The sequence below is a fragment of the Macaca fascicularis genome, chromosome 6, assembly GCF_037993035.2.
Source record: "Macaca fascicularis isolate 582-1 chromosome 6, T2T-MFA8v1.1".
NCBI lineage: Eukaryota > Metazoa > Chordata > Mammalia > Primates > Cercopithecidae > Macaca > Macaca fascicularis.
In genome coordinates, this window is record NC_088380.1 from 102,228,121 (window position 1) to 102,370,846 (window position 142,726).

Consider the following 142,726-nt stretch of genomic DNA (forward strand, 5'->3'; position numbering starts at 1 on the left):
CTGGGGCAGAGGAGAGGACTGATCTCGCTACTTGGCCTGGCTGGACGTGCTGACCCTCAGGATCACAGGCAGTGGAAGGAGCAGCTCCTGGAAGGTCAGAGTGAGGCCTGTGATGGATGGAAGCCACAAGTATGTTGAGCACCAAAAATGATCAGCACTTGGTCTATGGCAGCAGGAGCTCAGAAGTGAGGAATCCTAGGGCCTTAAATGAGTCGCCCATTGTGGCAAAAAATTTTTAACAAAAAAATAGCCCCTTGGGCCGGGCGTGGTGGCTCAAGCCTCTAATCCCAGCACTTTGGGAGGACGAGACGGCCAGATCACGAGGTCAAAAGATCGAGACCATGCTGCCTAACACGGTCAAACCCCGTCTCTACTAAAAAAATTCAAAAAACTAGCTGGGTGAGGTGGCGGGCGACTGTAGTCGCAGCTACTCGGGAGGCTGAGCCAGGAGAATGGCGTAAACCCGGGAGGCGGAGCTTGCAGTGAGCTGAGATCCGGCCACTGCACTCCAACCTGGGCGACAGAGCGAGACTCCATCTCAAAAGAAAAAAAAAAAAAAAAAAGCCCCTAAGGAGTGTTCCAATGGCCACCTCTTAAGCAATACAATTGACCCATGAACAATGCAGATATTAGGGGCACCAACTCGCCACACAGTTGAAATTCGTACAATAACTTTTGACTACGCTAAAAAGAATTTACTAATAGCCTATTCTTGGGTGGAAGCCTCAGTGATCACGCAGAGAGTCGGTTAACGCACATTTTTTGTGTTATATGTGTTGTATAGTGTATATAGAGACTACAGGTGTGCCACCATGTCCTGCAAGTGTTTTATTTTTATTTTCTTATTTTTTGTAGAGACAGGATCTCGCTATGTGGCCAAAGCCGGTCTCAAACTCCTGGTCTCAAGCTGTCCTTGTGTCAGCCTCCTAAAGCACTGAGATTATACACATGAGCATGGCACACAGCTGATTTATTATTTTATTTTCTCAGAACTCTATGCAACCTGATTCTTAATACATAAGGAAAGAGAAGCCAGACAAAGGTGGAAGGAGTTACACACGATGTGAGTGTCATTTGGCACTTAGACAAGAGAGGCGGATGATAAAAATAAAAGATCCGCATGTCGCAATTGGCGGTGGGCTTGGATATGGACTCCAGCCCTTTTTATTTTTATTTTTTTAAGAGATAGTGTCTCACTCTCTTGCTCGAAATGGAGTGCAGTGATATAATCGTATCTCGCTGTAATCTCAAACTCCTGAGTTCAAGTGATCCTCCTGCCTCAGCCTCCCAAGTAGCTGGGACTACAGATGTGCCATCGCTCCAGGCTAATTTTTTTTTTGGAATTTTGTAGAGACGAGGTCTCCCCGTGTTGCTCAGGCTAGTCTCAAACATGTAACCTCAAGCAATCCTTCCGCCTTGGCCTCCAAAGCGCTGGGATTATAGGTGTGAGCCACTGTACCCGGCCAAGAAACCAACCCCACCTGTTTTCTATATAAAGTTTAGCATCTAGATACAAAGCAAAATAATTTTGAAAGATCAAGGAGTCTGAAGGGAAGCTGGTGGGAGGGGAATGGGCTGAAGGCAGCGTTTTCTGGTCTACGGTTTTGCTTATTCTTGGACTTTCCAAAGTCCCGAAAGAAGCAGAAGGAAAGTGAGAAGGGAGGAAGAGGCAGGAGGAAAGGGGGAGGGCTGCGCCTCTGAGGTTGCAGATTAGCCCAAGGCGGCTCAGTGGCTGGGAAGGAAGGAAGGAAACCCCCAAGGACGAAGGTGGAGTCAGAGTACTGGGTCCAGCAGAGACTGGAGGGGAGGAGGGTGCTGGGAGCCAAAGACCTTCCTGCTAGCACTGCAACCTCTTAAACTGCTTAGGTTTTTATCCAAATTTGATGCGTCCACATTTTGTAGACCTCTAAACAAAGTCACTCAGGGTAACCCAAGCAGGAAGGGGAGGATGATAGGAGAAGCTTCCCCACCTGATGATGCCCTTCTGGCTTTTATCCATTCCTGGGAATGACTCTTTCTCCAACTCGGGGGATGCCCCTATGGGATAATACAGTGGCGTGGACCAGCAGTGGAGAATTCCAAGTCAAAAAACGATTGGCGTTTTAAAGGAAAGTAAGAAATCATCCTGCATATGTGAAATATTGGAAAAAAAGGTTGTTACTAATAATTCTCAAGAGACCACTCTGGTGAGATTAGGTTTCTTTGGGGATGTGTCGAGCAGGGTATATGTACCGAGTGGGCACATCCCACCCTTCAGACTCCTCCCTCAGCTCCTGTCTACTGTAGCAGTCAGAGGGCAGCTCCGGTCCTCATCTCCTCTGAGAGACCCACTCAGTCATTCACTCACTCATTCACTCACTCGTTAACTCATTCACTCACTTACTCATTCACTCCGTCACTCGCTCACTCACTCATTCACTCAGTCGTTTACTCATTCACTCACCCTTTTACTCACTCACTCATTCATTTACTCATTCACTCACTCATTCACTAACACATTCACTCACTCACACACTCACTCATTCACTCACCCATTCACTCACTCACTCACTTACTCATTCACTCATTCACTAAGCCATTCACTCACTCATTCACTCACCCATTCACTCACTCATTCACTCCCTTATTCACTCACTCAGCCATTCACTCATTCACTCACTCATTCACTCACTCATTCACTCACTCATTCACTCACTCATTCACTCACCCATTCACTCACTCACTCATTCATTCATTCACTCATTCCCTCACTCAGCAATTCACTCACTCACTAACCTTCTCTCATTCATTCATTTACCCACTCACTAACTCATTTACTCCTTCACTTATCCACTCACTCATTCACTGACTCACTCACTCACCCATTCAGTCTATTACTCACTCATTTACTCCTTTACTCACTCACTCACTCCTTCATTCATTCATTCAGCAGCACCCATGACAGGTTCACTCTGTCCTGGGCTCTGCTGTTGCCCTGGGCCTGCAGCAGGGAATAGTCAAAGAGCTCTGAATCCACGGCATTCAGAGTTCAGCAGGGGGACCTGTCGAGAAGCTCAGCAGATAGGTGAAATGCCCCATGTGTGACACTGAGGAGGATGTTTTAAGAGAAGCAGGGAGGGAACAGGAGTGTGCATGGAGCCCAAAATTTCTGCGAGGGTGATCGGGGGAGGCCTCACCATGCAGGAGACCTTTCAGGACAGACCTGAGGAAGGTGGGCAGAATGGGTAGGGAGAGGAGGGCGTGGCCTCAAGAAAGAGCAGGCTGGGCCTGAGGTTGTTGGGTACCCGCATGGGCCTCTGGGCAGCACCAGGATCTGATGGAACCAAAGGACAGGCCAGTGGGCCATGTGTGGGGCCTGTGACTCCGAGTCAGCAGAGAATATGCCTGAATTACATCCTGATAGGTGCACCCTGACTTTGAAGCTGAGGACACCCGAGGCATGGAAGTGGGGTGGATGTGGGGGCAGAGCAGGGCATGGGGAGGGAGCCTGTGCCAGTCCAGGTCAGAGGTGGTGGCTTGGCCCCTGTGGCTCCAGATGCAATGAAGAGCCAAGAGGGACTTTCCTGAGGGACTTAGATGCCGGGGTGGAGGAGCACTGCAAGGTTTCAGCCTGAGTCCCTGGGAGGATGGAGTCACCAGGAGCTGAGGTGAGGAAGACTGAGTGGTGGGGGGTTGTGCGGCGGTGCAGAGGCCTGAGCTCAGTTCGGTCCCTGCAGATTTGAGACGCCCACTCCATGCACAGGCAGAGACGGCAGGGAAGGGGAAGAGGTTGCAGCTCAGGTAGCCCTGGAATGTGCAGCCCCACATGCTGGGGCACTGGGTCATGGCGCCCTCATGGCTGGGAGGATGCTTCCCTCCTGGGATGCCACAACTCCTTTAGGGCACATCGGCAGCTCCTGCGCTCACCACAGAGGGGAAGTGGGAAGGGCATCTGTCCCTATGCATGTTCTCTTTCACTTTGTCCTAGGCAGGTCCCAGGCAGCACCTCCCCTCCCAAGTGGCTCCCCTTGGCCCCTGCCCCTAGTGTTCACAGCCAGACCCTCGAAGAGGGCTGGACTCAGTGGCTCACTTCTAATGAATAGAACCAGGCAAAAGAGGTGGCGGTCTCTCCTGAGATTGGATTGGGAGGGGCTGCAGGTTCCGTCCACTGGAACTCTCCCTCTGGCTCTTGATAGGTGCTAGTTCTGGCAAAGCCAGTCACCCGCCCAGGGCAGAGGGCGGCCTGAAGCTGATGCCACGGAGAGACTGGGGCCTTCAGTCCAAGTTTGTAAGCAACAGAATCCTGCCAGCAACACAGAAGCGAGCATGGAAGCATCTCCTCCGCTGATGAGCCTGAGCCTTCAGAAGACACGGCAGCCCTGGGCAGACACCTGCTGCAGCCGCGGAGAGCCCCTGGGGCAGAGGGCCCAGTGAAGCCTGCACTCCTGGCCCAAGGAGTAATCATACCTGTGGTTTAACTGTGTGCTGGTGTGGGCCAGAGTTTAGACTAACCTGTTAAGGGACAATAAAGAACAAACACACACCTCAGGTCCTACTGGGTGGAAGCTGTACGGTCAGCACGGCATGTAATATCTTCCTCTTGAATTAGAAGATTCATTGCTAAGGCTAACGATTAAAAAAAAAATACCTCTAGTTGTAGCACCATTAAAATACATGACGTGCAAAAAAAAAAAAAAAAAAAAAAAAAAAAAAAAAAAAAGAGCTATAGCTATTCTCTTCCATCTTAGCTACAGGCATATATTAATATATGCTAATTCCTTGACTGACTGAGCAATGGGCCAAACTCATGAGAACAGATGTGTGAGGACTGTCAGTGACCACCCTGACCCCAGCCCTTACATACAGACAAACTTTTCAACATAATCCGTAACCTTGGGGGTGTTGACACTCTAAATTTTATTGTTTTTAATTAACTATTTCTTTTCCCTAAACAATACCTGTTCATTGGAGAGAAAAATAGCATTACCTGTACTAAGCAAAAGAAAGGAAATAAAATGCTCAGAAACATTTACATATGTATGCAGACTCACACACACACACACACACACACACACACGCACAGGCTCGCACTGTGTCTAGGACTGCCTTTTCACTTATTGGTATGTCCTGAACATATTTCCATGTCAGTAGACACTTATCCTCGTAGCGGTAACAGCAATTAAATATTATTGCAGCATCTATTTTTATCATCATTTATTTAACTCATCATGGTTGAACTGTTCGGTTGTATCTCTCGTTTTCTGTATTACAGGCAATTTGACGACAAATGACCCATCCCCTAATGTTCAATATACAAATATCTAGTGTATAAGGAGATAAGGGGTATTTGGCTAAAATACAATTCAGCGTGCCCCACCTTCTCCACATGTAATATGCTCTAAAAAGGCATGAATAATTAAATTAGCCCTTCTATTCTCCAGCACAGATCCTGAGCCCAGCGGTGGGTGCGGGTGCTTAGAGCCCCGGTCTGCTCTCCTACCCGCCAAAAGGCAAAGGCCACTCAACTGCCACCTTAAGACACCCAGGATTCTCCTCTTCTTTTTTATTAATAGAATAAAGCTCAGGCTCAGTGCATGAGAGCAGCGCTCTTCGACTTTGCATTCATCAGAGTAACCTAGATGGCTTGTTTAAAAATACACATTCCCTGGCTGCGCTCGAAGAAACTGGACTTCAGTGGTTTAGTGGGGGTGTGCATAGGCCAGGTGATTCTGAGGACCACGAGGGGTTAGGGACTGCCCCGTTAATTCCGGCCAATGGAGAGATCAGACCATCCAGCATTGTCTGCAGCATATTTCTTTTTCCTCTTTTGCAATGAATATTTGATGCTCAGCGGGATGAGCCCCAGGATGAGGCACACATGAAAGAAAAATCCATGCCTCTCCATCTTTTCCCCAGGATTGCCCTTTGGTGAGACTCTCTTTTGCGACTGCTTCACTTTCCCCGGTTCACAGAACAAACCTCTTCTTAGTCTCTTTAGTTGTCTCTTATCTGTTCAACAAACACCCACTGCGCAGGACCATCCTCCAGTAAGCCGTCCAGTGGGGCCGTTTGGGAGCCCTTCTTCGTGGGGTGAGCACTGAAGGAACCGGGGCCCCATAAGCCCGTGCTTTTGTCGGGGCTGCCCCCTCTCCCATCTCAGGGTACCTGGCACCAGGCTGTTAAGCTGTGGATAGGCAACCGCACATCCCATTGGGTGTGCGTATTTCAGCACGTGGAGTTGGCCAGTGAAGCCGGCCGATGTCGGCACAGCGTACAGCAGCGCGCCTGTCCGTGGGGAGGAAGGGTCGTCCCGCCTCCCATCCAGGCCAGTCCTGTTGCGCCTCCTCCTGCCCCACTCTGACTTTCGCGCGCCCAGGGGTCTCTGAGGGTCGCGCCCGATACCCTCCTCTACCCCAAGGCTTCTTCTCCCCAAGGGCCGGGCTGGGGGCCCAGGAGCGTCACAGCCTCCGTAGGCCCCGGAAATCGCAACTTGGTCAAAGCTAAGCCTGCCGCGATCAGCTTTTCTCACCACCTTGGGGATCCACTCTCCGTCCGTCCTTCCCGACCTCAGGCTGCAGAGAAAACTTGGGGGCGGCGGTCGAGGAAGCCGCGCCCCGAGGCTCCCAGCACAGCCCCAAGAGGAATCCTGCCGGCAACAAAAAGCTGTGCGCGCGGCCGGGCGCGAGCCTCCGCGTCCAGGTGGGGTCTCCGCGCCCCAATTCCACCCCGCCCCGCATCGGCGCTCCCCGCAAGTGAGGGGTTTCCACACGCCCCGGCGTTCCCGCACACTCAGGGTCTCCCTCGACCCCCCGGGAGATGCTCCCCGCTTTCTATCCCGCCCCGCTCTGGCGCGCCCGGTAAACGATGTGACCCCGCCCCGCTGCGGTCTCCCCTCCCCAGGACACTGCCCCCGTCCCCACTTGTGGTGCTCGGGGCATCTCTAAAGCCCCCAACCAGAGTCCTCCAACCCACCCGCGAGGCTCGCGCACCAGCAACGCGGCCCCGCCCGCAGGGACCCCGCCCACCTGTGGCTCTACCCCCGCCTCTGCGGCCTCCCCCACCGCTAGCGCGGCCCCCACCTGGGACGACCCCCGCGTAGGTCCTCCTGCCCACACCCGCCCCCTCGCCAGCCCCTGCCCCAGCCCCTAGCCGTGACCCCGCCCCTAGCCGCCCCCCCGCCCCCGCCCCGCAGCCCCTCCCGTGCGCTCGGGCCCATCCCGTCACCGCCCATTGGCCCTGGGTCCGCTCAGGGGCGCCGGCCTGGCGGCGGTTCCGAGTCGGGCGCGCGCCGGCAGGGTTCCCATTGCCAGCGGCGCAGCCAGACTAGGGGCTGCCCTCCGCCTTCTCGCCATGGACGCGGACGACTCCCGGGCCCCCAAGGGCTCCTTGCGGAAGTTCCTGGAGCACCTCTTCGGGGCCCGCAAGGCCATCGGCGTGCTGACCAGCGGCGGGGATGCTCAAGGTGCGCGCCCCCCTCCCGGCGGCGAGGGAGTGACGGACGGAGGAGGGAGAACAGGGCGAAGTGGATGGGGCGACGGGGCAGAAGAGGGGGAAGCGATGGGAGGACCCGGGGAAAGGTGGGGAAGCGATGGGAAGAACAGGGGAGACGAGCGGGGAAGCGATGGGGAGAACTGGAGAGAAGCCCGTGACCCGGAGCGGCAGGGGTACCTGCGGGGCGGCGTGAGCCGGCAAGGCAGCCCCGGGGTCCTTGCCGGGTGGGGCGGAGGAGGAAGGGACACGGCGGTAGGAACCTCCGTCCGGAAGAGAGTGAGGTTTCCACCCCCTCCGGTTTATGTTTTAAATTGAGCCTGGCAGAGGGGGTCGCCTGGAGCGCCCTTGGGGGACGTTCTCCCTCAGAGCTGTAGGACAGGGCCGGGCTTCCCCTCCGAAGCGTGAGTACAGCGCGATCACTTGCTAAGTGGCCCCCCGCCCCCTAACTCCGCCCCACGTCACCCCCCAGCATGTCGCTTTTCCGTTGGAAGAGTTTAAAAAAGGGTTTCCTAAAAGGATTTAAAAAAAAAAAAAAAAAAAAAAAAAAAGGGTTTCCTGCACTAGTTGCTTTTCGGCTAGTGACGATACCGAAAACTAAAATGGGTCCCAGGCCCTCCCCGCCAGCCTCTGCGGACGGGAAGGACCAGGAAGCGGGGACTCGGGGACGTCAGCGGAGCCGGGGCGCGGGCTCTGGGCTTCCCCTTCCCTGCAATGTAGAAGCGGCTCTCCAGGAGGGGCCCGAGTCTGGGCCCACGACGCGGGCGCGCCGGGAGGACATTTAACAATGACGAGCCGGAGGTGGTGGAGACTGTGCGCCTCAGGCCCCGGGTGCACGTGGGGGCGCCAGTGCCCCGACGGTGGAGCGCCCCGATCCTTGCAGCCGCTGGATGGTAGATCCGCGCTTCCCAGGCGAACGCTACCTGGGAGCCTTAGCGATCGCGCGGGCTGGAGACGCGACGCGCCCGGAGCTGGGTTTTGATTTTTATTTTCCCGGTTCCTCCTGCAGCAGATGCGTGGAAAGGCCCGGATGGCGGATTTCCTCCCGTTTCGGGACCGCGCACTGAACAAGGATGGAGCCGGGATGGGCCCCCAGCCCACGGCCCCGGTGACCTTCCCTTCGCCCTTGAGCGCGCGGGGCGGGCGCGGGTGCTGCAGGTTGGGGCGCTGTGGGCCCCGCCCGGCCCGCCGCGGGCGCCTACGTGATGCCGGGCCCGTAGTCTCCTTGCGCCCAGGCCGGGACATCCGTCTGCCACGCACTCCCCGAGCCCGCAGCGTAGCCTCCCCAGGCCCAGCACCCCCCGCGGGAGACCCCAGTGGCAGCGCCAGACTCAGCCCTGCAGCCCGACCCCCAGCGCCCCTGGGAAGTGCTCTGGCGTTAGCGTTCTAGTAAAAGGACCCCCCAGCCTCAGCATTCCTCCTGTAGGGTTGGATTCTCAGAGAAAGAAAAGGTGATGCAGCAGACGCTGGGATTGGAGAAATTACCAGAGTGAAGTGGAAATAGTCTGGCCAGCGTGACTTAAACCGGCCCGGAGATGTGCAAGTACCAGTGGAACCGCCTGGGGTCGGGATAGGACCCAGAGTGGCTTCTCAGTCAAAGGCCTTCAGAAGCAGAGGGAACATCTTGAGTGACTTTACCCGGGCCGCGAAAGACAAGAAACCTTTGGCACGGGAAGAGGAACCGATCTCTGGAAGTCACCAGGGCGGGTGGAAGGTCAGGGGTTCAAGGTTATTTTGGAATTTAGGTGCTGTGGTTCCTGCACGGTGGCTCATGCTTGTCATTCCAGTGCATTGGGAGGCCAAGGCAGGAGGATCGCTTGAGCCCAGGAGTTCCAGAGCAGCCTGGACAACATAGTGAGACTCTGTGTCTACAAAAAAAAAAAAAAAACACACGAAAGAAAAACACATTAAGATGCTGTATGTATTGGAAAATATTGATGGGTCATTCTTTTGAGCTTCATGTCCAAAAGCTTGCTAAAATGCTTGGGAGTTTGTGTACAGGCATGTGAGATTAGGATACATTGGCAGAATCGCGGTGTTCTCTGTCATCCTGGTTTTGCCACCCGGGAGGAGTTACACATATTGAAGGTTAGTAAGTCCACGCCTCTTCTCTTCTGGGGAAAAAGGTACTTTGGAAACCAATATTATGTGGGAACGTGGCTTGGTTGGTACAGCCTTGGCTTAATGGGAGACAGCTGCCCTCAGCTCTGCAGGTGGCATCAAATACGGTGGCCTCGAGCCCACATGGGTCACACCTGGGCTGTCCCTGGGGAAGCCCGCCACGGCGGGTCACCTGGGCATTCTTTCCCTGGCAGAGCCGAAGTCACAATTTTTTTGTAGACTCTAAAGAGCTTTACCCTTCCGAGATATGATCTTGAATCTTTTGGAGCATTTGGACGCATTTCTTTTAAGGAAGTTCACCTCCAGATGTGCTCAGACGGCCTGGTCTTAGCTGCCACAGATTTACAAATTCTTACAGTAAGTAGGTTATTCCTCGAGAATTTATCTGTTGTGCCCCCATTCTTTTTGCCATTTTATTCTGATTCTATATTAGTACTTGATTTTCCCTGACATAGAAGACTTGCCTGTAGCTAGAGATCAGAGAACATATTCACATTCAAGTATTAATTTCAGGGGAATTATCTGTCAGATGTGAAATTATGGTAAAATTCCATATATTAAAATGACCATAGCTACCATTTGTTGAAAATATTTTGTATACTAGGAGCTTTACAATTCTTATCTCCAAGCCTAGATACATGATCCCAAGAGAGGCATGCCCTCATTTTGGAAGTGGGGAGAAAGACTCACAAAGAAAAATAACTTAGGTAAGGGCATGAGGGGCATACGTGATTGTGGTAGGAGCAAAACAGATCCTAATTCCAAATATTGTAGTCTCCCTTAGACCATGAAGAGTGCTTATGTCTGGCTCTGTCACCCAGGCTGGAGTGTAGTGGTGCCATCATAGCTCACTGCAGCCTCAAACTCCTGGGCTCAAGTGATCCTCCTGCCTCAGCCTTCTGAGTAGCAAGGAAGACAGGAATGCACCATCATGACCAGCTAATTGTTATGATGATGATGATGATGATGATGATTTCTGTAGAGACAGGATCTCACTATGCTGCTGAGACTGGCCTTGAACTCCTGGCCTCCTCTAGTGAGCCTCCTGCCTTGGCCTCCCAAAGAGCTGGAATTACAGACATGAGCCATCATGTCAGGCCTCCACCATACTTTTCATGGGACTTTCTTGGCGAAGCTCCTTAATCTAGTTAATGCTCAAAAGTGAACAAAACCCAACTTGCTCAAAATTACACAGATATTCTTTGGGTGGTTTTGTGAGGGGAATGGAAAATAACTTTTTATAGCGATAGGAGTCAAGGTGGCAAAAAATCATATTAAGGCTTAATACCAACGCGATGGGCTGCTTTTCTTCCCCCAGTAGAGTTCATATTATTTAATTATAAGATAAAATTGAAAATCTCTTTCCTGTATTCCTGACTCCCCAGGCCTTGAATGAAGAAAGTATTTCTCAGGCTTGGTTTTTTTTTTTGTTGTTTTGTTTTGTTTTGTTTTTCCTACTTCTTTGGGTATCTTCTGTCTCAGGCTGTGGGATTTTTTGTTTTTTGTTTCCCCCTGCTTCTTTGGGTATCTTCTGTTGTCCCAAGACATGTCTGGAAACTTAAATTGATTTTCACTCAATCTAAAATAAGCTCCCCAGCTCTTGATCACGGACTGATCATGACTAAGTGCCCACGGCCACGTCACGCTGTGCCACACACCAAGAGTGACTCATTGTCTTAGTCACAGGTTGTGGCTTCTGCAGGGCCTGATGCCTGGTGGAGCTGAGTGTACTGGGAAGTCCAGGTGCATCCTTAGGGTGGGCTGGATGCGAAAGCAGCGTCCTTTTTGCCTGTGGTGACAGGAACATCAATACAGTATTTATAGAAAGTTCATATAAATTGAGTATCAACCTTTCCAATCCTAGTGAGAATAGCTAGCGTTTAGTGACTCTCTGTTATGTGGCAGGCCCTCAGTGATGCTGGGCACTGACTTATCCCCACTTTACACATGAGCAAGGGATGCCCGAGGTGTTCCAGCTTCCCTGAGTTCACAGAGCTCCGTGGTGTGGCCAGGCCCTGTGGCTGCAGCAGGGATGTTCAGTGCTGCGTGTAGCTGTGTCTTCGCTGTGACTTTCCCGTGCCCAGCACCACGCCTGGCGCTTGACAGGAACACAAATGTTTGCTGCCTGCCTCCCGCCTGGAATCTCCAGTGAGGAGCAGGAAACCAGGGCTTCTAGCTGTCTTCTTCATTCATGAAGTCCTTTAGAGGAATTCAACCCTCTCTAATCAAAAGTACCCAACATCCTCAGGTCAATATGTATACACTGTTAAGACTTCAAGATTAGTACCTTAAAACCGAAGTCAGAAGTGTGAGGTTTCAATTGACTGGACATGCATTAGGTCAATGACATACATATTTATTGGACACCAGGCTTGATCCCCACATGGGCACCTTTGGTGTCTGAAGCAATATTCCTTGGGTGGTTTTGTGAGGGCAACGGAAAATGACTTTTTATAGCGATAGGAGTCAAGATGGCAAAAATGATATCAAGGCTTAGTACCAATGTGATGGGCTGCTTTTCTTCCCCCAGTAGAGTTCATATTATTTAATTATAAGATAAAATGGAAATCTCTGAAGCAACGCTTCGGAGCGCAGTCGGATGGAAGGGGAAACTGAGAACAGTGCCGTTTCGCCTCACACAGCTCCGGCGCCCCTCACCATCCTGTACACACACATTCTTTGATGGGATCTTTTCAGTGTAAAGTGCAGTAATTGATTTTGCAGAAATTACTGGGTCTGGGAGGCAGACGATGAGTGATGGTGTCACCCCGTGGCACAGTGGAAGATTTATGTGATGGCATCATTTTCTATGAATGCAGACCGCTTTGTGTGCCATACTCGGAGGACCCTTCGAAGCTAGACATTTTGTCATCTTTCAAAAGAAGCATGTTTTCCTTCTTGGTTACAGAAAACTAAAAGCTTTTGATACAGGACTCCAACCTTTTATCAGGGAGAATCAGGGCTCTTTAAATAAGCTCTACCAATCGGATGGGCCATCAGAAACAATTAAAATTAGAAAGATGAAGATACGGTAACAACGTGGTCAGGGCAAACGTCACGATACCAGATTGCACGTTCACAGTTGCCTTTCTGCTAAGAACGTGCGGGTGAATAAGGAACAGAGGGCCATGTGTCAGTAGTTGGGTTGCGTTTTGTGTTTCTTTTCTACAAGCCCTTTCTGGTGTGTTTGTGTATATTACAGAGTAGCTGCCCAGAGGTTGCCATTTCCCTCCCCACTCCTCGGTTCTCTCCATCTTCACCCCCAATTCCCAGTCCTTTGTTTGGAATTACAGTCATTGTGCTTGTCAGGATGGAAGAGGGAGCCAGACACATGGCAGACCAGAGCACTGAGAGGCAGAGACTTACTTATAAGTCCCGCCCTGGCCCTGCAGTCTGGAGTGCTGAGATAGGGTCTCGGTGTTTTCCTCTCCATTCTGCAGTGCAGTGGCCTGATCTGGGCTCACTGCAACCTCTACCTCCCGGGTTCAAGCGATTTTCCTGTCCCAGCCTCCCAAGTAGTTGGGATTACAGACTTGCGCCGCCATGCCCACCTGGGTTTTTTCTTTGTGTGTGTGTGTGTGTGTGTGTGTGTGTGTGTATCTTCAGTAGAGATGGGGTTTCACCGTATTGGTCAGGCTGGTCTCGAACTCCTGACCTCAAGTGATCCACCCGCCTTGGCCTCCCAAAATGCTGGGATTACAGGCTTGAGGCGCCACACCTAACCTTATTTCTGTGTTTCTGTAATCATTTCGCACATTAACCGACCGACTTCGGTGAGTCAGGGCAGGCTTTAGGCAAAAGAACCAAGTCCTTTATGCCCCTGGAGCTCTCACTCCTGCGGTGAGGCGTGGGTACAATGTGCCTGTAGCTGGACCTGAGAAGAAAAGCTCCAGTCTTATGAAAGGGCCCAGGGGAGCCTCTGGTTGGGGCCCTTTGACCTGACCCTACGGTGAGGGAGGAGTCGGTAGAGGAGGGTGGCCCAGAGGAGGACTTTGGATTTGTCTTAGGGGAACTGGGAAGCAGGTGGAGGGAAGCCGACTGACTGGGAAGCAGACTGACTGTCTCCAATTAAAGGTGGCTCTGTGGAGAGGAGAGGACAGGAGGAGAAGTAGTGAGTTTAGGGTCGCACAAGAAGTGGCCATAGATGGAAGCTTATGGGGTGGGGCATGTGGCAGGGCAGCCCTGTGCCCACAGACACACCCTGCCGAGGAGACCCAGGGACTTGAGTGTGTCAGGGCATGGGGTAAATGGCCACTCAGCTATTACAGCCGAAAGGCAGAGCGTGTGAGCTGCGGCAGACACAGGCTGGTGGGGTAAAAGGAGAGTCTTCATAGCAGTGCTTAGAATAATAGAAAGTGGGAAAACCAGCAAAAAACTATCAACAGGAGATTAATGAATCCATTATGGCACCTGGAATGGAAGGAATTATTGTCAGCGTTTAATAAGGAGCTTTGTGCTGGTCGAAAGTCAAGAGGTGCACAGTACACTCAAGGGCAGTATTGAAGAGCCGAATCCAGAGCAGCTCTGCACAGTAGATCCCCCTGGGGCCAGAGGGGCCATTTGCAAATCCAAGCAGATCCCCTTCTTGGAGGTTTCTCCAACGGGAGCATCTCCCAGGATTGGGGCCTGCGTGGGTGGCTTGTGTTATATATGCAATTTTAAATGAACTAGTTGCCACATTAAAGAAAGGCGGGCCGGGACGGGGGGACACTGGGTGCCATGACTCACGCCTGTAATCCCAGCACTTCGGGAGCCCAAGGCAAGTGGATCACTTGAGCCCAGGAGTTTGAGGCCAGCCTGGGGAACATGGAGAGATCCAGTCTCTACAAAAAATACAAAACAATTAGTCAGATATGGCGTTGCACACCTACAGTCCCAGCCCCATGGGAGATTGAGGTGGGAGGATTGCCTGAGCCCAGGAGTTGGAGGCTGCAGTGAGCTGTGACTGCACAGGTTCACTCCAGCCTGGGCAATAGAGTGAAACCCTATCTAAAAAAAAAAAAAAGTAAAACAAAAAGAAAAACTTTTATATTCAGCCCATTATTTGATAACAATCAATTATTATGTTGATTATTAATATTTTACACTGTTTTCCATACTAAGTCTTTGAAATCCATTGTGTAAAGAATCTTAAAGTACATCTCCATGTGGACGGGATGCACGTGGCCAGCGGCTCCTCTGAGGGACAGTGTGGTCACGGCGATGGGTGGCGTGTCCTGCCTGTATGTAGAAGGTCCCCGTGTGGGTGTTTCTGCGAAGGCCCTGAGGGATGTGCAGGGGAGGGCCGACACCGTCCCAGCCACGCAGAGGACCCTGGAATGCAGCACGCTGCCACCGCGCCCACGCCCCAGACCCTCTGCTGCCTGAGCTCTTTCCCAGATGTCCATTTAGCTAACCTCCCTCCCCTTCTTCCCTTTCCTTCTTTCCCCAAACGTCACTCTCAGGCAAGTCTGCAGGCTCTCCGCTTGTCAATGGCAGCCCTTCCCCTCCCCACCCTCTTAACACCCCCACCCCACTTGTTATTTTTCTCCTTAGTGCTCATGGCCATCCACCCCTGGGCATCATGCTTTTGTTCACTGTGTTTCTTGCTTTCGGGTCTCTCCTGATCAGAACAAGCTCTGCCCAGACCAGAGACTTTCCATTTTGTCACCGACGCATCCACATAGCGCCCGGCAGCGATGGCGCTTGGAGCACCTGAGGTCGACAGTGGGCCGGTGGTTGAGTGAAGAGCCCTACAGATTTATCTCAAGCCCTCCCCTGACCCTACCAGAAGACACGGTGGTCTGCACAGTCCCGATAGTCAGATAGGCCCCCGGCTCGGTGACTTTGAACTGGTGGGGCTGGGGAGGGGGCAACAGCACGTTGACAGAATCCCCCCTTGGTATCCCACCTCCCCATGCCTACATAATCCCTATATTGTCAAAGGAGAGACCCCTAGAAGGAGCTTTGGCAGCAGGAGTGAGATCAGCGCAGTATAAGCTCATTTTCTGACAAACCAGTGGCAGCAGTCGGCAAACTGACTTTATTTCTCAAAAAGAATGTATGCATCGAAATTAACAAGTGAGTGATCAGCAGTGTGGGAAAATTCAGGAAAAGCAGTTCAGTGCTGTGAGAGAGGGCGAGGCAGGGAGCTTTATTACTCCAGACAACGGAGGAGGTAAAAGGATAGAACTGGATTATTTCATTAGATTTCATCTATTCGAACTTTTTTTTTTTTTTTTTTTTTTTTTTTTTTTTTTTTTTTTTGAGACGGAATCTCGCTGTTACCCAGGCTGGAGTGCAGTGGTGGAATCTCGGCTCACTGTAACCTCCGCCTCCTGGGTTCAAGAGATTCTCTTGCCTAAGCCTCCCAAGTAGCTGGGACTACAGGTGCATGCCACCACGCCCGGCTCAATTTTCTTTGTATTTTTAGTAGAGATGAGTTTCACCCTGTTATCCAGGATGGTCTCAATCTCCTGACCTCGTGATCTGCCTGCCTTGGTCTCCCAAAGCCCTGGGATTACAGGCATGAGCCATCACGGCCAGCCTATTCCTTCCTTTTTTTTTTTTTTTTTTAAATACAGTTTAGATTTTATCAGAGCAGAATCCCAGGAAACTGAAATTTGTAAACTGGGATATCCAGCTTCTCCAAGTAGCCGGGAAATAAGGGTGACCTCAGTCATTCTTGCTAGACCCTGGTGTGGGCCGTGAATGACTCTGACTCAAGGAAGAAGCGGTCTTGTGACTCTCTTACCTGCACTGTGGTTTAGTAAGAAGCTGTTAAAAAGTGTGTCATATGAAGAAAGTGATTTAATAATTGGTCAGAGTAATGACCACTTATTTCCTATGTAACCACTCCCTCGTTATCTCCAACTTTATCTTTGGTTCTTATGACAAGATTATCACTTCCCTGAAAACTGGGGTTTTTGCAAATGACGAAGAGATGTTTTTCCAAATGGTAAGGTTCTTCTTTGGTGGGAAGATGTTTTCTCCTGGAAATCCTTAGGAAATTTTTTGGTTCTTGGGTTGGTCTCCCAAAACCAAAATGAAAGGAGATGGATTATCCCCAGGATACCTGAGCTATAAGGACAATCTGTAGCTTGAGTGTGGAGTGAAAGACACTGAAACTGCCCTTTGTCCCAAATAGCTGTGTGCTGGGGCCCTAGGACAGCCCTAAGAAGATGGTGAAACAGGTGACGTTTACCTGTGAGGGTGAAAGCCCTCATTGCCAGGCTGTGAAAGCCCGCACTGCAGGTGTGCATGTCTTCCTCCCTGTCCTGCGGGTGACAGAGCCTGCCAGTAAATGCTGGTGCATTTCCTTCTTATTTTTCATCCAACCATGTTCTCCTCCCTCCTAACCCCTTACTGAATGTTCCTGGGGCTTCCTCAGGTTTCGCCCTGCAGGGCCCAGCAGGAGGCAGCTGATATGCACTCCTCACCATTCAGAAGTTCAGAGGGAGGGCTTAGAACCACACAGGCTCCACCCCCAGGCAATTAAGTGAGCATCTGGCCTCAGCAGGCATTATTTTCCTTCAAGTTCCCATTGGTGACTCTAAGGCACAGGCATTGTAATAGAGGAAATCAGGAAGTCTTGAAAGTTAAAATGAAATAAGACTAGGGTTTACACTGCAGCTTCACCACTTCACTAATGTCGTTACCTTCCAGTAATCAGTTTATCCCCCTCAGAGCCTCAGCTTTCTCATCCCTTCAGGGAGGTGTCAGGAGCTCTGCGGGCTTCCTGTGAGAATCATCCCCGTGAGGGCTCTGGCTGTGGGTGTGCAGTCAGCAAGGGATGCCCTACTAGGTCCCACCAAGTGCTGCCAGCCCCTGAGCTCAAGGATGACACGTGAAGAAAAGCCCTTCGCAATGTAGGGCTCCATCCCAACAATGTGCAAGTGAATAGAAGTCCTTTCAGGACCTAGTGTTGTGTATTTTTAAGTGTGGTGCCCTGTCACCTGGAAATTGTTAGAAATGCACGTTCCCAGGCTCCCTCTCCACCTGTGAAACCCTGGGGGTGGCCCAGCTACCCGGGGTGCGGCGGCCGCCGCTGGTGATCTCCTGCTGTGGGGTGATGTCACTGTTCTTTCTGGGCGGGTGCAGGTGGACACAGGGTTGGGTGGTGGGGAGAATGCTGCAGGGACTTCAGGGACTAGTTTAGTGCTGGGATTCATTTTTACTCTGCACAGGAGTCTCCTGGGGTCACCTTGTGTATCATGTCCAGCTTTTTTTTTTTTTTTTTTTGAGACAGTGTCTCGCTCTGTCACCCAGGCTGGAGTGCAGGTGGCGCAATCTCCGCTCACTGCAAGCTCCTCCTCCCGGGTTCACGCCATTCTCCTGCCTCAGCCTCCTGAGTAGCTGGGACTGCAGGTGCCTGCCACCATGCCCAGCTAATTTTGTATTTTTAGTAGAGATAGAGTTTCACCATGTTGATTAGGCTGGTCTTGAACTCCTGACCTCAGGTGATCTCCCCGCCTCAGCCTCCCAAAGTGCTGGAATTACAGGCATGAGCTACCACACCCACTGGGCTAATTTTTAAGTTTTAGAGATGGATTCTCACTGTTACCCATGCTGGTCTCAAACTCCTGGCCTCAAGCAATCCTCCCATCTTGGCCTCCCAAAGTACTTGGATTTGCAGGCATGTGCCACCACACCTAGCCAAACATTGATCTTTCATTTTAAACTTCATCTAGAGATGTGGCAAAAACCAAAAGAGGTATTTGTTAAAATACTTTATAACCCTAGTACAGTAATAGAGTAATCCAACTGACAATTTCACAAAACTCAATTTTTGGCAACAAGTTCAAGGTTATACATATTAATACAGATAACACATTTATTCAACCAGAGGAAAAAGGTCACAATGACAGAATTTATCTTTTTCTTTATTATGTTGCCTGAGCTATGGTTAAGATTTGGGGAACTAGTACCTTAAAGAACCTTCAGAAATGTCTTATTCTAGAATTTAGAAACAAAATTTATACTCTCAGGGTTGAGAGAATCCAGGAGCAATCACCACCCCTAGTGTCCACATGCTACTCTCCAAAGGCCCTTCCCCACTAGCCACAGAAATCAGAGCTCCCTGGGAAACAGACAGTTGAATCTCTGGAGCAGGGAGGGCCTGGCTGTGCATGCTTTAGGGAGGTGGGAGTAGGGGTGTAGAAACCAAAGAAGTGAGACCAAAATGGGCCAACAGCTGGAGAAAATGTGGGCATAAAAATAAATTCTACCTGATCACATAGTCTCAAATATGTACATATACAGAAATATTTCTGTGAGGTCACAGGGGTGCTAAAAAACAAAACAAATAAGACTGGGGGGAAAAAAGAAGAAAAGAAAGAACTCTCTTCTCCATGTTGGGCGCAATGACTCACGCCTGTAATCTCAGCACTTTGGGAGGTCAAGGTGGGCAGATTGTTTGAACTCAGAAGATCGACACCAGCCTGGGCACCACGGCAAGACTCTGTCTCTACAAAAAAAATATAAGCACTAGCTGGGCATGGTGGTGCACACCTGTAGTCCCAGCTACTCAGGAGGCTGAGGTGGCCCAGGAGGCTGAGGCTGCAGTAAGCTAAGACCATGCCACTGTACTCCAGCCTGGGGGACAGAACCAGACCCTGTCTTAAAAAAAAAAAAAAAAAAAAAAAAAAAAGACAGCCTCTTCTGTCATCATTAGAGGTAGTTCCTGCACCGCCCCTCCTCTTCAAACTGGAATTCCCAGGGAGAGCAGCCGCCCCTGCCTTTTCCACTGAACCATATTTCAAGATAACCCGAGAGCCCCAGCTGATGTGGAGCTCTTCTTTGAAGAAGTCCAGCAAACGAATGAAGAATTACAGAATTTGAAAACTTCACAAACTCTAATAAATGATTCAGACAATAATCCTCAATGAATATGAAAACCATTAATAGGTTGATGAGAAACTCATTATCACAGGACACCAGAAACTCAAGTGCACCAGCTGCTCCGTGGCTGAAGGGAGAAAGCAGATCTTCACAAGACAGTGGCCGACTCTCAGCATGCACCCCGCTAGCGTGAGACCCCCCAGTGGAGGCAAGCAGGCCTCACAGGATGGTAGAATGTGGCCATCTATGCAGAACTCCCCACGAGGGACTCTGCTTCAAAAGGCACAGCCTGACTCAAACTAAGTCTTCGGATCTAAGTTCCAGTTCTCAGGAAACACAGGAACATGGCACCCAACACCACACAGAAGCAGCCAGGTCACCTGGAAAGTGAGAGCGCCCGGAGGAAACCCGGCCTGCACACTCCGCTGCCGTCCGAGAGGGTGCCCAGGAGAGACCCGGGCTGACCAGCTGCGATCTGTGGGACCCTGTGCCACAAACACTTTGAGGCCAACTAGAAAATTTGAATATGGAATAAGAAATAGGCAGTTTTAAGAAAGTATGTTTTATTCTATCAAAACTGAAAATTGCATTAGCTCATGTAAGAAATAACCCTCATGTTTTAGAGTCATAAATTCAAATATTTAGGGGTAAATGATAACATTTATAATTTACTTCCGAAAACTTCACAAGGAAAAGGATATCTATTATGTGATAAGTGTTTAGGGGCTCATTATCCTAGTCTACTTTTCTGTATGCTTGAAAGTTTTCATAATTCTTTTTATGTAAAATAATCTTTCAAATATGTTTTTACGTTAGCATTTCTATGTAAATTATTAGTGTTTTATATAATATATAAAACTATATTATTATGATAATAACCTTATATTAGTGACATAAGAAACAAGCGATGTATTATAAATTATGCTGCTATAAAGACACATGCACACGTATGTTTATTGCAGCACTATTCACAATAGCAAAGACTTGGAATCAACCCAAATGTCCATCAGTGACAGACTGGATTAAGAAAATGTGGCACATATACACTATGGAATACTATGCAGCCATCAAAAAGGATGAGTTTGTGTCCTTTGTAGGGACATGGACGCAGCTGGAAACCATCATTCTTAGCAAACTATCACAAGAACAGAAAACCAAACACCGCATGTTCTCACTCATAGGTGGGAACTGAACAATGAGATCACTTGGACTCAGGAAGGGGAACATCACACACAGGGACCTATCATGGGGAGGGGGGAGGGGGGAGGGATTGCATTGGGAGTTATACCTGATGTAAATGAGGAGTTGATGGGTGCAGCACACCAACATGGCACAAGTATACATATGTAACAAACCTGCACGTTATGCACATGTACCCTACAACTTAAAGTATAATAATAATAAATAAATAAATAAATAAAAAAAAGAAACAAGCGATGTGTCAGAACGTGAGGATGTAATTAAGGTTCTGTGACTGCATCCACTGTCGGAAGAGCACTTCTCCGTGCCAAGGACAGACTCGAAGCTTCACACACCCTGGGTCGGGGTGGGCACCATCCATGCACCCCCACTCTCCATGCAACAAAGCTGGAAGTGATGCAAGAAGCTGGGGGCCAGGACCCTCCTCTGGGGGTCTCTAAACACCGTGTTTGTAACCACCATTCTGAGCCCACCGAAGGCTATCGTTGTAAATGTCCAAAATCAATGTCCAAGTAAGATAGGCAAACTTAGGCCAAGAATCTTACCTACACTTAGACATTTCTTAAGCATCGCTAAATGTGAGAGAAGCCATGTCATGAAAATGTAAGAACACAAACAAGTCAACTTTTCACAATCCACCATCAAACTTTTCCAACAAAATATTACCTAGCATTGCTTGGGTGATAGTGAGTGGCATGAAATTGCTTAAGCTGCTCCCACGTAAGCTCCGGGATGCAGAGTGGGTCACCCCCAGAGACCACTGAGTACGTGTGGTGGGGAAGAAGTCTGTTTTGAAGGTGCTGGGAGAATATCCTCTCATTGTCTGTCTTGAAATGTGAAGTAAATAAATAAGAATATATATATATAAAATAATACACACACACTACATTCCTTTCAATATAGCCAATCGATCACATTCTGGTGCATATGCCTGTAATACTTTGCAAATAAAACTCTTCTAATGGTAAAAAAAAAAAAAAAAAAAAAAAAAAAAAAAAAAAGACACCCCTGCAGGCATTGTTTAACACTGTATTCAATCACTCATCACCCATGCACAGAACCCAAGGATTGAGAACAATGGACTTTTGATGTGTGTTGCAACAAACTCATAGCCGAGGGCTGTAAATCAGAGGGATCACCAGGTCTGCCTACCAGCCACCAGGCAAGTGGGGAGAAGCTGTCACCCCAACTTGAGTTTCAAGAAGACTCCTTGGAAGAAAAGACCACCAAATTGAGAATGAAAAGGTAAGAAATGGTTCACCAGCTGAGGGAGGCTATGGAAATCAGAGAGCAGGCCACCTATGAGCCTTAGGGACACCAGCACAGGCAGGTTGTCAAAGTCACAAGGGGACATGAAGACACAGACCCAGGACAGCAGCTCTTAATCCAAAATGGTCTCAAGACTCCTTTACACCCTGAAAAATTAACCCATTTATGCCTGAGGTGGCAATTTTTTTTTGTAAAAATCAGACCTTGGCAATGACCTTGAGCTGTAGGATATAAATAACTCCCACAAGCTTAGGATTCCAATAATGGAACACTAGGCACAAATGGGTTTTAATGAGGACCCAAACAGCTTTTGATTATGTAGGCTTTTTTTGCCTGTGTAGGTACCTGTGTGTGTTTATATAATTTTTCTATATTCTAAATTAAAGTTGATTAAAAAATTAAAGTATTAAAAAATAATTATACATTAAGGTAAGCCATCATTACATGTTAATATAAATATGTTTGAAAAATACTTCTCATAACAAAGTAAAACACTACTTAGAGTGATGCTGTGTTGCCTTTTTTGCAAATCTCTGTAGTGTCTGGCTCAGAGGTGAAGCTGGACTCCCTCATCTGCTCTGTATCCAGCTTGCTGTGTGTCACACACCTCGCCACGCAACCTCTAGAAAGTACACCATGTGCTTGGGCAAGAATGAGTGTAAAAGACAATGTGTTGATAGTGGTATGAAAACAGCTTTTCTCTCCCTGCAGATCATACACGGGGGTCGTCAGACATGGTCTGAGACCTGCTGGGAAGAACAGCAGCCTGGCGCTGCTACCCTCTGGCTTCTGTTCACAGCACTGACCCCAGCTAATCCAAGAACATGTCACCTATAATGCGAATATTGAAGAAAAATCAACCATCTTCCAGATGTGTCTATATCATGATACGGTACATGGGTAAGGTAAGCTGAACACAACATAAAAAAGAAAACTTACAAACGCTCCCTTCGTCTCATTAAAGATGACTCCTTTAAAGATGAAGGGCATCTGGGGGTCGCTGGGGTTCTCATATTCCAGCCGCCATCTTTCCTGCCTGAGGACAAATAATTATAAGCTGACAGTGACTCAAATACTAAAGTCTGTATCAACTAGTTAATCACTCATGACATACCAGAAATCCAGCTCACGTAAACCTGGGGAAAAGGTCTCATCCAAATACACTGAGAGGAGATTCTGAAAGTCCTTGGGATTTTGTGTGGAAAATGGATACAGAGTATAATCACTAGCTGGGTACAAATGAAAAGTGAAATTGTAAAATTAAACAGATTTCTACTAAAATTATTGAATCTCAAGCCTCATTTCCCCTTTGTCCTAGGATAGTAAGTTGTAGCTATTCTTGAGATCGGGCAGTGGCTCCATGCTCTGGCCCCCGACCTCAGCAGCCGTCCCAGCTCATCACCCTGAGTGCCAGCTTTCCCATCTCATCTCAGGATCTGCACTGGACGGGCACCAGGTCTTTCTTCAGCGAACATCTAAACTCTCTCAAGTGTCTCCAGAGACTTTCACACGTCTACAAAGATGACCTCATTCTGTAGCAGCATGGATTTAACTTGCTCTTCGATGTCACTCCTTCACAGAGTGCACTGTTCATTGTCACCCTATCCACTAGTGTCAGTCTTACTAAAAGTCAAACATCAACGTTAGTGGTAACTCTGGAGGCCTGGCATTGTAGCGATATCCCAAGAGAAAATTGTTTTGAACCTTTCTGGGAAAAGTTCACGTACGTTTTATTCAAACACTAGTTTTTATAACCTCGCTACCATGTGGCTTTCCTGAAGGATGAAATTTCTGACGTCCTTCAAGTAGAGAGAGATAAAAATTTTTCTAGAACATTAATTGCCCACTCCTCTCATCCCTTCTCAGAAACTAACTGAATTCCAGTGGGTGTGCCTGGCAAACCCAAACACGGTTTTCCGTTCAGGATGCTGGTCTTACCTGTGAAGGCGTTCATAAAGGTGGAGAGGGACTGGTTCAACATTTTGAAGAAAGGGTCTCTGCACGGATACTTCCGAGACCCACAAAGGATGGTATGCTCAAGAATGTGAGGAACACCGGTACTGTCCATGGGAGTGGTCCGGAACTGCACGCTAGGGAAGAAGGAACGGCACGCCAGGGAAGGGAGAGGAACAGAACGCTAGGGAAGGAGAATGGCTAGAATACAAAATGTTCATCTTAGTGCTGCGGACACAGTTCCCAGATGCATCATCACCTCAGGCTACTAGAAATCATCATTCTGACACCATAATCCTCCAACACGGGGTTTCCCAACTCTAATGTAAATCATTAATTCAGACTATAAAATTGTATTTTGATGAGATTGTAAGTCCGTGTAAGCTTTTCCTTATTTTTCAAGATGCTCTGTCAATAAAAATACTAGTGAGATGATATTTAAACCACATAACATACAGTCAGTGCTTTAAACCAAGCTTGTCTAACCCACAGCCTGCAGTCCGCATGCTCAGGATGGCTTGGAATGCATCCCAACACAATCCCTACACTTTCTTAAAATATTGAGGTCCTCTATTTTTTTTTAAGCTCATCAACTGTCCTTAGTGTTAGTGTATTTTGTGTGTGGCCTGAGACAGTTGTTCTTCTAATGTGGCACAGGGAAGCCAAAAGATTGGACATCCCCGATTTAAATAAAACGTTCAAGACCATGTTCTTACAATGCACCACGTACCTGAACAGATTATTCGTGTCTTCTCTGGCCAGGTGTAAATACCTGGCTCCTCTGTCATCGTGGCTGAGCTTCATGACCGTCAGGAACAGCTCGGGAACAGATGTCACTTGAGTTAACCAGAAAAACACGAGTAGTTAAACGTAGACAAAATAGCCTGTGAAATGGTGATCTTCGACACACTGAGAAAACTGGCTTTTCTGCCTGAAATTAGGTGATACCGGGAAGCCAGTATTTCAGAGCTGGAGAGAACAGAACTGTCCTGTCCAAGTCCCTTATCCTACAAACAAGGAAAGTAAGACCTAAAGAAGGCAAATGCGAATGTGTGCGTATTTATGTATATTTTTGAGTGCTTATTACTGGCTAGGTATTTTTCATTTTTTTATTTTTAAATTTTTTATTCTGTTTTGGCTAGGCATTTTCTAATCATGTCACATAGAATCTGTGAGGGAGGTATTCTCATCCTCATTTACAGATGAAAAAACTGAGGCTCAGGGTGATGAAACAAGCTGCCCGAATCAGAGCCAGGATTCAGGATTCACCCTGGTGTCTGCCCTTCCCACGGTACTGTGCTGCACCTAAATAACACAGCACCCTTTCCAACGCCTGCTGAGTGCCTCCTGCTTTTGTGTACTGCACCTCAGTAACACAGCACCCCTTCCAACATCAGCTGTGTGTCTCCTGTTTCTGTGCATATAATCTCCTGTAGTGTGAAGCACAGGCCTGCAGGAGGGGCAATGCTGGAGTGGGCTAGTCGGCGACAGTGGGGAGAGGGTCCGGGATCAGTCTTTGCTTCCCCTAGTTTGGGATGGATTCTCGATGGTAGCTGTAAGCACAAAGCTGGGGCTTCCAGAACAGCTGGAGGGGCTGGGAGGATAGAAATGCCCACCAAAAAGATGAAAGGCTCCCCACTCCTGGGGCAGGGTGGAAGGTCTTCTCCTACCTTAGGCAAGCCTCCTGGTAAGTGTCCATACTCCTCGGTATGAAAGAAACTGTCTTCTCTTCCAGTCATGCCAGCCGACCCAGCCCTCTCCCTCAATCACATACCACGTCCCTGTGATCACCACATCACTTGCCACCCCCTCCGTCCAGGTGCCATGAGTCACCTGGCCAAGCGCACACAGCAAATCGCTGGCAGATGTGAGACCTCGGGTCTCCTCAGCCCAATCTAGGGAGCCTGCCATCCAACAGTCATGCATAAAGCGGCCCACTACGACCTGCATCATCTACCGCTGTTAAATTACTTGTTTCCAAGCTTACCGTACTTTGTATCAGATGATCAATGCATTTAAAATCAGCAGATACAGTGAGATGTCTGCTTTCTAATAATATATAGCTTTAATAATAATAGCGTTCATGGTAGCTATTTCTCAAACAAGAAACATGACTTATCGTAAGTTTCTATGGCTGGACACAGTGGCTCACACCTTTAATCCCAGCACTTTGGAAGGCCAAGGTGATAAGGTTTGGCCTCGTCCCCACCCAAATCTCATCTTGAATTGTAGTTCCCATAATCCCCACATGTTGTGGGAGGGACCTGGTAGGAGGTAATTGAATCATGAGGGCGGTTCCCCCATGTTATTCTCGTGACAGTGAGTATGTTCTCACGAGATCTGATGGTTTTATAAGGGGCTTCCCCCTTCACTTGTCATTCTCTTCCATACCACCCTGTGAAGAGGTGCCTTCCACCATGATTGTAAGTTTCCTGAGGCTTCCCCAGCCATGTAGAACTGTGAGTCAATTAAACCTCTTTACTTTTTAGCTCATTCATTATAAATTACCCAGTCTTGGGTATTCCTTCATAGCAGTGTGAGATTAGACTAATATACAAGACAAGAGGATTGCTTGAACTCAGGAGTTTGAGACCAGCCTAGACACAAAGTTTCCACCTACACCTACACCTACACCTACACCTACACACACACACACACAAAATGAGCCAGGCGTGGTGGCACCTTGTCCCAGTTGCTTGAGAGACTGAGGTGAGAGGATCGCTTGAGCCCAGGAGTTCGAGGCTGCAGTGAGCCAAGATCACACCACTGCACTCCAGCCTGGGCGACAGGGTGAGTCCCAGTCTCAAAAATAAGTACATTTGTATAAAATTTGAAAAATAAAGGAGAAGAATCTACCACTCTGGGTGAGGCCCTTATTAATAGTAGCCAGTACTATAAACTCAGGTGTCTGTCTGCCCGACCTTTGCAGGATTTCACAAATGCACTAAGTCTGTTGTCAGGACATCCATGCCTGGACCTTGCCTGGAACCCCCTAGTCACTTGCCTGGCTCCCTTTCTGGAGCCCTGCCCAGAGGCAGCTGCTTTCTCACACCACCCTGTCCAGCTCTTCCCTCTCCCCCCAGCAGCAGCAGCTCCCACTCCTCCTCCCGCCCTTGTCCTTGGCCCTCCGCATGGCATCCACCATGTGCCTCCAGTCACAGCGACGTCAGTCTTTCTAGACAGTAAGCTGTTTGTCTTTTACATTTGCTACAACATCAAGCATAGCACAGAGCCAACAGCTGGCCAAATATGTGAAGTGTTGTCATTTTTAGTTACTATGCTAAAAAAAAAAAAAAAAAATGGAAAAGGTTTAAGCAAATAACAAAACAAAAAACAAATGAATCCATTTTAATATAAACCCAAGTAAGTATAGGTCTACAATTTCTTCTTTATAATTTTGAAACCCAAATGGCTCAGAAAACTGAAAGATTCTGCAGAAGTTTAGAGCAAACTATTTGATGGCAAAACCTGACTGAACAGATCAGGGCACTGAGTCTTCGTGCTCACACTCGGCGAATCATCAGGTTTGGCTGCAGAAACCCTAGTGTGTCTAGGGTTTCTAGAAGGGCGTGCTATGTTGGGCGGGGCTGTGCAAGTGATGTGAGGAGCTTAGTGAGGAGTGGCTCTTTGCAGGTGAGGAGTGGAGCCTAGTAGGGTGGGGATGCAGGTGAGCTGGGCCTTGGGGATGGGGCTTGCAGGAGATGGGGTGGAGACAGTGGGGCGGGGCTGCAGGCAAGCTGGGCCTTGGGGGCGGGGCTTGCATGGGAGAAGCGTGGCCTTGTGGGGGCAGGGCTGGCAGAAGAGGGTGGGGCTTGGTGATGGACAGGGCTGTTCAGATGAGGGTAGTGGCCTCGTCAGGGGCTGCGGGAAGCTGGGCTAGGTGAACCTTGGTAATCCTCTCTGGCCTTGGTCATGTGGCTCAGGCTGTGCCCAGCAGGGAGGCCGGCCCCATCCAGCTGCGGTCTCCACCCTGAGAGCGAGGGCTCCTCTCCCCCAGCACGGGTTAAAGCAGGGAGGCCAGGCCCCATCGAGGGTGGGGTCTCCGCCCTTCCACGCTGAGAGCGAAGGCTCCCTCCTCCAGCGCGGGTTAAAACACCATGTGTCCACCTGTGCAGTGGCTGGTCCCCATGTGACCTGGAGGGCACAAACCCTGGGTCCTGCCGCTGGTCCGGGGCGTCTGCTTCCCCTTCCTGCAGTTCCTGGGAGGGTCTGTGTGTCCAGGGGGCTCTGATCCCTGCCTCAGGACCACGGGTGAGGGGTCAAGATCGCCCGCTGTGGAGCTGGCCCGGATCTTGGTTCTGTGGATCCTCGCTGTGTAGTTCTGGAGCAGTTCTGTCCTCAGGAGAGCGATCCTCGCAGCTGCTTCCTGGGGTCGTGAGAAGAATTAATAGGCCAACCCCCAGGTAGCTGCTCGTAGCCCTGTGCGGGGCCAGCCCTGTGTCTCCACCAGTTCCTTCCCTTCGTGCTCCACCACACTGTCACATCGCCAGCCTTTATTTCCTTTTCCTTGGACCCAGGCAGCGAGTGCCCCGCTGGCCTTGGCAGCCCCTTCTCTAATCTGTCATCAAATCACTTCCTGACGGACAGCACTGACCAGCCATTGGTGTCACCAAAGCACCAGAAAATAGAATCCAATTTTCCTATTAAGCTGTGCAGAGCTGTCCCAGCCCCACTTCCCACAGGCTGGCCTCATTCACCATGGGATCCGTGGTTCTCACCTGGGGCTGGGGGTGCCCCTGGCATCCGGTGGAGAGTGTCAGGGATGTCCCTCCAGGCCCAGTACAGTCCCCCAGCCAGTGGCCAGCAGACAGCAGCACCCAGCCTGATGTCCCTGTGGCTTCTGGTTCCCTGAGGCCAGTTGTGCTTTGCTGCCTCTTCATCCTCTCAGACGGGTGCCCTCTCTCCACCTTCACTGGTTAGCAGTGTTCCATCCACTAGAGCTCAATGCACTGCCTCCCGGCAGCACAGCCCCTTCTCTTGGCCTGCCGTCTGCGTGTGCCTCGCGGTCTGTGATATGTCCTCACTGGCCCATCAGAGCGAGGCTCCCAGGGACGGAGCTGTTCCTGTTTGCGTCTCTGTCCCACCTTCTCTGAACCTGGCACCGTGTCCTTTGCTGACAGAGGTCTTGGGTTGATTGTCAGCAAAACAGACAATCTATATGGATCTAAATGGCTGTAAACATGCTTGATTGGGGTATTTTAAAAATAATTGGATATGTAAACATTTGAGTGTGACACAGGTGGATTTTCAGGTGAATGGTCTTGTTCTTCAGGGAATAACCACAGGCCCATCCACAAGGACCATTTCTGGCTGATTTATGGAACACTGTTCTACCTGGTTAATTTTGAACGTTATCTCAGCCTGAGAGGTAGGTCAGCATGTGACGAAGATCACTGGTTTGAATCCTAACCTGCTCCTTCGGAGCTGCACCTTCCATGCCTCCGTTTCTTCCTTGGTTAGGTAGGAAAGGTATGAGCTACCTGAGAGTTGTGAGGCCTGCATTGAGTGACCACATTAAAGTGCCAAGAACTGCACCCAGAATGTTGGTATTTAAAGATCTTTAAACATTCTGATACTGCATTTTAGTACCCAGGTAAAACAGCAAAGTTATGACAGATGCAGACGCAGACCCTCGGTGAGGTGGGGGGCTGATGGCAGGAGGTGGATCACCGACCCTGGAATGAGGGCATGGTCTGTTTGAGGCTGAACGAAGTGCACATCATTGCATGTACCACAGAGGTCCCTCTGGTGAAGTCCTGGAAGGGTCCATGTGGCTGAGCCATGCAGTCTTTCCGTGATGTCCAGCAGGAGCAGTGCTTTGAGGTGCAGCCCTGCTCTTGTGTGCACAGCCCTCAACTGTCTCAAAAGTCTGAGGCTTAAAGCAGGCTTGGGGTTTCCTTACACCTCCCGGACATCTAATTTGCCTGGCAAACATGTTTTTCTTGGGTGTAAAGGTGAAGGAGTGGGTGACTCTGGTGAAAGTGTACTAATTACTGCACTTCTGGGTCAGTGGCGCTTGGTTGAAGACACTATCTGCCCTGGGTGGACATCTCTGGGGTGGTGAAAACCGGTGGCTGGATGTCGCGGGGTTGCCAAGAAGATGCCAGCTTTTTCCTCAGTAACAACACCCTACTTTGTTTAGGGAAGCAGCGCATCCAGCTAAAAAACTAATTCTCTTGCACGGCGGAGTGGCTGGTGACACAGGTCCAGATGCTGGGCTGCTGATGGGAGGTCCTGGAGAGGGAGGTGTCGGGAGGCTTTCCCGACCCACAGCAGCCCTGAGCCCTTGTCCGGCCTTCTTGCCCGGGGCATGATGCCTGGAGGGAAAGCAGCTTCAGGGGCCCAAGTGTCAGAAGACAGAGTCCTAGCATGTGGGACAGGCCTGGGCCAGGCTCCTTGGATGATGTCACAGAGCTGCTGCCCATGCGGGGACCACCCACCTCTGAGCCCCATGCAGATTTTCGTCTGTAGCCAAGTGAAATCCTGGTACGGCGAGTGAGGCAGTCAGAGGCACCTTTTGTGGAAGGAGGACAAAGCTGGAGAGAAAGAGGTTTTCCTAAAAGGCACAAGGCACTGATACTTCGTTAGGGATAGGTCCTAGGAGTGTGGTTGCTGATGGGTGAAAAACTGTAGCCAGAGAATAAGTGGGAATGGCCCTTGTTGGTATTTAACTGATTCATTCACGAATGGTCTGAACAGTTGTAGTGAAAAGAATATTTTGGACACAGATGTTTTCATCCTGCTTGACAAGCAGCGTGACTGTAGGCTGTTCCATCCTTCCTGGGTGACAGTGAGAGGGTCTCAGGCCCTTCCGGCCCTGTGCTGGCATTTCCTCAGGGTGTGTGTCCCGTCCCGAATAGGCTGGAATGCCTCTGGGTGCAGCTGAGCCTCTTGAAAAGGTAAGAGTCATGTGACATGCTCTGGGTGAACAGGAAAATGAGGGAGGAGACGGAGAGGGGCCTGGAGGTGAGGAGGATGGTGAGCAACACTGGGGACAGGGGATGGAGGGTAACGCCGGGGACAGGGGATGGAGGGTAACACCACTTCTCCAGGTGCCTTTGGGGGATGCTGCCACCTCTGGCACCCCAGAGTGAAGTCAACAGGATTCTGTCCCCAGGAGTCCCAGAGACTGGCAGCAGGGATTGGCCCAGTATGAACCACCGTTCACTGGCTCCACACCCTGGGACAGGCTCCCTGGTGTTTCCACCGTGGTTTCCCATCTGGACAGTGGGATCCTGAGTGTCCCCATCACAGCTGCGCCCAGAGTCCTGGACTCCAGTGTGTCATTGGCACTCGTTAGCGTTTCTTTTGTCGTGGTCGTGGATGAAGTGGCTCTTTCTTTGTGTGTTCACAGCCCTCCCGCTCACTTTACCTTCTGGGAACACTTTTTAACATAACTTCCTATGTGGGGAGGACTTGAGTGATTAATCGAATGTTTCATCAGGTGTGGTTCTTCTGTTTCCCAGTTTTGACACAACATTTGGTGAAATTTCCAGGGACTCCTGTGGTCAACCTCACAGTTTCACTCTGTCACTTTCTAATGCAGTATTCTTTGGGAGTCTTTTAAATTAAGTGCCGTCATTTAAAAATAAGTTTTATAATATGCAGTTTCAGGTTAATTCTTTACCTTTGTGTGTCAGGCAGTGGCTCCTCACCTGTGAGTAGTCAGAAAGGTTCAGGCAGTTTTCCAGGGCGGTCTTTGCATTTACTGGAACTATTAAGAGCTGATTCTTGCTTAGGCCGTGATTGACACGCAGTGCACGTGAGGCCGTGCCTGGCTTAGCGACTTCTGCAGGCTTAGAGGTCTCTTTCTGTTCTTCCCCAAGCCTGCTCTGCTGTGCTGAGTGTTCACTGCGGGCGACGGTCACACTGTCTGGCAGGGGCCACCGAGGCCACAGGGCGGACTCCACATAGCGGAGCCTGCAGAATGGCAGAGCCCAGCCTCCTCGCCGCCCTTCGTGGGGAGCAGAAAGCACAAGCCTGTGATCAGAGCTGTGCTAGCCCAGAAAGCCTCTCAACAGGTTTAATTTAGGAATCGGCTCCTACCAACTGCCCACGTTTAGGATGTGTTTGAGTTTTTGTGATTTTTCCTGCACTGAAGCTACTGGACTGGCTCTTGAGTCACTGTCATGGGACTTCACATTGCCCCGACGGGAAGCCGTGGGGGAGGAGGGCCGCACAGAGGCTTGCGGCGGTGATAATGAAGGGCTTGTTTCCTCTTGGGACAGCGAGTTCAAGCTCTTTGTAATTGTCAGCGTAAACAGTGACCCGCTGAGGACACGGCTGTAATTCAGGGTGGCATAGTTGATTGTCATCGTTGATATCAGGTACCTGCCTCTAAAATGACAGTACCCATAGTGCAGCTCCAGGAGGGCAGCTCCTGCCAAACACACGTGGTCCTGGGCCCCTGCAGCCAAGGTCGTGCTGCCAGCCAGGCCTGCATCTGTGGGTGCACTGGGATCTTCATGGCACTGAGCGACTCCCTCGTTTGCTTGTGGGGCCCAGCCCTCTGTCCCTCCCGGTCCCCAGTGCGGCTCCTCCCTGTGTTCTCCCAGCCCGGTGCACACCTCCGTCTTCACAGCTTCCGTAGTTTTCTCGTGGACGCCCCAGGTGGGCGCCTGGGCAGGGATCGTGTGTTAGTCGAGTTCTCTCCAGCCATCCCTGGCTCGTGGTTCAGCAGGTCCCTTCACATGAGTCAGCCAGCTGTGTGGCTGCACGTTCAGGATGCTTGTCAGGGGCCTTCCTCAGGTCAGAGCAAGACCAAGGCTCACCTCTGTGGGACTTTGGAGCCCGCCCTGGAGAGACTCCAGTCACGTCCAGAGGGGCTGCCTGGGTCCCCGCGGGCTGGTGGGAGTGACTTCTGAACCACTCGAGGCCCCACTTTCTGTTCCTACACCCCACAAAGCCATTTAAAGCACCATGTTCTGGTACCGTGTGCCTCTCGAGTGTGGCACACAAGCCTGGACGTGGATCTGAGCGGGCGCTGCCTTCCTCAGGCTGTGCTTGTGTTTTGGGGCCCCTGGAGCACTCGTGGCTGTGATTCCCGCCGCTGTCTGAGCTTCCCTAGACGGTCTCACCCGCAGCCTGAGGGCCACATCGGCAGCCACCGAGGAGCGAGGAGACTGCAGGTCCGGTGTTGGTCCCACTCAGTCCTTCTCGACTTTGGTGACAGAGGAGACAGCAAAACTTCAGCTGGGAACCCCAGGCCTTCTCTGCTTGGGGCCCTGGGACTGAGATAGCACAGATCCTGCCATCCACGTGCTGGGGGCCCCTCTGTGCAGCTCCCTCCTCTGGTCAGGGGCCACGCTCTTGAGCTGGGCAGCTCGGGGTCCTTGCACTCAGGGGCTCAGGGCGGGTCCTGGATGCAGAGAGGAGAAGGGTGGCGGTTTGAGCCCAACTGTGTTGGCTTCATTTTCTGCCTCTTGTCCCTAAATACATTTGCAAAGTTTTCCAGATGAAAACTCAGAAGGGATTTTTAATGACTGGAATCTGTGAATTCCATGGAAGCCAAGTCTGTCCACCTCTTTCACCCACCTCACTTCTTCCCATTGGGGCTGATTTTGGCAGCGTTCATAGGGACATGGATGCAAGGGGTGGTGGCCAGCCCTCAGCCCTGCGTCCCTCCCCTCCTCCCCTCAGCGCCACAGCATTTCAGTGTCATCCCCTTCCCTGCACGCGTCCTCATGAAAACCAAGTGCAGTTGGAGGGAGACACCTGAGCCCACTCCCGTGACCTTCCCGGCCAGCCCGGCTGCAGCGGCCCCTCGGCAGTCATCTGTCTGGTGCTGCCTCCGTGCCCCTCCTGTCACCTGACGCTCGTGCTCCTGAATCTTCACGCGTGTGCTCCGTGCAGCCACCTCACGGGCTTCCTGGGAACGGAGACTGTGTCTCACACTGGTCAGAATGCTGTTCTCTGTCCTGTCCACTGAATAGTCCAACACAGAATCATTCCTCTGTGATTATTTATGCTTTGTTATGTAGAGCTGGAATAAAGAAAAAGTGAATTTAGACATTACAGCCATCAAGTTGAAGCTAGGTAATTGCATTAGGGAATTAAATGAGAGCATTTGAGTTTCTCGAGTTCTAATTCCACATCTTCGTATCCCCATCACCCCAAACCCAGTGTCTAACACAGCTCTTGGTCTAGGATTTTCTTGATTAATGCTCTTTGAATTGAACTGGACTGAGCTTAACATTCCCACCCAGAGTCAGAAGCCAGTCCCTGAGCAAATTGCATTTAGAACGTGAGTTTGAACTTACTGTGGTAAGGGGTATCCTACACGCCATAATTCCTAGTCAATATTGGGTATTTAGTCAAATAGACTCAAGTATAGAGAGGCATTGGCCCAACTGGTGAAAGGGCAAGGTACAGTGCTTTAGGTCCAGGTCCCCAATATCAACTATGAAAATAAAACGTTGTCAACTCCAATTACAGCCCTGTCCTCAGCTGGTCACTGTTTATGCTAACAAATATAAACAGCATGAACTTGCTGTCCTGAGAGGCAACACACCCTCCATTCTCTCTGCAGTGCAGCTGCCTTGGTGGATGGAACATGCCCCTCCTCCCTCCCTCCCCCCTCCTCTCTCCCTCCCTCCCCCCTCCCTCCCCCTCCTCTCTCCCCCCTCCTCTCTCCCTCTCCCCCTCCTTCTTCCTGTCTTCTCTCACCTTTCTCCCCCAACCTTCTCTCCTGGGCGAGGGGCAGAAGAGAAGGGACCTCCGGAATCTTCTGCTTCATCCAAGCAGCTTGGGGGCAGCATCAACAGCTGCAATTTGGCTGCCCCAGCAGGTGCCTCAGGGCAGCCTTTCTAATGGGAATCCTGGAATCTTGTCTTTCCTTAATGTGTCCTAAAGGCTGGAGGACATGAAGTGAAACAATGCTCCATGCTCAGTCCTGTGATTTTGTGTATTTATTGGACTTACTTTGAAATTAAACTAAACGATACCCAAGATAGAGCATTAAAAAAAAGAAAAAAGGGCCGGGCGCGGTAGCTCAATCCTGTAATCCCAGCACTTTGGGAGGCTGAGACAGGCAGATCACGAGGTCAGGAGTGGGAGGCTGAGACAGGCAGATCACGAGGTCAGGAGATCGAGATCATCCTGGCTAACACGGTGAAACCCCGTCTCTACTAAAAAATACAAAAAAAAATTAGCCGGACAAGGTGGCGGGCGCCTGTAGTCCCAGCTACTCGGGAGGCTGAGGCAAGAGAATGGCGTAAACCCGGGAGGTGGAGCTTGCAGTGAGCTGAGATCCGACCACTGCACTCCAGCCCAGGCGACAGAGTGAGACTCCGTCTAAAAAAAAAGAAAAAAAGAAAAAAAAGAAAAAAACAGGCTGTGGTGTTTGAAAAACAAACAAAACCGTTTGGTTTGTTGGTTTGTTCTTAGACCTTCACAGGCTACTAGGTCACACGTTTCAGTGTCTCAGCGAGTGACTTTCTCTCTGGAAGCCGTGTCAGCCTCTTGTTTGATGATGTCAGCCACAGCAGAAAGAAGCACTCCGTAGGCCCCGTGCTCAGCACCTTGGCATGAGCTCCTGCCATCTTCTGTTCATGCTCATCACAGCTCTGTGCAGTGGGCGTCCTCCTGATCCATGTGGGAGGATGGAGGATGGAGGCGGAAGGGTGAGTGACGGCAGGAGCACATGAGGGGTCTTTCCTGAGATAGGGAGGGGAACCGGCCCAGGACCTCAGTGCCCATCGCGTCCTTCCTCCTCCTCCTCTGCCTCTGTGACTGTTTGACTCAGACTGCAGCGACAGACATGAGTATGTGCAGAGCGTGTGTGCTCCCTTGGGGGTGTGTGCTCATATTGGCAGGGAGGGATGTGATCGTGTACAGAGCGTGTGTGCACACCTTGGGGGTGTATGCTGGCATTGGCAGGGACAGATGTGAGCACGTACAGAATGTGTGTGCACACCTTGGGGATGTGTGCTGGCATTGGCAGGGACAGATGTGAGTGCGCACAGAATGTGTGCTGGCATTGGCAGGGACAGATGTGTACAGAGCATGTGTGCACACCTCGGGGGTGTGTGCTGTTGTTGGCATGGACAGACATGAGTGTGTACAGAGCGTATGTGTACCCCTGGGGGTGTGTGCTGGTGCTGGCTGGGACAGATGTGTACAGAGCGTGTGTGTACACCTCAGGGTTGTGTGTTGGTATTGGCACGGACAGACGTGAGCGTGTACAGAGCGTGTGTGCACACCTGAGGGTATGTGCTTATGTTGTTTTGTAAGTGGCAAATACGTGGCCCTTGCGTCGGGAGGCCCTGCGCCCATGCTGAGTCCATCAGTGGCCCTCAGGTTGGGGTCTCCATCTCCCCAGACAGCACTCGAGTGTCTTGAGGTTTCAGATTCTTCCTCTCCAGGTACTTGGGCCTCCTCAGGACCAAACACCCAGAACGAGCCAACTGCAAACTACGAGAACGTTCAAATCCATCTTCAGTAGGAAAAGCAAAAGCAATTGGAATAATTTTCCAACATGACCTCGTGGTTAAGCCGTTAGATACTCCAGCCAGCAGATTGAGTCACTTTAAAATTCACGCCGATTAAAATGGTTTTGAGGGTTGCAGAGCTTTACCACTAAACCTTGAAATAATTGAAGCATTCTGCTCTACTTGCTTACTAACTAGGGTTGGAGATAACTTTCAGTCCAAAGTAGCAACCTTCTAAATCCAGCTTAGATGTGAGGCTCCCACTGACACAGGAAGAGACAGTGGCCCTTGTTCACTCTCCTGTGTTCACATACTTTGTCATTTTTTTTGTATCCTGATCATCACTTCTGCTTTTCCAATTGAAACTAAAGGAATTTTAGTTCTGGTTTGGAGAAGCTGTGGTTAGTGGTTTCTTTTCATGGTTTGCTTAATCTCTTAAGTCTGGTGCTTACGTTTACACAAATGCACTTTTCTTTAGTACGACGGTGTTGTTGCCCAGGGCTTCTCCCTCCATATCTGCTCCCCAGGAGGCCCCCTAGGAATGGACGCTGGAGATCCAGCCCCTCCTTCTTTGAGTCCATTGTAGGTTTGGCTCAGAGAAGAAAACAGACCTGTGGGTTAGGTGCCCCTGACTGTTTGCTTGTGAAATGTTTAACAATAAGGTGCCTTCCAAACTAATTTTACACACTGATAGTTGTAGCTTGAAGTATCACTGCAGTCATAAGAACAAAAAACACTCCCATAAAGTAGATAGGCAGAAAAAAGCCATAAAAATTTAATAAAGTACAAATAAAATGGTGTTGTAAGAATGTACAGTGGGAAATGCTCTCAGTCCAGCCAGATCGGCTGTGGCGTCCTCCTGTAAATACATTCAGCCACCTATGGCCCTGATCTCAATCACTACTGTGAATTGTGATCCAGAATGTTCTTGGGGGGCCGATGCCTGGACTTTGCCAGCAGCTGAGTCTGGTTGGGCGTCACGGTGGTGATGAGCTTAGCGCGGCCAGCTGGGCTGAGGGGTGGCCACCCGTGCACTCGCCACGTGCAGTCGTTATTCTGGTGATGGAGTTGCACTCGACGCGGCTTGTCCACCTGGGCTACTTAAAGTACCGGGAATCCAACTGTGAGCGGGTGCCTCCCGACATGGGAGCTGTCTTTCTTATCCAGGGCCCTCTAGCACTGCAGACCCCAGCCGCCGGTCCCTGAGCCCACGGGGAGGCACCGGAGGGCTCTGCTGGGCCATGGAGGTCCCCGAGCAGGTGGTCACTCATTGCTTATGGGTGGTCCATGGCCTGTGAGTTTATTCCCGGGGTCTGTGTGGACAAGGTTAACCAGTTCACAGCTGGGGACTTACACAGGTGACACTAGTTAAAGTGGAATCTATATTAGCTCGCACGGGAGTAGGTGAGGAGCTGGAGGCGAGGGGAGGCGAGGGGAGGCGAGGGGAGGCGAGGGGAGGCGAGGGGAGGCGAGGGGAGGCGAGGGGAGGCGAGGGGAGGCGAGGGGAGGCGAGGGGAGGCGAGGGGAGGCGAGGGGAGGCGAGGGGAGGCTTGGCCCGGCCCGGCCCTAGCACTGAAGCCCGGGCTCCTGACATTTCTGCGTCTTCCTGTTGAGGGGCTGCCAGGGCCCCTGTGGGTCCTGAAGACAGTGGGTGCCCTATGGACCAGGGGATGCGGAAGCCTCTAGAGGCTGCGGGAGGCAAGGAGAGGGTCGCGTCCCCAGAGCCAGCTCTGCCGGCAGCTCGACGTTAGCTGGTGGGACCTGTTTTTGGACTGCAGCTTCCAGAAATGTGAGAAAATAAGTCAGTGTTTAGGGCGCTAAATTTGGGGTGATTTAGTGGAGAAACAGAAAACTAGCCCAGGAAGGTGCACGCATTGAAATGTGCTCTGTCCAGGTGTTCACAGTGGCGTGACGGGGATGGCATCAGGGTTCTGGGAACTGCAGTTTTAGTGAAGGAAGGGGGCTCACCACCCCTTTCCTCATGTGACTGAAGGTACGTATGCCTGCCACACTGCCCAGGACACGGGGACTAGAATTTTGACTTTATTATGGGAACCAAGCCACAGTCAGAACAAAGTGAGGACTGAAATGAGCTTCCTGCAGCCTGAACTGGGAAGAGGAATCGCAAGTAGTTTGTGTTTTTCTGCACAGACCTGTCCTTTCAGATTTTGTTGAGTTCTGGAAAAAGGGAGAAGCACACCTCGGCGAGGGACGGTGTTTCTGGAGGTGGGGCGGCTTCAGCCTGAACGTGGCCGTGTGGCTGGGAGGCTCGGAAACTGCCCTCCAAGGGCACCCATCTGTTCCTTTCTGCACTAATACCTCCTTTACAGAAATTCCAGAAATTCCAGAGCAGTGCGGGAGGCCTCTGGTCTGGATGGGTTTGTGGGGACCGAGGTCATGGGGTGTTGTCCCAAGTACTTATCCTGATGTTGCAGAGGCTCTGTTCCCAAATAATTATTCCACAGTTTCAGAGCCTATATCTGAGTGATAGTCTTAACTTTGTTGCATAAAAGCAAACAAAGTATGTCTTGAGCGTCTAAAAATCCATTTAGTAGTCATGACTGTAACCTCATACATGGGGCTTTGGGATGGAGTGAAAAATCACCGTCACCTGGCGTGGACGCTGCGTGGTATTTCTAGCGTGGTGGCCTGCTCGTGCCTTGAGCTCCATCTGCAGCGTGAGCAAGAGCTGTGCATTTGAGAAATGTGGGCAGGTCAGCTTGCTCCTCCAGGGGGGCTGTGAGGATGTGGGTGAGGGGCCTGGGATGAGGCCACGTCAATGGGAAGGAACTTGGTTGTGTCAGCAGATATGTCTGCCTCTACAGGCCCGCAAGCCAGCCAGAACCCAGTTTTCCTTTGGTCATCTAATGCCAGAAAAAAAACCTGTTTCTTAGAGATTCTCATAATTTATATTAATGAACCATTTGACCCTACATAAAATGTTATAAATGCATAAGGCTTTACAACTTGGCAGATGTGTAACTCACATGTTAGGATTGAATCAAACTGTTGAAGATACTTGTTTCACGTGAAGGTTTTTAGCATTTTATGTGCAAACCAAATGCCAATAGCATTTTGAAAGAGTATTTTGGAATTTTAAACACAGAGTGGGACAGTGCTGGGTCTCTGGGATGCTGGTGGGGTGTATGTGACCACAATCTCTTGGAGCTTGCAAGCAAGCAGGATTCCTAAATTGTCACACCTGCAGTGCTGGAAGTCAAAGTGGATTTCTGTAAACGAGGTATTAGTGGAATAAGGAACAGATGAGTGCCCTTGGAGGGCAGTTTCTGAGCCTCCCAGAGACCCCAGGAAGAAGCGGGGTAGGGGGGAAGTTACCCCCTGGATGGTGGAGCCAGGTTTGCTGGTGGCCCTGGGTGGCAGGTCATTACGTGCAATAAGGAACAGGTGAGCGCCCTTGAGGGCGATTTCTCGGCCCCCTTTGCAACCGCAAGTGGAAGACGCCCCAAAGTGGGGGGTGTTGGGGGTCGAATTTCCAGTGGGGCCGGGTTTGCTGGTGGCCGCTGTGTGGCAGGTCACTGAGTGGAGCGATGGGAGGTGAGTGGAGAGGGAATAGTGGACGTACCCTCCACAGCTACTGCTGGGAGTTGGCTCTGGTAGCAGAGGGGGCATAGAGGGATTCCCATCAGGGGCAACACGGCTGGGGTCCCATGTGCGCTGGACGCTGAGGTGTGGCCATATGTGATCTCAGTCTCCACAGCCACTCTGGGAAGTGGGTTCAGTTACCTTCCCATCTCACATTTGAGAAATCTCAGGGGCTGACATCACAGCTGGGTGGGGTGGAACTAATGTCTCAGGCAGGATGTTGGCCCCAGAGCCCAGCTCTTACCCGCCCTGCTGTTTTCAGTCCACCAAGCTTGTAGAGAGGCGGGTGTGGTGGTGGGGGGCAGAGGTCGTGCGTTTCAGGGGGCTGCTGAGAAACCAACACAGTAGAAGGGGAGCAGGAAATAAACCAGGCAGGAGACACAGGCAGTGCTTGGGAGATCTGCGCAGGGTCTGGGTATAGGGGGCACCTCTGGGCCTGTGAACCCCGTTCTGTGCTCCCGGCTTGCCCAACCTTGGCCCTCAGCCACATGTCTGCTTTAGATGAAATCTCAGTCCCTTGCGTGGTGCGGGCATCTTTTCTCCCTGGCTTTGCCTCTCCTTAAATCAGTCTCAGTGTGGGTGGTGGGGTGGGTGGTGGTCCACGGAATTTGCCCTCCACCTCCCCATCCTTGTCCTATCTGGCCTGTTACCTGAATATGTGTCTCTTCAGAGCCTGCAAATGAGTGGGGGCCACGGCAGCCTCTCGCTGGCCGGCCTCAAACTTTTATTCATCAGAATCATGTTAAATGCTGATTCCTAGGCACCCCATTAGACTCTCTACGCCTGCCTGGCATGGGTACTTTGAGGAAGGTACAGAGGGTTGCTGGGCTGTTCCAGGAGGGAATTTGCATTTGTGGAATGTCTACTGTGTTCCTCCCAGCACCCTACTTTCCATGCACACGTGGCATTAAACCTGGAAGACCTCTGGGTGCTGTGCTGGTGAGGAAGCCCCGCCTGGATGAGGGGCTGCTGGGGCTTGGACTTGATTACTGGGCTGGGGGCTGCTGATGGGATGCCCTGGGAAGTCCTGCTGTGCACTCGGGGGGGTGCAGAAACAGGCTCAGGAAATACAGACCATGGATCTAAAAAATCCTACTGGAAAATCTTTTATGAGCAAATTTGCATCTGACTGAAGATAATCATTGCTTGAGTAATTGGTTTGTTTATAAAACCGGTCCTATGAACTAATAGATTAGTTTTCATTCATGCCTTGTCTATAACGTAAATAGCTGTTACGGCAACCTAAATTAACTTTAAATTTTGTATCAGATTGCATTCCAGATTACAAACAGCTGCTTGATAATCTAATTGATAAAATGGAGGAATTTGGTACTTGGAACCCAGAGTGAAGAGAACAGAATTGCTTTGGTTTCTCAAAAGCGTGTGACGGGTGACCTGGGGTGAAGAGAAGTGGCTGGAGTCATTACACTCGAGGAGATGATCTGGCCCAGCTTTTCTCAGCTGTCTTCTGGATAAAACAAAAGGGCGATAAACGTGGAAAAATTCAGTACTTAGTTTGTCTATGCCCTGAGCTTCTCATACAATCATTAATGTGACCGGGCTGTATCTGAAGCCTCCATACAGGCACAAAGAAATTAGGCTAGATTAAGGCAGCCGGCATCCTCTGGTGCCTGGGCCACATGTCATCTCCTAAAGCCCTTTTGGGTGAAATGACAGTTGCAATGTCTGTTGTTTGGAGGAGTGTAATCTCACGTATGAGATGTAGATTTAAAACACCAAAGCCAGGAAGCTTGGTGGGAGTGGCTGTCTTCCAAGTGGTTTTCTGTGCTGCCATGGACGAGGTGTGGATGTGTCATCCGTTGGTGAGATCCACTGGTGAAGGGGCTAAGCAAACCCTTCGCGGGGGGCGGGGTTGTGAAACTACATCTCTTCTGGCATCCCAAGTAAATACATTTTGTAAAACTTGTGAATTTGACCCTGACCCTAACCCTGAGTGTTGAGTCTGCTGCAGTGTCTGGAGCCGTCTTCGACATTGAGGGTGACTGACTGTAAATGACCGATTCCTCAGTGGTGAAAGTTCAAATTTAGCTTCCCTGAGGAAGCCAGACCTCAGTCACACGTATCTCCATTGTAAACACTGTGGCTTCTACACGAGTGGCTGCAAGTTTCCAGGTTCTCCTTGGAGAAGCAGCCATGCGGTGCTTGGTGATTTGATAACATCAGCCACCTTCTGTCTTCTGTCTAATCATGGTACAAATGATTCTCCTACAAGGAAACGGATCTGGTTTCTTCCCCGATCATTGGAAGAAGCAGCCCACCTAGGGACTGCACCGTCCTCTGCATTTTCACAGCAAAGCCTGTGTCTGTCTGTGAGGAGTGTCATGTGTGTTATGGGAATCATGAGAATTGCCTTAATTCTTCCACTTTTTGAGGGCTCACGCAGCTCTGCCTGTTTTACCTGGGATGAGCAGCGGGTGGTCTCTGGCTGCTGTGGGACTAGGGCTTGGGGTGCATCATCACATCCTGTGGCCTGTCCAGGTGGACATCATTGTCTTTTGCCTGTTGGCTGAGGCAGCTGTGATGCCATGGGGGTCATACTTGTGTCGGGGCCAACCCAGTTCTTCCCGTGTACACCTCTCCTGCTGGAGTGCCTTTCCTTATGATGACGTGTTGAATTAGCGTGGAGAATGCAGAGAGGCTCTGGGCCTCTCCTTCCCATTCTTACTCCCTGGAGCTGTGATGCCCGACAAGGGAGCCCATAGCCAGAGGCTCCTTTAAATTTAATTAGAATAAAGGTTTGATTACATAGCTAAACACATTTGAAAAGAACTTCACAGATTAAATTCCAGATTCAGCCCTTCAGGCCCAGTGGCCACATTTTGGGGCTCAGCAGCTGTAGGTGGCCGTTGTCTTTCTGTGTTGGCTGAGCAGATTGGGACGCTTCCGGTTCAGCAGGCAGTTCTCTTGCATGGTTCTGCCTGTGGTGAGGACACCTTGGCTGGAGAGCCTCGTGGCGATGCCATAGGCCTCTGGCTGCAGCCAGGCTGCACGGTTCCTGTGCCCCGCGTCCTGTGCAGGGCCAGATGGATCCCACCACAGAGTGAGCACTGCTAGACTTGGGTACTGTGTGTAGACAGCAGAGGGGCATGTCTGTGCCTTGCTGACTGGCCTCCTTGGCCAGGCTCCCGTCTCCAAGTCTTCAGGGGAAATGCATCCACCATCCACACCGTGCACCAGAAGAAAACTGCAGGCTTCTCTGTGGGTGGTGAATTGAGATCATGCAGAGTGACTAGGCTTGGGCTCCTGGCCAGCGTGGAACCTGATGATAGCTTTAGGTGGAACCCGACATGCCTCCATGTGTACATGGCGAAGAGAATGCAGTGTTGGCAACTTGAATCCAAATGTGCTCCCGTTTTGAGGTGGAAGGTTCTGGGAGTATTGGCCGTTGCTGATTGTCCTGCTGTGGAGGACTTTGAATGCAGGCACTGGTTTAGGGTAACCCTGGTTTCCTGGTCCTGTATGTGGGCATCCCTGAGTGTGCTGGGCTGGAGGAAGGCAGGGCAGATGGGAGGGTGACAAGAAGTCAGGTGTTTCCAGCTGTGGGGAGTGATGCCATCAGATGGCCAAGATCAGGAGGGTGGTGGCCAGGGGACCAAAGCAGGGGTGGGTGGAAATGCCATGTTTCCCGGGGCATGGGGAGGACCTGTTGAGCTCTATTCCTGGGCAACAGTTCTTCCATTCTCAGGAATCTGTGCCATTGTAATTGAGTAGCAAATTCTGTAATTGCTCTAATTACTTTCTGTTAAGTCCCCATCCCAATTACCATGAATTAGCAACAGTGACAACAGTTTCCCTGATCAATCTTTGCCAAGAAAAACCAGTGGAACTAGTTTTAGTTACCTTGAGTTCCCTCCAAATCAGATTCCTTAGTGGCTTGTGTCCCCAGAGCTGCTGCAGTTCCTCCTGGGCCTAGCAGACACATTCCAGACATTCACATCTCAGCTCAGATGTAGGCGTGCACATTATTTACCGAAAATCGCACTGTGCTGTGATCGGCTTGAGCTGACGTTCTCTAGGTGGGAGGCAGAGGCCAAGGACCTGTGAGGGACTGTCCGAGTGTCCTCTCATTGACTTGGAGCAGGTGCACATCTGTTCTTCAAAAGTTCTAATGGGATGAAATTAGAAATATGAATTTTTAAAATTCATGTGTTATGAACACTGTTCCGTGATTTCCTCTGAAATGAGAGACTATTTGTGGACAAGGCAGTTGGCCTGCAGCTCTCCTTAGAACTGTCCTAGACCTCGATGCCATCCTATGGTCTCTTCCTGGGTGTGGGGTGCACTGCTTGAAGCAAAACCAAAGGAAAGAATGTGGTCAGTGTGCATCACTACTGCAGCCAGCTCAACGCGCCCACCCACTGGGAGGGGGGCCGGATCACTTAACATTTTAAATGCATTTAACACTAAACCAGCAAATCAGCCAGTACTTTCTGTAACTGAACTGCCTGGCTCATGGGAACCTGACACTTGACTTTTCAGAAGAGAATACTTGCTTCTGTGGAGTGTCAATATTTGTCTCATTTCTTGAGACTTTGTTCAAAGTGATGAACATGTGTAAATTAGGCCACAGAGCTCTCTAGGCACAGTCAGGGGAGTAAAAGGCTGTGAAAGATGCGGCCTGATGTGAGCTGTGGCCAGGCACTTTGGAACCTGGGATCCCATCTCCAGCCTTTCAAAGGACATAGAGGAATATAAAATGCAGATGGGAGAGTTCATATTTTAGGCTTCTCTGTTCTTTTGAAATCAAAGTGCAAAGAAAAAGTTTTGCCTTGAGGTCTTATCCCTTACTTGTTTTTCTCCTGAGGTTTTAAAATTTTCTTAACTGCTTTTTTCTCCCCCAATCCTTGGGGAACTTCTATCTTCTTATCTTCTTAAAAGATATAGTTAAATTGAACACTGAAATTTAAAAACATGCTTTCATATTATTTTTCTTTTAACGTATGTATCTGACATTGGTGAAGAACTAAGTGGGCGTGTTGCTTTACTTTTAGTTTAGTTTATTTATTTTTTTGAGACGGAGTCTCGCTCTGTAGCCCAGGCTGGAATGTAGTGGCACGATCTTGGCTCAGTGCAGCCTCACCTCCTGGTTCACGCCATTCTCCTGCCTCAGCCTCCTGAGTAGCTGGGATTATAAGTGCCTGCCACCATGGCTTGTTCATTTTTGTATTAGTAGAGACGGGGTTTCAACATGTTGGTCAGGCTGGTCTTGAACTCCTCACCTCAGGTGATTTGCTCACCTTGACCTCCCAATGTGCTGGGATTACAGGCATGAGCCACCACACTCAGCCTGAGATATTCTTGATTGTAACTGTAATAGATCCCTTTAATAAAAACAGAACAACAACAACAACAAAAAGCTCTCTGAAAAGTCCCAAAATTAAAGAGCTCACTTGGAAAGGGATTTGGACACCAGTTGAATGGCCCAGCACAAACCATAGTTACATGGGCCACTCGGTCTGTTAGATTCTTAGGGTATTTGAAGTGGTGGGGATATTTGCATTTCTGCCTCTGGATATCGTGTTAGTATGAATTCGGCTAGTGTTTGAGGGCCAGGCTCAGATCCGGGAAAACAAGAGCCCCTGACCTCACGGCACTTCTCTTCTATGTGTGTGTGTGTGAGGAAAATAGAAAACACAAGAATATTTTTTTTTCAATGAGCTGGGAAGATGGAAAAACAAGCTTAAGATGTTTACTTGTTCAGAAGAAAGGAAGTGCAGGGAACACTCAGCTTTGCTGCTGCTGAAGGAGGCCCCTGGCGGAGGCTGTTTCAGAGGTGGGGTTTCTCTGAGAAAGGTAAGAGGCAAATAGGATGCCCTATCTGGTTTGCCAGAGATGGGGAAAGTTAGTATCCCCAAAACAGCCTCAGCATTCTTTGAAAGGCTTCAGAAAACCAGCTAGGGTGTGGGACCCTTGTTGGCCGCTGGGTAGAAGGAAAACATTGCTGGTCCTGAGGACTGTATTGTTCTTCCACTGCTATAAAGAACTACCTGAGGCTGGGTAATAAAGGAAAAAAGGCTTAATCGGCATACAGTTCTGTGGGCTGTACAGGCTTCTACATCTGGGGAAACTTACAATCATGGTGGAAGGTGAAGGGGAGGCAGGCATGTCTTCACATGGCTGGAAGAGGAGAGAGAGTGAAGGGGAAGGTGCCGTGTACCTCCAAACAACCAGATCTCAGGAGAACTATCATGAGGACAACACTTGGGGGATTGTGCTAAACCATTAGAAACCACCCCCATGAGTCAATCACCTCCCACCAGGGCCCACCTCCAACACAGGGTTAGAGTTCAGCATGAGATTTGGGTGGGGACACACAGCCACACCACGTCAGGCTTCCCATTCTTCTCTTGCACGTGCTTCCCAAATGGTTCTGTCATTGGTTTTTGTTTTTGTTGATACATAATATATGTACATATTTTCTGAGTGCATGTGATATCTTGATTCATCCCTATATTAATCAATCTGGGTACTTGGGATATCTTTCACTTGAAATATTTTCTTTTCCTTGTGCTGGTAATGTTCAAGTTATTCTCTCCTAGCTGTTTTGATAATACACAGTAGATAACCCACTGCCATCCCCTTGCTGATTTACCAATAGTAGGTCTTGTGCTCCCATTAGGCTGTGTGTTTGTGCCCATTAGCAGCCTCTGCTTATGAGTGGGCTCTGCTGGGCCCTGTTGACCACCTACTCTTAGCCTCCATGAGATCTCTCAGCTCCTGCTTATGAGGAAGAACATGCACCGTTTCTTTGCTTGGCTCGTTTGCTTAATGTAAGGTCCTCCAGCTCCATCCATGCTGTTGCGGATGACAGGGCTCTCCGCTGTGTGGTGGAGTATTGCTCCTGTGTATGTTCAGGCCACGTTCCCTTCATCCCCTGTTGACGGGCACTCAGGTGATTCCGGACCTTGGCTGCTGTGGATGGTGCTGCATTGAAGCTGGGAGCTGTCACTGGCTTCATATTCAGGGGACATGAGCCACTTTGATGTTCTCAAGCAACCTATCCCCAAAGCCTTCTGTAGAATGCCGCATTCCCTTGTGCCCATGGCTTCCACTAGGAGGAACCATTGGGAAGGGGCTTTGAACCCTTGGGTTTCTGTCTTTAATTGGTACCCGGGTGCACTGACCAAGCAGGGGTCCCAGTGACCCTGGACACTACCTCACATAAGGTCCAAAGATGCAGTTAGGTTCTTTTTTAACTTTAGAAAAAAAACGCTTTGGACCTGATTAAGCTATAGCATTATCAGTTAGTGTTTTTCCTATTAGAAAGGTGTATATTTTATTTTCTAGGAAGAAAAGAAATCCTGTTAAATACTCTAACCACAGATTAAATCATGTCAAGGAAAGAGGTACTATTTTGGGGGGAAATTGTCCCTTCATGTCAAAGATCAAGGGGATGACTTCCATTGTTTAATTGAGTTAATTATGAAATCTTAAGTGGTTTGAGGGGCTGTGGTGAGGGTTATTACAGAGTCGTGTGTCTTAGCGAATGGCACAAACGGCCTTGTGGGCCTACTTTGGCTTTGTTTGAACCTGTAGATTGTTAAACTAATTTTAGTTTAACATTCTGAGGATTATAAATTGATTCTTGTCTAAGAAGAGGTTTCTGTTGTCTTTGAAGACAGGAGCCACAATACAGAAGGTCCCTGGCTCCCAATGGTTACATTTGTGTTTTTTTTCAACCTCGTGATGGTGCGAACTAGGCACACTCAGTGCATTGTTTGGCCCGAGATGGGCTGCCTCTGGATGAACTCCTTGTAAGTTGAAACTATTATATCAAATGCACTTTCTATTTAGGATATTTTCAGCTACGCTGGGTTTATTGGAACAGTTTCATCCCATGGTAAGTCAGGGAGCATATGTGCTCATAAAAGTAGAGACAATCTTATAGATACCATTAGGTATAAAGTCTGACGTTACAGAGATACGATGAAAACAATCAAGTGGGACTTGGAAGCCTTAGAGGGGCTCACATGGCGGCTCCTGGAATGCAAACGTGAGCGCCACTGGCTTCTGGATGTGACGTCTGTGCCTTCTGCTCAGCCCAGTGGGTTATCAGCTGCTCTCGAGGGCAGAGCGGTCCAGCGTTCCTGTGTTTAGGAGTTTGAGCTGCCTTAAGAGGCTAGGTCATTTCTCACTGGTGTTTCAGGGCTTTAGGCCTTCTGAACAAGCAGGAGGAAGGACGACTTTGTAGAGCTTTGGAAATCTCAACGGACTTCAGGGCCATCCCCCTTGGCAGGAGAGAGCCCCACTGGAGGTGAGCAGGGTGCCGTGCAGGCCTGTGCTGGGCCCAGGCATGTACGGACGTTGTGAGGGCCACAGGACACAGATCGGTCTTGGTTCACAACTGGTGTGGATGGCCACGCAGCATTTCTGGCAGGTACATGAGTGCGGGGAGGTGGGTTTTGGGGTGTGCTTCCTTGTTGCCTAGTTGCTTGGAAGACCCCTATTCAGACCCCATCCTGAGTCACCGTGACAGGCCTCCGGCTTCACACGCCACACAGAAGCCTTGGTGTCGGTCACTGACGCCCACCAGATGTCAGATATGCCTATGTATCTTCCCTGGTCTCGGGATGGGTCTTGTTTCGAGGTTATAGTAAACGTTCTTTAAGAGGGGTTTTGGATATTTTTTTTGTTTGCAAGGAGGCAGCAGGGAGTACTTGAGCAGTGAGATCCCCTTCCCAACCAATGAGAATTCAGATCACAGCAGGTAATTATGGCAGCGGGGCTGTGAGATCAGCTTCCCAACCAATCAGATCACAGCAGGTAATTAAGGCAGCGGGGCGGGTGGCCAATCCTGAACTGTGGCTATGGCTGGAGTCTTGCCCCGCGGACAGAGCGTGCTGGGGCCTCGGTGGTCCACTGTGGGGTGGGTGGAGCGCATGAGCTGTGTGCTGCTGGGCCGTGGCTGGCTCCCCAGCCTGGGGTTTAGGCAGGACTCGTTCTGAAGACAACTTGGAACCCAGGAAGCAGCACGAAAACAGGTTTGTGCGTTTCTAGATCCTTGGTGCTCCCCAGTCAGACAGTGTGCAGGCTCTGAGGGGTCTCGCCAGGAAGACTTGCACAGTCGGCCCCGGGGTGGATGCGGCTGCAGCGGGTCTTGCAGGAGCTGGAAGTGGGGGTGTCTCACAAGTGGGACCTTTCAAATGGGTCCAGCAGGATGCATCTGTGGAAATGCTGCCACCTAATGTAGGACTGCGGCCAGCAGGGCCTGAAAGGCTACAGCGGGCTCTGTTTCTGCTCTCTTGAGAAAGTCTCTGCACGGTTTTCCTTGGTTTTTGTCTGTCTGGAGGCTGCTTCCCCCTTTCTTGGGCTTACCTAGCCTTCTGAGCTTCCTTGTTGAGTATGACAAAGCCCTGAGAAGGCATTTTTATTGCATAATTGTGTTATCCTGGTGGCAGGATAAATGACCTGCAAATGTGGGTGACTCAGTAGCTCTGAGGGTGTTCAATATCCAAGACAGAGGTGGGAATGAAATGTTCAGACAGGTGTCAGAGGGTCTGTTCTCTGCTTCACACTGGGGCCCTGGTTTGCTGTGACAGTCTTCACACTCGATCCAAAATGGGGATAATGAAGTCTCACGGATTCGGCTTCAGCTGAGAGCTGCCTCCAGCACAGTCTTGTGTGAGTAACAGTTTATATGTTTGGTGCGAAGGGCGGGCCCCAGTTGATCTTATTTGTGGTGGTGCTTATGGTGGCTTTTCCATAAGGAATGTAAACTTTATTAGCTTTGGCAAGGAAATCTTGAGTAAATCTGAAGAATGTTTCAGGAAATTCTGGAACCTACAGTGAATCTGGAATCTGCATGAAATTGAGATTTGGATTCTCATGATTTCCTAATGCTACCCCGAAGCCCAGTAGTTGAGATAGTCGTAGAGCTTCAGTTGTGCTGCCCAGTTCCCCATTTTAAAAGGAACACGTTGATTTCATCTAGAATGTTCTGATCTCTGAGTGCTGCCAGCGGTGTGACCAGCCCTCTGCATCAGAGGGGAAGCCAGGGCTGCGCTCACGGCATCGCGGCAGCTGGGAGCTGACCCAGGACCTCAGGCACGTGTGATGCTGACCATTTTCTGTAAACTCCAAGGGTGCAGTGGTCTCCTTGGCGCTTTACAGTCTTCTGAAGCTTTTGATGTGTCTGCACTTTATAGATTTTTCAGAAGTAGATGGCCTTTTCCCACACCCTTGGGCTGAGTTTCGTCAGAGGCTGGTGTGTGGGAAGCACCACACCCACATTCTGACAGGGAAGACTCTGGTGCCCAACTGAGGTCAGAGGGGAAATTTGTTTTTCCTTCCCTCCAGTCTGGTCCAGCTGCTCCCTGGTTGGTCAGAAGAATATCATGCTTATCCAAGTCATAGGCAAACCCCCTAAGTCAAACATTTGTCTTTTTTCTTTAATATACCCGTTTCATTTATATGGGGCAAGAGATAGAGAAATGTCTTTTAGGGGAAAATTAATTTCTTTAATTACACAAAACTTTTTGGATAAAAACTGTAATCAAGAGGCTATTTTTGTAGAAAGATCTAGTTAAATACTATAGTTGGAAAGCTCCTTATATTTGATCTTAAACTTGGGCCCGGTGTGCATGTCAGCACGCTCGTGCTCATGACACCAGGCTCAGCTGTGAACTACAGGCACCGGTACATATAGCCACCCCATCGATTGCTTCCCCAGCCGTTCCTCCTGGCCTTGTTTCCCCTTCCCTGTGAAGGAGGGAGCAGTTCTGCCTGCTCTGAGATGCCGGCAGGCCTGCCGTTGGAGCAGTGGGCACCTCCCACCTTGAAATGGTTCTTCGTGGTGCAGTTGCACCACGGTAGGTGGACTTGTCTTTGTTGCCTTCCACAGAGGACGGTTAGGGTGGGCAGGAAAGAACTCTCTGCTACAAGTTTGCATTCCAGGCTGTTTCCAGAAGTGGGAATTCTTGTGCCCTGGAGTCTGGGAATGAATTTCTAGTTTCCCAGCTTCAGGTGGAATTGAAAATGAGTGAGGCAACCCACCACACCCATCTGGAGCCAGGAACTAGAGCCATTTTTAAAGTGGCAGTTTCTCCATAAGATTAGCAAAAAAAATGCACTCAGCACGTTTCTTTCTTTCTCATATGCATTTGTCCATCTAAAATGGGAATGGTGGTTTTTGAAGCATGGATGTAGTTTTAAATTTTGAGTATTATAAACCTTAATGTAGCTTGTTAAAATGTTGGCCTGATTATCTGGAGATTTACTAAACCTTTGGAGTGGTAATAATGAGTTGATCTATATGACTTTGCTTTCTAGGATGCAATGAAAGTACTATAATTAAAACCTCTGCAGTTAGGTGCAGCAGGCGATTGGCCAAAACAAATTTTGCCTTTTGGTTTTCTTTAACCAAACAAGGAAGTAGAGTGTAGGCTGAAGTGGCAAATTCATTTCAGAGCATGCCAGAGCCCTCAACGATTGAGCAGCCTTCTCAGGTGAACGTGTAACATGCCGTGAGTCTTGGCAAGCCTGGCTACTGATGTGTGCACGTGACACCACGGAGCCACACCTAGGAAGATGTGGTTTCTGTAGCAAGATTTGGAAAACCAAAGTGCAACTTAATTATCCAACTTTGTTACAGAAAGAGCTTTGACCAGATGGCCAAAGACCTGATTCTCTTACAATCGAGACTTGGTTATAAAATTGCCCTTACTTGGTGCCAATCAGTGTTGGTCCACAGTGGTACTCCTCCAACCTCACTGAATAGTTGGGAGACTGAAATGAGACTGTGAAAATCTCCTTAAGGTGAAAAGGGCTCTGGGGCACCCGGGAATATCCGCACACCCGTGGCCATTCCCCTTTAAGGTGGAAAGGACTGCTGGGTCACGCGGGAGCATCCGCACACCCGTGGCAGTCCTCTTTAAGGTGGAAAGCGCTGCTGGGGTGCCCAGCAATATCCGCACAACCGTGGCCATTGTGGCTGTCCCCCTTTCTGCTCAGTCACCTCTGTATTCCCGCATTCAGGCTTTGGGACACTCATGAGCAGCTCATCCCCTGGGCTGGTGAGGAAGGGGAGTGGGAGGTTGTTCTGAGGCTCTGTCACCATCTGCCCTGTCGTGAGCTGGGCAAGGCAGTGGCAGTGACCCCGGAGGAGTCTGGTCAGTGAGGGCTCCGGCAGGAAGTGCTGAGGCTTGAGGTGGCTGTGCCAGTCGTAACGAAATGTCTTCCCTCTTATTTCCATGATTCTTTCTAGTTCTGCGCCTTGCACTGCAGAGTCTCTGTGTGTCTATAAATACACATTAGTTATGATACAGGTGCCTCTTTCCCCTCTGGGGCTGGGCCCGGGGAGTAAAGTGCAAGACCCCCTCACTGCTGGATGCCCACCAGCACGAGGCACTGCCTGCCCTGCTAACTAATGCCTTCAGCGAGTCCTGGAAGCCCCCTCCTGAGCGCCTGGCCTGTTGACAGTGTACACGGGAGACAGATGAGCTCCCCTTGCCCCACACTGAGCAGAGACTGGGGAGGCGGCGGCAGCACTGTCCCCCATGGTGCATCCTGGGTGCATGGAGGAAAAGTCTGTTCATGCTTCAAACAGCCCATCCTCTCAAAAGCAGGGAGACAACCACATTTCCATCTGGAATCCTAAAAAAGGGCCCTTTTCTTTGAGGGAAGAACGTGGTATGTATGTGTGTACCTCTTTTTTTTTTTTTTTTTTTTTTGAGACGGTCTCCCTCTGTCCCCCAGGCTGGAGTGCGGTGGTGTGATCTCAGCTTACTGCAAGCTCCGCCTCCCGGGTTCACACCATTCTCCTGCCCCAGCCTCCCGAGTAGCTGGGACTACAGGCGCCCGCCACCACACCTGGCTAATTTTTTATATTTTTAGTAAAGATAGGGTTTCACCGTGTTAGCTAGGATGGTCTCAATCTCCTGACCTCGTGATCCGCCCACCTCGGCCTCCCAAAGTGCTGGGATTACAGGTGTGAGCTACCACGCCAGCCCGTATGTGTGTACCTCCTTTCAAGTCTTGCCTGACCTTTGCATTTAAATATTATTGAAAAACTTAAGCACGTAACTGACAAGAACTTTATAGGTTTCTCCAAGTAAAAATATGGAAAAGTTAAGTGAACCCATAATATGTTTATTAGTCCCACACTTGGATTTTAAAGGTGGGCAAAACATCTCCCAGTTCTTCAGCCTGATTTCCATGGAATCGTGAATGAAACGTGCTGAAGTTGCCGTGCGGATTTTGTTATGTGGCGGTGACAAGTGGGGCTGGTCACTAAACAACTGGAGGGATCTCTGTCCTTTCTGTGCTCCTGTTGGACACTAGGCACGTGCTTGGCTGTTTTCTGTGTGTTGTGTGGGCAAGATGAAGACAGAATTTCCAGATGATCCACACGGTGGTATCTTCTCCCTTTTCTGTTAAAACGTGTCTTCTGCTGCTTCTACATAGACCAAGTGTTTCTCTTGCCTGTCTACATAAATGCTGTTTAACAAAAACTGTATTGTAGACATGTGAAGTTGAATTCCACATTATAAAGCAGATAGAGATGACTGAGCATTGTTTTGTGGAAGAAAGGTTTAAAATGATTTTTAGCTTTTTCCCTGAAAGAGGGAATAATTTTAACTTTTTCTCTGAAATATGGAATAATGAAATGGGAAAATAATTAAATTTTCCCGTGTAATTGTTAGATTATATTTAATTATTTGTTAGATTATTCATGTATTGCAAGGGAAAAGGAACTAGATCACCTCATGCACCCAAATGAAAATTTAAAGGGTATGGGCAAATTCATTTGAACTTCTTTAATTTTTTTTTTTTTTTTTTTTTTTGACAGTCTCACTGTGTTTCCCAGGCTGGGTGCAGCAGTGCAATGACAGCTCACTGCAACCCCAATCTTCCAGGCTCAAGTGATTCTCCTGCCTCAGCCTCTCCAACTGCTGGGATTTACAGGCATTAATCACCACACACAGCTTATCACCTCTTGGAGACTAGCTTTGAGTTTGGGCATTCAGTGAACTGTATTTTGGTTAATTCTCAAAGTTTCTCACTGTTTATCTTTAATTTGCTAGAAATCTAAATGTATTGTGAAATGCATTACATTTCCTTAGCATTCACGGATTCCCAGTTAATGGGGCAGAGACGCAGAAGGGCAGGAGGCGTTCGGACATCATCAGGGTTGCAGTTGAGTGCTTGCCCCGAACACACTGGAGCTCTGGGCTCTGTGGCCCCACGGGGGTCCTCTGTCCACTGAGGTGGCCGGGTTACCTGGAAGGTCCCTCCAGCCTCTGCGATTTTGCCCTTTTCAAGTTAACATCTTGTCATTGTCCTGGGCAGCGTTGCCTTTCGTTCACTGACCTATGACTGAACAGCTGGTCAGTGGCCAGTGCTGCCTCCTTCAGTTGGGAGGTGGTGACGTGATTACACTTCCGTGGAACTTGGTTCTTGGTGTATTAAGGGTTCAGTTGTGTCTTGATTTTTAATCTGCACCTCTGAATTGGTCTTTTGATTGCAAAGAGATTACTTGCTGGATTTGTTTCTGAATATTTCTTGGATAAGAGAAGAACCTCGCTTATCTGTGTGTTCCTTTAATGTGTTTTTGCAGGCATTTAAATGGGTATCTTAGCCCTTAGCCCATTTTCTGTGTGTGGTAGATTCATTCAAATCTTTTACGCGAAGTATCTCTTCCATTAAGGCCAGAGGACGTGGGGTGCTGTCTCCGTAAACTAGGGGGAAATGGCATTGTTCTGCCCTCCTCCCTGGGAACGCTGGGGTTTCCAGGTCTCTGGACTTGGCTCCCACACTGGGAGAGGGGCTGTGGCTTCTGGAGCCCATTTTGTGCGGGACTGACTCCTTCACTTGCTTTATTCCCCACGGTCTTTGCTGCTTTATGACGCAGGAATGAGGGAGTCGGGCCCGGGGGCTGCGCCTGTGCCTGAAAGGCTGGATGCAGAAACTCCTGGTGGGAAGGATGTTCCTTGAGGGCAGCTTGGAGTCTTTTCCTACTTTTAACAGAGAAGTAGCTCTTCACATGGTTCTATTCTGCTAGTGATGTTTCAAAATAATTGGTGTAGAGTTATGCAGATGTCCAAGACACCCATGATCCACTCCGGGCCAGTGCCAGGCATTGTGCTCAGATGCCTTCAGACCACATTCATATGCCAAAGATTCTTGCTTGGCTATTCTCAAACTTATGAGAATCTAAAACAGGAGCCACGGTGTGGATTTTCTCTTAAGCCCCCATGCCTTTGCTTTGTGTTTTGGGGATGAATGACTTCATCAAGGGGAAAGAATTGGAGGAAGGAGCCTCTGAAGCTAGGAGGGGGTGGGGAGGGCCGGGAGGCAGAGGGAAAAGGAGCTGTAGGGGGAGGAGCCAGGCTGGGGCTTCTCCCTATGATGTTCGCCCACCCCTGGGGTGATGCCCCAGGGATGGACTGACTTTCCCACAGGAAATGTGTATGAGGATTGCTTGTCTGTTTCGTGGGCTGGTCATTTGGATTGAGGGAATGTCCATGTTATGATTCCTTATTGATTCGAAGGTTGAAAAGCTTTGTGCTCAATACAGGGGTCTCTTGGTGTGATGGGAAATGTGATCGCAGCTGCCTTCGGTGTGGGAAGGGCCCTCGAGACCCTCAGTGGTGGCCGGCGCTGGCCTTAGCCTCCCTGGGTGAGCTGCCCTCAGGGCGGGAAGGGAGGTCTTCGGTGGTGGCCGCTGCCGGCCTTCGCCTCCCTGGGTGAGTGCAGCTCCATCCCCAGTGTCTCCGACTCCTTGCCTGGCACCTTCCTCGCTGAAGGCCGTGATCCATCAGCCGTGTCCATGCGTGTCCTCCAGACTAGTGCTGACTGCAGGTCCAGGGGTGGTCAGAGGAGGCCAGAGGAGGCCCTCATGATGTGAAGCTAAACGTTTAATGATGGCGCTGCTGAGTGCATGAGCCGCGTCAGCCCAAGAGTCCGGGTAGGAGGGAGCCGCGGGGTAGAGGGAAGGCTGGACAGATGGGTGCTTTCCTTAGCCCCTGGGGGCATGGCCAGGTCCATGCTCAGACCTGCTTTCTCCCATATTTCCATAAATAGCAAGGGAAGGACTCGGGGCACCCAGGAACCTCATGGGTATAAGCTGTGTCCTCGCGTGGCCCCAGCTGCGGCCGGTGACGTTATTCTCTTTAGCCTCAGGCTTATTTTGTATAAAAACACAAAGGCACAGAAGTAGTTCAAGGGCCTCTAAAGACTTATGTAATTGTTAATAGGCCTACTTTTATGATTTCTTATGTATTAAGAGCAAATCATGAAACAAACTCATTTCTGTTTGAAGAAATCTTTACCGTTCTCATTTTTGTGGCAAGCAACCTTGAGTCTTTGCTTAGAGCGTTAGTGCCCTCATGCCAAGCGCCGCTGCCTGGCGTCTCCTCGGCACACACCTCTGTCCATTGGTTTCCGTTCACCTTTCCGCCTAGAATTCTAGGAGGGGCGCTGGGATCTTAGGGCTAGAAAGAAACTCTGAAGACCACTTCTAGGGGCAACTTTTAATCAGGGCTCTCCAGAGAGACAGCCAGCTGGGTGTGCGTGTGTCTCCAGGGGGATGTTTGCTGCAGGGGCTACGGAGTCCAAGAAGCCCCAGGACCCACAGCCTGCAAGCTAGAGTCCTGGGAGGGCGTGGCTTGAAGACTTGAAAAGCGGAGGGTGCAGATCCCACCTGGGTCTGAGGAGCTGAGACCCAGGAGCACAGGCGGCAGAAGACAGATGTCCCTGGCCCATCAGCCAGACAGGTGGAGTGAGCCCAGTCTTCCCCACTTGCTGTTTTATTCAAGCCCTGGGTGGATAGGGTGGTGCCCCCCACACTGGTGAGGATGGGTCTCCACTCAGTCCAGAGGCAAACATGCATCTCACACAGAAATAATGCAGAACCAGCCATCTGGGCACCTGGGGCATGCTCAAGTCAATGCACAAAACAAATGCCACGCGTGGCCCTGATGTCTGCATGTTCGCATCACTCCACTCACATTGCTCAGTCATCTCCTCGGTGACTTTGTAAGCTCGTTGTGTGGTTCTGGGGGTCTTTGCCCCGGGTGGTGGTGGTGATGACAGGCTCCCCAGCACCCCAGCTCAGGTGCGGTAGGTGATGCCACCAACAGCTCCTTATTTCTCAGACACTTGAGCGGGTGCTCTGTGCAGCCAGTTCCACCTGCAGCAGCATCTGTTCCCTACGCCAATTCCATTGGGAGTGTGTGCCTGCCTTCTGTTGGGGTGCAGCCTTCTTTCAGGGAGGAACTGTGTCCTGTTTGCCTATGTCTCCCGTGGTGTATCTCATGGCTGAATAAGTACCTATAGGTTACCTCAGTGGCTGAATGATAGGTTCATTGGAAGGAAAACTTTATACTTTTTTTTCTTTTTGAGATGGAGTTCCACACTTGAACGCCCAGGCTGAAATGCAATGGCACGATATCAGCTCATTGCAACCTCTCCCTCCCAGATTCAAGTGATTCTCCTCCCTCAGCCTCCCAAGTAGCTGGGGTTATAGGCGTCTGCCACCATGCCTGGCTAATTTTTGTATTTTTGTTAGAGACGAGGTTTCACCATGTTGGCCAGGCTGGTCTCAAACTCTTGACCTCAAGTGATGTATCCACTTCAGCCACCCAAAGTGCTGGGATTACGCCATGAGCCATCACACCCAGCAACTTAATACCTTTTTTTTTTTTTTAATCATAATGGGCTTGTTAAATGCTTAAGTTAATGTTTATTTTAAAAAATGTTATCTGTGACGTTTCAGCTTTTCATAGCACTTCTCGTGTGAATATTCAAATAAAGGCCCTTTAGTCGTGGGGGAGAAGGGGTTATCCCTTTCAGCAGAGGGAGATGGAGGAACACGTCCTGGTGGGTCTGAGCACAGGCAGTCACCCCAGCCTTGGTGCTTGCTTAGGTCTGTTCTCCGTTCACCGTAGCAGCGTCCACTCTGATTGTCAGCTTAAAAATAAGCTTTTTCCTCTTTCTAATCAGAACAGTTAGTTTGTTAACCGTCACGTTAAGGTATCGAGAATGATGGCTTTCAGGCCTCAGATATGACACAAGTAGTAAATGCAGCTGACCCTGAACGGCATGGGTTTTGAGCTTTGAAGGATCACTTATGTTAATTTTTTTTTTCCAACCAAACCCTTACTGAAAAAACCTGGCTTTGTGGAGGGCCAACGTTTCCTACATGCGGTTCCATAGGGTGGCCGTGGGTCCTGTGGATATGTAGATTTGGGTAAACTCGGGGGGTGTTCTGGAATCCATGTCCCCGTGTATACAGAGGGACAACTGCAGCTTTTTAAAAGTTTGTGTCCTGCCTTGTCCTAAAAAGGCTCCAAGGTGGATGCAAAATTATTTCATTCTTTTGGTTTTCTTGGTGGAATACTGATGTTTATTCTTCAGGGTCTAAAATCCTGAGTGAACAGAGTTAGTGCTTCAGGAACAAAGCCTGTCTGGAAACACATATTGAGATATCCACCTTTTCTTCATGGTTTCACAAAAGGTCGTGATCATGTTTTATTCGTTTGAACCATAGGAAACTGCTAATATTTGCTGTTTTTGGCCTACAGAATGGCAAGTTCATACGATATTAAAAAGAAAGGTTTTCTGGATGGGGAAAATAGGAATCAGTAAGAACCTGAAGTTGTCTGTCATGGCCTGTGAGTCACAGGTAAATAAACCTGCATGAGGGGACGTTGGCTGTACAGTATTTTCCTTCTGTTTTAAGACTGTCAGAAAAAGGTCAGTTCTATTGTGTTGGGTCCCTGGACCTCACCTTTGCTGCAGAGGGGACTTGCCATTATGCCTCTTGTCCCAGTGCCCAGGAGGCTGACGCCACATAGAAGACCTGCAGGTCAGTGGACATGAACAGGCACCGGACATGCTGTGCACCTTGGGACACATCTGAGAAGTGTGTGCTTGCAGCAGGTCTGGGGTGAGGGCGTGTTCCATCTCCTCTCCCTTCTCTGGCTTTACAGGCCTTTGAAGTTAGTCCTGGAAAGTGAAATTAGTTAATGCTGATCAGCTCGAGGTCAAACCCGGAATCAGGCTCATCATTTCCTGCAGTGTTCACAGCAGCAGCTCGTAAACTCGACGTGACCTGAACCCAGAGAGTCGAGGTTCCGCCCTGCTTTGTGACTCGGTTGTGTGTGGTCTTGAGAAAGTGAACATGGGTTTTCTTGACGCTGAGGGGCCCGAAGAGACCCTCCCTTCACTAGGGGTCTGAAGCATTGGACCCTCCAGTCAGGAGGCAGCAGGGACTCAGGAAAGCCCCACATGCCCTCCAGTTCCCTTATGTTGAAATGGTTTGTACTCGGCCATGCCGGGTCATTTTGGGAGGTAAGTGGGGGGTTCACATGGGGGTATGCAGTATTCTTAGGTGTCAGGTGTGAGAGTTGAATTTGTAGAAGCTGTGCAGATAGGAAAGGACCTGGCAGGGAATGCTGTTTACACGGAGCCAATTTAATGCAAGGTCTGCACTCTCCCTGGATCCGCGTCTGACTGGTGTCTCCCAGTCTGCAATGGGACATTCACGTGACTTGGCGCCATCATCCCACTCTGTGTAGACGTCTGAGGATCTGTGCGTGGCTGCTCTGTTAGAGTGAGTTATGCTAATGAACTGAGAAACAGTGAACAAACCCTGAATTGGTCAGCACTGGTTCCACGGCGAGTTCTGCCGTGGTTGGAGTCATTCATCATAAAGTGTGCTGGACTCCTATGCAGAGCTCTGATTTTCAGAGGCCCTTTAACTTGGCAGCTAACCAGCGGCTTCCTTCAGAAGACATTTGAGTCCCCTTTACCTGCCAGGGTGACACTGGGAGTTTGAAGATGAGTGAGACAAGCCCTCCCTGTCTTGTGGATTTTACTGTCCAGAGGGGAGACAGATGTAGATGGTGAAGGAGGCCCTATCAGAGGTCAGCGCACGTCGATTTTATTTCTGTAGCACTTGCTGTGTTCAGGCTGTGCCCCGGGCCATGTGCAGAGCATCTGGGGACCCTGCCCATGGCATCCCAGGCACAGCTAGCATCTGCGTCATCTTAATATTTGGCCTGAGTATTGAGGAAGTACCGAGGATGGCTTCTGCCTTTGCTGGAGAGGGTTGGAAGTCAGGGAAGTCCTCCACACGGGAGATGATCGCCAGCTGATTCCTCAAGAAAGAGAGGTGGTCCCCACATGGGCAGAGCAGGGCAGCATGCAGAGACATGGGTGTGGGGTCTGGGGCAGGTGCATCTGAGGGGGGTCTGCTGGGAGACAGTGGGGGTGAGGTGTGAAGGCATTTCAAAATTTACAGGATAAATTATCACTAAGGTGATGCTGGGGAAACAGATAAAATCGGGACTCTCTGGGGGTAAACGTGGACCTAGGGTTACCCTGGGCGTGGGTGTTTTCAAGCTCTGAAGGCAGAGATTTAGGAAATAGGGCAGAGTTGAGCCCCAGATGAGGATGAAGGCTACCCTTGGGGGGGATGTTGAATGAGACAGGGATGGAAACCCAGTGAATGTCCTGGTGTCAGTCTGGCAGGAAGGCAACAGAGGAGACCGGTGCCTTCAAAGGCCCTGTGGGTCCTGCCTCTCAAAGTGCTGGGATTACAGGCATGAGCCACTGCTCCCTGCCATCACTGGTAAAATTTCTAAGCTACTGTCTCTCATACCCACTCCCTTTTTTTTTTTTTTTAAACCAGGTTTATGGCTGTATTTTTTCCAAGGGAACCAAACAGTTACCTGTTTGAAGTACAAATAACACGATGTTTAAAAACCAAAAAAGGTCATTTTGCACAGAAGTTTCCAAATACCCAGTTGGTTTGAGCCTTGTATTGCAGTGCCACTACCTGCTCTTAAATTTCTACACGATGTAGAGATAGCGAGGCAGGGACCACTCATACATCTTCAAGTTTTGATTCTATTAACTTGGGTATATTTTCAATTATTTTGGCACACCTGTGGGTGTGGCAAGCAATGCTAGGGTATTTATTTTGAAGCTTGTCAAAGGAAGAGTTGGGAAGATTTTCACATTTTTAGAATTTTCATGGTAGTTATAATTTACAAAGAATGTAAAATTGTGTAGTCATTATTTTGCTTTTTTCTAGATGTGTCCCTAAACAGGGTTGCTAACTAATTCTACATCACAGGATTCAGAACTGTACCCTTTCGGAGCCAATGCCTGTAATCGAGGAATTCCGCCTCGTCAGTTTAAGCGTGTTTAAAAGGTTTTCTTCATCCTAGTTGGAACCTGTGGCTATAGTTTGTTTTCACTGCTGAGGAATATTCCATGATGGAAACCGTAATTCATCTGTTTGTCATATCGATGGACATTTGGATTATTTTGGGAGGGTGTGTATATCCAGCCTTCATTTTTTCAGGATTTTCTGTAGAAGATAATGTAATAGTGTAACATCCTCTGCTAGGGAGCCAACACGAACCCTGATTACAGCCACACAGACACTCACGCCTTGTTACCAATACACAGAACCATTTTCTTAAGTTGAAACACAGTAGCAGAACCTGAAGCCATGTGAATGGGTCCTCCGATCTTACACTCGGGAATTCACTTTTTATTACTATGTCTGCTAATTAGGAAGCATATCAATTATACAGAAATCTGAGAATGTATAATTATACGTTTATAACAGAAGAAAACTTATTTTTAATACCCCAGAACACATGGCTATGTTTTTCCCTCATGCCCTACCACAGTTTTTTTTTTTTTTTGCTTGAAATGTGAAATGACACTTGAATAAGGTTTTCTAGCGACTGTTAGACTGGCATAGTTCTTCAGAGACAGAGGATGTAAAGCACATGGAGAATTTCTGTTTGTGGAATGTGATTTCCCGGTGGCCTCATTCAGGCTGCCGCCGCCTTCCCCTCTGGCCGCCTGCACCGTGGGATGTCTGAGGAGGTCCCTGTTTCATCCTCTGGAAGTTCTGAAACGGAAGGAGAGGAGGGCGTGCAGGGTGTGGTACCTTTGTGTTGTCCTTCGAGCTTTTATTTGGAGTCTCGGCTGCCTTGGTGGTTGCTGCCTTTATGTCCCTAGCTCATGGCTTTGTCCTTGTGTCTAACAGGCAGACAGATGGAAAGGGAAGTTGTATTCAGCCAACAGCTTAATCTTATTCTCAAGGCTCAAATAGACTGGGTATTTGGAGATTTCTATGTAAATTGGAATTTTTGGTTTTTAAACATGGTGTCTTATTTGTACTTCAAATGGGTAATGGGTTCTCTTGGAAAAAATATAGCCATAAAGCTGATTTTAAAAAAAAAAGGGGGGGGGAGTGGGTGTGAGAGAGAGAAATTACACTAGTAATCACAGGCCGTCGTGGCTTACGCCTGTAATTCCAGCACTTTGAGAGGATGAGGCAGGTGGATCACCTGAGGTCAGGAGTTCGAAACCAGCCTGGACAACATGGTGAAACCCCGTCTGTACTGAAAATATGAAAATTAGCCGGGCATGGTGACACAGGCACCTGTAATCCCAGCTACTTGGGAGGCTGAGGCAGGATAATCACTTGTACCCGGGAGGCAGAGGTTGCAGTGAGCCCAGATCGCACCACTGCACTCCACCTTGGGTGACAGAGCAGAAACTCCTGTCAAAAAAAAAAAAAAAAAAAAAACCACCCCGGTGATGGAAACCTCACTGCATCATCTGTGATGGAGATGGCAGATAATTTCGTTTTTAGTGACAGGATGAATTGGATATATTTGCCTTACCGTCTGAAGCCCCCAGCACCTGGTCGGGGCACCCTCCACTCTGAAGCCCCAGCACCTGATCGGGGCACCCCTCCCTTCTGAAGTCCGCAGCACCTGGTTGGGGCCCCCCTCCCCTTCTGAAGCCCCCAACACCTGGTCGGGGGCGCCCCTCCCCTCTGAAGACCCCAGACCCTCCTGGCCTGTGGTGCTGCTTCTCCAAATGCTGCCCTTGGCTGTTTTTGAGGAGTCACTGGCACCCGAGCAGTCTGCATGTGTCACTTCTTCATGGATCCGGGGTGTCGGTGAAGTCGGTGAAGCTCATTTGTCTCGTCTTCCTCCTCATGTGCCACATCTCACCTGTTGTCTGTCCGAGTTCGTGTGTGTGTGTGTGTTGTGCATTCTCAGGCTGTACTCAGTGCTTAGGTGACAAGAACGTCTTAGAGCAACGGACTGTCTGCTCCTAAAGGACGCTGTGTGTTAATCGAGACACAGTTTACTTGTGGGGTTTAAATTTCCTGGGTGTGTTGGAGGCAATTAGAGGGAAACAAGGTCTAAATAAAGCCCCTGGGAATGAGGAAGGGAATAATGAAAACAATAACTTTATACACACTTAGCAGTTGATTTAATTTTTTTTTTTTTTTTTTTTTTTTTTTTTTTTTTTTTGAGACGGAGTCTCGCTCTGTCACCCAGGCTGGAGTGCAGTGGCCGGATCTCAGCTCACTGCAAGCTCTGCCTCCCGGGTTCACGCCATTCTCCAGCCTCAGCCTCCCGAGTAGCTGGGACTACAGGCGCCCGCCGCCTCGCCCGGCTAGTTTTTTGTATTTCTTAATAGAGACGGGGTTTCACCATGTTAGCCAGGATGGTCTCCATCTCTTGACCTCGTGATCCGCCTGTCTCGGCCTCCCAAAGTGCTGGGATTACAGGCTTGAGCCACCGCGCCCGGCCAGTAGATTTAATTTGAAGGTGAATTTTGCATTTTGGGGACTCCTAAAGCTACTGTTCTTAGGGATTCCTTGATGAGCTGCTTATTTTCTGTCAAGTAGAAAGTAAAGTGGATCGGTTTTGCCTTTAATTCTGACTGACTAGAATCTACTTCCCTTTCCCCCCATTCACGTTAGGGTGGGGATTGGACTAGAAGAGCTGTAGGATCTCTTTATTTCTGATCTTAAATGAATTTTATCTTTACTCACTTTTTTTATTGGTGAGCTGCTATTTTTTCCTTCAATACACTGTTCTTCGGTTTGGGAAATGTGCTATATTTGTACCGTGCTTTAAATGTACACAATGGTTCTAAATTGCTACTTTAAAGTTAGATATAACATCTTAATCAAAATGTCATCCATAAATCAGGCACAGTCTGAGGCCTGGAGACCCCTCTTGTCACTTCCAGCCGTATCTCATTCCCTGGCCACGTTGCCTCTGGCCACATCTCCTCCCCCAACCACGCCGTGTCATCCCCCCACCACGTCACCTCTAGCCACATCACTCTGGCCTCCCTGCCTGCCTCCCTCCCTCCCTCCTGGTGGCCTCCGTGGCTCCTGCTGACTGCCCTCCCGAGGGTCTGTTTGAGGCTTCTTCCCCATTTTCTGCTCCTGAGTGGGTCTCGGGGATGTTTCACAGGATGCAAGGTTTTTCCCCTTCCAGCCGTGGGTCTCTGGGTGACAACTCCAGAGAGGGCACTAAGCTCTCCTTACCCACCTGGAGGCCCTGAGCCCTGACCGCCAGGGCTTTTCTGCAGGGTGTGGGGCAGACTCATGCATGAATTGGACTAAAAAGGTGCTTCCAGGAATCCTTGTTTTAAGTGCACTGGAGCAGAGATGGGGAGAGGGGACCACCTGGTTTGCTCAGAATTTGGTCCTGCTCACAACCAATAAGGCAACATAAGCACCTCCTAAATGAAGCATTCCACAGACTGATTTTACACATGACAGTTGTGATGGCTGGAAAAGGCTTCACACAATGAGTGAATTTGAGCTGCGTTTGAAGGAAGAACAGGTCCCTGCAGGTGGAAATGAAAGATAAGGGTGACCCAAGCCATCAGCAGCAGCGGGGGTGGGGTGAGGTGAGGTGGGGCGGACTCCCTATGGATGGTGGGCATGACTGAAATGCAGGAGAGGGCAGGGGTGTGAAGGAACAGCAGGGCGGCATTAAAATCCCCCTGCAGAGAGGGGAAGTGACTGAGATACTATCACATGTATACAACTGAGACATGATTTGAGGATTTCTGGGAGCCTGTGGGAAGAGCACGTGGTCATCACTAGTTCTCTGGATCTCTTTTTATGAAGTAGTGAAAACAGTCATGCCTCTGCTTATCTTGTTAGCTGTTGCGAAGGTCAAATCGGATAATCTTCAGCTAGCCTTGTAAATGCTAAAGCTTACGACAGACTGTTCCAGCCCCCTTGTCTCCACGTTCCTTTTCTGCTCGGTAACGTGAACCCTGCTGGGTACCTCACTATCTGCCTGACTTCCCCTCTGTAACGTGAGCCCTGAGCACTTGCTGGGTACCTCGCTGTCTACCTTCCTTCCTCAGTAACATGAGCCCTGAGTATTTGCTGGGTACCTCGCTGCCTGCTGTACAGCTGGGTGTAGCCTTGTCAAACACACTTGGCTGGCACATAAGCAGAAGTGCTCGCCGGGCCTTGGGAGTGCTTTCTGACATGTGGGTGCCTGCTTTTCCCTGTTAGGCTGGAGCTGCAGGAGCCCTCCTAGACCAGAGAGAGGACCAAGGCTTTGGCCTTGGGGTGGCGACTGGGGGAGCTCCCTGGGTTGATTGTGTGGGCGAGAGCAAACTTCAGTCCCGCTGCAGCACCGGGATTCAGGGTTCCTTCTGGAATGTTCTGAGTGAGAAACAGGAATGGTGCACAGGTGCATCTTCTGAGGATTTTATGGTTAATCTAGGGAGAGCCCTGGTGCCTCTGAGCTATGAACCTGCAGAACCACTTCTTCCACTGACAGCTTTCTTTATGTAAAGAAAGACTTACAAACAATGCCACTTCAGATGGAGATATTTGCAGGTGTGGCCGGCCTGAAAAATGAACAAAACGACTCTTTCATCTCAAGGAAAGCACCTTACATTATTCCCAGTGATAGACATTTGAGCTTTCCAGTGAATATTAAAGTATAAAAATCTTGTGTCCACCATTTTCTCATGTGATCAATGGTGATATTGATGTGGGTTTTTTTTTTGGGGGGGGGGGACACATAAATGTGGAAGCTGCTCATAACTCTGAACCAGTGTTTTCTAACCAATGTGATTACAAAATCGTTTGCTGGTAAAAGCCATTAAAGTGCAGGACGGGCCAGTCGACTTAGAAGGAATTGGGGCAGAAAAGCCCATTGACCAGAGCACAGACTCCGCATTGCAGACAGCCTGTACGGAAGTGCTGCTTGTTACATTTGGCAGCAGAGAATTCTAATTGTATATCAGCATGGGGTCAGACTTTCTTCATAAACTTCAGCCACGGCTCTGCAGTGCACTGAACGCAGATGCAGGCATGAGAACCCTGCTGTCTGAGGTGCAGAGATGTTAGGGGTTTTCACAGCAGCACAAACTATTGCCACGCTGCTGCTTATTTTGGAAAATGGTTTCTTCTTTAAAACTGTTAAGATGTAATGACTTTATCATTGTAAAATGAACTAAATTGTTTCTTTTTGTGACGGAGTCTTGCTCTGCCACCCAGGCTGGAGTGCAGTGGTGTGTGACCTCAGCTCACTTCAACCTCTGCCTCCTGAGTTCAAGCGATTCTTCTGCCTCAGCCTCCCTAGGTAGCTGGGACTGCAGGTGTCTGCCACCATGCCCGGCTACTTTTTGTATTTTAGTAGAGACGGGGTTTCACCATGGCCAGGCCAGTCTCGAACTCCTGACCTCAAGTGATCCACCTACCTCTGCCTCCCAAAGTGCTGGAATTACAGGCATGAGCCACCACTCCTGGCCTCATGAGAAGGCTTTTTGTGATCTTCAATAAAGTGCAAAGGGTTCCTGAGACCCCAAAGTTTGAAAACCACTGGCTTAAACCAACAAAATTGTCCACGATTCTTCAGTGTGTCTTCTGTTGATGGAGAAAGGACGTAAGGGTTGCTTTACTTTTTTCCTTTCACAACTCAATGGTGCTGGGACAACTGGGGTATCCACATGGAAAAGGATGGCCTGGGACCCTTCCTCACCCTACACATAAAGCTCAAAATGGATCCAACGTAAGGAGCCAATTGTGAGGGATCCGGGCCTACTTTTAAGATCTTGTGGGACCTAAATTGCCAAGATAAAGGCCTTGTATCTAAATACAGTGATATTTTGAGTTTCTGGGGTTGTGACTTTAACATGGGAATCTGGGGCATGAGGGGCAATTCAGCCTATGACACCTTTAGGGGGCGAATCCTGGTGAAACTGTTACGTTGGATTAGGCAATGTTTCCTTAGATGAGACATCTAAAGCATAACAAGCAACTGATGGGAAAAAGATGGTATCAAAATTAAAAATGTTCATTTCAGAGGATACTATTAAAGTAAAAAGACAACCCACAGAACAGGATACATTATCCCAATAAGGGCCTGATATCAAGAATATATTTAAAAACTCTTAAAATCCAATTTAAAAATGGACAAAGGATTTGAATACATTCTCCAAAGAAATAAATGCCTTAAAAAGCACATGAGATGTTTAACAGAATTCATCATCTTAGAAATGGAAATCAAAACCACCGTGAGATACCACTTCACAACCACCAAGATGGATAAAACCCCAGTATTGGACAGTGACATGGTGAATTTGGGAAAACTGAAATCTTTAGTGGGAGGGGAAGTAAAATGGTACAGTTGCTTTGGAAAAGTCTGGCAGTTCCTCAGAAAAGTTAAGCATAAAATCACTGCACGACCCAGCAATTTCACTCCTAGGCTTATGCCCAAGAAAATTGAAAACACTTTTACAAAAAAAATCTTATGCAAGAATCTTCATAGCAGCACTATTCGTAATAGTAGAAACAACCCAGGTGTCAACAGATGAATGGATGAAGAAAATATGTACACAATGGAATATCACTCAGCCGTAAAAAGGAACAAAAGAACATGTGCTCCAACCCGAACGAGCCTTGGACGTGAAAGATGCCGGTGCCAAAGGTTGTGCACTGTGAGATTCCACTCACCTTGGACGTGAAAGATGCCAGCACCAAAGATCATGCCAAAGGTCACACACTGTGTATGATTCTCCTCACAACAGGTGTCTAGAATGGGCAAATCCAGAGAAACGGAAGACAGCCGACGATTGCCAGGGGCTAGAGGAAGGAAGGAGCAGGTGCTGACTCTTAATGGGTTCAAGATTTCTTTGGCCGGTGGTGAAAAAGTCCCGGAACTACATACTAGTGGTTGGTTGTTGTGCAGCTTTGAGAATACACTAAAAACACTGAATTGTATCCTTTAATATTGGGGCTTTTATGGTTTGTAAATTGCATTTCAATTTAAAAAGGAACTCAAGAACTTCTTTGGTGTTGATATTTAGAATGTGAAAGAGACAGTATCCAAAACATGTTACTACGTAACTCACGTCCCCAGAGAGTTAAACTTCATTAAAGGGTGTGTTTGAGCCTAGGAGACACAACGATCCTATACTAGACGTTACAGCTCATCTCACTGATTTCTATCTCACATAACAAGCATATTCAGGGAAAACGGTCTTGTAAACATGAGCTGAATGCTATGCAGAGGCACATTCCTCTTACCGGGATGGTCTTTAGTGGTGCAGTAAGAGATGCGGTCATAGCAACGTTAGTTTAATTTCCATGGCAACAGGAATTTGGCACATTGATGAGTTAGATGTCCCTGCACAGCTCCTAACAGGGTTGCCCATTTCTGTGGTGTCTGTGTACATTCTTGCTGTGGAAATAAGTGATAGCACCTGCACAGACACTTGCTCGGAAACGCGCACGAAGCTGGTGAAAGCAGAGGACAGGCGAGAGGGAAGCATGGCTCAGTCCTGGCAAAGGAGACGGTTATTCCGAATGCGGAAGATTCAGGAACACGATCCTTGGGAAGACTGGTGATGTCCGTGGATCTCACCACTGTCGGGTTGTATCTGCAGCCAGTTACCGGAGCTGTCAGAACCGCATGTGTTGCTATCGGTGTCATCACTCAACGCTTCTGACTTTTCCTGTTGCTGAGGATGATTGCATGTGGCGGAAGCAAAGTGCTGACTTAGCACAGATCATCAGATCCCAGTTCTTTTCTATCAAGGGGGGCAGGGTTAGAACCCCGCCCCCCCCTACTCCCCCATCCCATTGTTGAAAATAATAGTTGGCTTGGGAGGGTTTTTACTCCTAAGGTTGAAACCGTGCATTTCTAGAGCCTGGGCTGTCAGCTGTGTGTGGCTGGGGAATGCTGGGTCTGTGGTCGTCTGGCCGCTGGCAGCCCTGCTGGTGGGTCCTGCCTCTGACATCGTTCATTTCTGAAGCTTGCTTTCCCTGGTGTTGGAAGTAGCAGCACTGGAGGAACAGCCTCCTTCCTACAGCGAAGCTCTGCCAAGAGAGAAGACACGGAGCGTCTGTTGAGGGATGTGACGTTCGGGTCACCGCACCATGCGTTCTGCTTCTCAGTAGTGCCTCCTGGTTGATGTTACCATCACCTGGCATTACCCAGGAGGTAACTCGCAGATGCCACACTGATGGAAAGCTACGGCAGCGTGGTTCGAGTCCAGGGCCAGCTGGAGCATATCAGCAAGGTTGGGCTGGACGCATGTGCTCCACCCAGTGGGTGGGTCTGTGGAGCTGGGGTGTCGTGAGAGCCAGAGGGTCCTGGTAGAACCCTGCCAGATGACAGGAAAGAGGCCCATGAGTAGAGGAACCAGTGGAATCGAGGCAGGGAACTGAAGGAGCGAGCCGTCACAGGGCGGAAGGCTTAGGAGCCAGCAGGCGAGTGGGATGTGGCCTCAGGGTGCTGCTGGGTTAGTGAGAGGCCTTCTGTGACTTTTCTGAGAGTGTAGTCGGTTGTACGGGTGGGTGCCTGCTCCCGCAGATAGAAGAGCCAAGCGTCCTGCAGGAGACCAACGTGTGCACTGGGAGTTCCCAGGTGCGTGTCCTGGCACGCGGCCCAGAGGCCCCTGACAAGGTTCAGTGCACCAGGCACACAGTGGACTGTTGGTGCCTGACCCAACGAGGGAGTGAGGGAGGGCCGAGTTACATGTGCGGAGATGCACGGGACGGGGTGCAGTCAGGTGGATAGTCATGCTGTGGGGTCCAGGAGAGACGGGTTCGAGAATAAATGGGACGGGGGTAGAGTCAGGTGGAGAGTCATGCTGCTGGAGTCTGGGAAATGTGTTTTTGCTTCCATCAGAGAAGCTGGACCTGAGCATGTCTGTGCTTTGACATTTAATCTGTGCACTATCCTCGACAGGGTGTGTATCTCTGTGGCAGAGGACACCCTGGGCACAGTGGATGTCAGTGGCCGTGGCTGGACTCGGGATCCGTGAATGTTGCGTGATCGAACGTGTTTGGTACATTCTCAGCTCCTGCCCAGGTGCCTCCCAAACCTCGGGTGTTGTGGCCCCCCACACCTTTCCCATCTACGTGTAGTATGACCACCACCTTCCTACCATGTGTTTGTCCTACCACGGCTGCTGTGTCTAATGGATGCTTTGCTTTCCAGCTACTTTCCTATAATCAAAACCCTTGACTTTGCTTGTGTTTCAGAGACGACAGGGTATTAGTCTTTCATGATTGCTCTGAGGATTTCAAAAAGCAAATATACCTTACAGGATGCAAGATATTGGAGACAGTAATTATAGATGACTTTTCTCAGTCTTTTGATTGTGGTAAAATTACATAGCACTCGAACCATTTTTAAGTGTATGGTTTGGTGGTATTAACTCTGGTAAGCACTACAGATTGCTTGGAAAATAGGCTTTCTCAGTAAGAGAAGGGGCAAGGAGAAGAGCTCTCAAGACTATCTTGAGATTTGAGGAAGTGTTTTAGGTTTTGCTCACTGGTTCCCAGTGTAAAGGAACTATTGAAGACGTGGGATGGCGAAGGTAAGGTCTGTGATCTCAGGAAGTGCTGGGATGGGCAGCTTTCCTACTGTGATGGGGGCACTTGCCCTCAAACCCGCCTGAGATAATCACTTGAGGATGGTGCTGCATTGTGACGGCTCTGAACTTGGTCTCCTTGAACGTTGCCAAGTGCATAAGCTTTGGCGGTTACCATCTAGTGTCTGCAGGAGACCTAGAATTTGAACGTTGTTGACTTTAGAACACACTCATTCTTATAACACTCTACCTATTCTCATCAATAGGAAATATGCTGTGTCCTTTTTTTTTTTTTTTTTTTTTTTTTTGCTCTAATATTTGGTGTTGCAGTAGCAGTAGTTGCAGCGGACGCTACTTCTAGTTCATGGTTATTGCCAAACACAAGTTTCTGGAAACTGTGTGAAAAATGAAAGGGGAAAGTGGTTTTCTGCATAAGGCTTTTTTGAACATCTTGTTTTTTTCTGGAATATCTGTCATGGTGTAAAACATTTCCATATTTAGGGGTTTGTAATGTGTTTGATACTGGTTGGCTTTGAAACTCCATGTTTTTGCATGTCCTGGGGCTGCTTTATCCTGTTATTCTATGATATAGCTAGTTTTCAAAACTATTGGTTATTTCACTTTAAAAACCAAAGCAGCTTACATTATGAGTGTGATTCCTGTAAGAATGTAATTGTAAAATTGATTTGTGTTCAATAAACTTACTGGAATGACTAGTTAGATCAGTGGATGAAAAGATGATAAGAACATGTCAGGTCTCTGGGCCAGGAAGGACTTCCAAATAATACACGTGATACGCAGTAATTTCTTAACAAAAGATTAGATTTAGTACATGACTGTTTAAAACCTCTGTATTTTCTATTATAGCCATTCCACAGTGCCCACGGGGGTGGGCTGCAGGACTGCCTATGGATACCAAGGTCTGTGGGTGCTCAGGTCCCTGGTATAAAACGGCATCGTGTTTGCATATGACATACGCACATCCTCCTGCAGACTTTCAGTCATGTCAGGGTTGCTCGTAACACCTATACCATGGATATACCATGCGAGTAGTTGTTAAACGATATTGTTTAATGAATAATAAAGTCTGAATGCTTAGTACAAACACCTTAAAGTATTCTTAAACAATGGTTGGTTGAATCCACAGGCCTGGAACCCCGGGATAGAGTACAAACTCTAGAAGCAAAATGAACAAATAAAGAACTTGAGGTTAGCAGTGACGGGTGTGGGATCACACTGAATCTCGTGTGTTTTCCTGTGTCACTACAGAGTGTAAATGGAAACCATTTTTAGCTTAAGGTAAAATAGGTAACAGGAAACACTACAGAATGGGCACGAAGGCGCGTCCCTCATTACCACGTGTTACAGCCAAGCGTCTGCCTCCTGGGGAAGGATCTGTCTTGTGGGGAGACTAGACGTTGATGACTTCTGGACGTGTGAAAGGAAATGCCCTCCGAGAAGCGTGGTTTTGACCGGAGCACATCAGACGAGAGTTAGCGTGGCATGGAGTTGCCACAGTGCCCCTCATGTCTGCTGCTTCTCTCCTCCTCACCGCTGGCCCTGACTCTCACCAAGGGAGGAAAGTTCAGCTCCAGCTGAACCCCACACAGGGCTTGTCGGTCTCTAGGGTGGGTGCTGCCTTCTCCTGAACAGGCTGTGGCAGAGGAAGGTCTGGCCATACTTGAGCTGTGAGAGATGCTCTCAGAGATCCAGCATCCTGCAAACCCAGGTGCTGAAGGTTCCTCCTCCACCGTCCTGCAGGGAGAGGGGTCTGTTCCTGCTTCCCCTCAACCCGAGCTGACTTCTTGTCTGTTCTGTACACCTAGCTCTTAAGAGCAGTTATTGTTAAAAATAATCATTTAGCAGACAAACACCATAAGGTGACAGCCTGGGAGGGTAGATGGGGCTGGAGGGTGGTTTCCTGAGCAACAGGGTTCAGTTTTCTGTTTTGGCATCACTCGACCCAAGGCCCCCAGATAATTGAAATATTGTCAGCAAAACACCCATGTTGTATCTGAGGGTTTTTTTAAAGGAATGGGTGCAAACTTCTAACAGGGACCTGACAAAAGAGAAAGATTTTTTCTCTGCAAAGTGAAGGTCGAGGCTGGGTGGCATTTGCCATCTGTGACTAGCAGGGGCCCAGGCTGCTTCCCTCCTGCTGCCCAACTCCTGACCCTCCAACTCCTACACCTGTTCCCACCAGCAGGAAGAAGAGCGGGAAGGTGCCTTTTCCCCTTTAAGGGGATTAGGTGAGAGTTGCGCCTGCCATTTCTCTAGTCCCTGGGGTGATTCTCCAGCATGGATGGGAGTTGGGTTTGGCGGCCTGAGCCCTGTGAAGCTGGAGTTGCTGTTCCCTGAGCAGTAGGAAGCCTGGACTCCAGGAAGTGGGGTCAGAGGGTAGCCTTGCTGCATCCACAGGAGGGGGCCCCTCATTCCAGTTGACATCATCACTGCAGAGGGGGGTGTGGGCTTTCATGGTCCATTGATAAATAGAACGTTACTTTTTTTTTTTTTTTTTAAAGCACATCAAACCCTAATTCCTTCAGCCTTTACTAAAGTGGCATTTTGTAATTCCACATGATTTCATTATACCCGCAGGAGAGAATGTTTCCTGTAAACCAGAAGCGTCGCTGAGATAATTCTCAGCCCATTCAGAGAGTTCATTTTCCCAAGGTTAAAGACACAGCCTCGGGAGGGTTTGAGGACGCACCGTGACAGTCTCAGGAGGGGTTGAGGAAACACCCGGGACACAGCCTCAGGAGGTGTTGAGGACGCATCGTGACAGTCTCAGGTCCTGGACATGTGCCCAAGGTGTTTGGGGCACAACTTGGTCTTACACATTTTAGGGAGATGTGAGACATCAATATATGTGAGATGTACGTCGGTTTGGTCCAGGAAGGAGGGATGACTCGAAGCGGGGAGGGGTTTCCAGGTCACAGGTAGATCAGAGACAGATGCGTTTCCGGTGAGCCTTTCCGGAGAAAGCGGTAAGATCCGCATTTATCTCTGTGTGCAGATGGTGACTTTGAGTTCTTCCCTCTGTCCCTGAGGAATTTCCTTGTGGACCAACGGTTGTGAGGGAGGTACGTGGCTTTTTTTTTTTCTTCCAGTCTCTGTTAGGAGCCTGGGAGGCAGGTTTGCCCTATGCCATTCCCCACCTTGTCTTCTCTTTAGCTTAGTGATTTTGGGGTCCTGAGATGTGCTTTCACTTCACACTTCTGAGCACACTGGCACTCTAAACAGTGTTGTAGGAGGCCGTCTAACTGATTTAGAAGAAAAAACTATTTGGAAGGACTTGAACACCTTAGTCCTTTGTCTATTTGCCCCGAGGCTGTTACGCCGCCCCGGGGTGGGTGGCCTTAGAAAGCTGTGCCCCTCTGAGTGCCTGCCTGTGGAATCTGGTGAGTTTGAAGTTAATCCAGCAGCTACATGTTTTGGAAAGCAGATTGTTTCTTAAAGTGTTGGTGATTATGATTCTAACACTGGAATTTCAATATGTGTTTTCCACCCTTCTTTCTTTGTCTCCTCATACCCTGAGATGCTGCTGCATTTGCCCTTAGGCTTCATTGAGGGAAGGGTCAGTTCTGGCCCTTTCTTTAGATATTGACCTTGAATGGACAGAATGGAGATTCAGAAAAACCCTTGAGCTGTGAGAGTGTGCCGATATCTATGTAAGTGGAATTCATGTGTTAAACTCAGTAAGAGTTTAAGAAATATCAATTCTAGGCTGGGCATAGTTGCTCACACCTGTAATACCAGCACCTTGGGAGGCTGGGGTGGGCAGATTCAGTTTTGAGCCCAGGAGCTTGAGACCAGCCTGGGCAACATAGAAAGACCCTGACTCTACAAAAAAGTAAATAGTGGTGGTGTGCACCTGTGGTCCCAGCTAGTCGGGAGGCTGAGGCTGGAGGATCACCCAAGCCTGGGAGGTTGAGGCTGCAGTGAATCGTGATAGCACCACTCTACTTATGATGCACTGTGCCTGAGTGACAGAACAAGAACCCCTGCCACCACACACACACACACAATATCAATTCTAAATGGACAAAAATGAGACTTTTTAAGTGGAAAAACATCCTGTTTGGTTGCTCTACTTAGGTAACTGTTGACTCACTTGCCAATAGGAAAATGCAGTGACCAGTTCTGCTGGGACCACCTGTTAAGGTACTCTGGGCCTCATGGTTTGAGAAGGGTCTGTCCAGGGGAGAGTGGGAGTGGCTTAAGGGCCTAGAAGTCAGTTCTTGTAATTCAGTGTGACTGTGGATGTGGAACTGGGGGCAGGGCTCTCCAGGGCATGAGTGGGTAAACGGATGGGCTTCCAGGATGAGCCCCTGTGACTTTGTCTGGTTCATATACGTCCAATACAAATCCACAGGCTCTTACTCTAGAAGCTTCTGCCAGGGCGGATGGACTGGCCTGGGGCCAGAGGGTGCCTTCTGGTTTAGGAAGAACACTTAGTCACCTAGATCTAGGATTTATGGCACTGCAGGGGACTCATCACACTCGGAGCAGCAGCCATCTGCTGCTAGAACCATCTAGACTTGGTTCTAGGCGAAGTATTTTGGAGCCTGTTGGTACCCTGTGTTCTGTTTATCTGTAAAACAAGATAGAGTTGTAACTAGTTAAAACCTATTTTTAAAATTTTGTCCCAGAATATGGCAGTTGTGGTGGAGCCTGTCCAGAGACCCCCACACTCGGACGCTGCTGCGTGCTGGGGTTGCAAGCTTTGCCTGTATCAGCTGCCCCTCCTGGCATGTCTGTGTTCCTGACACGGGAGCCCATCGAAGCTCGGCCTGTGGGACTCGTGCAGCCATTTGTCCGTGTTCCTCTGAGGTTCCGCAGACTTCACGGTCCTGTGGCAGAGCGTACGGTATCTACTTGCATCCTGATTTCCCCAAACCCCAGGACAGGCCAAGAATTCCTTAAACACAGCTGCAGAGGGCCCCGGGGCGTGGATTTGCTGGTGACACAGCCTTTCCCCAGCTTGGCCTTCATCTCCAGAGTTGGCTTTAGGGCGATAGAAGCTTCCATCAGACTGGGGGGCCCTGAAGCTTTGGTGGTAGGAATTGGGTGACCAGCATGGATGATACCCCATTACTTTACATTTGTAGCAATAGTTGTTAACATGACCACAAGATGCACAGAGAAAGGAAAAAAGGAGATTTTATTTTCAGAGTAACACACTGTGCTTTGGGAAACATGGTCTCAGGGGAGCTGTAAGCACGCGCCCCCCAGGAGGGGGGGAAGTCGCGGCGTTAAACGTTCCGGTTTTTGTTCGCTGTGTGTGTTCATCGGGCTCATGGAATGTCTGAACGTTTACAGGGAAAGTGGGGTTTCTTCATCCGGTTCATGGAATGTCTGAACACCTAAGGGGAAAGTCTAGCACACGCGCAGTGAGTTAACCTGTAACATCCATGTTCGCCTTGGGGGAAGCATAACATTTGAAATGAGGTGGACTCAGCGTGTCATGTACAAAGCTGAGCGGTTGGGCGCAGACGTTTATGCGCAGCCTCAGTCACAGCCAGGACTGGCTCAGGGTCTGCGGCTTCTGGCGGGAAAGGACACTCACGAGGCCATTCTGTCCAGTCGGGGCTGCCCGAAGGGTCCCAGGGTGGGGTTCTCTGGTCGGCCCACATTGGAAGTCCACCCGGGTCCTGTGGGCAGCGTTCCTCTAAACCAGGCTTCTGTCTGATGGCGGAGGAGACTTCAGGCTGGTTAAACTGTACAGGAGTTAGTGTCATGGGGCTTCGGGGCTGACCTTCTTCCCTGTGATGCCGCTTACATTTCTCTCCGGGCCTCATTGTAGCCACAGAGAATCCACCTCATCTGACAGCAGGGGCTTCCATGTTGACATAGTAATTTATTGTATTAACCTTTTTATTAGTGTTTTAATAAAAGTCCTTTTTTCTTTTTAAAGAGATAGGGTCTTGCTGTGTTGCCCAGGCTAGTCTTGGACTCCTGGTCTCAAGCAATCCTCCCATCTCGGCCTCCCAAAGTGCTGGGCTTATGGTCATGAGCCACTGTGCCCAGCCTACAGCCATGTTTTTAAAACTCAGCAGTTTAAAAACACTAATCCTTTCACCCCCTCAAGTTGGCCTTGTACAAACTGGGGTGTCAGGACCTTGGTCCTCCTCCTATTTTTCCCTTTCTTTGGCCTCAAGTTCTGATGAGAACAGCAGTTACAAAATGGGCATTAGGTGATTTTTCCGTTACTAAAGCCAGAATTCTCACTAGTTAGACATGTTTGTCCCCAGGATCCCAGAAAGCTGTTTTGAATGAAGACCATAGCAAATAAGTAAGGAACTAAAGCCTTGGTCCTCTGCTTAGTATCTGGGGAATGTGTTATTGCTGGCACCCTTTGATCTGTGTTCACGTGCTGCATCTCGTCATGGGAAGCAGAGTCGCCCTGTGGAATAAAGCCTGGCTCACGGTGGCACGTCGGGATGCTCCAAGCTGTCAATCCCTTAGACGGCGGCAGACATGGAGACTCAGCATCGCGTGAAGAGCCCAGGCAACCGGGGTGCATCCTCCTTAGAGACCACACAGCCGGTCGGCAAGGTGGGCGTCCAGGCAGATGGCCCTGACGGGCTCGCCACGCTGTGGTGAATTAGGAATTTGTTAGCAAAGAAATGAAACTCGCCTGTGGGTCCCAGCTACATGGAAGGCTGAGGCGGGAGGATTGCTTGAGCCAGAAGGTCAAGGCCGCGATGAACCATGATTGTAATACTGCACTCCGGCCTGGGCGACAGAGCGAGACTCTGACTCAAAAAATAAATCAAGCTAAACCTTACTTTCCCTAGCAGAAGGGAGAATTTATCAAAGTAACTGCAACAAAAATCTTAGATGATGATATAATTTCAGTGGCTAAGTGAGCTGTCCAGCCCACGTGGCTGGCTCACAACGCAGCAGACAATGGTGCTGCTGCAGCTGCCCTCCCAACCGATCGCTTGTGGACATTTTCTGTTTTCCCATATCTCTCTTTTTGGATACGTAGCTCGCTCCTTTATAGCTAAGCATCAGTAAAACAGGTTGTCTATTTTGAGATCTAACTATTGTGTCTTTTAAGGACAGAAAATGAAGCAGGTGACAGGAGCTTGGCAACGTGGTGAATGGAATTAGATGAATATTTAATACTTGGTACCACTCTGATCCCTTCTTCCTCTCTCATGCTTAATTACAGCTGCCGCCTCCTAGGACAGAACACTTTGAGCTCTGTGAGTAGGAATTAAACATGTTCTCAATCAGAAGTTTCAGTCAAGCAGTATTTTACATGAATGCCCAGTCCCTAAGTGCTCACTGTGCTGGTGTGTGCTGTAGAGGAAGGAATGGGCACTTGGGGCCGGGTCTATGGTGCAGTGTCCTGGTTCCCATATGTGAGATGAGGGCCATGAGATGGCCTTAGAAGGTTCAGAATGTGGGATTGAATGGATCTGCCCACTCCTGGGAAGCCACGAGTCTAACTCGACTTGGGCTGGTTTTAGGGAGATGCCGGCAGCGCTGTCCTCACAGGTCACTGGGAGGGGCTCTGGCACCGTCCCCGTCAGGTATCTCATGATCAGCCCAGCTTGCCCATCTCAGAAGCTGCTGGTCGTGTTCTCCTTCCTGTTGTTTCTTGCGTGTTACTTAGGTTCTGTTCATGTGGGGACCTAGGAAGTTCCACAGTGAGAGGAGAGCAGCTGAGCGGCCTTCCTGCCTGCACACCAGCCCCACGGAGGACTGTAACTGCTTGAGGTTGGCTTCTGCCCCTGGCCTCAGCTGTGGATGCATTGATACAGTGGTACTTTCTAAGCTCCTGGGGCACACAGCGCGGTTGTGTGGATCCACAGGACACTGTGGCGTCCAAGCACGTGCTCCCAGAGGAGAGGACCCTGTGGGCGCTGATGCTGGGAGCTGGCCGAGAGTCCAGCGTGTGAGACTCCCTGGGACGTGCACAGCTGCCATCTGCACAGCCCCTCCTGACGCCCAGATGGTCATGCGATAAATGCACAAAGCGCATCTCCAGCAGGCCGCCAAGTGTCCACACCCAGGATATCCACCACGGTGGCTTTTGGTGTTAATACGATGAATGTGAGCAGCAGGTGGTCTGCGTTCTGGGTGTGTGTGACTGTGCCACTGCAGTTTTGTTCTCATGTCTTAATGAGCATGAACAGTTCCTGACGAGGGTAGGTAAGGATGCTGTGATCAGAGATTCTGCAGTATTGTAGCTTGAGGAACCAAGGAGGTTCTCTCTCTTGCAAACCCTTCAAGGCGAGGAAGTTCCAGGCTGGTGACTACTCCATGAAGTATTCAGGGATCCAGGTTCCTTCCAGACCCCTGCTTTGCGTTCCCAAGGACACGGCTGTCCTTGCTGTGATTGGGACTGGGTGATTGCCACGCTGCTGGGGCAGGAGGTGGGGGAGGCTTGGCTTAGGGTGAAAGTGGCCATGATTTACCTAATCTACATAATGACAGGGAGCTGGGAGTAAAGTGTAGCCATATCCTGGAAGATGGATGATGGATGTTGGTGAACGACTGGCTGCACTCAGCACAGCTGGCCCAGGGATGGGAAGGATGGCTGATTATGTCGTTCAACGGTACCTGGTTCTTTCAGATTTGACTTCCTTATGGATTTTCTGCTATAAAGAGGAGAGAGCCTGTGGTTCTAGGCCAAGCATCTCACTCATCTCATAACATCTTGTATCCCTTAAGCCAACATTTATATCAAGTTTTAGAAGTCCTACAAACTGGCAAGCATTTCTCAATCTGGTTTAACCATTGGATTTTATATCTCTGTCTGCATCTCTATTTACATCTATGTGGTTATTTGACACTCTGTTGTACATTTGTAATAGGTTCTATTTGGTGGAAGTTACTTTCAACAAACCCTTGCTGCTTCTAGAATTTGCAAGGTTGCAAGTTAGAAAGGAGAGAATAAAAAACACATCTTCTCTAATTTTAAAATTTGTTCCTCAAATCACACCAGAAATACAAATACTACAAATTACAAAAGCAGCCAGAATCAAGGTTAGAGATTTCTGGGTGATTCTAGCTAATCAGCAGTATTTGCTGAGGTGTGTGCAGCAGAGCAACATGCCAAGAAGCCCGGGATGGAGGAGAGTTGGAAGGCCAGGCTGTGACTTCAGAGGTGCTGTTGCCTCAGGGAGAGGAGCTAGATGCAGAGAGGATAAGTGGCCGCAGGTGCGACCACCGCCATCCTTGCTGCGGTACAGTGTGCCTTAGTGAACTGAGTTATGAAGCAGGTGAAGTCCGTGCACGTGTCAGAGAATCCAGGCCAGACGCGACGGGTGGAGGCTTGGCAGAGGTGAGGAGCCAGACAGCCTCGCTAAATGTGTGGTGGCTCACTGCAGACAGCGTCCATCAGTCACCAGACAGACAGGATTGATGTTCAGTCCTTATGACAGCTGCCATTATCCTGTCTGCCTCCACCTTCTGAGGCCTATAGGCGTCGCAAATGTGTGTTTTTTAAACAGATTTGGATGACCTGCTTTCTGCACAACACACCTGGAAAGACGGAGGCTGGTTCTCCACAATGGCACCGGGGACTTGGCGGGGACTGGCGGGACAGAGCCTCAGGGGACAGCACCATCTCCCTGGGAGAAGACGGTGCCTGCGGGTTGGAGGAAAGAAGAGGCACACAGTGCTGAGGCGTGAACTCTAGGTTGCTCTTAGACATGACACACATGCCTTCCGGAAGTTTCCACGAAGCACCGTTAAAGCCACCAGTGTGGACAGGTCCTGAGATCACGAGACCCAGAACATACTTGTATTTGAAATCATTCAGGTGCTGCAATCTCTTCAAAGAGGATCACAAGTCCTCTCTAATAATGTTGCAAAATTATTTTTTTATTAAGTGCCATGGCTTTTTGTTGTTGTTGTTTTTTGGTTTTTTTTTTTTTGTTTTTTTTTTTTGTGTGTGTGGGGGGTAGGGCTGGTGTGTGACAGTAAAACAGATGCAATGACACTGTGTTGTTGGTGTTGGTTCTCGGCCCCAGCTGGGCAGTTGTATGAAAAGAAACTGAAAAGTCTCCACAGTGGTATGAACCGAAACACCTGGATTACGTGTTTTCCTGTATTTAACATAAATGCACATGTTTGTATGCAAAACACACATTTTTCTATATGTAATAAAATTCACACCTTCAAGTATTTAGCATAGAAACAGCTGTGCAGCATCTTCTCCCTGCCTACAGCCACCCGGACGTTCTGAGTGGAAACTGCGCTGCTGTGGGCTTTGTGAGTGGTGAGCTGTGCACAGATATGTGCTGCGTTTGCTGTGTCCGCTGACATGAACCCTGGTCATTCCTGTTTCAGGTGGATGCTTTCCCTTGCAGTTCCCTTCTCTTGTTCTGTTGGTAAGTTCAGTAAACTCGGGACCAATGGTGAGAGTAGGCGTAGAGGAACGCGGTGTCGGCAATTGAGGAAAATCCATACCAGTCGTTGCAGAAGGAGGAGGCGTGCGGGGTTCTGCTGCCTGTGTGAGCCATGACTGGTGAGGGCCTCTGGGCAGTAGCTCAACTGGGCTACTTGGAAATGCAGATTCCTGGGCACAGACCTGAGAGGCCCTGGAGTGACCACCCTCCAGGGATTCCGCCCAAACTTGGCTATCTTGTCTCTTGGCAGGTCACCCGTGCCCAGCTGTCTCATTGACATGCCCGGCCATTGCAGAGTTAGCTAAGTCATCTGCACAGCTGGTGTGGGTGTGCCGATGGGTGTATGAGGCTGGCCCATCTTCCTTTCTCCCCCTATGAAGTGTTTGAAGGTCTGTTATCCTACCCTATTCTCTCCCTGTCCTCAGTGGGCAAGCAGGAGGTTCATTTTCACTTGCAGATGAGGAAAACTCTGAAGTCTCGTAAAGAAGCCAGGATCTTCTTCAGAATCTTCTTTGTTCCAATCAGCTCTGATATTTTCACTCGGAAAGACTTTTCCTCAAACACTTTGCCTTCGTTCTGTATGAGAAGTGCTGTATACTTTCCTGTTGTTTTAGTAATTAGTATCTGTCCTGTTGTCCATCAAAGTATATATTTTCATTCTGAGGCATGCTGAGTCAGCCTTTGTAGTCCAGAGGGATTCCATGTGCGTTCATAGAAGCTTCCATCAGAAACCACATTCCAAATAGCTGTGGACATACAACCTGCTTGTGACTTTGGGAATTGCCAAAGTCCAATTCTATCCCGATTTGAGGCTTTAGGACCTTTAGAAATTTTGAAATTATAAAAAGAAAATGACAAAATTAAGTGTATTTAAAACAAAAGAGATTTTATACTGTGGTTTTTAAGGGTTGTGATGCACTATTTTGTTATTTTTAAGGACGTCATGTTCCATTCAAATTACAAACACATTAAATAAAAGGTGATGCCTTCAGAACATCCTGGATTTCGTCTTGATCTTCTGCCCTTGAAAATGTGATTTTTTTTTTTTTGAAAATGTGATGGTTTTAAACTGTGGGTCTAGACCATCTCATCTGAATTGCTTTGGAAACATCTCCACGGGCATCTTTCTATTCTTGGGTACATATAGAGAGACATCATTACACTTTAAAATAGCGAAAGTCCCGTAGAGCAGTTTTTCTTGAACTAATGAGTTATGGTTGGAAATCAATGTGTGTAGCAAGTTATAGAATCTCTCAGCAAAAGTGATTATTTAAAATAGAAATTGAGAGAATGCAGTACATTCTTGGTTTTTAAAATAAAATGCCAATAAGAGAACGTTTTGTTCGCAAGAATGTAAAAATTACGTCTTTGTTTAGAATTTAAGAATAGTAATTTGCTTGTGAGATCTTTGTGACTGAGGTTTGAAATCTTAACTATGGCTTATCATCAATGTTTTATACATATGCACGTATACATATGTATGTAAGGTACATGAAAGGAAAATAAGCATGTGTATATTTACATTTATATACACTTCTATAATGTGTATACTTCTAGTCACACATAGGTCTAAGTGACTATGATTTGATGACCGTGAGGGTAATTAAATAATTTTCCTGCACTTAGCCTTGCTTTTGCATCTGAGCAGGGACCCTGCGAAGTGCACCTCCTGCGTTCCAGGCCTCACACAGCCTGTGCCAGGTTTTGGAAGCAGGAGTTTGTCTGCAGCCACTTCGGAAAGCAGGTGGTTACCAGGATTGCCTAGAGCTCCAGGCTGTCTCTAGTCCCAGCCTCCCTGGGGTAGAAGCTGCCCCACCAGGGGCCTGGACATGGACGTTAGGGCCTGGAGCCAGGAACTGCTCTGGAAGGAGGGCTCCTGTCACTGCTGGGCATGAGAACCGAGGACAGGAGGTGGAACCAGCCTTGGGCCACTGCACGGCCTCCCGGGAGTGCTTGCGGGAAGCCCCAGCCACCCTTTCCTGACCCCACAGCCAGCACCAAACTCTTTGAGATCCCCTTGGCCCACCCCTCAGGTTCCTAAAATGGTTAGGGTGTCCTGGGCTGTGAGTTTTTAAGTCTAGGCTAAAAAGACTCACAGGGTTCTTTATGTAGAAACGACGAGTGTGCTGTTAACTCAGAGCAGGCACTGCACCCTCACTCCAGGGTCCTTTGTGCCAGGTGGAAACGAGCATGTGGGTCAGGCAGAGTCCCTGCATCCTCACTCCAGGCATTGCTCTTTGATTTCTTAATTAAAAGCCTTCAGAACGAAAATGTGTTCTCCCCAGAGTAGAGTTTCTGGTTATGGAGGCTCACCTGTAAATGCCGTGCCAGGTCAAATATGCTGAGATCTAGGCCAGGTCCTGCTTCCTGCCCATGGCCAAGGCAGGTACTTCATTTGGGAGGTGACCTGGAGGGACATCTGAGAGGCCTGGCCTGTCCCCGAGGGATGAAGCTGCTGGCCTTCTCATGCTGCTCCAGCCTCCATCAGCTCCTTCCTACCTGCACACTGCCTGCTTTTATGTTGCCATCATTGGAGATATGTTAGGGACTTCATATGGAGCGACCCCCACAGGACCAGCAGACCGTGGAAAGGTGGGAACCAGGGCTGGGAGGGTGGTGACCACAGCCAAAATGAGAACAGTGGTGGGCTTAGAGGTCCATCTTCTGTCTAAAGTGTTCTTTAAAAATAAAACACTGTCTCAGGAGCATGAGAGGGCAGGCCACTGATGGGGAGAATGTATCTGTAAAAGACTCATCTGATAAAGGCTGTTATCCAAACCGTGCAAGACACTCTCAAAACTCAACAAGAAAATGAACAACCTGATTAAAAATGGACCAAAGACCTGGACAGATACCCCAACAAAGAAGATGCACAGATGGCAAATCTACACGTGGAAAGATGGTCCGCATCTTATGTCGTAGGGCGAGGCGTCACTGTGCACCCAGCAGCCTGGTCCAATACTGGAACTCTGACACCACAGCGTGCTGGCGGATGTGTGGGCATCAGGACCCTCAGTCATCACTGGGGGAAGTGGGGCAGCTGCGGCGGGAGGCAGCGTGGCGGCTTTCCGTGGAACTAAGCACTCCGACCACAGGAGCAATCACAGTCCTGGACTTTTACTCAGAGGAGTTGAAAGTTTACTTCCATGCGGAAATGTGCACACAGATGTTGACAGCAGCTTTATTTATAATTGCCAAAACTAGAAAGCAACCAAGATGCGCTTCAGTAGGTGAATGGATAAACTGTGGTATGTCAGAAACTGGGATATTATTCAGCGCTAAAAAGAACTGGACCACTAACCCATGGGTTGGGGAAGGGAGGGATGAATGGGAGGAGTGTAGGGTGGAGAAGCAACTCCGGGTAGGGCTTTCATGGGGGAATCCATGCCGTTCCACGTCTGTGAAACCCACAGAGTGAGCAGCAGCAGACTGAGCCCTCTTGTGTGCTGTGGACTCTGGGTGGTGGTGCCGTGATGATGCGGATCTGTCAGTCGTAAAGACTTGCTCGTCCCGTGGGGGCAGGAGAACGATGGAGGCTCTGCCTGTGCTGGGGAAGAAGATGTGTGAGGACTCCGTACTTTCCTCCTGATTTTGCTATGAACTGAAAACTGCTTTTAAAAACATCTACTGAAAAGGCAAAAAAAAAAAAGAGTGCTAGCCAGATAGCATCTGTGTGAGGGTGTGGCCTGTGTTCTACGTTCAGGATTTTCCTGTTAGGATACATGTATCTAAATTATTCAGAAGTTAAATTTTGCATTAAGTAACTCACTACAAAGTTAATTACAGTATCAGCTTGAGCACTGCCAGGATAGCCAGGATCCTGTATCCTGACCAGCTTCTCCCCTCACAGGTACAGTGACGCCCATGGCCTCACCCCAGTGAGCAGCAGGGCTGGGACAAGGAGTCAGACTTTGGGGGGCAGAGAGGAAGTGAGATCGAGGAGCCCGTGGCAGGGAGCCAGCAGGGATTTTTTTTTTAACCAGTTTTCTTTATCGCTGAGGCCTTCTTAGACTTGGGGAGTCGGGAATCCCCACTCTCAGGCACCTCCAAAAGCAAAGGCTGCTCCTAATCCTCATGTCCCAGATGCCTCAGGGGAGGTACCTGGGTTGTTGGGTGCAGTTCCGTTATTTGCTGTTCAGTGGAATTTGCCCGCAGCATTTCTGATTGTTTTTAAGAGCTGATGCTTGAGCTGCTTAAAATCACATATGGATATTCATTTACCTGTAAAAGTTAAGAATGGAATTTGAGTTCAAAGATTTGTGAAAATGCTCAAGTTTGTGTACTAATATATACATTACATTTGTGAAAATATCTAAAAGTCCAGGATTTTTATTGAACACTTATCTTGATTTTTGTAATGTCTACTTGTCATATTTCCATTTGATTAATAGATGTCAAAGGGCTTAAATTTTGAGTGCCTGAATTCACTGAATTTAAAACTTCTTACATCAAATGTAATTAAACTGACTGTAGCCAACAGCACATGCTTTTATAAGTATTGATTAAAATATATATAAAAACACATATCCATGAACATGCAGATGGGGGCAACATATTAAATCATGGAAGTAGAATTAGTGTTCTTTGTTTTCTGAAAAGACAAATTTTTAAAAAGCCAAGAGAGTCTTATAACTTTTTAGTTTCCAACTTATTTGCCCTAAAGCGAAAGTTTAGCAGCAGAAGATTGGCAGCAGCAGAAGAGGATATCCTGGGCCAGTGCAGGCTCTGGGAGCAGCCAGGTGAGTGCCGGAAGGAGCTGGCTAGAGGCAGAGCAGGGAAATGCTCAGGCAGGTCAGGATGGCCTCAGGGCACGCGGCTCAGCGAGTGAGAAAGGGTTCACATTTCCTGGAGAGCCCTCGTCTCTACCCACGGAAAACCCAGACTCCTTCCAACTGGGATGTGCATCTCATGTAAAAGTTGTTAAGCCCAGAAAGAAAGCCAGTGGATATAGAATTTTTTTGTATGCAGAAATTACTTTAAATTTGTTTCTAACCTTATCCTTTTCTTCCCCCATCTTAGCGTCTAGTAACTTTCTGCAGGTAACGCACACATCTTAGGAGAGCGCTGTATTTCAGTTGCTGTTGGCTCTGATGTGACTTTGTGGTGTCTGAGGTTCTGCCCAGAGTGTGGCACTCTCTGCTGAGCGTTGCTTGTTGAAGGCCCGTGTGGAAACTTTCCCTGTAAGGTTGTCGACCCCAGCAGTCTTGGTTCAGAAACCTTTGGACTTGCTGAGACTTCACACGGCCTTCTAAGCTTTCTTCCGTGACCTTTTCATTTTAGTGTTCCCCATAATTCAGATGTTTTCCAGAATGTAAGTAAGCTGCTGAATTCAGGGTAGGGGGTGCCCTCCATTGGCCCTGGGGAGAAGCATCGCTGTTTCTCCGGGTGGAGCTTCCTGCCCGCCATGGTGTGCTCCAAGATGGAGCAGAGTTCTTTGGCAGAAGTAACCGTCAAAGGCTCCTGTCTCAGCGGCAGGGTGGCTGTGGGTGTGCGGCCTCGCTGCCATACCGGCCCCTTCCCGTCAACGGCACCAAGGAGAGGAGCACGGGGGGAGGCCTGGGATCTGTGCTTCCAAGACTGCGTCGTCTGTTTGTAACTAGACATGCCCAAAAAGTGTTGGAGATAAGCAGGAGACCGTGTCTGTCCCTAATGAGCTCAAGTGTGCCCTTGAGAGGGTCAGGTTTCTGTGTGGTTGATCCGAATTCAGCCTGGCTGTGGCAGTGCAGGTGACTGCTGGGCTTTGGCAAGGCTGCACCCACTGTCCGTCTGAAATGGCCCCTTTCCCAGGCTCGTGGTGCCAGCTGGGAACCCAGGCCTGCCTTCCCGCCAGGACGGAGGCCCCGTGTATGTGCGGGGGGGAGGTGGGGGTCCTGCTTTATTGCCTTATCCAATGCCACGTGGGGTCAGCACTCAGGAAACATATGCTGTGTGGGTCAGCGATTGAGTTCAGAAACCTGGAAAACTCAGCAGTGCAGGCTTTGGGCATGACCCGTCCAGCCCTGGGGCTCTTTCTCTGAATTTCCTTCCATGGCATCCTCCTCATCTCAGGGACCCCTGTCCCCGCACAGCTGTTGGCAGCTTCACAGCTTCCTCTGCCTCCCCTCCCAGGCCCTGGTGTGGCTGGGGCAGCTAGTGGCTGTGCAGACCCCACAGCCAGTAGATCGTTGGTGCCAACGGCTTGGGTCTGGGTTACCTGAGTCAAGGACTCCAGTGCATGGCTGAGCTCACCCTGAATGGCTGGATCGGAAGGCCTTGGGTTGCAGAGAGGGTGGCTGGATATTGAAGGAAAATATGCAAAGGAGAAGGGGAAATGGGTGTGCTGGATGGACAGCTGGAGAAGTCTGTGCAGAGCCTGGGACCCGGTGCAGATGCAGAGCTGGCATGGGGAATCCGGTGACACGGCCACCGTGGAAGTGGGCAAAGTCAAAGGCTTCAGACCGGTATGGAGGGGCTGGTCTAAAACGATCCTCCTTTTCCTTTAATCCTAGCAACTGCTGGCTTACGGGGTGGGGGAATGACATCTGTGGTGGTGGCAAGGAGAGACAGGGATTTTAATTAAACCCCTCTTTCTAGGAGAGGGGAGTAGCCGTCTCTGTAGGACAGTGAGCATTGTCATCTCAGGCAGCTCAGGCTGCTGTAATGAAACACCATTGACTGAGTGGCTTATGAACAACAGGAATTTGTTTCTCACAGTTCTAGAGGCTGGGAGGCGGGATCAGGGTGCCACATGGGGGGGTTCTGGTGTGGGCCCCTTCCTGGTTCACGCACGCCTTCTCACTGGCCCTGACACAGTGGGAGGGCAAAGAATTTGCTGGGCTCCTTTCTGAGGCACAAACCCCATTCACCAGGCTCCAGCCTCGGGACATCATCACCTCCCAAAGACCTCCTGACAGCATCACATTGAGGGTGAGGATTTCAACCTGTGTTTTGAGGGACAGGCGGGCAGTTCGTAACCGTCACCCTCTTTGTGTATTTCTGACTCAACATTGAGTCTGCATTCGGCTCTCCAGGGGACAGAACCTGTGTGGACACTGAGCGAGGTCAGAGCTGCAAGCATGTACACATCACGGGCAGGGGAGCTGTCAGGGGTGCGAGAACGAGGTTTCAACGTCAATCGGAGTTGCTTTCCTGGCAAATGCACTCATAAGCTATCCTGGCAACATTTGCTTTTCACGAAGAGTTGATCAGGCAGTGGGAGCAGCAGGCGGTATTGCCAGAAGCTTGGAACTGATGGGCAGCAGAGAAGGGGCAGAGGCCACGACCTTGGGGTGGGCAGCAGTGCCAGGTGTCTGCCCTCCAGGTCTCATGCCTGTGACTGTAGAGACCAAGCCGACCGGGGCTTGCCGGCCAGTGTGGCTCTCATGCAGGTGATTATTGGGGCTTTCTATATAATGTTCCCTCAGCCCCATTCCCACCCCACCAGTTTCTGTGCCTAGTAGAAATCATGCTGTGTCTCCTTGATGAAGCATTGAGTTTCCTATGAAGGTGTAGAAATAGCACGATTTGGCTCATGTCAAAATACTTTGCAGTGAAGCTGCACAGAAGAGGATTCTAGGCTTCCATTTGACGTTTTAGACAATGCCTGAGTATTACAGGACCCTTTTGCTTGTTAAAAAGCACCAGATGAGAAAGGCTACTGGTTAATAAAGGAGACTTTTTACATTAGCACAGAGAGGGTGGCTTGAGATAAATTCAGCGTAATGTAGGTGTGTTTGTAAGCCGTCTAAAGGACCATCTCTCTGCTGGCGACACATGTTTTCCGGTATTGGTTTTGTTCTGAAAAAGGATGACTGGCATTCGGTAGAATCATTCCAAAATTCACCTGGAAGTCATCTACATAGTGCCTTGTTTTCTTCTGACATTCTGGACACCACAAGGAATTATTCTTGTCTTCAGCACTAGCAGGAGACTTCTCCTGAACTCCTGCTCCTCTTTGGCATTGTGGATGTGAAGGGGTCAGAGTGACCCTGTCTTCATGGAGCTTTCAGATACCATGGGGACAGTGTGGCACGAGTGTCAGGCTCGGGTGGGACGGAGGCTTTCCCCAGAAAACAGCTGCCGATTCCAGGACAGCCCTCGACCACTCCTCCCTCTGTTCCTCCATGTCATGTCTGAATTAAGGCTGTTCTATCATAGCTGGGGTGTCATGTTAACTGGAAGTGTGCTTTTGTTCTGGGAAGTAAATAAACTAATGGTACATTTGCCAAGGACAGTGAGATTTGATTTGATGAATCCAGTGGGGAAAAGGAGAAGGGGCTTGGCTGGGTGGGGACGTGTGTGATGGGAGTAGAAAGGAGGAGCCATGCAGGCTGGTGGGATGTAGGGGCCACGCCCGCGTTTCCATGGGATCCGTCGATGTTTGTGCCCCTAGACCTGAACCTCTGTGTCCACTTCTAAAACCTGCATAATGAGGAAACCCCTGATGGGCCTGAGTTGTTACTTCCCACGGCCATTGCTGGGAAGTGCCCCAGACGCCTCTCCTGGCTGGTGACGGCCCCGGACCTGGACACTGGGTTCATCCTGAGCTCTGCGAGGGGTTTGGGCTCCACGCGCAGCAGGCACCTGTGCATCCCTTTGGATGTGAGATGTTGGCACTCGGCTTGGAGGCCACCGCGATCTGGGTGTGGTCAGGACTGGCTCATCCTTTGAGGAGAGAGCACCTGCCCGGGGGCCCCTCTGAGGTGCGTAGCCCTGCACTTACCTCACAGGATGCCCTGTCCTGCGGGGACTTCCTGCCATTCCCCTGGACCCTCAGGTGTGGGAGCCAAGTGTGGTGTGTGTGTCCCAGGCGGGGGTGCTGAGGACACCACGTGCCTGATCGTGCGAAGACCCGAGGCACCGCGTGGGTTCGTTTCCAGGGGGCCGTTGGCATCTGGGGGCCTGTGGGTGTCTTTCCACTGGCAGGAAATAATGGGTGGCCCATGTTACCTTTTTTGTCTATTTTTGCCAAAAAGCCCTAATGTCAATGTCACTGTCCCACTGTGGGAACCACTTGTCTCAGGCCCACTGGCCCTCCTGTTTCTGGGCTGTTGCAGGGTTGTGTTGGGGTAACTGTGTTAACTTCGTTTGAATTTTCTTCCTGTTCCTTTGGAATAAGTGTTGATAGCTTGTGCTGCTTGTTCACCCCAGAGGTGATGGTGTCCTTTAGGCCTGGCAAAGCACAGCGGTGCAGGGAGGTGCTGGGCCTCGGCCTCTCGTGTCGTCTGCAGCCCTCACCGCACGTCTGCTCTTTGCTCCTCGTGCACACAACCGGGATCACGGGCTGCTCGCTCTGCTGTTTGAGATCCTCAGAAAAGGTGGTGTTTACACTGAAGGGAGAATTGGCGGTGTGCGGCTGATTTTAAATAGGAGGAAATGACGGTAACAGAATGAGCAATGCCTAGCACTTAGTCTTAGGCTTGAGAAATTGTGTTTTAGAATCAAAGTATCCCCAACTCCGGTTTTCTTCAAATTAAATCTTTTAAAGTGTTCACAAATATAGCTAAAGCCTAAAACTATGCAACAGAGGGCCTAGAGCCCAAGCCACTGCCACCTCTGACTCCAAGACACCTCTGAAACTTGGTCCTCCTCCTCAGAGAACCCCCCATCTGCTCCTTCCTCCTCCTCCCTTCCCCCCCCCCCATTCCCTGGACAGTTTTCTTCTTCTTCCCCCCTCCCCCTCCCTGTCCTTGGGCAACCTCCTTGGACCTCTGCTTGAAAGTCACTGGTCTGTGGGGCCGCCCATTTGACAGACGAGCATGCTGAGGCCCAGGCACAAGTGACTGACTCAGACCCACGCAGAGGCTGACCCAGCGCGGATGCCGTCTCCGGCCTCCCGTACCACCGGGTTGTCCCTAATGGAAGAGAATCAATGATACTGCTTCACAGATCTCCAGGGAAAGTTGGTCCTTTACAGGTTATGAACATGGGAATGTTTTGGAAAAGCCGTCGTCCACTTGTCAGCTCCATCTCTCTTGCCTGGAAGATGTAGGGAGAACCTGCCTTCAGCCCACCCTCATCCCATAACAGAACAGAGGACAAAGGGACAGTAGACCCAAGTCCTGTCAGTGTCCTCAGGAAACCCCCGTTTCCTCCTCATGGTGGAAGTGGAAACCATCCCGCTGGATGATCTTCCCGGGGAGACCCTCCACCCTGAAAGCAAGGAATCTGGTTTGAGCACACACCCATTCTTGGTGCCATCACTTTCTGCAGCTGAACCCTGCATACGTGGCCCATTAATCTTGCTCGTCCGGTGTTACTGGGTCCTGGGAGTTTGTGTGGGCTGATGGCAAGTGTTTACCATTGTGTTTAGAGAGGAGAATAGAACTTTATTGTGTCAAAATCAGATGATAACCACTGCCATGTGATTCCTTGGGTTGGTTTGGGCAGGGGATGCTCAAGCTTCTTCTGAGGGCTAAGTGCTTGTTTGAGAGAGTCTCACTTTGTCGCCCAGGCTGGAGTGCAGTGGTGCGATCTTGGCTCACTGCAACCTCTGCCTCCTGGGTTCAAGCAGTTCTCCCTGCCTCAGCTTCCCGAGTAGCTGGGATTATAGGTGTGTGCCACCACGCTTGGCTAATTACAAAAATTTTTAATATAGGCAGGGTTTTGCCATATTGGCCAGGCTGGTCTCGAACTCCTTACCTCAAGTGATCGGCCCACCTTGGCCTCCTAAAATGCTGGGATTACAGGCTTGAGCCACCGTGCCCGGCCCGATCCTGACATCTTTTAAAGCTGCCTTCATGTACCAAAAACCAGTCTATGCTTGAAAATCAGGCTTGAAGAGCCTAGGAGGGAGGAGAGGGATATAGTTTAGCTAGGTAAATAACTATGCGTATGTTAAAAATAGGGGCCAAAATCTACCCCAAATGTTAACTCTTCCGCTTTGCCTTTGCGTTTTATATCCATTTATGGTTATCCATTCAGTATCAAGATTTCTGAAGATTCTTTTGATAATTATGGACAAATTACTGTTAAAACTCAGCTGCATTTGTAACACTTTAAAGAACTAATTGGATGGCATTATTTCTCTCGGAGGCATTTTGGATAGTTACATAATTAATGTTTATCTCTTTGCCAGATTTTTTTTTTTCCCCAGAACAGAAACCTGAAAAGAAACATTCCTTTGCATTAAGAGCTATTTCACTGTGTGACAACCAATTTTTGAATGTGAGAACAAGATCATCGTGTATTTTTGGGATAATTCTTGCTTAATAGTGATAATGCTAAGTGTTAAAATTATGGAACAATTTGATTCTTTGAAAATTACTATTTGCCTGCTCACCAGGTGAGAGCTGATGAGAACGTGGATGTAAAAATTAAATTGTTTTTAGCTTGTATAAAAAAAGTTAAAAAAAAAAAAAAAAAAAAAAAGCTTTTTTGTTTTGTGCTACTACTGAAGTTGCTTAGCTGTGGAAATGAGGTTATTGCAGGCACTTAGAATTTTATCTCCTTCACTTCCACAATGGGAATAAATTCTCCAACAAGCACAGGAATCTGACTTTCTGATATTGAGACTCCTAGGCATCAAGCCCCATGGAAGGGGTGGTGATTACGTGAGCGTTGATGTTGATGTGGGCATCCTCTAAGCCGGACGCAGGGAGCAGGGAAGGGCAGAAAGAATAGGCCCCTCAGGAGCCATGAGAAAATAAAGTGTTGGCAGCAGTGGTGATGAGGGTTGGTGTCAGGGGCCAGGAAGAGGTGGTGAAGGGAGCATGTGCCTCAAGGCAGCCCTGGAACCCGCGGTCCCTGCAGTGAAGTCTTGTCTGCAGGGGACGTGGACTGCCATGCAGCGAGGCCCACAGACAGCCTGGACTTGGCTGGCTCAGAACTCTGGTAGACGTTGCAAATGGCCCCACAGCGTTGCAGTGCACATTCCTCGGACAGAAAGAAGACGCTTGGAACTGTTCCCAGCACAAAGCCAGCACCCTGTGAACAGTGGCTGCTGCTGTTGTGACTGAGTGCTGTCCAACTGGGGGCATTTGCTCTGCTCAGTTCACTTAATTGGGCCAGGAATGGGGTTGCTCTGCCTTCAACAAGTTTGACGGATTGAACGAGGACTCAGTCGATAATGTACTCTGTAAATACGCTCTCCCAGCTAGAGTGAGCAAAGCCCAGGGAGCGGGTGGTTTTTCAGTATTAGCCAGGTGTTTGTGGTGGGGCCAGCTGTGCGACTGCCAGAGCAAATGTGACCAGGAAGCCTCTGTCCCCCCAAGGTGGCCAGCGTTCCTATTATACGTGCCGTAGGCAGAAGGTGGGCACTGCTGGGGAACTTGCTCATGTTCCTGTTTTCTGATTGGAAATTCAAGACTTCTGAGCATCTTACATTAAATTTGGACATTGCTGAGACTGTACACATTTCAACACTTGTTTTTTTCTGCTTTTCGGATCTATACAACCTGGCATTTGGCCATGGCTTCCAGGACAGGCTGGATGCAGAGTGAAGCCCTCTCCTCACTGTCAATGTTTGCAGATGTCTTTTTGTATAAACTTTGTATTTCTTGAGACTTTCTATTAGGTTTTTACATAACTAGACTTTTAAAATTGCCATGCACATAACTCTGCCAGTTACAATCGTGAGCTAACATGGGTTTTTGGTTTTACTTTGATGAATGTTTAACATTTGCATCCTGGATGTGGGGGTGGAGATCATTTATCTGCTTTTCATTTCCTTCTTGGTTATACTTACCTGAAAGTCACTAAGGTGTGGAAGGCGTGGTACAGGGTAAACTGCAGGCTGCACTGTGGCGCGGTGGACAAGAGGCACAGGCTGCAGTGGTGTGCACAGTGCATGAGAGAAAAGAGGAGAGACTTCCATCCTCGAGGGAAACACACAACAATTTAAAAAACTGATCATCTAGCTTACATGAGGTCCAACAAATTCAGTTTGCAAAGTTTAACTTCCAAGTTAATTGAGTAATTTTTCCCCTAAGTCATTAATTTAGTAGCTTATGTTTAAATATATTTCTTTTGTCTAAAGCAAGTCATTAAATTCTAAAATGAATGACTAAACATGTAACAATTTAGGCATACAGCACCTGAAGGCAAAACCGCCAGTATGCTAAAACGTTGGATATAGATGCTTTAAAAATATAATGTAGCATTCTTGCAGTGCATGTGCTGTTAGCATATAACTTGGTGAGTAGTTTTGAGCTATGTTTGTAGGAATGTGTATCTTGAATACTTCAGGGCACCACTGCAGATGTGTGCGTAAGATGTATAAATACTGAATGTTCTTCTCCCTTCCCTTAAATGAAAAGCATTAGCTCCCTTTTATTTTTATTTTTAATTTTATTTTTTTTGAAGTGGACTCTTGCTCTTGTTGCCCAGGCTGGAGTGCAGTGGCGCAATCTTGGCCCACTGCAACTTCTGCTTCCCGGGTTGAAGTGATTCTCCTGTCTCAGCTGCCCGAGTAGCTGGGATTACAGGCACCTGCCACCACGCCCGGCTAATTCTTGTATTTTTATTAGAGATGGGGTTTTGCCATATTGGCCAGGCTGGTCTCAAACTCCTGACCTCAGGTGATCTGTCCACCCTGACCTCCCAAAGTACTGGGATTACAGGCGTGAGCCACTGTGCCCGGCCAGCTCCCTTCAGTAATGATTTATACAGTTGGTTTTTGCTTTTTGTTTTTTTGAGACGGGGTCTCACTCTGTCGCCCAAGCTGGAGTGCAGTGACGCAAATCTTGGCTGACTGCAGCCTTCACCTCCTGGGCTCAGGTGATCCTCCCACCTCAGCTTCCTGAGTAGCTGGGAATAGACACATGTCACCATGACCAGATAACTTTTTTTTTTTTTTTGTATTTTTAGTAGAGACAGGGTTTTGTCATGTTTTCCAGTCTGGTCTTGAGCTCCTGGGCTCAAGCAATCTGCCCGCCTCGGCCTCCCAAACTGCTAGGATTACAGGCGTGAACACCACATCTGGCCCATTTTTTTTTTTTTTTTTCCTTACAGGATTAGAAGTCGACTTTCAGAAAACCCTTCAACCTTGTAAACTTGATTTTCTACAATAATATGCCTCTAGGATAAAAACAAGATGGAAACAAAGAAGTATGTGTGGACTGCAGTTAAAAGTTTTCAACACAACATAGTTTAGGAGAGTTGACATTTACAAAGAGCAGGAGGCCCGTTCAGTGCCTTCTAGGCATTGGGAACGGCGGTCTGTGGGCCACCCTAACGTGTGCGGTGTCCTGAGACATGATCGTGGTGCTCATGCTTTTACCGAGGGCCTCCCGGGAGTACCAGAGGCTCTTCTCCTGCAGTCAGCCAGCCAGGCAGTAGCTGCTGGAGAAGGAACAAACAGTAAAAGACAGATGTACACGGTGTTATTGTGGCAGAGAGTTTAAAACTAGGCTCACTTTATTCTCTCACTTTGTTCTTACAGTTTTAAAAAAACTAATAACGAAGTCCTTAAATATGTATTGTATTTCAGGATTTTCAAGTAGTTGTGGGTGTGTCTGTCTCTCTCTCGCTCCCGTTCGGGTGCTCCCTGCGAAGAGAGCTCAGAGAGGCCACCTTTCCTTGTTGAAGTGACAGGGCCTGGAGAGGTGTGAACCCCGAGGTGGGGGGGTGACTGACTGGGGGGAGGCTGGGTCAGCGTGGGGATCCACCCCCACTCCACGTTCCTGTAGGGAATCCACAGTTCTAAGTCTTTATGATATGGGTAAAATGAACCTGGAAGAGGTGTTATTTTTTAAGAAGTAAGTGCCATGCTCTTTTTTCCTCATACTTCTCCGTGTTTAAGCAGCATTGAAAGATAAGGCACTAGTAGCATGTTGGTTTGGAAACAATCTTGTTGATTATTTTAAGTTGAATCTGATATTAAGGTTGTCTGGTAACAGAAGTTTTCCTTTAACAACATGGAACTCTGTTGAATCTGTTGCCCCATTGGCTGAGCCGTCTGAAGTCAGTGCGGTGGCACCTGAAGAGTCCGCTTCCCCTTGGAGGAAGCCGCTGGATTGGCAAGAGGCACTGTCCTTGATTGAGGGAGTGAGGCGCCTTTGCAGGGACCCCACGCGGCACCTGTGGCTCTCTCCTGCCCCCTGCGGCTCTCTCCTGCCCCCTGCTGGATGGCCAAGCAGACTCGCGACAGTGCTCAGCGTGAATGTTCACGGGGTAGGCCGAGGCTTTTGTTCCAGAAACACTGACTTCAGAAACGGCGGGCAGTGTGTGTTGAGCATGGCAAGAAAGACTTACTTGTGTCTTAAACCTCTTGAACAAAGCAAGTTGATGTTTCAAATGTATCTCGAAGGCTAATGACTTTGCTATGGTCAATATTCAGGAGAAAATAGGGTTTGATGAAATAGACAGGAGTGGCAAGTGACGTGCTTGTGCCCCGTATGACTAAGCGATGTCCTGGCCGTTCCACACCACGGCCTCTGAGCAGCCAGCGTGCAGATACTGGATCAATTTAGATGGGACTCCTGGAGCTGTCAGCTGCCCGGGAGAAGCACAAGGAGTTCTGTGTGCCCATGATCATGGTTCCCGCTACTGTGTCCAACAATGTGCCGGGTTCCGATTTCAGCATCGGGGCAGACACAGCCCTGAACACTATCACCGACGTAAGTCCGTGTGCGCCCCACCAGATGGGCGCTGGCTGACTCTAACCTGTGGGCCCCCGCCCTTTTTGTCTACCGAGCGCTAGAAACAGCCTTTTACAAATATCCTGAATGAGAGCTTCTCGTTATTTCGCCGCCCCTACCCCCGAAAAGTAGGCTTTTAGACTCTGAACATTTTTTATCTCACTCCCAAAAAGTTTTACCGCCTCTTCTGTGTGGCCACCGGCGGGGACGTAGTGTGGCCAAGACCCCGGGAGTGCCCGTGAGTACCTACAGCGCTGAGGAGGGCTGGGCCGCAGTCTCCTGTGATTGCACCAGCATTAAAATTTGCTTTTAAAAAATTATTATTAATGCTGAGCCTAAATTTTCTTTGAGCATCCAATACCCATTATGATGAACCCCTGCCTTGATGCTGAGGGTAGAAATTGAACTGAATATTTTGTAATTGTAGTCATTGTCCTGAATGCACCATTGCATTTGTTTTCTCTTTGGTCTTGGCTGTTGACCTCATTTTCCCCTTTGTAAAGTGGGGATGTTAAATTACATCTAAGGCAATATTGGGGCTAATTTTTTTGCCAAAAGACAATAATAAAACATAGAAATATATTCTTCTGTTTTTTGTTTTGTTTTGCTTTGTTTTCTTTGTTTTACTTTTCTTTGTGAGACAAGGTCTTACTCTGTCACCCAGGCTTGAGTGCAGTGGTGTGATCTCGGCTCACTGCAGCCTCGACCTCCTGGGCTCAGGTGATCCTCCCACCTCAGCCTCTCGAGTACCTGGGACCACAGACACGTGCCGCCATTTCCAACTAAAAGAAATATACGCCTACCCCACGTTTGTGTGTCACACTTGGTGATTCACATGAGAGTCTGAAGATCCGTATCTAATGCAGGAAGTATTTCATTTTTTAAAAATTTGATGTCTAAAATTTTTCACTAATTCTCAAGTTTTAATTTTTCTTGTGTGACTTAGTTCTCACGAATACTTTTCAAAGTTTTCTGTTTTGTTTTTGTTTTTTGTAAACCCTTGGCATGAAACTTATTTCTAGCGCTGGTAAATAAAAAAACAAGCTTTTAACATACAGCTCATATGGCAAGTAATGCTTAGCACTCGTTTCTTGGTTTTCTGAGCGTCTTAAACTTTCTTCACTTCCTTTGTGAAGGAAACCTGTCCAGGTTTTCCCGTGTTCACTGGCTTTGGGGGCAACGTTCACCTTATTTTTGGCAGTCACTAATCTCTGACCTAGATGTTGCTTCTGCTTTGCTGGTGACGGGCGTCACGGCTTTGCTGCTGCAGGGCTGGCCCGGCTCTGGGTTTACCTTCGTGCTGGGAATGTGAACCTGAGTGTGTTTCACAGAGAGGATTCCAGCATGGCTTTCACTGCTCTTTCACCTGCTTTAGCTGGATTTTTGGGTCTGTGAAAGTTGGGTGTGCAATGGGAGGTATTGAAGCTTCCTTTTTCCCTAATAGTTACCTAATTGGAACTTACCCAGAGGGAATGAGTGGAGAATTTGAGAGCAGTCACTGCAGTTAGATGGGCATCTGAAGATGTGGGACAAAGCTGGTGTTGATCTCCCTGTGACTTTTTTTTATTTTCAAGTTTCCACACAAAGCATAGATCCTTGTGGTATGTGATGTACACTTTCGGGCATGAAGAAAATCTCTCTTTAATTCCAGGGTCCTCCGTTATAAATAACTTTTTTTTTTTTTGATTGTAAATATGTAACAAATGTGTAGGGTCAAAATTTGAAAACCAAAATACGTGAGGCAAACACTCCGCAAATGATCAGTTCCACCCGCTTTGACTTCCCTTGGAGGGACTGTGTGATTTATTATGCGATTGTTTTAAATTCAGTTTTTCATTCATTCCAGTTTCTTAAAGCTAGGTTAAACAATTTCATTTTCTTTTCTTTTTTTTTTTTTTTTTTTTTTTTTTTTTGAGACGGAGTCTTGCTCTGTCACCCAGGCTGGAGCGCAGTGGCCGGATCTCAGCTCACTGCAAGCTCCGCCTCCCGGGTTTACGCCGTTCTCCTGCCTCAGCCTCCCGAGTAGCTGGGACTACAGGCGTCCGCCACCTCGCCCGGCTAGTTTTTTTGTATTTTTTAGTAGAGACGGGGTTTCACCGTGTTAGCCGGGATCGTCTCTCGATCTCCTGGCCTCATGATCCGCCCGTCTCGGCCTCCCAAAGTGCTGGGATTACAGGCTGGAGCCACCGCGCCCGGCCCATTTTCTTTTCTTTTTTTTTTTTTCTTTTTCTCTTTTTTTTTTTTTTTTTTTTTTTTTTTTTTTTTTGACAGGGCCTCTGTTTCCCGGGCTGGAGTGCAGTGATGCAATCACGATTGACTGCAGCCTCGACCTCCCAGGCTTAGGCGATCCTCCCACCTCAGCCTCCTGAGTAGCTGGGACTACACGTGCTTGCCACCGTGCGTGGCTAATTTTTTGTATTTCTACAGAGACGAGGTCTCCCTGTGTTGCCCAGGCTGGTCTCAAACTTCTGGGCTCAGGCAGTCCCCCCGTCTTGGCCTCTCAAAGCCACTGGGGTTATAGGGATGAGCCACCACGCTGGGCCTTAAGTTAACTGATTACAATAGAGAAAGAACTGGAGTGTGTAGTTAGTTGAGCCTCCCGTTGGCCAGGCATAGCCACCTTGGTAAGTGTATGTGTGTGTCCTCATTGCCCTTCTGATCCTGAGCTCCGAAAATGAGGCTGTCTTGGGAGTGCTGTGGTTCTAGTCTCGTGATGGGTGAGTGATGTCGGCTGATTGAGGTCACCCTGGCGAATGCTGCAGCTGCTCGGGAGCTGGGGCAGGGACGAGAAAGCCGCTGAGGGTCCCTCTCTGCACCCCTGAAGGGAGAGGGACCGAGATGTGAACATGGCAGCTCTTTTCTCCAGAGCCCTGTTTACTGATGGCCAAACAGGGTGAATCCTGAGAAGGTTTGGATTTGGGTCTGAACTGGGCTCGCCTGGCTGTAGAACACAGGAGCTGGTGGCGAACTCAGGAAATGAGGGCGTGAGGCGACTTGACGTGGATGGCTCCAGGTCGCTCCAGCCACTGTCCTGAAGCCATTGGAGCCTGAGGATGTGTGGGAGTGAGCGTCTCTTTCCTGTCCGGCCAACACCCTCTGTGACCCGTGACTCATGGCCTGGCCTTGGGCAGCATTTATGTTTGAGGTCTGTGGATGACTCCAGTTGTTCAGTAAATTTGGTGATTCTTATTGGGGTGATTGTGCCCCAGGGGATGTTTGCACCATCCAGGGAGGTTTCTGGTTAGAACTGGGAGAAGGGATGCTCCCAGCGTCTGGGGCTGGAGACAAGGGACGCTGCGGAAAGTCCCTCCAAGCAAAGGACGGGCTCCATAGCAGGAGTCTGGCTCAGGACGTGGCCATGTTGTGCTTCAGAAGCCCTGGGCGGATCTGATGTGGTGAAGTCGTCATCCTCGTGATTTCCTTCTTGGCAGCATTGATGTTTAGCTGACGCCACAGCCCCTCAGAATCTATGAGGCACTGATGTGGTGAAGTCGTCATCCTCGTGATTTCCTTCTTGGCAGCATTGATGCTTAGCTGACGCCACAGCCCCTCAGAATCTATGAGGCACTGGTGAGTGGGTCTTTCTGGCAGAACAGAAGGAATGAAATACCTCAGAGCAGGTGTTACACATTCTCAGGATATGACTGCAGGGAGTTTCGGTTGGACTCCTTTCATTCCTTAGTGCTGGCTGGTGCATTATTCTGTCCTGTAAGCTTGATCAGGTCACATCAGAAACACAGTAGGTGGGTGTCACGCTGCTGTCAGGTTTCGCGAAGGTGGCGGTGACTACAGCCTTGTGAGTAATTCCTTGTCATAGTGGCCCCACTACGGACCCAGGGGCCCGGCTGTGTTTGGTCTTGAGAGCTTTATGCTTTTCTGGGCAGGGTCTCTCCCCATCTTGAAGTCTTCCCTCCCCTTTTTTGGAGACTGAAGGAAGGAAAAGAGGAGCGACAGGGAAGAGGGGAGAGAGGATTTGCAGCAATGTGGCCATTCTCACAGATTTCAAGGCGGAGTTAAGGAGCCGAGACACCCCCACCTGCCCACTTGTGTGCCTCAGGCCCCTCCTTGGCCCCAGGTCACCCACACCCTCTGGCTTCCAGTGAGGGCTTCTTGGAGAAGCAGCCAGCTTCCCGCAGCCAGTCTTGGTTAGTCCTGGGCTAGGGTATTCCACAATAAAGGAGTGACATCACCTGTCTGAAGAGCATAAGGAGCCCCCCACGTGGTAGTGCTGACAGGGCCACATCCTGGGCACCAGGCCAGCCAATATCCCCAGATGAGTGTTTCTGGCTGGGAAGCAGGCTGGCATTTGGATTGAAGTCCTGCAAAAACTGCCATGGCCAGAGCCTGCAAGGCAGAGCCTGTACAGAGCAGCCCAAGAGCTGGGCATGTGCTGGGTCTGGGTGGACGTGGAGGCCATGCCATGGGGGCACGGGAGCCCCTGCTCACAGCTCACCTCGTGGTCACTCAGCACTGACCCACCCACCTTACCCTGCTACCCACCATGCTGTGAACTCACCTGCCACGGATCTGCACCCGCTGTCTGAAGTCCTCGGCCCACACGGGCTACTGGCCTTGGGATGCTTTGGGTTGCACCAGGGCTGCAGAGCCTGGGTCGCTCACTGTCCAACTCTCCCGGGGAGATGTGGGACCTGCCTTGCATCCCAACAGTAGCATTTCTGCAGCAGATGTGGGGATATTCACAGTAAGAGGGACACGTCCAAGTCCATAAATAGTCGATTTTGCCACCAAGTGGATGACAAAAACACCTTGCTGTGTGGGGCCACTTGGAGCTGGGAACAGTGGGCCTGTGGACCTGTCCTGCTGTTATCTTGGTTAACACCCTGAGGTGGAGCCTGAAAAAGCCCGGTGCACATGGGCTCAAGAGCCGCTCCCCTTTCTGACACCAGAGCCCATTTCCCAGTGGAACCCCAGAGCAGCAACTCAGGTTCTTGCTCGCCTGTGTGGCTTTGTGTGTGACTTCCCGCCGGAGAGCAGAGATGTGGCGTGGGGCTGAGTGTGGCCCACTGGTAATCCAGCTGCCCGCCTCCTTCCCTGCCTGCGCGTGGAGGCTGCCTCTGCATGATGAAGGCGGTCACTTAGTGTGGTCCTTACAGCTGTGTGCCCCATACCACTGATTGTGACCTGCCTACAGAAAGCTACAGGACTGGCTTTGCCTTTAAACGTCCTGACCGCCCTGGCCTCCCTTACCCACGATGAGATGCTGAGAGCTGAGCTGTCCCGCTCGTGACTAACTCGCCGCTGCCTGCAAGCTGCTCTGCTGCCGGCCTCACACCCACCCTGCTGTGCTGCCTGCAGGCCTCCCCTTTCATGAGGACCTGGGCTGTGCCCAGGGAGCCCCCTGTGTCGCTGAGGCCTGTCCTGCTCTCACATGGCCTCCAGAGCTCCCCTTGGTCCCCTGACCCACATGAACTGGCTTCCCCTGATGACTCAGGTCCCTCCTGTCCCTTCCTGGACCTCAGCGGAGGCCCTGGGGCTGGCAGGTGAGCACCCAGCACCCCCGCTAACCACTTGGCCCTGGTGCTTCAGGCTTACAAGAGCGCGTGCGACATGGCCGAGGCGCAAGGCCGCCACCGGGAGCTTTGCATCCCCCTGTGTGTGGTGCTGGCCACGATTAACAACAATGTCCCGGGCACAGAAATAAGCCTGGGCGCCGACACTGGCCTGACTGCTGTTGTCCAGGTAAGAGAACCCCGTTTCCTCGCCTTGCTTTCTTTATTTTATTTTAGCAATTTGTTTCTTCTGTGCTAAGAATGAGCCAGATTTATTATTACTCTTTCCCCCCCACCCTTTGTTAGCTTGGCTTTATGTCAGTCACACTGGCCAGAACAGGGTAAATTTTTTAGCTTCTCTGCCTTAGGGAGAACCTGTCTTTATTGATTAAAAGTGAGATGATATATCCAGTCCTTGGGGTCGTGTTTCTATCCCACCTAGACTAGGGGAGTTTTGAGCACCTTTTCTCTGGAGCCGGCCTCTCCTGCCTGCGTTGAGTAGCGAGGCTGCAGGGCCAGCTGTGGGAGCCTGCAGGAAGGGGTTTGAGTGCCTGGTACGTACGAGATATGGGACAGAGCTGTGACCACTGGGGGCCGCTGCCTGGAACCACAGCCTTCCTGTTGAGATGAGAGGTTCTTTAGAGAGCCCAGATCATGCCCTCCTGGGCAGGCAGTTTCACCAACATTTGCTTTGGGAGGAGTGGATTCTGCTGGTTATGGGCGTGGTGCTGACACCTGCAAGGTGGCCCCTCAGGTCCCTGATAAGCTGACCAACCTCTATGGTCATGAGCTGGACATGAGGACCTGTGGTAGTTCCACAGGCCTTTGCTGCAGAGAGGGTCCTCACTCGGCTGCAGACGGGATGGTGGCCACCTTGGAACGTGGGGTCATGTCAGTGGATTGGCCGCCGGGTGTCTCCTGGAGAGCAGCCGCTGGCCTTTAGCTTAGATGTTCACGTCCGAACCAGCTCCGGAGTTTGCGGTGAAAACTCCCAGCCCTGTTGGAGACTCCTTAGTTCAGCTTGGCACAGAACCCAGGAAAACAGTAGTTCTGTTCTGGCTTCTTCCTTCAGAACTGAGTTCCAGTGCAGGGAAGGGAGTGGAGGGGTCGTGAGGTCGACTGCAGCCTCCTGTGCCTCCCACTCGAGTTGAGGGCCATCTCTCTCCTGGGCTTCTCCCTGTTGCGTTCCCTGGTGCTGTACTGGCCTGGCAGAGGCTAGCCCTGGCTTGTTCCCTGGACTTCCTTGGGCCCCCGCGCTTGACCTCTGTTCACTGAATGCCATTAGGGTCCAGCCATCGCTGGCTTCACTCTCCTTTAGCACCTTGTAGATGTCCACACATGCTTCCACCCTCGCACCCCGCACTCAGCGCAGCACTACCCCGGCCAGCGGCTGTGCTTTGCTGCAGGTCCCTTGCTGTAGCAGGGATGGGAGCCCCACCCCCTGCCCCTTCTGGCCACCGACTTCAGCAGAGGCTCGGCTGCCATGAGGGATACCAGTCATGGGAAAACTGGCCTCCCTGCAGATTCACAGAACAAGGTGGTTCTCACAGAGAAGTCAGTGCCTTTTTTCTATCTTAACACTGTAGCAAACACCACCTTATCTTTCACCACCAATTTATGTTTCTTAACACCAATGGAGCAAAGTGCTGGTGATGTTTGAACTGTAGCCTGGGGCTCCTGCTCCCATGGGACTCCTTGGGGAATTTCCTAGCAGGATAGTGTGTGTGCCCTTACAAGGGGTTGTGTCTGCTGGGCACATCCCATTGTGAGGCAAGAATGGCTGAGGTCACAGGCTCTGCCTGACAAGTGCCACTTACAACTGCTGTCCACGCAGGGCCACGCTTGGGATTGGCCGCCTCCTTGTCAGTGCTACTTCGACTAATTGCCTGAGGCACGGCCAGAGTGACTTGCTATTTTTAGAAGCTAATTCAGGCTTCAGATGCGATCTAGGTAATGAGGAGAGAGTTCAGGAAAGCTGTATCTAAGCTCCAGCAAAGGCAGACACTTCCATCCCAGCTGTCACTGCGTTTACACTCAGAGGAGCACACGGTTGGGGGCATGGCTCAGCTGTCAGGGCTCCACTGTTCTACACACCCACAGCGGCAGCCTGGCGGGACCAGAACTCAGACACGCTCGGGCACAAATCAGCCTCTTGGGAGAGCTGCTTTGCCTGCAGAATTCTTTTGCCATTAAGCAGTTGATGTCATTCTTTGAACGAGTGACAGTAATTCCCCACCTCAGGGTGGGCTGCGGGGGAGATTCAGTTGGAGAAATAATCTATGAGGCTTTGTGCCTCTGGGGGTCCTGATGCCCCACCAACATTTTTCTTCCCGTGCCTGGGATTCTCTAAGACAAAGGGAAAGTCTGAAAGCCTTACAGCATCTTAAGTCTTAGATCACAATTAGAGACCCAATTACAGACAGGTGGAAGAGTGAAACCCTCAGAATTCTGCACTGGCCCTTCAAGAAGGCAGTTGTGGGCTCTTTGGACCCTTGATGGGTTTCTGTCCTCTGTCCTCCCTAAGCACAAAGACAGTAATTCTTCCCGTTGCCTGTTTCTCTCCCCATATGGGCTTTGACACAATGCAAAGTGGCCCTCTAACTAGAGCCCATGTTCAGTTTTGAATACGTCAACCAATTATTTTGGGAGGAAAAGAGTCTGCCAAAGAAATGAAGTATAGGTTGGAATGGTTTAATCAAGCCTGTGTTTATTCAACAAAATGTGCTTTTAAATTTCATCCGAAGTACTCAAGTGAAAATTTCCCAGTGGGTGTTAAACTTTGGTGCACAGACTCTCGTGTGGCTCCCAGTCTCAAGTCCACACTCCCACTTCGTGCTTTTACTCTTGGTTGAGTCCCATGGAGGCCTGTTAGGGAATCCTGCAGGATCAGCCCTTGACCCGGACGGACGGACGGACGGACGGCTGGCTGGCTGGCTGGGGAATACTGTGCTTGTGTCATTCAGAGACAATCATTTCTTGAGCGCCTGCTGTGGGGGCTTGGCCGGGTCCTGCTGATAGTGCAGTGGTGTAAGCCCAGCCCACAGTTCCTGCCCTCATGGAATGTGCAGCCTAGTGAGGACTGCAAGTCAAATAACCACGAGGTAACTACAGGGAGACACCGTGGTGATTTCTATGAAGAGAGGACATGGGGTGCCCCGAGGGCCCCTGACAGAGGGAACTTTGCGGTCCTAGAAACCAGGTGACGTTTTCCTGAGGAAATGACATTTCCCTCGGGGTCAGAGCTGAGGAAGGTGCCTGTGTGTGTCCCGTGGCCACTGTGACCCTGACCACACACCTGGGGCTGGAAAATACTACTCATTCTCGCACAGCTCTGGAGGGTGGGAGCCATGGGCTGAGGCCAGAGTGTTTGCTCCAGGAGAGTCCCTCGTGGCCCATTCAGGTGCCCAGAGCCCCGGGCATTGCACGCCTTGTTCCCTGGCACCTCCTCCTCCCATGTGGGTGTGCAGCATCCTGCTCCAGGGCCTCTGCACCTCTCATCTGCCGATGCAGGTGGTGGCACTTAGGGTCCACCTGGGTAGTCCTCAGGATTCACCTTTATCACCTCATGAGGGAACATCCCCAGGTTCCAGGGATTAGGACCGGGATTCCTTTGGGGGCTGCTCTCCTGCCCACCACTGTGCCTGAATGTGATGTACATAGCGGCCAGCATATGGAGAGGCCCGAGGAGGACCTGGGGTGGCTGGAGCTAGAGCCGGACCTGGTGTCAGAAGCAGGAGGGGCCAGGGATTCCAGAGAAAGGCTTGACGTGTACTTGAAGTGAGCAAAGGGTTTTGAATGAACCAAGAACTGATCAGATTTATGTTTTTTATAGATGGGTCTCCAGTCTGTGTGAACAGATTAGAGGGGGCCGGGGTGGGAGCTGAGGCCCAGGCAGAGGCTTTGCAGAGTGCCAGGAGAGGGTGCTGTAGCCCGGACTGGTGTGTGGGTGGGAAGGTGGCCGATGCATTTCTCTGCTGTCTTTCTCCCTGCTGAGCTTGGGTCCTTGTGGAGGGCGGATGGCAGACATTTCACTCTGGGACCTCATGCCTATGCTATCCGAAAGACCCCCAGGCGCCTGGGTGTAAGAACCACCATCTGACTTTGAGTAGAGTTTCTATTAATGTAACATTCACCAATGGATGGAAGACGGCCACAACTCTAAAATCACAGGGAGCTTTTCTGAAGAAAATAGAATAGCACAGCTGTTCCCATGGACAAAGCTGGCAGGTGACAGCCCCCTAACTTCTCAGCTCACACCTAACCGTGTCCGTGTCTGGTGAAAGCTGCTTCAGCAGGGACAGTCGGAGAGCAGCATGGAGTGAGCTGGCTTATGGGGTCGTCTTTTCAGTCTCCTCCTATGGGGCCTGGGAGAAGGGAGCGGCAGATGGCCAGGTCCCCACCACAGGTCATCGAGGTCACCTCCAGGTGGCTGGCGAGGGGGGGGGGGCATGTTCACACCCACTCCGAGGCACATCCTGGCTGCTGCACACCCTTCACCCCTGTGCGATGCTGGGACCGCATGCTCAGGCACGGTGTGGGGCCTTGCTGCACTCACTGGTAGGGGAGCTCTGGGATGGTGGGTGCACCCTGGCCCTAGGCTGGAGTGACTGATCTCTTCTCTGACCAGACCTGCGACCGCATCAACAGTTTGCCAGCGGAACCAAGTGGCGCGTGTTCATCAAGACCATGGGCGGCTACTGTGGCTACCTGGCCAACATGGGGGGGCTCACGGCCGGAGCCGATGCTGCATACAGTTTCGAAGAGCCCTTCGACATTGGGGATCTGCAGGTATGTGACGGGGCTGGCCTCAGGGGACCGTCCCCTTGGGATCCTCTCGGTGCTGCGGAGCGAATCATCGTGTCTAGGGTGGTTTGCTTTTCGAGGGGGCATGGAGACGGAGGTGCTACCGAACATGCCACGCTTGATGCCCTTCGCATCGCCCAGGTGCCTCTCCCAAGTGTCAGGTGATGGCGGACGTGCCTGGTTGAGGACACCTTCTAGTCTCTTGTGTGAAACACAAGCTTGTTTTTTTGATGTAGTCTGTTGTGTAATGTTTTCTCACTTCTGTCACAAACGATTTGAGTGCCTCCGCTGACAGTCACCACCCACGTCTGCGACTGGTTCTGGAGCTGGCTGCAGCATCTTTTAAATCTTGAGGCTTCTGATGCTGCGTCTGCCTCTAAACTGACACAGACACGGCCGTGGTTTCTTGGCATCTGTGGCTCTTTTAGGGAAGGGTGTCGCCGACCCCGGGGTCTGCCCCTGCTTCGACGGCACAGCAGAATCCCGGCCTGGACCCTGCAGTGTTCAAAGTTGCTAAACTCCATGCAGGAGGACAGGCCTTGGCAGATAAAATGCAACTGAACAATTGTCTTTAGTTAGTTATATAAATAAATATATGTTATATATTACTCTGTCAGCCAGGCTGGAGTGCAGTGGCATGATCTTGACTCACTGCAACCTCCGACTCCCAGGTTCAAGCCATTCTCCTGCCTCAGCCTCCCGAGTAGTTGGGATTACAGGCGCATGCCACCATGCCCACCTAATTTTTGTATTTTTAATAGAGATGGGGTTTCACCATGTTGGTCAGGCTGGTCTTGAACTCCTGACCTCGTGATCTGCCCACCTTGGCCTTCCAAAGTGCTGGGATTATAGGCGTGAGCCATCGTGCCCAGCACCGTTGTCTTTTAAAAAGTTAGGATGTTACTTGTTTCTGAGCCAAATAGATCAAGTAAAAAGGGCCTTGGTGTTGTCACTAATTATGTGACATGTGAATCATGAATTTCTTCACTGTGTCATAGTGACTGCTTGTGGAGTCGTTCACTACATTGTGATGTTGCTGTCAGCAGTGGGTCCCATAAGATGATAATGGAGCTGCCCCAAACAGGTGTACTTTTTTTTTAACTTTTATAAAATTTATATATATATATATATATATATATATATATATATATATATATATATATATATATTTTTTTTTTTTTTTTTTTTAGACGAAGTCTTGCTCTGTCGCCCAGGCTGGAGTGCAGTGGCCGGATCTCAGCTCACTGCAAGCTCTGCCTCCCGGGTTCACGCCATTCTCCTGCCTCAGCCTCCCAAGTAGCTGGGACTATAGGCGCCCACCATCTCGCCCGGCTAGTTTTTTGTATTTGTCAGTAGAGATGGGGTTTCGCTCTTTTCCGCTGAGAGCGCCGAGTAGAACATTGTCATGAAAATAAATAAGGGGCAATAGAGCCGTGAATGAGTGCTAGGAATTATCATCTTCAGAGGGACCCTGTTGATTCTGGAAGGCATTTCTAGTGGCCGCCATGAGGGCTGCTCACTGTGCCCTGCGCTCAGCATTCATCGCTGCAGACATGCTCTCCCCGACTGGGGGAGGCTCCCCGAGACCTGAGCCATGAGAGCTTGCAACCTCCTTGGCCACACTCACCGCCACGCTTGGTTGGCACTTCCCGCCCTGCAGGGCCTGGCACACAGTGGGTGCTTAGCGTAAGTTTATTGTCTGATTAACAAAATACTCTTTTCCAGTCCAATGTGGAGCACCTGACGGAGAAAATAAAGACCACCATCCAGAGGAGCCTTGTGCTCAGGTGAATGAGAGACCAGGGCTGATCTTACGGTCACTGTCACACCGCGGTTCTTAGGTTCTGGTGACTTTGGGCTGGATGAGTGGTAATTTCTTTGCTGCTGGAGTGCACTGCACACTGGGCATATGCAGAAGAGAGTTGTGGTGTGTTGCTCTAAAGACTTTCTTGCATTTAGACAACTAAAACTTTTGCTTTATAGTCTTACTCTATTAGATATCTCGCAATCATTTCTCTAACACCTGATGTTTATGAAGGAGGAAATACAGCCATCCCTCTTAGCCTCAGGGAATGTGTCCCAAGACTCCAGTGGGTGCCTGGACCTGGGGATAGTACCCACCCCCTGTATACATAAGGGGGTGGGGGCTGATAACCATCTGATAACCAAGGTGGCTACTGAGTGACTCAGGGGCAGGAGGCACAGACAGCATGGAGACTTTAGGGCACAGGGATGATTCACGTTCTGGGTGGGACAGAGCAAGACAGCACAAGATTTCATGACTCCCTGTTAGCTGGGCTTAGGTGAAATCGACATCCTGGGTCGGTTTGTTGTGTTGCATATGTTGTGACTATACAACAAAATGATCTGGAGTATACGCATACTCCCATTTAGCTGGGAGACATTTTTTTTTTTTTTTTTTGAGACAGTCTTGCTCTGTTGCCCAGGCTGGAGTGCAGTGGTGCAATCTTGGCTCACTGCAACCTCCACCTTCCAGGTTCAAGAGATTCTCCTGCCTCAGCCTTCCGAGTAGATGGGTGTACAGGCGCCCACTACAACGCCCAACCAATTTTTGTATGTTCAGTCGAGATGGAGTTTCACCACGTTGGCCAGGCTGATCTCAAACTCCTGACCTCAGGTGATTCGCCCACCTTAGCCTCCCAACATGCCAGAATTACAGGCGTGATCCCCACCGTGCCCAGCCAAAACATCTAACCTTTTAATTCATGCCAAACATCAGCAGCTTTAGGCTTCTAGTCGTTGGTGAGGTTTGAGTAATGGGGATTTTAAGGGAACTGTCAGCTTTCATGAAAACAGTGACACCCCCATTACTTGGAAATGCTTATTCAAACTAAACACGGCATCAGGTTAAAAACCAGAGCTTCCTAAGATTTAAACTGGATTATCAGACGTGTAAGATACTTGACACTCACCCTCAAATCAGAATGACCTGGAATGAGCTGCATGCAGGCACACGCGTGTTATGAGTTGAGCCTGGGACACAGCGGTCCAGGATTCCTAACTCCCACACACTCCTCCTTCACCACCTCGTATTCTTTATACTTTTAAACCAGAGCCCGTGGACTTATTTCAGAGAGCTCATGAATCCCCTGAAATGATGAAATAGTAGGCGTCTGTGTGACTTTGTCAAAGAATCCACAACGGTTATCAGATTCTTAAAGCTGTGACCCATCCCCACCCCAGATGAGTCTATGAAACCTTGATTTAAGATTTTAAAATATTGGAGATGGTTAGTTGACTCGTTCCATTTATTAAAATCCTTCTCTTACTGGGCAGGGGGGAACACTTGATACTTTTGCTTAGCAGGCTGAGTTCAGGCTACAGGAATCACAGATTTTGTTTTGTTCTGTTCCAGCTATCCCTAAAGACTTAGAAACAAAAACATAAATTCTGTGAAATAGAAATCGTCATTTCTATTTCACAGCAAAGTGTGACTGTATAACTGATATTTCATATGACTCTAACCCCCAACAGGGTGGGGCACCTTCTCCATTTGATAGAAACTTTGGAACCAAAATCTCTGCCAGAGCTACGGAGTGGATCACTGCGAAACTCAGGGAGGCCCAGGGCAGAGGTAAGGGGTCCGGGGAGGGAGGCCGTCTGCCTTGGTGAAAATGCTGTCCTATCGGGGAGAAGTAGGCTGCTGGTTCCTTGTTCAGTTCAGTACTGAGCTGCGAGTGATGTTCTAACTCCTGCTGGTTTCTGAGCATTGCTATTTAACCAACCTTGGATTCCTGGGTGTGCGTGACATGTTCTCTTTTATCACTGCTAGATTCAACCTGAAGTTCTTTTGTGTAGGCTTTTTGCTCTGGAGATCCTGAGCGTCAGCCCGCAGTTTCCCTCACAGTTGAAGTGGGGCCTTCTATTTTGGGGATGTTTGGTAGGACAACCTCCTTATGACTCCATCCATCAGAACTTCCAGTTTTGAGGAAGATTTGGCTGCTGAATGAATTCTTCGTGTTTGTAGAACTATGCATGTTTTTCCTTAAATCAGTTTTGTAAGTTACATATTCTAACAAATCTTTAGATAAGCTGAAAAGTTTTGGAAAACATGACACATTACTCTTGTTAATGGTTCCAACATGGCTGGTCCCTACTCATTCCTGAGTGGTTATTTGTGCCAGCATCTTTCTCACCCCCACCCCCCTCAGCTTTCTTCAGTCATACCAGATGTGTGCTTTTATTAGGGCAATCCATTATCACTGCCAATGTCCGACTTAGAAGAATGACAGTCTACAAAAAACAGTGATGTGAATAGTTTCAATCGGTTTGTCTTTTTGAAGAACTGACTGATTCTTTCTACATCCATTTTCTCTTGCTAATTTAGCTACGGATGCTTCTCGTGCCTCAGTGTGTGTATACGTGAGCATCAATTTCTTATTAGTGTTTTGCCATAATTTAAAGTAATTTCCCTATTCCACTATTTAGTGAAAAATTCTCTCCACTGAGAGAAAAAACAAAAGCTGCTTTCCAGGAAGCCATCAGGGTGATCCCACAAGAGCAGAGCTGTGCAAGCCCAGGCCAGGCGCTGGCCACACTACACAGCTGTTCTCAGCCTCCCCCAGGCCTCCAGGCCAGGTTCAGCATGGTTCCCAGGAATCTCACCCCGTGATTCTGCTCCCCCACCTGCCCATGGGACAGGGCAGTGTTAATCTGTTTTTAAACCTTTTATAGGAAAAACATTGACCACCGATGATTCCGTTTGTGTGCTGGGAATCAGCAAAAGAAACGTTATTTTTCAACCTGTGGCAGAGCTGAAGAACCAAATGGATTTTGAATAAGTCGGGGTCTTATTGCCTTAGCAAACCCAGCCAATGTGAGTACAGGACAGGGGAATGTCCATTGCTGTTGCATTCGGCAACTCATTCAGGGATTTGAGGAACTAGCTTTTCTGAAGCTCAGTTAAAAAATATTAGGTCTTGGCCAGGCACGGTGGCTCATGCCTAAGATCCCAGCACTATGGGAGGCCTAGATGGGTGGATCACTAGGTCAAGAGATCGAGACCAGCCTGGCCCACATGGTGAAACCCCGTCTCTACTAAAAATACAAAAAGTAGCCGGGCGTGGTGGCGCACACCTGGAGTCCCAGCTACTCAGGAAGCTGAGGCAGGAGAAACTGCTTGAATCTGGGAGGCAGAGGTTGCAGTGAGCTGAGATTGCACCACTGCTCTACAGCCTGGTGACAGAGCGACACTCTGTCTCAAAACAACAACAAACTACCACTAGGTCTTTGGGAAGAATTTTTAGAAATATAAAAACAATGGTTTTGTTTGATCTTGAAATTGGCTTTATCATCTAGTTGATTCAGCCGACCCTACAACCCCCGTGTTTCTGGCAAGACCGCTCGCTGTGCTGGCCGTGGCATCTCCCAGCCTCACTGCTGTCCCCCCCCTTCCCTCCACAGGCACAGGATTCCCAAAGAACGGTGGTGGCTCAAGCTGCGGTTCCTCATGAAGATCCTGGCCAAATACAAGGCCAGCTACAACATATCAGACTCAGGCCGGCTAGAGCACGTGCAGCCCTGGAGCCTCTGACCCAGTCCCACCTGCACGTGCCTGCAACCTGGACTCACCGTGGACCATCCATTTTTGTAACACTTAAGTTATTGATCAGCACTTTATGCAGGTATTATTGACATTAAAACCTAATCAGTGAGCACCTGTCACCGCCTGTGTGCCCCACCAACTCCAGTGCGTGCTGTCTGTGGACTGTGTCTCATGCTTTCAGATGTGCGTATTAAACATTTGCCTACAACTCCAAGTAGGGTGGCTACTAAAGGTTTTCTCTGCAGTTTTGTGGGCGAAGATTATCAAAATATTTTTATAGGGATCACTGAACTATGTGCAAGTCATAAAAGGAGAACAAAGCCAGTAGTTTACACAGGCCAAGGGGAATGCCATGTTTACTTACCGTTACATATTTGCTATGTGTCAGTTTCCATCCACAGCAGCAGGCCAGGACCCTGGGCCTGGACCCCAGGCTCCTGCTCTCCTTAGAAAGTAAAAGAGAACACAGGAATCTTATCTACTCGGCCTCTTGATTGCAATCCTAGCTGCATGTTAAGACCACCAAGGTGGGGGTTTGAAAAATCTGATAGCCAGCTTCTCATCCAGTCCAAGCCACCATCCTCACTGGGCCCTAATTTGGAACTCTCCGATGACTCTTGCCAGAGTAGACATGGGTGCTGGGGTGATAGCCCTGCCGCCCTCGTGGGACCCCTCCTGTAGGGACAGTGTTTCTGCCTCAGTTCTAGACTGCAAGAGACCACAGCTGTACCTCAGAAACGTGGGCGGAGAGCTGTGTGGAGGGAGAGGAGACACCAAAAACCAGCTGTTTGGGAAATCAGAGTCCAACGGCCAAGAGCTGGCGTGGAGCCTTTCCTTTCTGGCTCTGTAAAGACAAAGCGAGGGCTTACTCACCCCAGCCCATCTACTTCCATCTGGCCGCCCTGTTGAACTTCCGTCTGTTAGGAGGACGCTCCCACAGGGCCTAGGTGTGATCAGTCTCACGAGTCAGCACAGGCAGAGGTGGGACACCTTTGTGTACCTTTTCATTTTACTTCTGCTTTTTAATAAAGGCCCTAAATGCTACTTAAAATAATGACTCAAGCAGAGGTTAAGTCAGAGTTGCCCTTTATTTTTAGATTCTTAAATATTCTAGAACTAATGAGGTAAAACTAGCCTTTGTCAGTAGAAAGTAAATTCTATGTGGTGCATCTTTGGCACTTTGTGCATAACTATTTCAATGAACGTCTTCTTGGTTGCTCTTAAGACTGACTTGCCAGTCAGTGGCAAAACCTTAAGAATGACATAATGTTCCTGGAAAAAGCAGTAGCATTTCTGACTTTTCATATTCAGCTCTAGAGGCCGATTTTCTCAGGGGCTCCTGCACAGTCGGGCGTGCCAGGGCCACTCATCTGATGATCCAGGATGGGTCCTTGGCGATTTTGGGGTTCTCGGGTCCGAGTATGGCCAGGCCGTGCACGCTCTTCCCAGTGCCGAGGTACCCGAGGGGAAGGCAGGCGAGGTCAGCGAGGACTGGCTTCTGCGTCAGTGCCGTTAAGGCCTCCATTCCCAGACACCGTCTCCCCCGCTCCCCACTCACCTATAGCTGATGGTGAAGAGCTGCTCCCTGTGGGCCTGCTTCATCTCATCTGAGAGGCCATACAAGAAGAGGTCCATTCCTAGAAGACAAACTACAGGCACAGTGGGCTGTGCATTTGTGTCCCGGAGTGAGGCACCCCCTGCGAGGTGGGGAGTAATAGCCACCCCCTCTCCCCCACCTTGGCTATTGGGAGGCATGGTGGACTCACAGCCTGTTTAGGATATTGTGAGTAGTATCATCTGCCCCTCTGGAAATAATGAACTGGATGGGAAACATCCAGGCCCCGAGACCCACTCAGGAGCAGAAAACGGGGAAGGAGCCTTGAACAGACCCTCGGGAGGGCAGTCAGCAGGAGCCATGGAGGCCACCAGGAGGGAGGGAGGGAGAGAGGGAGGCCGGCAGGGAGGCCAGAGGTGACGTAGTGGGGAGAGGAGACGCGGCCAGAGGCAACGTGGCCAGGGAAGGAGATACGGCTGGAAGGAAGTGACAAGAGGGGTCTCCAGGCCTCAGACTGCGCCTGATTTATGGATGACATTTTAACTAAGATGTTATATCTAAAGTAGCAATTTAGAACCATTGTGTACATTTAAAGCACGGTACAAATATAGCACATTTCCCAAACCAAAGAACAGTGCATTCAAGGAAAAAATAGCAGCTCACCAATAAAATAAAGGTGAGTCAAGAAAAAATTCATTTAAGATCAGAAATAGATCCTACAGCTCTTCTAGTCCAATCCCCACCCTAACATGAATGGGGGGAAAAGGGAAGTAGATTCTAGTCAGTCAGAATTAAAGGCAAATCCGATCCACTTTACTTTCTACTTGACAGAAAACAAGCAGCTCATCAAGGAATCCCTATGAACAGTAGCTTTAGGAGTCCCCAAAATGCAAAATTCACCTTGAAATTAAATCAACTGCTAAGTATGTATAAAGTTATTGTTTTCATTATTGCCCTCCTCATTCCCAGGGACTTTTTTAGAGCTTGTTTCCCCCTAATTGCCTCCAACACACCCAGGAAATTTAAACCCCACAAGTAAACCTTGTTTCGATTAACACACAGCATCCTTTAGGAGCAGACAATCCGTTTGCTCTAAGAGGTTCTTGTGACCTAAGCACTGAGTACAGCCTGAGAACGCACAACACGCACACACACGAACTCGGACAGACAATAGGTGAGATGTGGCACATGAGGGGGAAGACGAGACAAATGAGCTTCACCGACTTCACTGACACCCCAGATCCGTGAAGAAGTGACACACGCAGCCTGCTCGGGTGCCAGTGACTCCTTGAAAACAGCCAAGGGCAGCATTTGGAGAAGCAGCACCGCAGGCCAGGAGGGTCTGGCGGCTTCAGAGGGGAGGGGTGCCCCCGACCAGGTGCTGGGGGCTTCAGGAGCGAGGGGCGCCCCAATCAGGTGCTGGGGCTTCAGAGGGGAGGGGTGTCCCAACCAGGAGCTGGGTGCTTCAGGGGAGGGCGCCCCGACAAGGTGCTGGGGGCTTCAGACGGGAAGGTGCCCTGACCAGGTCCTGGGGGTGGCAGGACAAGCCCTGGGTCCCCTTGTCACTTTTCACTCCCTACTCCCGAATCTCGCCCTGAAGTTGCAGCAAGTCCAGGTATTCATTTACCCATAAAATTAAGTATCTGTGAGTGACACAAGTCACTAATCCACAGAGATCTGAGTCCACAGATACCTCCCAGAGATGCCACCATCCATTCTGGTAGAAGAGCAGCCCAGGGGCCCATGCTGCTAGGAAGGGTGACTGTCTCCAGCCTGACGCTGCAGAATTCTCAACACAAAGTCTACCTTCTGGAACCATGCCATCTCCTACAGAAGCAACTAGCGGCATGTAGGGTTTTTTAAAATCTCTTTATTCTTAAGACATTCTCACTCTGTCACCCAGGCTGGAGTGCAGTGGCACAATCTCAGCTCGTTGCAACCTCTGCCTCTCAAGTTCAAGTGATTCTCCTGCCTCAGCCTCCCGAGTAGCTGGGATTACAGGCGCCTGTCACCAGGCCCGGCTCACTTTTTGTATTTTCAGTAGAGACGGGATTTCACCCTGTTGGCCAGGCTGGTCTCGAATGCCTGACCTCATGTGATCCACCCGCCTCGACCTCCCAAACTGCTGGGAATACAGGCATGAGCCACGGTGCCTGGCCCATATAGCTGTTTAAATTTGACTAAAACTAAATGCAATTAGAAGTTCAGTTTCTCATTTGCACTTCAAGCATTCAGTTACCCACAGGCGGCCACGGACCAGAGGCTGGTGGAGATGTCACACTCCACACTGCAGAAGGATCTACGGATGAAGTGGCTCTAAGATCATCTCGGCATCTTTATATCGAAGCTACTGAAGTTTTACTCTGCTTATTATAGACATCAGCATTCTCCCATTTTAAAATGTCAGTGCTATTGCAACGATCAGATCTGTGACTTCCCAGCACCTCTTCTCTTCCTGTACAGATAACTGCAGAGCATCTGCACTCTGCCTCCACACTAACAGACAGCGGAAGCCTCCGTGTAAAATCAGGGGGAGAAAAAAAATGAATCCCTAGTCCCTCTCCCTACAATTTTGTGAAACGCCTCTTAATATTCAGAATAACTGCCGGAGTTACAATAAACAAGCATCCCTTGACCAGGAAGCAACAGGGAAGCAAGAAAAGGGAGATGTGAGGACCCTCCATTCCCTCTGGGACCCCAGGCCCAGCCAGGACTGAGAAGGGCAGCACAGCCCGACAGACCTGCACACCTGATGCGAACCGTGCACATGGCTTCCCTGGGCCTCGGTCCCCCGCTCTGCCCTCACTGGCCGCTGTGGCTCTGGTAGAGGGAGCTCCCTGAGCCCCAACACCCACAGTCAGTTTCCTCCTTGCAGGTCTCAGCTCTGCTGTGACTGCCTCAAGTGCCTCCCTGATGCTTCTCATCATCATCCGGGTACGGTGCCCCCTCTACCCCACAGCCCTTGCTACCACCCACCCCACCAAGAAGCCTGGCACACAGCAGGTGCCTGAGATACCCCAACGGGCGGGCATGCCAGGGTAGGGCTTGGAGATCCAAGGGCCACGTCCCGCATACCACCACAAGTGCCACGGAGGCTGTGGAAGGGGTCCAGGCTTCAGGCCTGCACTCAGTTTCTCCCGCCCCCGAGGCCAAGAACCTAGCAAGGGAACACAGCCAGAAGCAGGATCCCAAACCCCTTCTTGCTCCTCAAGAGGAAAGGGGCCTCAGGGCAAAACCCCACAAGTGCCTTCCTCCTGCCAGGCTGCCTGTCATAGCCCCCACACCTTCACCGCAGGGAAACCCACTCCTGTGAGGAGAAAACCAAGTACCACAGGAGCCACGTCCACTGGCAGCGTCTGCTGAGCCCAATTAGTGACAACAGCAGCCGGGCCCCCACGTGGCATGCACCGACTCTGACCTGCCCCACACACCACAAGGTCCTGAGGCTCAGCTTCAACTCATCAGGGGCCTCTTCCAGGAGAGCTCGGCATGTCTATCTTTCCTGGGCTCACAGAAAGCTGAGGGACTCAGCCCTGTGTGAACAGAGTCAAGCTCCCACTAGCTGTGCAGACAACCTCCCCAGCCCTGGCCTGGGAAGGGGCCAAGCAGAAACAGGCATCTTTTGCCCGCACAGGTACAGAATTCAGCCAGCTCTCTCAATGGAGTCATGACAGGTCAACTCCAGGCTCCTCAGTGTTCTGGGGTTCACCTTGGGCCACTGCACCTTTGAAATGTGGCTGCAGACTCCTCTAGACTGCTCGGTGTCACGGCCCATTTCATTCAGACACTGCAGACCCCTACCCGTGGTGTCACTACCCAGGACACCCCTGCCGGCATCCTCTGATATGCTGCTGCAGCTGCTGTGATCTGAGAATAGCCACACGCAAGCATCAAAGGGAGGGCTTCTCAAGTCTCCTCCGAAAGCAGTGGCTACAGCTTTGGAAGACGTTGCACTGAATCCTCGGTGAGCCTGGCTCGGTCTGCAATCTAAGCCGGGTTGCTGGGGAGATGCACTCTGTTGTAACTGATGGAGGCTGTCGGTGGCAGCTCTACCAAGACCAAGGATGGCAACTAATCTGAGATTTACAATCCATACTTTCTATCTGATGTTTACAAGGAAAGCATCGTGCAAGTTCCAGTAGCAAGAAATTTTCTGTAATCTATCACATCAGGATACAGCAGAAATGTAGCTCAAAAGTTAATAGGGTCTATGCAGAAGAACAGATGGGTCTATTTCAGGAAAAGTGCTTGCTGGCTTTTTTAGAAATAGAGTGAAGTCCCTGCCAAGTACAAGGTTGTTTATACTTTTGCTTTGGAAACAGAGGGAAAGTTCTTCCTTATTATTCAAATACATTAACTACATTTAAGTGTTCTGGTAGACTAAGTATTCAATATTCAAAAATAAGTAATTGTTTGGTCTATTTCATTCCTTAAATGTAGCTTTCAAAAACTGACAAACACCTGACCGGGTATGGTGGCTCACGCCTGTAATCCCAGCACTTTGGGAGGCCGAGGTGGGCAGATCACGAGGTCAGGAGATTGAGACCATCCTGGCCAACATGGTGAAACCCCGTCTCTACTAAAAGCACAAAAAATTAGCTCGGCATAGTGGCGGGCACCTGTAGTCCCAGCTACTCAGGAGGCTGAGACAGGAGAGTGGAATGAACCCTGGAGGCGGAGGTTACATTGAGTGGAGACAGCGCTACTGCATTCCAGCCTGGGTGACAGAGCAACACTCCCATCTCAAAAAAAAAAAAAAAAAAAGTGACAAACACCCCATGTCTGCCCTGGCTCCTGCCATCTTCACGGAGTGGACAGAGCTTGGGAAAAGCTCACTGTGGAGGCCCAGAAGGCCGGGCCAGGCCTTTGCTCAGCAGATGAGCGAGAGGGTCAACCACCCTAGGGAAGAAGCCCATATTTGCTACGTTACTGACAATATCCACATAAGTTTCTATTTTGCCTCCCACACAGACCTAGGATCCATATTTGAGCAAGTGGCTCATGCCAATACACCCTCCATGCCATCGTTTTCCTGACCTCCCCAAGAAGAGCTAGGCCAGGCAGCATCCCCACACACAGGCGCTGGGGCCCAGGAAGAGTCGGGTCCTGCCCCCTTCTCCCTCGTCCCTGCCCCCTTCTCCCTCGTCCCTGCACTTGGCTTGCTGTGGAAGCCCAGCAGTGCTGACTGAACCCACGTTCACCTGGGATATTCAGGAGAAGCCTCTGCAGAAATCAGCTGGGAAGCAGGGCTGTGTGTGCTGGCAGGTCACTTGAATGGATTTGAGGAACTGAGTTTTCAACACAGGTGCTGCCAACCAAGTCCCTCAAGCCCTTCGTGAGCCTAGAGCCACAGAGCCATTTGCTGCACTCTATCTCTAACCACCCTGCACAGAAGCCCAGTTTATCCAAAGGACCATAAAATTGTGCGTGTAAACACTTGAAGTTTGGCATAATGAATTAAAAGTGAAATCACCACTTCTATTTTCCATTAGTCCATGCATTCAAACAAGTGTCTCTTGAGTATGTGCATTGAATACTGTGGAATTAGGATTTAGTCCATGCCGTCAAAAAATATACATCACAGAAGAAAAGGTATAGCTTGTAACTGTAACGGTGGTGAACAGGCAAGAAATAAACATCATAGAAGAAAAGGTATAGCTTGTAACTGTAACAGTGGCAAACAGGACAGAATTTCACAGGCTCATCAGGAGATGCCAAGGAGGAAGCGATGATTCATTTCCATCTTCAGTAGATAAATGTTTCCTGGAGAAAGTAACTTTTCTACAGTGACATCTGTTCCTTATTGTTTAGATCTTGCTTGATAGGGTATTAAAATTATCACTTTCTATGTGCTGCTTATATAAAATACATCATTGTCAAGGGAGGTTATAAGTTATAAAATAACTTAAATACTTCACATAAGCTTGGGCTGTAAATGGTGCAAGGGAGTGGGATGATGTGTTCCCGTATTCTTGAGACACAGAACGGGCAAGACCCTGGTTCCCTTCTCCTCTCCACTGCCCTGTTCCCACATAAGGGGCAGAGGCAAGACCGCCATGCAGCCCTAGAGCTGGCTCCAGGGCCAGGACACCACGCCCAGACTCTCTGCGCCCCATGAGAGAAATACAGAATGGGGGGAAATCATCGAGTTACCTGGCAGTGGGGAGAGTCCTTCATCAAAAGCCTGTGCTTCCAGGATCCAGGACTAAGAAGGAGCTCCCAGGAAAACTGTTCTAGGTGCTCCTGAAACCTGAGCACAGAGTCACAGCCTGGCAGGAAGCCCCAGTGATGCAGGTGTGCCCAAGACTGGGAGGATAGACAGATGCTTGGAGGCCAGACTGTCCTGAAGGAGATGACCACTTTTCTCTCCGGTTCATTAGAGACAGAGTCTGGGCTTCAATTTTGTATCTGGAGTCTCACAGTACAGAAATATCACAAAGGGATTAGACTTTGTATACTTACCCCAATTTTTTTTCCAGTTAAAAAAAAATCGTGTTTATTGTGACTAATTCTAAATCCAACAAAGAAAAATAATTAAGTGTAAAAACACATGCCTACAAAATGTAAACCACAATCTCTTTACCCATAGAGACCCAAAATTTAGTTTACGTTTTCTTCAGTATTATCTGATTTCTTTTTTTTTTTTTTTAAGCCATTACTGAGGTGTCTCCTCACTGCCCCATGAGGAGGTTCATGGGCTCTTCAGGGCTCTTTGCTGTTTTATCGTTTCTTAAGTTTAAGGGCAGGATCATTTTCCCACACTTCTTTGCTTCCTTGATCACCAATTTTTCACAAGGATGTCATTGTGCATCGGAAAACCTAGTAACTGAACTTCATTAAAAGTGAGAACAATAAGGACATGTTGGCTGCTATGACAGCATCCTCAGTCACCGAATCTCCCTGGGGAACCACACCCCCAATCTCCTTGTAACCCCAGCATGCAGGTATCGCTGCGGCTGACGGGACTGGCCCACCCTGGGGGAGGCATGAAAGCAAAGAGAAGGCAAGTGACTCATATTTAGGAAACTCGGGTGATCCTCTCGAGTCACGTTTCTCAGGGTGTCAGGGGACCAGCCACATGCGGGGAACCTCCTGGCCTGGCAGGTGGCAGACTCTGATCACACACGTTAATCAGAGAATCTAAAGGCGGGCGAACTCTGAAAAGTATCTGTAAAGGAAGGACTCAAGCTCTGCTGTGAGCCCACTACACACGGGGTCACGCAGGACGCAGCTCCCAAAAAGCCACCCAGCGTCCAGTCTTCACTCCACCCTCATGGGAGGAACACCTGTCAAGTCACAGAACACGGGCTTCAGCGAACGCCTTCCTGCGCCACCTCCACTGTCGCCCAGCCCTGCAGGAGTAGCCGCTGAGTAGGGGAAACAAGTCTGCTCCTGACCCTGCCCCCGACACACCTCACATTCTCACGGGAATCCCAGTAGAGTTCAGTCGCAGCGGCCTTTCCCTCACAGCACCCACCTCTTCCACAATCGAATCCCAGGCTTGTCCTAGGCCCTGCTGCACACGCCACCGTCTCTGGCACCCGGACCTCAGGCTGTCCTCACGCAGCCACCCGCACCTTCCCAAGAGGGGGATCCGCACGCCCCAGCAGCCGCTACCCGTCTGTACCAGGACATTTCGGAGATTCCTCAGCAAACTCGACGCCCTTAGACTGACGCCCTTAGACTGTGAGGCTCTTCCCTCACAGACCCTGTCACTCCAACACGTCACCATCTACCGGCCACATGCAACAAGCCTCTCTCCCTCCACACTGTTGCCCGTTGGCACCTGGCCCTCCGTCCTGTCCACACTTCCATTCCAGGACATTCCTCTGGGATCAGCAGCCCCAGACTCACCCCCTACACCTACCGCACTAAAAATAACCTTCTTCTTGATGCATCAAACAAAACACAGAAAACCACCCTCAACAAGCACGTACCTTGAGTCACAAAGGAACACCCTGTGAGCCCTGACCCTGAAAGGGATCTGTGAATGTGAGTACTTCTAGCCCTGTCCCGACCTTCAGGGCCTGGCAAACCCACACGCATGCTCTCCTCTCTCTCCAGCTCCCAGCCAGATTCTGCCATTTTCCTCAGCTTTAAGGCAACACCCAAGGCTTCTCACATGGCCCAGAAGCCAGCCCTCGATGGCCCCATGACCTCCCTCCTGGGGCTCATACGGCTGCATGCTCCCTCCTGCAGAGCTCAGGGCTGGTCAGTATGGCCCAGGGGACCGGCCACCTTGACGCTGGGCATAAGACCAGCACTCCCACGTCTCTGGGGAAAGGAGCAGCCCTGGGCAGGGATGCACCTGGCACCCCCAGGGAGGGGCCAGGTGTGGAGGACTAGGCCTCCGCCCGCAGACATGTCAGCACAGCATCCTGGAGCAGAACCTCCAGCCCAGCTGAGCCTACAGATGGCCGCAGTCCTGGATAGGGACAACATCTTCACAGTGACCCAAGGGGACTGGGCCAGAACCGCTCAGCAGGGCTGCCCTGAATTTGCAACCTGTAGAAGCTGTACAGTCATACGTGTATGTTGCCTTAAGCCACTAGGCTTTGGGGTCACTTGTCACACAGCGACGCACAGTGGATGCGCACGGGCTCCCAGGACACGACGGCCTCTGCCGGCCTCACCCGGGCTGTCTCATCTGTTCCCGCGACATCACGTTTCTCAGAGCCAAAGGCTGCCAGGGCCCCCTCTTTTCTTCATAAAGTCATTATAAGCTCACAATACAAAGTGAAAAGCAATCTGTAAAATACAATGTATGACGCAATACAGGGTGGTGAATGCACAGGCCTACACGTGCGAAACAGGCACATGCGTGAAACAGGTGAATGTACACACGAACAGGTGTACACATATGAAACAGGTGCATGCATGAAGCAGGTGTACACATGTCAAACAGGTGTGCATACATATGTGAAAACACCAGACATGAAGGGCTGTCTTTGGGAGCCTGGTTTTTAGGCATCTCCCTAACCCTTTTAGCATCTGGCACAATCACAAACACAGCACACCACAGTACTGAGGGGAAGCCCCAGCTTCTCAGGGGGGCACAAGAAGCTTTTTATGTATGCCACAGGTTGCATCACTACTTTCTAGAAATTCAAGGCCCCCCACTACCAGGACTGGGTCACCAACCCACACGGACCTGCCCCTCGGATGGCGCAGCTGCTTCTAAAACAGAGGCTGAGCCCCACCCAAAGACCTGCAATATCTGTTATTAAATCAAGACTTGGCCATGGATGAATGTGAAGATTTTTATTAAATGTGACTCTGGAACATTCAAAGGACCATAGCTGAATGCTTTCTGCAGCCCACGGCATGTCCAGATGCTCATGGAGAAGGCCAGGGAGTGAGAACCCACGGAGCCCCGACAAGGCAGACTCGGAGCTGTGTGGCGCAGTTAGCACCGATTTTGTTTTGACACTTGCCTTTTATATTCAGATTAAAATGAAAAACAAGACACAAAAGTAGCTCACATTCTATTTCAATTCTCTGGATTTCTGTAATAACTGGGCCCCTTTCCCTCTGGTTTCCCAGCCAAGAGTTAAATAGGCCCAGCTGGGATTTGTCAAAGTCTGGGCCTCTGTTGTAGAGTAAGTGAGGGGGGCAGGGAGGGGAGCGGGGGATAGGGAGTGACAGAGGGAAGGAGAGAGAGAGAGAGAGAGAAACCCCCGAGGGCTGGAGGCAGGAGGGATGCTCCCTGGCAGCCTCAGGCTCCCCCTTCCTAGGTATCTGAGAGCTGGCATCATGCGTGCGGTACCGTCATATGACTCGGCTGACAGACACCAGAATTACAATAAAATGCTTAAGGAGAAGAGTAAGCACCAGCATCTTCAGATTAGGATAGTGTCCGAGTTCCATGCTTGCCTTGTATGACATTCTATAAATTGTAAAGATAATGCATTTTCTTACCAGCCACGCTGTTCAGCAAATACTAACTATAATAAAGACCAGACAGCATCTGAGTACTGAGTGTGTGTCAAGCCTGGTGAGGTAGGAATTATTTACTTTGTTAGAGAAAGAAACAGGCTCTGAGAGAAACTTCCTGAGGCCAGGCAGCCATCTCCAAACCCACCTCACGTCTCCTGACCCTGAATATAGAGAACCCAAGTCATTCACGTGAATAATTTACCCACATGCATGTCAGATTGAGATTCAGCCCCCAGATCTAATCATCTCTATACAGAAATGTGTCAAGGAAGGTACAATTCTATGACCTCGAGCTGGGGGAACCAAGGCAGGCACCCTCGACACAGATGTGCGGCGGAGGCAGGCGCCCAGCGCAGGGGCAGGCAGGAGCACGTCCAGCCCTGCCCAGTCACACAGCCACCCTGCCATGCCAGTGCAGGGGCCGCCACCGCGTCTCGGGGTAAAACAGCTTCTCCTGCACAGGAATCTACCCCTGAAAGTGTGTTCCTGAGAAGGTGTGGACCAACATCTCGGAAATCAGACACTGTAACACGCTTATCTATACAAACTGCCTGTGTCCGGGAATCACCAATAATTCCCATCTCACCATCAATTATTTCTGGTAAATATTGATTCAGTTAACTGAGTGAACACAGGAACAAAATAATGGAAATGTCAGTGAATCTGCTCCACCTGCTGAAGAGCTGGGACTAATGATGAAACGGAAGGAATCCTGGAGAACGCAGCAGGACCCCAGACCCCGCGGACCACCCGGTCCTCCCCCACGGACCACCCCAGCCTCCTTCCACAGGAGAGTTAGTCGTGGGGCCAAGGAGTAGTTTCCAAGGAATCTCAGAGGTTCTCAAGGTCTTCAAAGTTTAACGGGAATTGAATATTTACATCTGAGTCCCAGGAGCACATTAAAAGTAAAATTTCTCCTTTACACTAGAATATTGAGCTTGGTTCGGTGGCACTGGCTGTATCTCATGCTCACGAGATGTTTAGAGGCAGTCATGCGTCTCAGGTGAATCATTTTAATAATGAAAGAAGTGCTTGGGCCCTCGATCCAGGATCACAGACCCCATCAGTGAGGGTCTAACCAGGACAAGCCTCAGCCTGGAACGGCTGGTGTTTGTGGGGGCAGGGAGGAGCACCAAGGAAACGCAGGGACAAGCCCCACACAAGTTCGGCATGTGCTACCCCATGCAGTGGACATCAGCCTCTTTTGTTTTTTGTTCAGGAAGGAACATATAAAAAAGCCTGGGGCCCAGGGCCTGGACTCCTCAAAGCTCCCCACAGAGCCGGGTTAATTGGCATCTTCCCTCATGTTAAAATCAACTATATATGGCCGCTGAGGGCATCTCAGAGCAGGTGCTTTCTTGCTGTCTGGGGAAAGCAGGAATTCTAGGCCTCTGCCTTCCTACCTCCCCAGAGGCTCTGGTCCAGGTGAGCTCAGCTTCTCCCAGGTAAGGAGCACAGACCAGCTTCTCACATGTCCCTCAGGTCACACAGGAGCTGTGCAGACCCTTGTACCTTGGCACGAGCCCTTGCAACCCACCCTAGAGGCAGAAGCCCAGCCCTGTGGCCCCGGCCTGGCAGGAGGCAGCTGCTGGGGCCCCTGCTCAGGGTTCAGCACAGCAAGGTCCAGCCACAACGGTGAGACATCTGTCACCCAGCCATTCGTCTTTAACCTAAAACAGACACAGGGATTCGGCAAGGGGTTTCTTCCCCTGACAAACCCATCCTCCCTGTTCTCATCTCTCCCTCCTGCCCTGTCATGGCCACCCAGCACTGCACACAAGGCCTGACTCCCAGTTTCACAGGGAATCCAAGATAATTATGATTTTGAGAAACTGGGAGCTACATAGAAAGTGAGTTGGGAAAGCCAGTGTCCACTGATCCCCCACTCCACACAACCGAAACCCCACAACCAGCCTCTGCCTCAGCCACACCCTCTGGAAACCCCACATCCACACCAGCCACACAGGATCAGGACAGGGAAGGAGCAGGACTGTGTCTTGAGAACTTAAACTCTGGAAGCTGAGTTAAATCAGTGCCGCTCAAATCTTGTCACCATCGATATTGTTAAATTGGGAGATTCCATCTCTGGGGATCTGGAGGGAACCTGAGGCTCTGCACTGAGTGAAGTGAGCACTCGTGCTGGAAGAAGACGTCAGGGAAAGCAACCAAATCTGGAGTCGCAGCTGTCTGAGGCTTGGGTCCCACAGGGAAAGTGGCACCAGGGCCCTCAGGACAGTGGCGGAGGTCCCAGGAGGCAAGTCCAGGCGCAGAGACTCTTGGATCCAAAGCTTGCTCCAGTGACAGGAGGGGCTGCTGCGCTGACAGCCACGAGGCAGGCAGCCTTCGAGCTCCTCCAGCTGCTGTCCTGCAGGCAGGGAGGACAGTGTGCCCAGACCACCCCGTGGGCTCCCCCAGCCTGCCAGGCTGGTACTCTTACTCCAGCCACAGACAACAGTCCCCATGTTCCAAGCTAGGTTGAAACAGTGCCCCAGGCTTCGGGACACATGCACCCCTGCAGGGCCACTCCTACCCAACACCGATGGCTATTCCCACACATCCCCAACTCACAGCAAAACTTAAAAATGAAAGTCGGAAGATACAGCCAGGAAACCAATGCTCAAGAAGCAACTCCAGGGTGACTATTCCTAGAGCTATCGCTACTGAACATCTTTACATTTCCAGGGACTTCCTAGAGCTATTGCTGTTGAAAATCTTTAAAATTCTTCATTTCAAAATTAGCTTTCATTACACTGTCTCCCTATTCTACCAAGACTCTAGAAAACAAAACCATTACAAATTCCAATTCTATCTTATAGCAAGTTAGAAATGCACATGTTTCCTCAAAGGATTCTATGTGTTTCCGTGGCGATATCCTTTCCATGCCCCATGCTACTGCCTGCAACAGGGAAGGCTTTTCCAACCCAACACAACCCAGCGGCCCTGAGACACGCCCCTAATGAATCGTCTGCAAACTCCATCTTCCATAAAAACAGTATTGAAAATGAGCTTACTCCAACCCAATCCGGGTACCGAGACAGGCTTGCCTTAACGAATTGTCTGCAAACTCCATCTTCCATTAAAAACAGTACTGAAAATGAGCATATTACCACTTTTTAAAAATTACTGTAAAGTGGACAGTGTTCAGTTCTGTGGATTTCGGCACAAATATTCCCATCATCATCATCATCACACAAGCAGAACAGTCCCACAGCCCCAGACCCACTCACGAGACCTCATAAGCACACCCGCCCATTCCCAGCAATCACCGTCTCCATGTTCTCCATTCCCACTGGTCTGTCTTTTGTGAGTATTGTCGGAGGGGCAGGTCACAGCACAGCAGGCTCAGCCTGTCTCTTTCCTGGGCATCGTGCCTGGAGGTGCACCCAGGGTGTCCTGTTATCAGCAGCCCCCGGCCTCGGGGCTGCTGGGTGTTTATTATTCCACGTATGGCTGCGGCACATTGTAACCTGTTTTGGGCAACTATAGACAGTGCTATTAACATCTGGGCACAGTTTTTCTTGAACATCAGCTTCTGTTTCTCGAGGGTAAATACCCAGGAGTGGGGTCACCAGGTCCCACGTTTATGTGAGATCAGTTTTGTAAGAAACCGCCAAGTTGTCTGCACCGTGCTGAACCCCAGCATCGCACAGGAGTCCCGACTGCCTGTCCTCACCAGCACCTGGGGCTTTCGGAAGACCTTAGTCAGGTGCTCCAGCAGGGGTGTGAACAAATTCACTGTGGCTTCGGTGCACATCTCGGTGCAACCAGTCATGCTGAAGGTCATTTCAGATGCTTTCGGGCCATCCTCCCATCCTTCTCAGTGAAGCATCTGTTCAGGTCTCTGCCCACTTTTAAGTCAGGTGGTTTGTTCTCTGTCATGAGCCATGGGAGTCCTGTGCATTCTGGATACAAGTCCTTTGCCGGCTGCATGGTTCGTAGACATCTTCTCCCCCTCTATAGAAAATGTGTCTCTTCAATACCCTAGGGGTGTCTTTTACATTAAAAGTTTAATTTTGATGAGTCTTACCCTACTTGTTTCTTCCTTGATTATGGATAATGGTATCATGGCTAAGAGCTCTAACCCTAGGTGTTGACAATTTCCGTTTCTTCTACAGGTTTTGTAGTTTGGCATTTTACATTCAGGGCTATGGTCTACCTTAATTTTCATACAGGAATTTCTCCTTGTTTTCACTCTTTTGCATATGGCTGTCCCATAATTCCAGCAAAATTTGTTGAAAAGACTCAAATTCCACTGAATTGCTTTTGCGTCTTTGGGTCTGTTCTGGACTCCACTCTGTCAGCTGACCCGTGTGTCTTCCTGAGCATAATTTACAACTTTAGTGGCCATCTCTGTGAAAAAAGTAATTCTGTCTGGAAGCAAAAACCACATCAGAAATGCTCTAAATAAGATTCTTCCTCTTGTCAGGAGAGCAAAGCCACTGCCCTAAGCAGAGGTGAGGCCTCAACAGCTCCCAGACAAAACCTTAACACACAATGGGGAACGCAATTCATTTCAAGATAGTTACCAAGGGCCACAACCTGAGACCAGCGTAGCCATGAAAACTGCAATAATTTCACAACAGAATGAAATTCATAAAGAACCGCTGAGAAGCGTGTGATAAGTTACATAAATCACCGTACCTTAAATTCTGACGGTTGACTAGAACAGAAGTAGCTTCACGGTACAGTTCAAACAGGAGAAAGGTAGGTAGGGGTGGTTTCCACACCACACAGGGCCTGCAGGAAAGGGACTCTCTTCCTCTAAACGGGAGATCCCGGGAGTGGTGTGATAAACCACGGTGACAGGCATGGAACTGTGCAAGCCGGAGTCGCGGCCTGGGCCCCACCACGGAGCCTGTGTCCATGAACGATGAGGCTCGACTGTGAGGCTGGAGGCAACTGAGGCAGTTATCAGGGGACAAGAAAATGAGCGCACGGTGTGAGGCAAAGGTCTGAAACTGGGCAGCAACTTCGAGTCAAGTTGGACAAACGGACTCAAAATACAGGTTCTAAAAACACCACAGCGAACTGTTCCTCGGCCCTGGAAAGGCTAAGTGACTAATGTCCAACACTGAGCATCTGCTACCAGAGACGACCCTGGTGATGCAAGGCCCAGCTCCTCCGAACCCGTGCAGAACCTCAGCGAGGAACTTTGCTGGTATCTTACGGCATATCGACATGTTCCTTTAAAATCTGGTATTTCATCAACAATGCAGGTGCCAGCTTTGACTCATTCACATTTCGATTAAACAAATGTGACCACGCCAGGTAAGAGTTTACTACAATCTTTAAACAGAGCCAGAAGCTACAGTTTGCTCCTACACAACACCACGTCTCTGCAAGTTCGATGGGTTTATTACTTTCCATGTCTTCACTTGCCTAGTGCTAGAAAGCAGATTAAAAACAGAATGAACCCAGAAACACTACTGAATGAGACTCAAATATCTTGCAATCATCCTGATGAGATGTTTATTAAACAGAAATGTTCTTACCTGTAGAAAGCAGCACACATATCAACACGCACCTAGAACTGTCGCCAGCATTCCAGATCATCTTCCCTTCCACGGCCACAGTGCAGGGCGATGGACCACGCACACCTGCAGACCCACGGAAAGCGGGGTGACACAGCCGATTCTTGTAGCGAGCAGGCCAGGGTGCACTCAAAGTGCATCTCTTTCCAGAGGGCCGCCACAGAAAGTTACACATTTATTCCACGGTTTAGCGGCGCTGCACCAAACATTTCTGTAAGATTCTCTAAGCAAGCCTTTCCTTCTGCCTAAAATGGCCCAACAAACTGAAAAAGCTCTTGGAGCTGGCAAAGACTTCAGTATCTCCTTAACTACTGTCATGCGCGTCCATGTGAAGAGAGCACCAAACAGGCTTTGTGAGCGCAACATGGCTGTTTATTTCACCTGGGTGCAGGCGGGCTGAGTCTGAAAAGAGTCAGCGAAGGGACGTAAGTGTGGGGCCGTTTTATAGGATTTGGATAGGTAAAGGAAAATTACAGTCAAAGGGGGGTTGTTCTCTGGCGGGCAGGAGTGGGGGTCACAAGGTGCTCAGTGGGGGAGCTTTTTGAGCCAGGATGAGCCAGGAAAAGGAATTTCACAAAATATCATCGCTTAAGGCAAGGACTGGCCATTTTCACTTCCTTTGTGGTGGAATGTCATCAGTTGAGTCGAGGCTGGGCATTTGCACTTCTTTTGTGATTCTTCAGTTACTTCAGGCCATCTGGGCACATATACGTGCAAGTCACAGGGGATGCGATGGCTTGGCTTGGGCTCAGAGGCCTGACAATTAGAGTCTTCAGTTTTAAGGTGTGGGGTAAGATCATATAATCCCCAACTAGGCTCCTGATGTTGTGTGTGGCATCCAGCAACAGCACGTTCCATTCCTGGATTAAATTTGAGTCAAGAGTCCACAGTGAGAACGATTTCTGGTGAATGAAACACCAGGAAGGAGGGCGATTCCGCTGGGCAGCTCTTCACACACAGCCCAGGAGCTGGGGGGAGACGAAGAGGCCGACTCGCGTCCACCGTGCTCATGCCCCCTTCGAATGACCCCAACTCCTAGAGGCCAGGACCCAAGGGAAATCTGACCTGAAAATGGGCAAACCCTCACTTTGGCAGAGGGACAGGGATTCGGGGCCACACCTTGACCTCAGAGCAACACAAGTGCAGACACAGCACCCCAGAACACCCTCCCCACCCAAATTCAAGGAAGAAAACCATCGCCCCGCCCCCTTGCGGAAACCCCCAGCTGCTTGAGCAGACGCCTGCCGCGCACCGTGTGCAGCCTCTCCCGTCCACGTTCCGGTCTCAGCACCTGTGCCTCAGCCCTGGCACTGCTCGCCACACCCACAGGTGTGTCAGGAGAGGCAGGTCCGAAGGTCTCCACTACACCAAAGCCTGCAAAGCCAGGGGACCGCTCCCTCCAGCAGGAGTCCAGAAGCAGTGACTGCAATAGCATCACGGCATGAGAATTCTCCCCTCGGTCTCCGAGTCTCCAGTCTGTTGCCCACCAGGGTCTTCTGCCAACGGCGAGGCCCAAGCTGGGCGTCACATTTGGTTCTGACCATTTCCCTTGTCAAGATCAATACTGCAAATATATCCAATTCATCCTGTCACTAAAAACGAAATAATCCGCTATCTCCATCACAGATGACACAGTCAGGTTTCCATCACTGGGGTGGTTTTTTTGTTTTTTGTTTTTTTTGACATGGAGTTTCTGCTCTGTCACCCAGGGTGGAGTGCAGTGGTGCGATCTGGGCTCACTGCAACCTCTGCCTCCCGGGTACAAGTGATTCTCCTGCCTCAGCCTCCCAAGTAGCTGGGATTATAGGTGCCTGTCACCATGCCCGGCTAATTTTCATATTTTCAGTACAGACGGGGTTTCACCATGTTGTCCAGGCTGGTCTCGAACTCCTGACCTCAGGTGATCCACCTGCCTCATCCTCTCAAAGTGCTGGAATTACAGGCCTAAGCCACCATGGCCTGCCGTTACTGGTGTAATTTCTAAGCCGCTCTCTCACACCCACTCCCTTTTTTTTTTTTTTTTAAACCAGCTCTATGGCTATATTTTTTCCAAGAGAACCCGTTACCCATTTGAAGTACAAATAAGACACCATGTTTAAAAACCAAAAATGCCAATTTACGTAGAAGTCTCCAAATACCCAGTCTATTTGAGCCTTGAGAATAAGATCAAGCTGTTGGCTGAATACAACTTCCCTTTCCATCTGTCTGCCTGTTAGACACAAGGACAAAGCCACGAGCTAGGGACATAAAGGCAGCAACCACCAAGGCAGCCGAGACTCCAAATAATAGCTCGAAGGACCAACACAAAGGTACCACACCCTGCACGCCCTCCTCTCCTTCCTTTTCAGAACTTCCAGAGGATGAAACAGGGACCTCCTCAGACGTCCCACGGTGCAGGCGGCCAGAGGGGAAGGCGGCGGCAGCCTGAATGAGGCCACCGGGAAATCACATTCCACAAACAGAAATTCTCCATGTGCTTTACATCCTCTGTCTCTGAAGAACTATGCCAGTCTAACAGTCGCTAGAAAACCTTATTCAAGTGTCATTTCACATTTCAAGCAAAGAAAACAGTGGTGGGGCATGAGGGAAAAACATAGCCATGTGTTCTGGGGTATTAAAAATAAGTTTTCTTCTGTTATAAATGTATAATTATACATTCTCAGATTTCTGTATAATTGATATGCTTCCTAATTAGCAGACATAGTAATAAAAAGTGAATTCCCGAGTGTAAGATCGGAGGACCCATTCACATGGCTTCAGGTTCTGCTACTGTGTTTCAACTTAAGAAAATGGTTCTGTGTATTGGTAACAAGGTGTGAGTGTCTGTGTGGCTGTAATCAGGGTTCATGTTGGCTCCCTAGCAGAGGATGTTATACTGTTACATTATCTTCTACAAAAAATCCTGAAAAAATGAAGGCTGAATAGACATACACACCCTCCCAAAATAATCCAAATGTCCATCGATATGACAAACAGATGAATTACAGTTTCCATCATGGAATATTCCTCAGCAGTCAAAACAAAGTATAGCCACAGGTTCCAACTAGGATAAAGAAAACCTTTTAAACACGTTTAAAGTGAACTGACGAGGCGGAATTCCTCGATTACAGACATCGGCTCCAAAAGGGTACAGTTCTGAATCCTGTGATGTAGAATTAGTTAGCAACCCTGTTTAGGGACACATCTAGAAAAAAGCAAAATAATGACTACACAATTTTACATTCTTTGTAAATTATAACTACCATGAAAATTCTAAAAATGTGAAAATCTTCCCAACTTTCCTTTGACAAGCTTCAAAATAAATACCCTGGCATTGCTTGCGACACTCACAGGTGTGCCAAAATAATTGAAAATATACCCAAGTTAATAGAATCAAAACTTGAAGATGTATGAGTGGTCCCTGCCTCGCTATCTCTACATCGTGTAGAAATTTAAGAGCAGGTAGTGGCACTGCAATGCAAGGCTCAAACCAACTGGGTATTTGGAAACTTCTGTGCAAAATGACCTTTTTTGGTTTTTAAACATCGTGTTATTTGTACTTCAAACAGGTAACTGTTTGGTTCCCTTGCAAAAAATACAGCCATAAACCTGGTTTAAAAAAAAAAAATACGGGAGTGGGTATGAGAGACAGTAGCTTAGAAATTTTACCAGTAACGGTAGGGAGCAGTGGTTCATGCCTGTAATCCCAGCACTTTGAGAGGCAGGACCCACAGGGTCTTTGAGGGCACCAGTCTCCTCTGTTGCCTTCCTGCCCGACTGAGCCCAGGATATTCACTGGGTTTCCATCCCTGTCTCATTCAACATCCCCCCCAAGGGTAGCCTTCATCCTCATCTGGGGCTCAACTCTGCCCAATTTCCTAAATCTCTGCCTTCAGAGCCTGAAAACACCCACGCCCAAGGTAACCCTAGGTCCACTTTTACCCTAGAGAGTCCTGATTTTATCTGTTTCCCCAGCATCACTTTAGTGATAATTTATCCTGTAAATTCCAACTGCCTTCACACCTCACTCCCGCTGTCTCCCAGCAGACCCCACTCAGACGCACCTGCCCCAGACCCCACACCCACGTCTGTGCATGCTGCCCTGCTCTGCCCCTGTGGGAACCACCTCTCTTTCTTGAGGAATCAGCTGGCGATCATCTCCTTGTGGAGGACTTCCCTGACTCCAACCCTCTCCAGCAAAGGCAGAAGCCATCCTCAGTACTTCCCCCAAAATTCAGGTCAAGTACGAAGATGGTGCAGATGCTAGCTGCGCCTGGGATGCCATGGGCAGGGTCCCCAGATGCTCTGCACATGGACCGGGGCACAGCCTGAACACAGCAAGTGCTACAGAAATAAAACCGACATGCGCTGACCTCGATAGGGCCTCCTTCACCATCTACATCTGTCTCCCCTCTGGACAGTAAAATCCACAAGACAGGGAGGGCTTGTCTCACTCATCTTCAAACTCCCAGGGTCACCCTGGCAGGTAAAGGGGACTCAAATGTCTTCTGAAGGAAGCCGCTGGTTAGCTGCCAAGTTAAAGGGCCTCTGAAAATCAGAGCTCTGCATAGGAGTCCAGCACACTTTATGATGAATGACTCCAACCACGGCAGAACTCGCCGTGGAACCAGTGCTGACCAATTCAGGGTTTGTTCACTGTTTCTCAGTTCATTAGCATAACTCACTCTAACAGAGCAGCCACGCACAGATCCTCGGACATCTACACAGAGTGGGATGATGGAGCCGAGTCACGTGAACGTCCCGTTGTAGACTGGGAGACACCGGTCAGACACGGACCCAGGGAGAGCGCAGACCTCGCGTTAAATGGGCTCCGTGTAAACAGCACTCCCTGCCAGGTCCTTTCCTATCTGCACAGCTTCTACAAATTCAACTCTCGCACCTGACACCTAAGAATACTGCATACCCCCATGTGAACCCCCCACTTACCTCCCAAAATGACCCGGCATGGCCGAGTACAAACCATTTCAACATAAGGGAACTGGAGGGCATGTGGGGCTTTCCCGAGTCCCTGCTGCCTCCTGACTGGAGGGTCCAATGCTTCAGTGAAGGGGGGGTCTCTTCGGCCCCCTCAGCGTCAAGAAAACCCATGTTCACTTTCTCAAGACCACACACAACCGAGTCACAAAGCAGGGCGGAACCTCGACTATCCGGATTCAGGTCATGTCGAGTTTACGAGCTGCTGCTGTGAACACTGCAGGAAATGATGAGCCTGATTCCGGCTTTGACCTCGAGAAAGTGAAACTAATTTCACTTTCCGGGCCCAACTTCAAAGGCCCGCAAAGCCAGAGAAGGCAGAGGAGATGGAACACACTCTCACCCCAGACCTGCTGCAAGGACGCACTTCTCAGATGTGTTCCAAGGTGCACAGCGTGTCCGGTGCCTGTTCAACTCCACTGACCTGCAGGTCTTCTATGTGGCATCAGCCTCCTGGGCACTGGGGGCAAGAGGTATAATGGCAAGTCCCCTCTGCAGCAAAGATGAGGTCCAGGAACCCAACACAATAGAACTGACCTTTTTCTGACAGTCTTAAAACAGAAGGAAAATACTGTACAGCCAACGTCCCCTCAGGCAGGTTTATTTACCTGTGACTCACAGGCCATGACAGACAATTTCAGGTTCTTACCGATTCCTATTTTCCCCATCCAGGAAGCCTTTCTTTTTCAGCTGAGGCTTGTGGCTACGGACACTAACGACACCAAAATCAGAGTACGCAGGTGCAGTCAAGTCATATGAATTCTCCACTAGAATATGCACAAATGTTCATCAGCAAATCTGATCTTTGCTTTACCTCCTCCTCCCATGATCTAAAAAGGAGTTCACCACACACACCCCACTTCGAAAACATAATTCATACTCGCATTCAGTTCTGGGCATTCGGAATAGACCTAATGGGGAATTAAACCTCTCCTCCAACCCATTACTTAGTCTTCTTAGAGGATGAAGGATTTTGCATAACACAAGGCAGCATATAAAATATCTTGTATAGAAACATACTTTCAAGTGGTCCTCATTATAATAATTCAACTAATATACAAAGGACCCAACACACAGCACAATGTCTATTAGAAGAATGATTAATTTGTTTCCCTAAAAATCCTAATATCTACACAGAGAAAATGCCCTATACACATTTTATCATTCTTTACAAGTATAGTCATACAAACAAAGGAGTATCACAAAAGCAAAAGAACACATTTGGTTTGACTTGCAGTTCTAAATTTAATATAAAATTGCTAAAACCACCAAGACAAACATGACTATGAAATATTTAACGATCTTCACCTAAATTCAAGTCATCATTCAACCACCAATACCTCTGCTCTCCTTACAGGAACTTTCCAAAAGTAAATTCTGGAATTAACAGGACAAATTTTTCTGGTGATAGAAATTAGGAATAAATTGGTTGAAGGCTGTTTCCTTGGCTGTCAAACTTTTCCTCAATATTTTGTAAAATAAAAGCATCAAACCAATCTTTACTTTAACTTACAATCTATCAAGCAATACTGGAGCAAGCTTTAAATATTAGCCACATTCTGTCAGGGCTGACTAACGTTAAATCAGCATCAGTCTCATGTTTTGCAGCATCCGCAGCTCGTCTTCTCAAAACCACTTAAGATTTCATAATTAACTCAATTAAACAATGGAATTCATCCCCTTGATCTTTGACATGAAGGGACAATTTTCCCCCAAAATAGTACCTCTTTCCTTGACATGATTTAATCTGTGGTTAGAGTATTTAACAGGATTTCTTTCCTTCTTAGAAAATAAAATATACACCTTTCCAATAGGAAAAACACTAAATTATAATGCTATATCTTAATCAGGTCCATAGTTTTGTTTTTTTTTTTTTTTCTTTTTTTTTTTTTAAGTTAAAAAAAGAACCTAACAGCATCTTTGGACCTTATGTGAGGTAGTGTCCAGGGTCACTGGGACCCCTGCTTGGTCAGTGCAGCCGGGTACCAATTAAAGACAGAAACCAAGCGTTCAAATCCACTTTCCAACGGTTCATCCTAGTGGAAGCCAAGGGTACAAAGGAATGCGGCATTCCACAGAGGGCTTTGGGGATAGGCTGCTTGAGAACATCAAAGTGGCTCATGTCCCCTGAATATGAAGCCAGTGACTGCTCCCAGCTTCAATGCAGCACCATCCACAGAAGCCAAGGTCCGGAATCACCATGGATGGAGCTGGAGGACACTGCGTTAAGCAAACGAGCCAAGCAAAGAAACGGCGCATGTTCTCACTCATAAGCAGGAGTTGAGAGCAGATCTCATGGAGGCCAAGAGTAGGTGGTCAACAGGGCCCAGCAGAGCTCACTCATAAGCAGGATGGGCAGAGGCTGGCAACGGGCACAAACACACAGCCTAATGGGAGCACAAGACCTACTATTGGTAAATCAGCAGGGGGATGGCAGTGGGTCATCTACTGTGTATTATCAAAACAGCTAGGAGAGAATAACTTGAACATTACCAGCACAAGGAAAAGAAAATATTTCAAGTGAAAGACATCCCAAGTACCCAGATTTGATTAATATAGGGATGAATCAAGATATCACATACACTCAGAAAATACGTACATATATTATGTATCAACAAAAACAAAAACCAATGACAGAACCATTTGGGAAGCACATGCAGGAGAAGAATGGGAAGCCTGACGTGGTGTGGCTGTGTGTCCCCACCCAAATCTCATGCTGAACTCTAACCCTGTGTTGGAGGTGGGCCCTGGTGGGAGGTGATTGACTTATGGGGGTGGTTTCTTATGGTTGAACACAATCCCCCAAGTGTTGTCCTCATGATAGTTCTCCTGAGATCTGGTTGTTTGGAGGTGCATGGCACCTTCCCCTTCACTCTCTCTCCTCTTCCAGCCATGTGAAGACATGCCTGCCTCCCCTTCACCTTCCACCATGATTGTAAGTTTCCCCAGATGTAGAAGCCTGTACAGCCCACAGAACTGTATGCCGATTAAACCTTTTTTCCTTATTACCCAGCCTCAGGTAGTTCTTTATAGCAGTGGAAGAACGGTACAGTCCTCAGGACCAGCAATGTTTTCCTTCTACCCAGTGGCCAACAAGGGTCCCACACCCTAGCGGGTTTTCCAACGCCTTTGCCAGAATGCTGAGGCTGTTTTGGGGATACTAACTTTCCCCATCTCTGGCAAACCAGATGGGCCATCCTATTTGCCTCTTACCTTTCTCAGAGAAACCCCACCTCTGAAACAGCCTCCGCCAGGGGCCTCCTTCAGCAGCAGCAAAGCTGAGTATTCCTTGCACTTCCCTTCTTCTGAACAACTAAACATCTTAAGCTTGTTTTTCCATCTTTCCAGCTCATTGAAAAAAAAAATATTCTTGTGCTTTCTATTTTCCTCACACACACACACATAGAAGAGAAGAGGTGTGAAGTCAGGGGCTCTTGTTTTCCCGGATCTGAGCCTGGCCCTCAAACACTAGTCGAATTCATACTAACACGATAACCAGAGGCAGAAATGCAAATATCCCCACCACTTCAAATACCCTAAGGATCTAACAGGCCGAATGGCCCATGTAAATATGGTTTGTGCTGGGCCATTCAACTGGTGTCCAAATGCCTGTCCAAGCGGGCTCTTTAATTTCGGGACTTTTCAGACAGCTGTTTTGTTGTTGTTGTTGTTCTGTTTTGTTTTTATTAAAGGGATCTATTACAGTTACAATCAAGAATATCCCAGGCCGAGTGTGGCGGCTCATGCCTGTAATCCCAGCACATTGGGAGGCCAAGGTGAGCAAATCACCTGAGGTGAGGAGTTCAAGACCAGCCTGGTCAACATGTTGAAACCCTGTCTCTACTAATAGAAAAATGAACAAGCCATGGTGGCAGGCACTTATAATCCCAGCTACTCAGGAGGCTGAGGCAGGAGAATGGTGTGAACCAGGAGGTGAGGCTGTAGTGAGCCAAGATCGTGCCACTGCATTCCAGCCTGGACAACACAGCAAGACTGTCTCAAAAAAATAAAAGTAAACCAACACGCCCACTTAGTTCTTCACCAACGTCAGATACATCAGTTAAAAGAAAAATAGTATGAAAGCATGTTTTTAAATTTCAGTGTTCAATTTAACCATATCTTTTAAGAAGATATGAAGACAGAATTTCCCCAAGGATCTGTGGAGAAAAAAGGAGTTAAGAAAATTTTAAAACCTCAGGAGAAAAACAAGTATGGGGTAAGACCTCGAGGCAAAACTTTTTCTTTGCACTTTGATTTCAAAAGAACAGAGACACCCAAAATATGAACTCTCTCATCTGCATTTTATATTCCTCTATGTCCTCTGAAAGGCTGGAGATGGGATCCCAGGTTCCAAAGTGCCTGTCCACGGCTCACATCAGGCGGCATCTTTCACAGCCTTTTACCCCCCGACTGTGTCTGGAGAGCTCTGTGGCCCAATTTACACAAATAGGTCCTAATTTACACACGTTCATCACTTTGAACAAAGTCTCAAGAAATGAGACAAATATTGACACTCCACAGAAGCAAGTATTCTCTTCCAAAAAGTCAATTGTCAGGTTCCCATGAGCCAGAAAACTTGGTTACAGAAAGCACTGGCTGATTACTGGTTTAGTGTTAAATGCGTTTAAAATGTTAAATGATCCGGCGCCCCTCCCAGTGGGTGGGCGCGTTGAGCTGGCTGCAGTAGTGATGCACACTGACCACGTTCTTTCCTTTGGTTTTACTTCAAGCAGCGCACCCTACACTCAGGAAGAAATCATAGGATGGCATCGAGGTCTAGGACAGTTCTAAGGAGAGCTGCAGGCCAACCTCCTTGTCTGCAAATAGTCTCTCATTTCAGAGGAAATCACTCAACAGAGTTCATAACACGTGAATTTCAAAAATTTGTGTTTCCAATTTCATCCCATTAGAACTTTTGAAGAACAGATGTACACCTGCTCCAAGTCAATGAGAGGACACTCGGACAGTCCCTCACAGGTCCCACGGCCTCCGCCTCCCACCTAGAAAACGTCAGCTCAAGCCGATCACAGCACAGTGCGATTTTCGGTAAATAATGTGCACGCCTGCATCTGAGCTGAGATGTGAATGTCTGGAATGTACCTGCCAGACCCAGGAGAAACTGCAGCAGCTGTGGGGACACAAGCCTCTAAGCATCCGATTTGGATGGAACTCAAGGCAACTAAAACTAGTTCCACTGGTTTTTCTTGGCAAGGCTTGACCAGGCAAACTGTTGTCACTGTTGCTAATTCATGGTAATTGGGATGGGGACTTAACAGGAAGTAATTAGAGCAATTACAGAATTTGCTACTCAATTACAATGGCACAGATTCCTGAGAATGGAAGAACTGTTGCCCAGGAATAGAGCTCAACAGGTCCTCCCCATGCCCCGGGAAACATGGCATTTCCACCCACTCCCGCTTTGGTCCCCTGGCCACCACCCTCCTGATCTTGGCCATCTGATGGCATCACTCCCCACAGCTGGAAACACCTGACTTCTTGTCACCCTCCCATCTGCCCTGCCTTCCTCCAGCCCAGCACACTCAGGGATGCCCACATACAGGACCAGGAAACCAGGGTTACCCTAAACCAGTGCCTGCATTCAAAGTCCTCCACAGCAGGACAATCAGCAACGGCCAATACTCCCAGAACCTTCCACCTCAAAACGGGAGCACATTTGGATTCAAGTTGACAACACTGCATTCTCTTTGCAATGTACACACGGAGGCATGTCGGGTTCCACCTAAAGCTATCATCAGGTTCCACGCTGGCCAGGAGCCCAAGCCTAGTCACTCTGCATGATCTCAATTCACCACCCACAGAGAAGCCTGCAGTTTTCTTCTGGTGCACGGTGTGGATGGTGGATGCATTTCCCCTGAAGACTTGGAGACGGGAGCCTGGCCAAGGAGGCCAGTCAGCAAGGCCCGGACGTGCCCCTCTGCTGTCTACACACAGTACCCAAGTCTAGCAGTACTGACTCTGTGGTGGGATCCATCTGGGCCTGCAGAGGACCCGGGGCACAGAAACCATGCAGCCTGGCTGCCACCAGAGGCCTAAGGCATCCCCACAAGGCTCTCCAGCCAAGGTGTCCTCACCACAGGCAGAACCATGCAAGAGAACTGCCTGCTGAACCGGAAACGTCCCAATCTGCTCAGCCAACACAGAAAGACAACAGCCACCTACAGCTGCTGAGCCCCAAAATGTGGCCACTGGGCCTGAAGGGCTGAATCTGGAATTCAATCTGTGATGTTCTTTTCAAATGTGTTTAGCTATGTAATCAAATCTTTATTCTAATTAAATTTAAAGGATCCACTGGCTATGGGCTCCCTTGTTGGGCATCACAGCTCCAGGGAGTAAGAATGGGAAGGAGAGGCCCAGAGCCTCTCTACATTCTCCACGCTAATTCAACACGTCATCATAAGGAAAGGCACTCCAGCAGGAGAGGTGTACACGGGAAGAACTGGGTTGGCCCCGACACAAGTATGACCCCCATGGCATCACAGCTGCCTCAGCCAACAGGCAAAAGGCAATGATGCCCACCTGGACAGGCCACCGGATGTGATGACGCACCCCAAGCCCTAGTCCCACAGCAGCCAGAGACCACCCGCTGCTCATCCCAGGTAAAACAGGCAGAGCTGCCCGAGCCCTCAAAATGTGGATTAAGGGAATTCCCGTGATTCCCATGACACACATGACACTCCTCGCAGACAGACACAGGCTTTGCTGTGAAAATGCAGAGGACGGTGCAGTCCCTAGGTAGGCTGCTTCTTCCAATGATCGGGGAAGAAACCAGATCCATTTCCTTGTAGGAGAATCATTTGTACCATGATTAGACAGAAGACAGAAGGTGGCTGATGTTATCAAATCACCAAGCACCACACGGCTGCTTCTTCAAGGAGGACCTGGAAACTTGCAGCCACCCGTGTAGAGGCCGCCGTGTTTATAATGGAGACACGGGTGACTGAGGTCTGGCTTCCTCAGGGAAGCTAAATTTGAACTTTCACCACTGAGGAATCGGTTATTTACAGTCATTCATCCTCAATGCAGAAGAGGGCTCAAGAAACTGTGCCACACTTCAACACTCAGGGTTAGGGTCAGGGTCAAATTCACAAGTTTTACAAAATGTATTTACTTGGGATGTCAGAAGAGATGTAGCTTCACAAACCCCCCCAACCAAGGGATTGCTTAGCCCCTTCACCAGTGGATCTCACCAACGGATGACACATCCACACCTCGTCCATGGCAGCACAGAAAACCACTTGGAAGACAGCCACTCCCACCAAGCTTCCTGGCTTTGGTGTTTTAAATCTACATCTCATACATGAGATTACACTCCTCCAAACAACAGACATTGCGACTGTCATTTCACCCAAAAGGGCTTCAGGAAATGACACGTGGCCCAGGCGCCAGAGGTCGCCGGCCGCCTTACTCTAGCCTAATTTCTTTGTGCCTGTATGGAGGCTTCACAGATACAGCCCAGTCACATTAATGAGCCTATGAGAAGCTCAGGGCATAGACGAACTCAGTGCTGAATTTTTCCACATTTATCACTCTTTTGTTTTATCCAGAAGACAGCTGAGAAAAGCTGGGGCAGATCATCTCCTCGAGTGTAATGACTCCAGCCACTTTTCTTCACCCCAGGTCACCTCTGTCACACGCTTTTGAGAAACCAAAGCAATTCTGTTCTCTTCACTCTGGGTTCCAAGAACCAAATTCCTCCGTTTTATCAATCAGATTATCAAGCAGCCATTTGTAATCTGGAATGCAATCTGATACAAAATTTAAAATTAATTTAGGTTGCCGTAATAGCTCCTATTTACGTTATAGACAAGGCATGAATGAAAACTAATCTGTTTGTTCATAGGACCAATTTTGTAAACAAACCAATTACTCAAGCAATGATTGTCTTCAGTCAGATGCAAATTTGCTCATAAAAGATTTTCCAGTAGGAATTTTTAAATCCATGGTCTGTATTTCCTGAGCGTGTCTCTGTACCTCCCTGAGTGCACAGCAGGACTTCCCAGGGCATCCCATCAGCAGGCCCATTGAACAGAGTAAGCCCGCAGCCCCCAGCCCAGGAATCAAGTCCGAGCCCCAGCAGCCCCTCATCCAGGCGGGGCTTCCTCACCCAGCACAGCACCCAGAGGTCTTCCAGGTTTAATGCCACATGTGCATGGAAAATAGAGTCCTGGAAGGAGCACAGTGGACATTCTACAAATGCAAATTCCCTCCTGGAACAGCCCAGCAACCCTCTGTACCTTCCTCAAAGTACCCACACCAGGCAGGCGTAGAGTCTAATGAAGTGCCTAGGAATCAGCTTTTAACATGATTCTGATGAATAAAAAAGTTTGAGAGGCCGGTCAGCTAGAGGCTGCCATGGCCTCCACTCATTTGCAGGCTCTGAAGAGAC

The 142,726-nt window shown here is 49.5% G+C and overlaps 1 protein-coding gene and 5 long non-coding RNA genes across 6 annotated transcripts; 3 read left to right on the forward strand and 3 right to left on the reverse strand.

Moving 5' to 3' along the window:
* Positions 1-6,237: 6,237 nt before the first annotated feature.
* On the forward strand, positions 6,238-112,554 carry LOC135971520 (uncharacterized). Its single transcript, XM_073993194.1, has 9 exons — positions 6,238-6,448; positions 6,551-6,678; positions 6,880-7,074; positions 7,147-7,441; positions 106,582-106,742; positions 108,483-108,544; positions 110,253-110,352; positions 111,453-111,594; positions 112,182-112,554. Exons 1-8 carry the CDS (start codon positions 6,238-6,240, stop codon positions 111,462-111,464), a joined length of 1,164 nt encoding a protein of 387 aa, XP_073849295.1. The 3' UTR covers positions 111,465-111,594; positions 112,182-112,554.
* On the forward strand, positions 7,807-24,277 carry LOC123575500 (uncharacterized). Its single transcript, XR_010587518.2, has 4 exons — positions 7,807-7,871; positions 21,666-21,852; positions 22,588-22,781; positions 23,195-24,277. It is a non-coding gene; the product is annotated as an uncharacterized lncRNA (long non-coding RNA).
* On the reverse strand, positions 22,685-23,108 carry LOC141407036 (uncharacterized). Its single transcript, XR_012413968.1, has 2 exons — positions 22,991-23,108; positions 22,685-22,912 (listed from the first exon to the last, which is right to left on the reverse strand). It is a non-coding gene; the product is annotated as an uncharacterized lncRNA (long non-coding RNA).
* Positions 27,163-28,814, reverse strand: LOC141407034 (uncharacterized). The gene is made up of 2 exons (XR_012413965.1): positions 28,548-28,814; positions 27,163-28,195 (listed from the first exon to the last, which is right to left on the reverse strand). It is a non-coding gene; the product is annotated as an uncharacterized lncRNA (long non-coding RNA).
* Positions 30,345-34,372, reverse strand: LOC141407035 (uncharacterized). Its single transcript, XR_012413966.1, has 2 exons — positions 34,089-34,372; positions 30,345-33,811 (listed from the first exon to the last, which is right to left on the reverse strand). It is a non-coding gene; the product is annotated as an uncharacterized lncRNA (long non-coding RNA).
* On the forward strand, positions 37,858-41,714 carry LOC135971356 (uncharacterized). Its single transcript, XR_010587517.2, has 3 exons — positions 37,858-38,046; positions 38,152-38,250; positions 41,130-41,714. It is a non-coding gene; the product is annotated as an uncharacterized lncRNA (long non-coding RNA).
* Positions 112,555-142,726: the final 30,172 nt, after the last annotated feature.

Coding starts and splice junctions, on each gene's coding strand:
- LOC135971520 (XM_073993194.1), top strand. CDS start 6,238: ATGTCGGCACAGCGTACAGCAGCGCGCCTGTCCGTGGGGAGGAAGGGT. Junction 6,449..6,550: donor CCAGGAGCGTCACAGCCTCC/GTAGGCCCCGGA, acceptor TCCCGACCTCAG/GCTGCAGAGAAAACTTGGGG. Junction 7,075..7,146: donor CCACCTGGGACGACCCCCGC/GTAGGTCCTCCT, acceptor CCCCGCCCCTAG/CCGCCCCCCCGCCCCCGCCC.